Genomic DNA, 105,576 nt, shown 5'->3' with positions numbered 1-105,576 from the left:
TAAAACATAGGAAAAGCTTCACAACATTGGACTTGGCAATGATTTATTATATATGATACCAAAGCACAAGTGACAAAAGTCAAAAGAGACAACAACAAACTTTTATACTTCTGTGCATCAAGGGATACAATCAATAGAGTATAAAAGTGACCTATGGAATGGGGGATGATATATTTGAACTATGTGTCTGATTAATAAGGGTTTAGTATTCAGCATATATAAACAACTCGTACCACTCAACAACAAATAGACAAATAACCTGATTAAAATCTGGACAAAGACTTGAATAGACATTTATCCAAAAATGATACATAAATGACCAAGAAATGAAAAGATGCTCAATATAACTAGTCATTATAGAAATGCAAATCAAAACCACACTGATATATCACCTCACAACAATTAGGATGGCTGCAATAAAAAAACAAACAAAACAAATTAACCCAGCAATCCCACTTCTGAGTATATATGCAAAACAAACAAACAAACAAACAAACAAACAAAACAAACCCTGAAAACAGGATCTTGAAGAGATATTCAAACACCCATGTTTATAGCAGTTTTATTTATAAGAGCCAAGATGTGGATGCAACCCAAATATCCATCAAGAGGTGAATGGATAAACAAAATATGCTATACAAACAATGGAATATTACTCAGTTTTAAAAAGGAAGGAAATACTGTCGCATGCTATAACATAGAAGAACCTTGAGAACATCATGCTAAATAAAATTAGCCAGTCACAAAAATACAAATACTGTATGATTATATTATGTATCGAAATTAGTTAAACTTATGGAAACATAAAATAGAATGGTAGTTACCAGACACTGGGGAGAGGGGGAAATGGAGAGTTGTTGTTTCATGGGTATTGAGTTTTAGCTTTGTAAAATGAAAACCAATGTAGTGATCTGTGGAACAATAATATATATGTACTAAACGCTACTAAACTGTACACTTAAAAATAGTTAAGATGGTAAATCTTATGTAATGTGTTTTATCACAATTAAAAAAATAATATACTCTGAAAACTACAAAACAGTGTTGAAAGTAATTAATAATCTAAATAAATGGAAAAACATCCTATACTTATGGATTAGAAGACTTAATATTATTAAGATGCCAATACTCCTCAAATTGGTCTAGAGCAGCCGTTCTCAACCTGTGGGTCTCGACCCCCTTGGGGGTCGAACGACCCTTTCACAGGGGTCGCTTAAATACATCCTGCATATCAGATATTTACATTATGATTCATAACAGTAGCAAAATTGCAGTTATGAAGTAGCAACGAAAATAATTTTATGGTTGGGGGGTCACCACAACATGAGGAACTGTATTAAAGGGTCGCGGCATTAGGAAGGTTGAGAACCACTGGTCTAGAGATTCAACACATAATTACATGGAGAAATTTACAAAGCCACAATAAAAGTGAGAGATTTTTATTTTTCTCTTTCAGTAGCTGATGCATCAAATAGACCAAAAATTTAGATATAGATTTGAACAACATAGTTATCAAATGTTATTAAATAAATATATGCTATATATGATCATTAGAAAAATTACATTCTTTTCAAAAACCCATTACATTTATAAGAAATAATGACATTTTAGTACACAAATTATGTCTCAACAAATTTTAAAGTAACTTTATCAGAAGTTTTTCTCTCTGACTACAATACAAAAGTGAAGGTCAATAAAAATTAAAAATCATAAACAAATAGTATCATTTGTATCATTTGTAAGTTTAAAAATACACTTCTAAATAATTCATGTGTAAAAAAATAAAGAGTAATTAGAAAATTTGATTACGTATCAAACTGACATGCAGCTAACTCTTACACTTAAAGGAAATGTATAGCCTTTAGATGCTTATGCTAGAAAAGAAGAAAAACTAATAACTGCAACTGTGATTAACTATTAGTATTATAAGAATTTAAAAAGAAGAGCTCTGGCCAGTGGCTCAGTTGGTTGGGCATTGTCCCATGCACTGAAAGGTTGCCTGCTCGATTCCTGGTCACAACACATGACTGGGTTGCAGGCTCGATTCCAGGTGGGGGACATGCAGGAGGCAGCTAATTGATGCTGCGCTCTCATATCAATGTTTCTCTCTTTCTCTGCCTCCCCCTTTCGCTCTCTCTCTCTAAAATAAAAAAATCTTTTAAAGAGAGAGTGAGAATGTTCAGGCCATGGCAGAGTAGGTGGATCTTGCACTCACCTCCTCCCATTGGAAATACTATAAATTGGGGAACAATCACCCTGAATAACCAACTGAGGACTAGCTGAAGAGGAGTCTTACAACCAAGGATTTGCAGAAGCCAAATCAAGGCTAGTAGGAAGGGCAGAGACTTGAAAGAGGTTGACACAGGTCCCACCGGTGGTGGCTGAGCTGCCAGAGGGACACCTCAGCCATGGTAGGTTACTCTAAACCCCAGGCCAGGCTTCTCAGCCCAGAGCATCAGAGCTGGGGAGAGGCCCACATAGCTTCTGGCTGTGAAAAGCAGCAAGGTTTCCATCCACCAAGGAGAGGCAGAGTCTGATGGAGATACAGGCAATATTTTAAAGGGCCAACATGCAAAATTTCATTCATAGCCACACACCCTGGGCTCTGGCAGAGGGAGGGTGGTGTGGACTGGAGTCATCTGAACAGAATCTGGGGTTTGTGGCTTGGGGAGAAGTATGGGGGGACAGCCACCAGGATCCCTGTACTGAATTATTCTCGGATACCGCAGTGGCCATCTTTCTTGGGTGGAGCAATACCCTCTGAGTGGCATCAGCCTGGGGGAGAGCAATTACCACACCATCAGGAATGCCTCTTGCAGCACTCTGCAATGTTACGCCCTGCTGAGGAATCAAGGGCATAGGCCCAGGCAAAGAAGTCTGGGCTGACTCAGGGGGTATCAGTGACTGGCTTTGAAGCAGGGCAGCTCACACCACTTTCCCGTGAGCCTGATTGGCGCTTACCCCTCAGGAGATCTGATAGAAACATCCATCCGGCTTCCCGGCAGACCAATCTCTGGGCTCAGGAGGCCCACCCATCTGACCACTAGCTGCTCTATCCTAAAGAGGTCAGGCCAAAATCCAAGAAAGATTCAGACGTGTGGCTCTGGAATGGGGTGTTAGACCCACCACGTTTCCTTAAGTCTGAACCGCACCTCCCTCTGATGAGAGCTCCACTAGCTCCATCCTTCGGATTCTGCCAGAGGCTCTTTCAGTGACTGAGCTTAACAGGCAGCTGGCAAATGGAGGCAGGCAGAGGCAGAGGTGGGTCCTGGGGTGCCTTGGCACATTTGCTGACCCGCCCTGGGGCCTAGTTCTAATAAAAGCTGTCCTGAAAAGTAGCTTGGTTCTTCCCATGTGTAGCCACGCCCCACAGAAGCAACTAAAAGCTGTGGATCACTTGTATATTCAAACAAGCTGCCAAGGGCCAGGCCCAGACGTCTGATATTGGCCTGCACCACAGTCCCTCCCAAGAGGCCCCAAAACAACACACCAAGTGGCAAGCTTCAGACAACATCAGAGCAGGACCCCAAACTTCACAAAGAGCCTATCCAGAGGGAGATCACAACAGACACTAAACTCTGCTGAGGCGAATGCGACTTCTTTTCTTTTTTAATATTTTTCTTTTATCTTCTCTTTTTTCTTAAACATTTTTTCTTTTCTATTTATCTTTTCTTATCTTTTTCTTATCTTTTTTTCCTTTTCTTATTTTTTTCCCTTTTATCTTTTCTTATTCTCTTTTTCATTTTTTAATTAACTTTTTTAAAAATAATTTTTTGGTCAGCACTTTGCACAACAGCTTGCATGCCAAGGTCTGGGTTGAGCTTCACAGTCAGCCAGCCTGTGGGTCAATCCCATGCAATCAAGACTCAATTACAACAGGAGGGCCCACATAACCCACAAAAAGGACATTCCTAGAGAAAACAGCTCATATGATCAAGGAGATCATAACCACTGGGTCCCATAGGACATCTACTACATAAGGCCACTCCATGAAGACCAAGATCTATCTAATACATAGAAAGAAAACAAAGAGACAGACAAAATGGGGAGACCAATAAACAGGCACAAAATGAAAGAACAGGAAGAATCTCCAAAAAATGAGCTAAATAAAATGGAGGCACACAATCAGATAGAGTTCAATGTAATGTTTATAAGGATGCTCAAGGAACTCAGTGAGAACTACAACAGCATGAAAAAGGACATAGAAACCATGAAAAAGAACCAGTCAGAAGTTAAAAATATATCTGGCATTGAGAATACACTGGAAGAATTAAAAAGTAGTTTGGATGAAGCAGAGGATCGAATCAGCGATTTGGAAGACAAGTTAGGAAAAAAACGCACACACAATCAGAGCAGAAAAAAGAAAAAAAAGAATTAAAAAGCAGGAGGATAGTTTAAGGGGACTTTGGGACAACATGAAGCATAACAACATTAACATCATAAGAGTACTAGAAGGACAAGAGCGAAAACAAGGGATTGAGTCCCTTTTTGAAGAAATAATAACTAAAACTTTCTTAACCTTTTGAAGGAAAAAGACACACAAGTCCAGGAAGTACAAAAAGTCCTGAACAAGATGAACCCAAAGAGGCCCACACCAAGACACACAATAATTAAAATTCCAAAGGTTACAGACAAAGAGAGAATCATAGGGCAGCAAAAGCAAGATAGTCAGTTAGCTGCAAGGGAGCTCCCATAAGGCTATCAGCTGATTTCTCAATAGAAACATTTATGGCCTGAAGGGACTGGCAAGAAATATTCAAAGTGATGAAAAACGAGGATCGGCAACCAAGAATATTTTACCCAGCAAGGCTATCATTTGAAATTGAAGGAGAAATAAAGATCTTTCCAGACAAGAAAAGGTTGTAAGAGTTTCTTATGACCAAACCAGCATTATAAGAAATGTTAAAGGGCCTGTTAGGAGGAGGAGGAGGAGGAGGAAGAGGAGAAAGAGGAGGAGGAATAGGAGAAAGAGGAGAGGGAAAGAGTTAAAAGAATACAATGGCAGCCCTGGCCAGTGTGGTTCAGTTGGTTGAGCATCATTCCATGCACTGAGAGCTCACCAGTTCAATTCCCAGTCAGAGCACATACCCAGGTTGTGGGCTCCATCCCCAAAAGGTAGAGTGTAGGAGGCAATCAATCGATGTTACTCTCTCCCTCTCCCTTCCTCTCTCTCTCTCAAATCAATTTTTAAAACATGTTTTTAAAAGAATACAATGGTGATTAAGCAAGATGGTGGCATAGGTAATCACCTATACTTGCTGCCTCTCACAACCACACCAAAATTACAACTAAACGGCAGAACAACTACCACCCAGAACTGCAGGAGAGCTGGCTGAATGGAAATTCTACAACTAGAGAGGTGAAGAAAGCGCATTGAGACAGGTAAGAGGTGTGGAGGCGCAGAAAGTGCTGGCACCTGGATGTGCTGTTCTTTAAACCCGGAGGGAGATACAAGCTCCCACTTGCCCTGAATTACAGTGACAGGCGAGACTCTGGGGGACCCAGACACATACAGGGAGAAACTGGACTGTCTGGCATTGGGACAGGAACATGAGGGCGGCTTACTCTTAGAGGTGCTCGAAGCAATCATTGTTCCTGCATGGGTGCGCGGGCGGAGAACCAGGGACTTCTCCGGTTCAGGGAAGCCATTACTGTTTTCTCTACCCTGGTGATTCCAAGAGACCACGCCCCTCCCGATTTATAACCCCACCCAAACTGTGCGCATCAGCTTTTGCATATGATTTGCCTGTCCTTTCGCCTAAAGCAAACTGCAGCTGGATAAGGGAGCCCCAAAGATTCCAAAAGAAGACCCAATACCTGGTAGAAGCAGCGGCCTTGCGTCATAGCTGGGCCTCGCCTGGGCACTTCCAAACTCCATACAAAGAGAAGGAATCTGCAGCTCCTGTAGTCCAGGAGTCTCTGTAGCTCCTGCTGAGTGGCCCCAGAGAGTGGCTGACCCTGCACCTCCTTGGAGATGATAACGGATTACAACTCTTCACATCCATAAAAGACACACTCATGGGGCAGACTCAGTGAGCACCAAAGCCCCACTGAAGCAAGTCCTGCTCCATAGGATGTCTCCTGTGCAACAGATTTTCAAGTGTAGACACAGCTGGTCACCAAAGCCAATTGGCCTGGAGATCAATTCCTCCCAGTGATACCAATAGCAATCAAGGGTTAACTACAAACGACTGTGCAAACATCCTGCAAAGGGGTGCACTAAGAGAGTCCATCTCAGGTAACTGGGGAGGCTGAGCCACTGGGCCCTATAGGACACCAACCACACAAGGCCACTCTATCAACTCAAGGAGACTTAGCAGCTACCCAGTACATAGAAACAAACACAGGGAAGCAGCCAAAATGTGGAGACAAAGTAACAAGTTACAAATGAAAGAAATAGAGGAAAGCAAAACACTGGATATAGAGTTCAAAACCACGGTTATAAGGTTACTCAAGAATCTTCTAGAAACCTCCAAGAAATTTAGTGAGACCCTCAAGGATATGAAAAAGGACCAATCAGAAATTAAGCATACACTGACTGAAATAAAGAATAATATACAGAGATCCAACAGCAGACAAGAGGATCCCAAAAATCAAGTCAAAGATTTGAAATACGAAGAAGCAAAAAACACCCAACTGGAAAAGCAAAAAGAAAAAAGAATCCAAAAATATGAAGATAGTATAAGGAGCCTCTGGGACAACTTCAAGCGTACCAACATCAGAATTATGGGGGTGCCAGAAGAAGAGGGAGAGCAAGATATTGAAAACATATTTGAAGAAATATTGACAGAAAACTTCCCCTACCTGGTGAAAGAAATAGACTTACAAGTCCAGGAAGTGCAGAGAACCCCAAACAAGAGGAATCCAAAGAGGACCACACCAAGACACATCATAATTAAAATGTCAAGGGAAAAAGACAAAGAGAGAATCTTAAAAGCAGCAAGAGCAAAACAGATAGTTACCTATGGGGGGGTACACATACGACTCTCGGGTGATTTCTCTACAGAAACTATGCAGGTCAGAAGGGAGTGGCAAGAAATATACAAAGTGATGAATAGCAAGAACCTACAACCAAGATTACTCTACCCAGCAAAGCTATCATTCAGAATTGAGGGTCAGAAGCTTCACAGACAAGAAAAAGCTAAAGGAGTTCATCACCACCAAACCAGTATTATTTGAAATTAGGGGCCTGGTGCACAAAATTTGTGCACTGGGGGGGGGTGTCCCTCAGCCCAGCCTGCCTCCTCTCACATACTGGGAGCCCTCAGGGGATGTTCTAGTGAAGGCTAAGGCCCACTCCATGCTCCCCTTGGGGGACAAGCCTAAGCCACAGTCTGGCCTCCCTTTGTGGGAGGTGACCGGGCTGATCAGGGGAAGGCACCAGCCCCATCACCCTGCTGCTGCAGCCACTGCCAGTCACTGCAGCCACCAAGGTTTTTTCATCAACACAGACTCCAGTCCCTTCACCATTAAAAAATGACAACTTTCTTTAGGCATTTTCAAGATGTGTCTTTCATAGGATATGACATTTCTTTATGATTTTTTTTTATCCTCACCTGAGGATATATTTCCATTGATTTTTGAGAATGTGGAAGAGAAAGGGAAAGACAGAGAGAAACATCAAAGTGAGTGGAACACTTTGATTGGTTGTCACCTGCATGAGCCCTGACCTGGGCCCCGGCCAGGGAGGAGCCTACAACCTAGGTACATGCCCTTGGTCAGAACTGAACCCAGACCCTGCGGTCGGCAGACCGAGGCATTATCCACTGAGCCAAACTGGCTAGGGCAGGATATGACATTTCTTAGCCCTCCAGCAGCAGACCTTTGTTTTTCTCACCAGGAGTGTGGTGAAAAACCCTAGATCACCTTTTTGGATTCTTATTACCCAAGTTACTAAGAATATTACCAGTGGCACACAGGGAGCTTAGCCAATGAGCGGTCAGAAAAGGTGTTTCCTCTGTAGGTCAAATCAATTGCCAGCTCAGCCCCCCGCCCAGGCCTCACGCCTCAGCCAGAGGTGTCGACCCCCATCACCCTCCTATCGCCTGATCAGTCCCTTGCCCAGGGAACCCCCATCTCCCTCTGATCGCCGGCTCTTCCCCCCGCACAGGCCTGACGCCTCTGGCCCAGGCATCAAGCCTGGGCAGGGGACCCCCAGACCCCTCTGATCATCAGCTCCATCCCAGCCCAGGCCTGACGCCTCTGGCCCAGGCTTCAGGCCTGGGCAGGGGACCCCCATCTTCCCCGGATCACTGCCTCTGCCCCCGCCCAGGCCTAACGCCTCTGGCTGAGGCTTTAGGCTTGGGAAGGGGACCCCCACAGCTCCGATGGCCGGCTCCGCCCCTGCCCAGGAGCCCCCTGGCTCAGGCCCTTCCTACACTGCTCAGGGCCCACACGGAGCCTACCTTGGAGTGACCTGGGTGCTGATGATGTTCCTGGGGCCCAGGCTGCTGGTCACCTATGTATGCAAATTAATCGCCATCTTTGTTGAGTTAATTTGAATACTCCCCCGATTGGCTGGTGAGCATATCTGAGGGCCAGTCAATTTACATATTTGTCTATTATTAGGTAAGATGCTGAAGGGTATTCTCTAAGAAGAGGAAGAAAAGTTAAAGATAAAAATTATAAACAACAACGTGACAACAAATACATATCTATCAACAAGTGAATCTAAAAATCGAGTGAATAAAAAATCTGAAGAACAGAATAAACTGATGAATATAATAGAATCAGGGGCATAGAAAGGGAGTAGACTGACAATTCTTGTGGGGGAAGGGGATGTGGGGGGTACAGGAAGAGATTGGACAAAAATCTTACACCTATGGACGAGGACAATGAGGGGAGAGTAAAGGCATGGGGTGGGGGTGAGAACTGGGTGAAGGGGAGCTATGGGGGGGAAAAAGAGGAACAACTGTAATAATCTGAACAATAAAAGATTTATTAAAAAAATAAAAATAAAATAAAATATTGCATTAAAAAAGAATAAAATGGCAATAAATATGTGCCTATCAATAACTACTTTAAATGTAAATGTCTTTTTTTTAAATATATTTTATTGATTTTTTAGAGAGGAAGGGAGAGAGATAGAGAGTTAGAAAATCGATGAGAGAGAAACATCGATCAGCTGCCTCCTGCACATCTCCTACTGGGGATGTGCCTGCAACCCAGGTACATGCCCTTGACCGGAATCGAACCTGGGACCTTTCAGTCCGCAAGCCGACGCTCTATCCACTGAGTCAAACCGGCTTTGGCAACTTTAAATGTAAATGTCTTAAATGCTCCAATCAAAAGACATAGGGTAACTGATTGGATAATAAAGGAAGATTCATATATATGCTGTCTACTAGAGACTCACCTCAAAACAAAATACACACACAGACTAAAGGTAAAGGGGTGGAAAAAGATATTTCATGTGAATAGAAATGGGGAGGGGGGGGAAGCTGGAGTAACAATACTTATTTTGGACAAAATTGACTTCAAAACAAAGGCTGGAGTAAGAGACAAAGAAGTATGCTACAGCCCTAACCGGTTTGGCTCAGTGGATAGAGCGTCAGCCTGTGGACTAGGGGGTCCCAGGTTCGATTCTGGTCAAGGGCATGTACCTTGGTTGGGGGCATATCCCCAGTGGGGAGGGGGGGCGGGGTGCAGGAGGCAGCTGATTGATGATTCTCTCTCATTGATGTTTCTAACTCTCTATCCCTCTCCCTTTCTCTCTGTAAAAAAAAAATTAATAAAATACAACTTTTTAAAAAAAGAAGTATGCTACATAATGATAAAAGGGGCAAACCAGTAAGAGGATATAACTCTGCTAAACATTTATGCACCCATCATAGGAGCATCTAAATATGTAAAACACATTTTAATGCACATAAAAGGAGAGATTGACAGTAAGTTTTTTTTTTAACACCCCATTTACAGCAACAAGGATACAGTGACCTTAAATGAAATACTTGATCAGTTGGGTTTAATTAATATCTTCAGAGCACTTCATCACCAAACAGCAGAGTATATATATATACTAGAGGCCCAGTGCACAAAAATTTGTGCACTCGGTGGGGGGGCGGGGGGGGGGGTGGTTCCTGAGCCAGACCTGTGCCCTCTCGCAGTCCAGGGGATCGGGCCTAAGCTGGCAGTCAGACATCCCTCTGGCAGCCTTGGAGCCCTCAGAGGATGTCCACTTGCCAGCGGGGAGCAGGCCTAAGCTGCAGTTGGACATCCTTAGTGCTGCTGAGGAGGCAGGAGAGGCTCCCGCCACCACCACTGTGCTGGTAGCCATCAGCCTGGCTTGTGGCTGAGCAGAGTTCCCCCTGTGGGAGCGCGCTGACCACCAGGGGGCAGCTCCTGCATTGAGCGTCTACCTCCTGTTGGTCAGTGTGTGTCATAGTGACCAGTCATTCCCAGTCGTTCTGCTGTTAGGGTCAATTTACATATTACCCTTTTATTATATAGGATAGAGGCCTTGTGCAAGGGTGGGGGCCAGCTGGTTTGCCCTGACAGGTGTCCTGGACCAGGATGGGGGTCCTGCTAGGGTGCCTGGCCAGCCTGGGTGAGGGGCTGAGGGCCGTTTTTAGGCTGACTATGCCCACGGGCTGGAAGCATGTATCTGGGATTTATTTATCTTCTATAATTAAAACTTTGTAGCCTTGAGCAGAGCCCAGGGCAGGCGGGAAGCTTGGGTTCCTCCATCACTGGGGCAACCCAACCCTCCTGCTTGCTCCAGCTCCGTGGCCACCACCATCTTTGTGATGGAATGAGGGAGTGATGGTTAATTTGCATATTACTTTTATTAGATAGGATATATATATATATATCTATATCTATCTATCTATCTATCTATATATATACACATACACACACACACACTAGAGGCCCAGTGCACAAAAATTTGTGCACTAGGGGAGGGGGTCCCTCAGCCCGGCCTGTGCCCTCTCACAGTCTGAAACCCCTCGGGGGATGACCACCAGCTGGCTTAGGCCTGCTCCCTGGGGGATTGGGCCTAAGCTGGCAATCAGACATCCCTCTGGCAGCCCGGCAGCCCTCGGGGGATGTCCACTTGCCATCGGGGAACAGACCTAAGCTGCAGTCTGACATCCTTAATGCTGCTGAGGTGGCAGGAGAGGCTCCCACCACCACCACTGTACTGGCAGCCATCAGCCGGCCACCATCTTTGTTGGCAGTTAATTTGTATATCTCGCTGATTACCAATGGGAAACGTAGTGGAGGTATGGTTAATTACCCTTTTTGTCTTTTATTAGATAGGAGATATATATATATATATATATATATATATATATATATATATATATACATATACATATATATATATATATATATATATATATATATATATATATATTTTTTTTTTTTCAGGCACTCATAGAACATTTTCTAGAATAGACCAGTTAGGACACAAAAAAAGTCTCAATAAATTTAAGAAGATTGAAATCATATGGAGCATCTTCTCTGACCATAATGGCACGGACTAGAAATTAATCACAGGCAAAATGTGGAAAACACACAAATTCATGGAGGCTAAATAACATGTTACTAAACAATGAATGGGCTAACAAGGAGATCAAGAAAGAAATCAGTTATCTTGAAACAAATGAAAATAAGAACACAACAACCAAAAATCTATGAGACATAGCAAAAGCTGTTCTAAGAGAGAAATTCATAGCATTACAGGCCTACTTCAGAAAGCAATAAAAAACTCAAATAAACAATCTAACTTTATACTTAATAGAACTGAAAAAATCAACAAATAGATCCCAAAGTGAGTAAGAAGGAAGGAAATAATAAAGATCACAGCAGAAATAAACAAAATACAGTCTAAAAAAATACAAAAGATCAGTAAAACAAAGAGCTGGTTCTTTGAAAAGATAAACATGATTGACAAACTTTGAATAAGATATATCAAGAAAAAAAGAGAGGAGCCAAGTAAATAAAATCATAAATGAAAAAAAGTCAACTGACACCAAAGAAATATAGGGTGTCCCAAAATTCACGCAAGATTTGAATTTTGCGTGAGCTTTAACAACAACAACAAAAAATAAAAGCCTAATTTTACTTGGTTTATTGAATCAGATTCTAATATATGTTGCCCTTTGATTTCAATCCCTTCAATTTGATAAGCATTACCAAGTACCAATTATGGCCCAGGAGCAGGGAAAATGAAGACCAATGAAGACCACAGCTTTGCGTATGTGCCAGCAAATCCGTGGAGGCCATTTACCCGATGTGCTATTCTGTACATAATCCTATACTATATACTTTATGAATCAATAAAAAATTTACAATTTTTAATTATAAACCTGTGTTTTCTATCAAAATTACTTCTTGCGTGAATTTTGGGACACCCTATACAAAGGATGATAAGAAAGTATCATGAGCAACTATATGCCAACAAATTGGGACAATCTGGATGAAATGGATAAATTCTTACGACATACACTCTTCCAAAACTGGACCAGGAAGAATCAGAGAATCTGAATAGACAGATTACAACTAGTGAAATTAAAGCAGTAATTAAAAAAAAAAACCACTCCCAACAAATAAAAGTTTTGGACCATGTGACTTTATACACGAATGTTACCAAACATTCAAAAAAGAACTAACACCTATCCTTCTCTAACTATCCCAAGAAATTCAAGAAGAGGGATGACTTGCAAATTCATTTTATGAGTCCAGTATTATCCTAATTCCAAAACTAGATGAAGACACTACAAAAAAAAAGGAAAGTACAGGCCACTATCACTAATAAACATAAATGCTAAAATCCTTAACAAAATATTAGCAATGCAGTAAATAGATCATTCACCATGATCAAGTGGGATTTATTTCTGGGATGCAAGGTTGGTGCAATAGTCACAAACCAATAAATGTGATATACTACATAAAGAAAATGAAGGATAAACACCATACATTCATATCAATAGATGCAGAAAAGAGATTTGATAAAACTCAGCACACATTTACGATATCTCTCAGCAAAGTGGGAATAGAGGGAACCTACCTCAATGTCATAAAGATCATATATGACAAACCCACAGCCAACATCATACTCAATGGGCAAAAACTAAAAGTGTTTCCCTTAAGTCAGGGATGTCTGCTCTCGCCACTCTTATTTAACATATTACTGGAAACTCTAGCCACAGCAAAGATACAAAAAGAAATAAAAGGAATCCAAATGGGAAAGGAAAATGTAAAAACTGTCATTTGCAAATGACATGATATTGTACCGAGTAAACCCTAAAGACTCCACCAAAAAGCTACTTAGATCTAATAAATGAGTGCAGCAAAGTAGAAGGATACAAAATTAATATTCAGAAATTGGTGGCATTTCCATACATCAATAATAAACTATCAGAAAGAAAAATAAGAGAACAATCCCATTTACTATTGCAACAAAAAAATAAGGTACCCAGGAATAAATTTAAACAAGGAGGTAAAAGACGTGTACTCAGAAAACTATAGAACATTGAAGAATGCAGTTGAGGCAGTTACAAATAAATGAATTGAAATGGAAGAATTAACATCACTAAAATTCTCATACTACCAAAATCAGTCTATAGATGCAATGAATCCTTATTAAAATTCCTACAGCACATTTCACAGATTATAGAAAAACAATTCCAAAAAATTATATAGAACCAAAACTGAATAGCTTCAGCAATCTTGTGAAAAATGAACAAACTTGGAAGTATCACAATACCTGATATCAAACTATAATACAAGACCATTATAATAAAAACAGCTTGCGACTGGTGTAAGAACAAGCATATAAATCAGTGAAACAGAACAGAGAGCCCAGAAATCAACCCACACCTATATGATCAATTAATATTTGACAAAGGAGGCAAGAGCATACAATGGGGTACAGACAGTCTCTTCAATGAATGCTGTTGCTAAAATTGGACAGGTACATGTAAAAAAATGCAATTAGACCACCAATTGACACCATACACAAAGAATAAACTCCAAATGGATAAAATACTTAAATGCAAGTTGTGAACCCATAAAAATCCTAGAAGAAAGCATAGGCAGGAATATCTCAGACAACTCTCTGAGCAGTATTTTTGCCAATATGTCTCCTAGAGCAAAGGAAATAAACAAATGAGACTACATCAAACTGAAAAGCTTCTCACAGCAAAATAAACCATTAACAAAATGAAAGACAACCAACTGGATGGGAGAACATATTTGCTAACGATAATTCTGATAAGGAGTTACTCTCCAAAATATATAAAGAATTTATACAGCACTCAACACAGAAAAAAAAAATCCCAAAGAATTCAATTTTTAAAAATGGGCAAAGCACCTGAATAGACACTTCTCTAAAGAGGACATACAGATGGCCAATAGACATATAAAAAAAAATGCTCAGTTTCACTAATCACCAGAGAGATGCAAATTAAAAGCACAATGAAATATTACCTCACATCTGCCAGAATAGCTACCATCATTAAATCAATAAAACAACAAGTATTGGTGAGGATGTGGAGAAAATGGAACTATAGTGCACTGTTAGTGGGAATGCAGACTGGTACAGTCCCTGTGGAATACAGTATGGAGTTTAGTAAAAAAAAAAAAATTAAAAATAGAACTACATTTTGACCCAGCAAACCTACTTCTGCAAAATATCCTAAGAATCCCAAACACCAATTTGAAAGAATATATGCATCCCTATGTTCATTGCAGTGTTATTTACAATAGGCAAGATCTTAAAACAGCCCAAACACCCATCAGTAAATGAGTGGATAAAAAAGCTGTAGTCCATTTACAGAATGGAATACTAAGTGGCCATTAAAAAGAAGGAAATCTTGCCCTAGCTGGTTTTGCTCAGTGGATAGGGCCTTGGCTTGAGGACTGAAGGGTCCCAGGTTCAATTCCAGGCAAGGGCACATGCCTGGGTTTGGGGCTCAATCCCCAGAGGGGGGCATGCAGGAGGCAGTTGATCAACAATTCCCTCTCCCTCCCTTTCTGAAATCAATAAAAAAATATATATATTTTTAAAAAACGAAGGAAATCTTACCTGTTGTGACAGCATGGATGGACCTGGATATTATTTTGCTAAGTGAAATAAGCCAGTCAGAGAAAGACAAATACCACATGATCACACTTATATATGGAATCTAATGAACAAAATAAACTGATGAACAAAGTAGAACCAGAGGATACATGGATCAGAGTGACAGCTGTCAGAGGGGAGGGGTTGTGAATTGATGGGAGACTGTGAAGGCATTAGCTAAAGAACAGACATGCATGACCCACAGACACAGACAACAGTGTGATGATGGCCACAGGGAGGGGTTGGGGACAGTGTGAAGGTGGGCAAATGGGGGAGGGGGAGAACTGGGTATAGCTGCAATTAAAATGATAATAAAATAATCTCTCCTTTTCCAATAAAAAATTAAAAATAGAATCAAAATTATTAACAGAGGAAATGTTTAAATAGAAACTCCATATTAGGCTTGAAGAGAAGTCATTAGAACCACTATGTTAGTTCAGCAAGTGTACCAGATACATGATTAATATTTTAAAAAATCTATTATCACCCTGACTGGTTTGGCTCAGTGGATAGAGCGTCAGCCTGAGGACTGAAGGGTCCCAGGTTCGATTCCAGTCAAGGGCATGTACCTTGGTTGCAGGCACATCCCCAGTAGGGGGTGTGCAGGAGGCAGCTGATGGATGTTTCTCTCTTATCGATGTTTTTAACTCTCTATCCCTCTCCCTTTCTCTCTGTAAAAAAAATCAATAAAATATATTTTTTAAAAATCGATTATCTTCCTATATGCAATCAATAAACATTTAGATATATAGTTTTGTTTTATTTTTAACTTTATTTTTTATTGTTGACACTATTATTGATGTCCCCATTTTTAAAAGATCCTATTTATGATAGCAACAAAACAAGATCTCTAGGGAAAAAGCTTAGAAAAAAATGTACAATAGATTCATGCGGGGTGGGGGTAGATTATTGAAAGCATTAAAGAAAGCCTAAATAAATGGAGAAGTCTTCATGGAAAGAAAGACCCAATGCTATAAAATCATCAGTTTTCCTTGATGTAAACTAGCCAATTCAATTTTGATTTTTTTAAAAATTGAAAAGAGTTGAGCATTCCATTTTTTGTATTATTTCACAATATTTTAAATTTAAGTGTACTAGAGTAGGAGGAAGTTCAATGAATCTTGACAATTTAAAAGGAGACAGTCTTAACAGCACTTTGATTGACTATCTCAGAAATAATCATACATCAGGCACACAAAATTGACAGATTATAGAGACTTGGCTACTTCCATTTTGCTGCAGCCTTTCCTATCATTATTAACTGGAAAATCCTTCAATGAGCTTTTATTAGGAGTCAGAGATGAGAGTGAGGGCCTGGAGAGACTATGTCACTTCCCTTTGCCTGGTGTGTGGAGGAAAATAAAAGGGTAACCACAGCCACAAGGACAAGGGAAGAAGACTGAGACCTAGGGCCTGGCCACAAGGAAGGAATGAGAATTTGAGGAACCCATGTGGGCCCGAAAAGACCCATAGAGTTTCCTGATAGGCTGCTTAAAACCAATGGCATAACAATACAAATAAAATGAATTAAAAAAAAAAAAAAAAACAGGGGAAAAGGAACAAAGGTAAATAAGCGAATTATGCTAATTGTAAGAGCTATTCTCTGTACTATGATCCAATTCCAAACTTGATTCTGAGATTTCTATCTGTAAGTGGGGAATAAAGGAAAGTATGACAAATGTTGTAGTGCTCATTACTAGAAATTACTTAGGGATTACTATAAATCCCTAAGTAAAGTGTGCAAGAAATCGCTGTCAGTCTGGATGCTCACATGCAAGAAACAGATGCCATCTGCAGTTGAGTTAGGCAAAAATGTAATTTACTAAACAGATATTGGATAGCTCACAGGATCCGCCATGATGGATAGAGATACAGGCTCTAGGCTAAACTACTAGGAAAAATGCACTGAAGGATGCTTTAGAATTGGTCTGGAGAGAAACTGTTCCCACTGGTGCTGCAGATACTGCCACTTCCACCTGCAGAGCTAGTGTCCTGTTAAATCCTATAGGTCCGCTTCTGATTGGTAGAGCCTAGATCACATGCCTATGCCTTAGCTGCAAAAGAGGAAACTAAGTATCTGTCATTTTTAGCTTCTGTCATACAAACCAAATATTTATATTTATAAGATTAGGGATTCAGCAAACATAAAAAATGGTTCTGCTGCCGGACAGTCAAAACAGATGACAGATGTCCTGACAGTAACCATACATCATCCACTTCTAAGTGTGTGTGTGATCAGTGACATCAATCCTGGGAAGGGCTTAAAATAAGGACACAAATTGTTACTTGTCACTAGCATATGACCCAGAAATTCCACTTCTGGGTATTTGAGAAAACACAAACACTAATTAGACAAGGTATATGTACCCCTATTTCATTGCAGCATTATTTATAATAGGTAAGATATGGAAGCAATTTCGGTGTCCCATCGATAGATGAATGATAAAGATGTGATATAAAATGAAATACTATTTATTCAAAAAAAGAATGAAATATTGCCATTTGTGACATAGATGGACCTACACAGTATTATGCTAAATGAAATAAGCCAAGCAGAAAAACACAGATACCATTTCATTTATATGTGGAATCTAAAAAAAAAAAAAAGAACAGATAAAACAAAACAGACACAGAGTCATCAGAGAACAAACTGATGGTTACCAGAAGGGAGGGTGTTGGGGGAGAGGTAAGAAGGGGGAATATGAAGTACAAACCTCCAGTTATAAAAGTCATAGGATATAATGTACAGCATAAGGAAAATAGCCAATATTATAACAACTTTGTATGGATACAGATGGTTACCGACATTGTGGTGATTGCATTGTCAAAAAATATAAATGTCAAATCATTATGTACACCTGGAACTAATATATTATTGCATGCCAACTATAACTTTAATTTAAAAAAGAAATTACATTGATTTCTAAAAATAATTGTTACTTGTTCCCATATTGACTTATTGATCGAACTATTATCAATTCAATCATCTATAATAACACTGCATTCATTTCATTTACTGTTTTCAGTAGAAGCTCTTAATACATCCATATATGTAGCTTTCTTGTATTAATTTAACTTGATCAAAGGGTAGAATCCAGAATTCTACCCTTTGGAGTGGATAAAATAGCCAACCCTTTTTATTACCTCTAAGGGCTCTTAATAAAACAGAGTTTAAAAAGCAAATGATTATGCCAAGAACAGAAAGAGCAACACATAATTTCTAGTCATACACCGGTAGTGGCTACCGGTGTATGACTAGAAACTGGAAATTTCACCAAAATATAAATCTCTAAAGTGACAGGTTTCTAGGAAGAAGTGAAAATTACAATAATTATTGAAAGCTACTGGGGAGAAGATCAATTCAACTACATGCATAACCATCTCAAAATGGGCTCTGTTGTCTTCTCTCTGAGTATTCTCTAAGTGCAAATGAGGGAGAAGGATTCCATGATCGCCTGTTTCTGCTGGTGGCACTGATGGAGCCTGCTCTGTTAAGTGACTGCAATTGCAGGCTATTTCAGAAAGGGGATGCAAGGACAGTCTGATATGCACAGTATGGCTGCCGTGAGCATGCCTGGGGCACGCTTAGGCTTGCTGTGAAAAGATGATCCCTGGTTTATCTGAACAAAGTAGCTTGAAACGTATAATTTAAAACCAAAACAAATCATATCCAGAGCCAACAGTATCTAAAATGTCATCTACTGATAACATAATGTGTGGAATTAGAAAGAAATTCTTCTGGAAGGAGAAGAGATAAAAAAAAAATACAGAGCAGAGATGCTGGCAGAAGAAGAAAGCCCAGAGCAGCTTCTCACAGAGCTGCCATTTGTCCCAGGGCCATTCTGGGCTTCTCTGTTCTACTGTTTTTGCCTCATGAACCTAGGGACGTATGAGTCACTGTTGCCAGTATGCAGACAGGTCTTCATGACTGGTAAACGGCAAGAACAAACAATCCTGACTCAAAATATATATATAATATGTATATAAAACATATATAATATATATATATATTACATAATATATATATATTATATATACATTAGACATCAGAGCCAGCAGAGAAAAAAAGATTCAGGGCAGAAAGAAAGTTATCTAATAATACATGAGATTGTTTTGGTACTTGTTGCTGTTGATTAATAAGGGTTGATTTTTTATTTTTATTTTTATTTTTTTGCTCTAAAGGATCATTTTATTTGAACCTATTACTTTCTTTTCACTCAACACTGCAAAGATAAAGCAACATAAAATATGAGGCAAAGGGAGACCGGTCTTTAAGAATTTGTGTCTTCAAACTTTTACTGGTATAACAATCCTTTCAAGCCTGGAGCCACTCAAAGATGAATCATGAAAATAAGAAGAAAAACTTTCTTTCCAACAGGTTTGGCGGTATGTGTGCTACAGCAAGGCTGGTGGTAGCAAACAGTGTCATTCAAGCCTGCATTGATATCTAAATTAGACATTACTTGGAAATAATTCCTTTATGCTGAAATGTGAATTCAATCCAACATTATGCCAACTTTTGCAATTATGCTCCACCCTATTTTAGTACTAGAGATGAAATGTTCACCACCAAAAAATGAGAATAACAGCTACTGCTAAGGTAATAGCTGTGAAATTCATTCCCCGGTATTGCTTTGAAAATATATCCCTAGGTTGTTAAGAGAAAATCTGACTTTAATGAAATGTATTTTTTAACTGGAATTCTTCAGTCATCAAATTGAAATAATAAGAGGAATGACGGTTGGCCTGTCATTCTTCTTCTTATTTGACCCCCAACTAATTAAACACCAGTGTTTTCTCAACTCTTCTGCGAAGGGCAAGTTTTTCTCCTACTTCTGTGCACACAGGATTAGACAAAACGATTTTGCCCAAGTCAGCCTCGACTGCACCTAGCTCGTCTTCCTGTTGACAGGAACATTATGTTCACCATGAGCACTTCACTCTTTTTCACAACTTTTGCACCTTAGCTGCTTTCTGGTCTCCTTCAGTGCATGCACCTAGGAGCCTTCTAAGCAGGAAACAGGAGGGTTCCAATTCTGTGAAAATCTCAGGTAAAGCACCAAGTGCATCAAGTACCTGCTTCACCATTCTGTCAGCCCAGAACAAAGTGGGGCCAACTTTTAGTCCTACTTCAATAAGACTTCCTGGAGCACCATACTGAAGATCATCATGTTCCCCAATCAGTGATACAGTTTTGAAAAAGATCAAACTATACATGAATTTTCCTTCCCTATCTTTGGAAACAATACCAGGTCTGACTTCTATCTCCTGGCCCACCTTTAGCATTCCTTTTAGAATACCACCACCAGCTACACCCCCCTTAAGGTCATCGACTTCACAGCCAGGTTTGTTGATATCAAAAGACCTAATAACAATAAGTGGGGGTTCTGAAGTAAAGTCTCTTGGGGGGGCATGAGAATTTTCTGTACTATGTACTCACAGGCAACTTCAATGTTGTATTTCAGCTGAGCAGAAAATGGAATAATAGAAGGCAAAGATCTGTTCATACTGTTCTTAGCTTGGCTTTTTTTTTTTTTAACCAAAGAATTTTAATTGGTAGAATCAAAATATGCTTCAGTTTCATGATGTCTATAGCAGCCAGGTGTGCAGAAGTCTGAGGCTGAGGGCAAGACTCATCACCAACTGTCAACAGAAGAGCTGCATCCATTGCTGCTACACTGTCCAGCAGAGTAGCCATTAAAATATTGTGGCCAGTGGACATATTCCTAGAAAAATACAACCTTCCAAAACTCAATCAGGAAGAATCTAAAAATCTCAATAGACCAATAACTATGGAAGAAATTGAAGCAGTCATCAAAAAGCTGCCAGCAAACAAAAGCCCAGGGCCAGATGGCTTCACAGGGGAGTTTTACCAAACATTCGAGAAAGAACTAAAACCTATCCTCCTGACTATTCCAAAAAATTCAAGAGGGAGGAACACTTCCAAGCTCATTCTATGAAGCCAGCATCACCCTAATACTAGAACCAGATAAAGACAACACAATGTAAGAGAATTACAGGCCAGTATCCCTCATGAACATTGATGCCAAAATCCTTAACAAAATTCTAGCAAATTGGATCCAGCAGTACATCAGAAAGATCATACACCATGACCAAGTAGGATTTATCCCAGGGATGCAAGGATGGTATAATATCTGCAAATCAATAAACGTGATACTTCACATAACAAATTGAGAGAAAAAAACCACATAGTCATATCAATTGATGCAGAAAAAGCATTTTGCCGGAAGCCGGTCCATCCTTGCTGCTTGACACAGTCGCTGCAGGAAAGAAACATCTGCACAGCATATGTTTCAAGGGACCTGGCGTATATAGCATACTGTTCTTAATATGTTTGCTCCCCTTAGCGCTGTGTGTTTTAACCAAGGTCACCTCTCCGAGAAAGGTTGTTTCCCCAGGTAGGAATTTTTCCCTGAAGTCAGGGAGGGGATGCCTCTCCTAGAAAGGTTGTTTCTCCAGGTAGGAATTTTTCCCTGAAGTCAGGGAGGGGATGAAACTCCTTAACTAAGTAAGTGCCAGGTGGGTAGTTAATCACTACAAACAATCATGCTTAAGCTACATAATCTTTACTCCCTGGAATGGAGATAAGAAACGCCCTAACCTTTGTAATAGAAATTGACAGGATTAAAATCAACTGGGATAAATACGGATGTAACAAGACAATAAAAAGCAGAACCTCTCTGGAGATCGAGACCAGAACTTGGCTGGAGATCCTGGCTAGGCTGCTGATCAACTGAACGCTGTCTCCGTGTCATTCCTTCTTCGCCGACTCCGTCTATGCCTTTGGGAACCCCTGGACCTGCTGGGGTTGGACCCCGGCAGCGTTTGACAAAATCCAACACCCTTTCTTGATAAAACCTTTCAGCAAGGTGGGAATAGAAGGATCATACCTCAACATAATAAAAGCCATATATGACAAACCCACAGCCAACATCATACTCAATGGGCAAACAGTAAAACCATTTCCCCTAAGAACAGGAACAAGACCAGAACGCCCACTCTCACCATTCCTGTTCGACATAGTACTGGAAATACTAGCCATTGTGATTAGACAAGAAGAAGAATTAAAAGGCATCCAAATTGGAAAAGAAGAAGTAAAACTGTCCTTATTCACAGATGACATGATACTGAACATAGAAAATCCTAAAGACTCCATCAAAAAAATTATTAGACTTAATAAATGAATTCGGCAATTTGGCAGGATACAAAATTAACACCAAGAAATCTATGGAATTTCTATACACCAATAGTGAGCTTACAGAAAGAGAGACTAAAAAAGCAATCCCATTTACTATCACACACACACAAAAAAATAAGATACCTGGGAATAAACTTAACTAAGGAGGTAAAAGACCTATATGCAGAAAACTACAGGACACTGAAAAAAGAGATAGAGGAAGACACATACAAATGGAAGAACATACTATGTTCACGAATTGGTAGAATCAACATCATTAAAATGTCCATATTACCCAAAGCAATCTATAGATTCAATGCACTCACCATTAAAATACCAATGGGATATTCCACAGACCATGAACTTTCCAAAAATTCATCTGGAATAAAAAAAAAGACCCTGAATAGCTGCAGCAATCCTGAGAAAGAAGAACAAAGTAGGTGGGATCTCAATACCAGATATCAAACTGTATTACAAAGCCACTGTTCTCAAAACAGCCTGGTACTGGCATAAGAACAGACATATAGATTAATGGAATAGAATAGAGAACCCAGAAATCGACCCAAAGCAATATGCTCAATTAATATTTGACAAAGGAGGCATGAACATACAATGGAGTGAAGACAGTCTCTTCAATAAATGGTGTTGGGAAAATTGGACAGGTACATGCAAGAAAAATGTAACTAGACCACCAACTTACACCATACACAAAAATAAACTCAAAATGGATAAAGGACTTAAATGTAAGACGGGAAACCATAGAAATACTAGAGGAATCCAAAGGCAACAAAATCTCAGACATATGCCAGAGCAGTTTCTTCACCAATACAGCTCCTAGTACAGGGGTCCTCAAACTTTTTAAACAGGGGGCTAGTTCACTGTCCCTCAGTCCATCGGAGGGCCTGACTATAGTTTTAAAAAAACTATGAACAAATTCCTATGCACACTGCACATATCATACTTTGAAGTAAAAAAACAAAACAGAAACAAATACAATATATGTATTTGCATGTGGCCCGCGGGCCGTAGTTTGAGGACCCCTGTCCTAGGGCATTGTAAACTAAAGAGAAAATAAACAAATGGGACTACATCAAAATAAAAAGCTTCTTCACACCAAAAGAAACCATCAACAAAACAACAAGAAAGCCCACTGCATGGGAGAACATATTTTCCAATGTTATCACCGATAAGGGTTTAACCTCTAACATTTATAGGGAACTCATACAACTTAAAAGTGGAAGATAAACAATCCAATCAAAAAATGGGCAAAGAACCTAAATAGACACTTTTCAAATGAGGACATTCAGATAGCCAAGAGACATATGAAAACATGCTCAAAGTCACTAATCATCTGATAGAAACAAATCAGAACGATGAGGTACCATCTCACACCTGACAGAATGTCTATCATCATGAAATCAACAAACGACAAGTGCTGGAGAGGATGTGGAGAAAATGGAACACTCGTACACTGCTGGTGGGAACGCAGACTGATGCTGCCACTATGGAAGACAATACGGAGTTTCCTCAAAAAGTTAAAAATGGAACTCCCATTTGACCCAGTGATCCTACTTATAGGACTATATCCCAAGAAACCAGAAACAACAATCAGAAAGGATATGTGCATCCCTACGTTCATAGCTGCGCAATTTACCTTAGTGAAGATTTGGAAACAGCCTAAGTGCCCATCAGCAGATGAGTGGATTAGAAAACTGTGGTATATCTACACAATGGAATAGTATGCTGCTGTTAAAAAGAAGGAATTCTTACCATTTGCAACAGCATGGATGGAACTGGAGAGCATTTTGCTAAGTGAAATAAGCCAGTCAGAGAAAGATAAATACCACATGATCTCAGTTATTATGGATAATGAAGACCATTATAAACTGACGAACAAAAATAGATACAGAGGCAGAACAGCATCAAACAGACGGTCAAACTACAGCGGAAGGCCGGGGAGGGTTAGGGGGGTGGGGGATCAACCAAAGGATTTGTATGCATACATATAAGCATAACCAATGGACACAAGACACTTGGGGGTAGGGGAGGCTGGGGGAATATCGGGGATGGGGGAGAGGAGACATATGTAATACTCTTGAAATAAAACAAATTTTTTTTTTAAAAAAGAACTATACTTGGGAAATTATAAGAAAAACAAGAAAGAAATGGAAGAAGATACAAATATGAAATCCCCACTGATTTTTACAGGCAGTTGTTACGCCGCTTCCTCTTCCCAGGTCTGGTGCTGCGGAATGAGGAGCCCAGTGAGGGATTGAGACACCTTATTCCTCAGGGGCTACCTTTGCAACTGAAATATTCCTGAAGGTTCTCTACTGCCACACAAGGGTGTGGGGCCAGCCCTTTTCAGGTCTCTTTCCTACCACCCTGGGTTTGGCTCTGTCTCTAACCCTTGGTTATAAGGCTTATGTCCAACTAGTCTTCATGTGCTTGTTCAGGTTGCTTGTTCTATCCTTTAGCTGTCATTCACCTTTGGTCCTGGGAGGAGATGAGTGTACCTTCCACCTACTCCCAGCCATCATGCATCCCCTACCATCTGTGTATCTTCTGTGGTGAGGTGACTGTCCAGGTCTTATGCCCATTTTAATTTTTTTTTTATTTCCTAATTTTTGAGGGTTAAGAGTTGTTGTTGTTGTTGTTGTTTAATATATTTGGATACCAATTCTTTGCCATATCCTGTCTTGAGAACACTTTGCCAGAATCTGTGGCTCATGTGCAAATCGGTGAGAAGACTGATGTTCAAGGAAATGTCCAACTCTGAATTTTGTACTGCTCCCCCTATCGACAGGGACTTTAAAATTTTAAAAACTAAATAACATACTTTACTCCATAGATAAGTGATATATGGATAACATTGAACATATGATTTTAATATTATCAGAACTATCAAAGTCATACATGCATTACACAAAAAAATCAACTCAAGGAGTAGATAGATTTGCAAGTCCCAAACCAGAGATAACTTGACCATCACTTGTGGCCTAGTGTTTATATCTCACTTCTGCCTCTCTCATGACTGTCACAAGAAGACTCACATGCACATATGCATGTCTGCCTGTTGAAATCAGTTGTAAGGGGTTTAGTGGGTGGGATGCTCCATTCAGACAGTTGGTCCATGTGTCTCATGTGAGAGGACCCCTGAAGTCTTCGTCTGTTGATACGTAGAGACCCCTGCACTGAATTGAGCACCTGCTCAGCTTCCCTTGTACACGTGGAACAAGATTGGTGGTCCCATCCCCTCTCCATGGACCTCAGAGCTTTTTCAAATTTCTGCCTATTTCATCAATGCTCTGACAGGGAGTCTCAAAAATACACCTCTGAACAATTGTACAACAATTTCTGTGGGGGGACCTCCTAGGGGGAGCCCTGCCAGTGCAGCTGTGCCCCGTGGGGCTTTGGCAGGTCCTGCACACTGTTCTCCCAGAGGAGGGCCTTTCCCCTTCCTCCCCAGGGCATCTGCTGGGCTCTCTGCTGCCTCACTTTGTCCCCAGGGCTGGTCCCCACCAGCCCAGAAGCCTGATCGGGGTGGTGGGGCATCTCTGGCATGTAGAGGCCTGTGCACTGCCTCTCATGTTGGAAGTGCATGTGTTTGCCTTTGTCCCTTTAAAAAACACAAACCTTTGAGAGTTTTCTGCACCACAGGGCTGACACACCTGGGCCTAGCGCTGTGTGGAATGCTTTCCAGCTTGTGGTTTGTCTTCCCATATTTCTGCATTTTTCTAGTTGTTTTGGGCACAGGAAGAGACAGCCATTGCCTGACTGGCTTCTGGCCCTGGGGTCAAATTTAGTGCAGTGGTCTCTACCCTGGGATTATGCGCATGCTTACTGAAAGGGCTTTCTTTCCTCCATATAATCTCTAATCCATCTATGAATTCCCTTTCTAATTGCAAAAATGTTCTCTCAGATAAGAACAGACAAACATGTGAGCTGACACAAAAAGCACTTATTGTGAGATTCCATTTCTAGGGAACAGGTAAGGGGCAGAGACAGGAATCAGATCAGGGGCAGGAGGAGGGGGGAGTGAGTTCTGCTGCTGCAGGGTCTCCTTTTGGGATGATGGGACATCCTGCAACTAGGCAGTGGTGATGCTCACACAGCATCATGACTGTCCTGCATGCCCAGGAATTTAAAACTATGAACAATAACAATTAAAATATGAACAGTAGCCATTTAAAATATATTTATTTATTACTTACGATGGATTATGCAATGGGAAAATTAAGACTAAAAACATAAGAAATAAAAGAAGACCCCAAATAAAAAAAATAGAAACATAACCCAAATCACACAATGGAGAACATATAAACTAAGTAAATAAAAAATAAAAAGGAAATTATTAAGAAACCGTGAGGGTGAAACACGGTTTTCCCGTGGGACAGGGCGAACACATTTAAAAAGCGGCCCTTGACCTGGGCCTCCACGGGCAGCTGCGCCTCCGAGGCTGGAACCTCCATGGGCTCCAGGGAGGGTTCTTCATCCACTGGTGGTGGGTTCTCAGTTTCTTCTGGGGCCGGCCCTGACTTGCCTGACTGGGCCGGTGCTGGAGTGGGGAGAGGAGAGAAGATCACCCACGTGCCTGTATTTCCATCTGTCGCCCAAAGACAGACACCGGGCACATTTCAGGACCCACCACAGGATGTGCTCCCCACCCGCAGTCCAACAGACATGTGGTCTGAGGCCGGTCTTTGCTACTGGCCAGGCTCTGGGCGTGCTCTAGAAACAATCCCTCCCCAGAAACTCGCCTGCACTCCCCCCACCCATCCCTTCCCTACACCACCAACCCCCCAACCTCCTCACCCTTGGGCTCTTCCTCGATGGGCTCCAGCTCTCCCCTCCTGGTGTTGAGTATTGCCATCCTGGTTTGGAGACTGAGCGGCTTCGGTGGAGGAATCCTGCTCGATCCACCCACGGGCCCTGGGTCCCCAGGCCCCCCGGTGGCCACACTCTCTTCAGGCCTCTCCTGGCCCTCGGTGGTGTGGCCCACCGTCCAGTCAAGGGGCCAGGGGTCTTCCTCCACCACCAGATGCAGCACATCGACCTGGGTGGAGCTCTGCAATGACAGTGACCAGCAGCCGGTCAGGAGGCCTCAAGCCTGGCCCCAGTCCCTGCTGCTGCTTCTGCCCCCTGGACCTTCTGCTCCTGGATCAGGCCCAGCCCTGTGTCTGCACAGACCTCCACCCAGGGGCAATGAGAGTCACCTCCAGGGCCCAGGATAGACCTCGGGCAGAGGGCGCCATTCACACTCCACGTCCACCCAGCCAGCCTTGACCTGGGCTGCAAACATGACTGGTCCTGATCCCCCAACCCTACCTGTTACTATTCTAGGCAGGCCCTCCCCACGTGAACCCCCCTTCTGCCCCCCACTAACACAGACACACACACACACACACACACACACACACACGAGGAGGGGCAGGGCTGCTCAGGTGGGATCAGATTGGTGGCCTGGCCCGAAAAACACTGCCCTAAGCCGCCCTGTGTTACCACCGCATCCCGCCGGGTGAAGGGCCACAGGCGTCGTCTGGGCTGGTCCCGGATCCAGCGGCGGGCACGTCTAAACACACTCTCTTCGCTGCCTCCTTTGAGGCCTCGGCCTCGGCACACGGGGAGACAACAGGAAAACATGGTGTCCTCTCCCCTGTCTCTGTCCGAGTGAGACGGGAAGGGGCAGTTATAGAATGTGGTGCGTGGTTACCATTGTCCTGTTGGGCCCCATCGCCAGGAAGTGAGGTCACTGCTCATGTCTGAGGAGATGCTCGGGGTAGGGGACCCACAGGTGACCTCACTTCCTGGCGATGGGACCCAACAGGACAATGGTAACCACGCACCACATTCTATAACTGCCCCTTCCCGTCTCACTCGGACAGAGACAGGGGAGAGGACACCATGTTTTCCTGTTGTCTCCCCGTGTGCCGAGGCCGAGGCCTCAAAGGAGGCAGCGAAGAGAGTGTGTTTAGACGTGCCCGCCGCTGGATCCGGGACCAGCCCAGACGACGCCTGTGGCCCTTCACCCGGCGGGATGCGGTGGTAACACAGGGCGGCTTAGGGCAGTGTTTTTCGGGCCAGGCCACCAATCTGATCCCACCTGAGCAGCCCTGCCCCTCCTCGTGTGTGTGTGTGTGTGTGTGTGTGTGTGTGTCTGTGTTAGTGGGGGGCAGAAGGGGGGTTCACGTGGGGAGGGCCTGCCTAGAATAGTAACAGGTAGGGTTGGGGGATCAGGACCAGTCATGTTTGCAGCCCAGGTCAAGGCTGGCTGGGTGGACGTGGAGTGTGAATGGCGCCCTCTGCCCGAGGTCTATCCTGGGCCCTGGAGGTGACTCTCATTGCCCCTGGGTGGAGGTCTGAGCAGACACAGGGCTGGGCCTGATCCAGGAGCAGAAGGTCCAGGGGGCAGAAGCAGCAGCAGGGACTGGGGCCAGGCTTGAGGCCTCCTGACCGGCTGCTGGTCACTGTCATTGCAGAGCTCCACCCAGGTCGATGTGCTGCATCTGGTGGTGGAGGAAGACCCCTGGCCCCTTGACTGGACGGTGGGCCACACCACCGAGGGCCAGGAGAGGCCTGAAGAGAGAGTGGCCACCGGGGGGCCTGGGGACCCAGGGCCCGTGGGTGGATCGAGCAGGATTCCTCCACCGAAGCCGCTCAGTCTCCAAACCAGGATGGCAATACTCAACACCAGGAGGGAAGAGCTGGAGCCCATCCGGGCAGAGCGGAAGGAGGCAGAGCCTAAGGGTGAGGAGGTGGGGGGGGGGGGGAAGTGCAGGTGAGTTTCTGGGGAGGGATTGTTTCCAGAGCACCCCCAGAGCCTGGCCAGTAGCAAAGACCGGCCTCAGACCACATGTCTGTTGGACTGCGGGTGGGGAGCACATCCTGTGGTGGGTCCTGAAATGTGCCCAGTGTCTGTCTTTGGGCGACAGATGGAAATACAGGCACGTGGGTGATCTTCTCTCCTCTCCCCACTCCAGCACCGGCCCAGCAGGTGGATGTGGCTCCTCCTGAGAAACAGCATGCAGAGCTGGAGGTGTGCCCTCCTCCTGAGCTTTCACCACCTCCAGCAGCTGCTCCAGCTGCACCTGAGGAGCCAGGGCCGGCCTCAGACAAAACTGAGGCCCCACCACCTCTGGGTGGAGAACCCTCCCTGGAGCCCATGCACATTCCTGCCTTGGAGAAGGAGCTGCCTGTGGAGGGCCGAGCTCAAGGGCCGCTTTTTCAGTGTGTTCGCCCTGTTCACCATGGTGTGATTTGGGTGGTCTATTCATTTTTCGTATTTGAGGTCTTGCTTCTATTATTTTCCTATTTTTATTATTAGTTTTCATTATTCCATTATATAATACATTGTAAGTAATAAATAAATATATTTTAAATGGTAATTGTTCATATTTTAAATGTTATTGTTCATATTTTAAATTCCTGGGCATGAAGGACAGTCATGATGCTGTGTGAGCATCACCACTGCCTAGTTGCAGGATGTCCCATCATCCCAAAAGGAGACCCTGCAGCAACAGAACTCACTCCCCCCTCCTCCTGCCCCTGATCTGATTCCTGTCTCTGCCCCTTACCTGTTCCCTAGAAATGGAATCTCACAATAAGTGCTTTTTGTGTCAGCTCACATGTTTATCTGTTTTTATCTGAAATAACATTTTTGCTATTAGAAGGGGAATTCATAGATGGATTAGAGATTAGATGGAGGAAAGAAAGCCCTTTCAGTAAGCATGCGCATAATCCCAGGGTAGAGACCACTGCACTAAATTTGACCCCAGGGCCAGAAGCCAGTCAGGCAATGGCTGTCTCTTCCTGTGCCCAGAACAACTAGAAAAAATGCCGAAATATGGGAAGACAAACCACAAGCTGGAAAGCATTCCACACAACACTAGGCCCAGGTGTGTCAGCCCTGTGGTGCAGAAAACTCTCAAAGGTTTGTGTTTTTTAAAGGGACAAAGGCAAACACATGCACTTCCAACATGAGAGGCAGTGCACAGGCCTCTACATGCCAGAGATGCCCCACCACCCCGATCAGGCTTCTGGGCTGGTGGGGACCAGCCCTGGGGACAAAGTGAGGCAGCAGAGAGCCCAGCAGATGCCCTGGGGAGGAAGGGGAAAGGCCCTCCTCTGGGAGAACAGTGTGCAGGACCTGCCAAAGCCCCACAGGGCACACCTGCACTGGCAGGGCTCCCCCTAGGTGGTTCCCCACAGAAATTGTTGTACAATTGTTCAGAGATGTATTTTTGAGACTCCCCGTCAGAGCATTGATGAAATAGGCAGAAATTTGAAAAAGCTCTGATGTCCATGGAGAGGGAATGGGACCACCAATCTTGGTCCATGTGGATAAGGGAAGCTGAGCAGGTGCTCTATTCATTGCAGGGGTCTCTACGTGTCAACAGATGAAGACTTCAGGGGTCCTCTCACATGAGACACATGGACCAACCGTCTGCATTGAGGATCCCACCCATTAAAACCCTTACATCTGATTTCAACAGGCAGACATGCATATGTGCATGTGAGTCTGCCTGTGACAGACAGGAGAGAGGCAGAAGTGAGAGATACACACTAGGCCACAAGTGATGGTCAAGTCATCTCTGGTTTGGGACTTGCAAATCTATCTACTCCTTGAGTTGATTTTTTTGTGTAATGCATGTATGACTTTGATAGTTCTAATAATATTAAAGTCATATGTTCAATGTTATCCATATATCACTTATCTATGGAGTAAAGTATGTTATTTAGTTTTTAAAATTTAAAGTCCCTGACCATAGGGGGAACAGTACAAAGTTCAGAGGAGGACCTTTCCTTGAACATCAGTCTTCTCACCGATTTGCACATGAGCCACAGATTCTGGCAAAGTGTTCTCAAGACAGGATATGGCAAAGAAGTGGTATCCAAATATATTAAAAAACAACAACAACAACAACAACTCTTAACCCTCAAAAATTAGGAAATAAAAAAAAAAAATTTTTAAAATGGGCATAAGACCTGGATAGTCACCTCACCACAGAAGATACACAGATGGTAGGGGATGCATGATGGCTTGGAGTAGGTGGAAGGTACACTCATCTCCTCCCAGGACCAAAGAATGACAGCTAAAGGATAGAACAAGCAACCTGAACAAGCACATGAAGACTAGTTGGACATAAGCCTTATAACCAAGGGTTAGAGACAGAGCCAAACCCAGGGTGGTAGGAAAGAGACCTGAAAAGGGCTGGCCCCACACCCTTGTGTAGAGAACCTTCAGGAATATTTCAGCTGCAAAGGTAGCCCCTGAGGAATGAGGTGTCTCAATGCCTCACTGGGCTCCTCATTCCAGAGCACCAGACCTGGGAAGAGGCAGCGCATAACAACTGCCTGTAAAAATCAGTGGGGATTTCATCCACCAGGGAGATACTGGAGGTCTAGTGAAAAATCAGGTGTCCTCTTAAAGGGCCAGCACACAAAATGCCTTTTGCAGGCGACACTAATCTCATGATCCAGCAGAGAGATTGAGGCTGAGAGCAGACACCTGGCAGCTTCTGCTTCACCAGCAAGGTGAATTCTGCCAGGAGAGAGTCCTCCAGGTGGAAGGGTCCTTAGGAAGTGTGGGTGCCATTGGTTGACTGTGCTGCTGGGGCAGGAGACCTGGGCTTCGTGGTGGGCAAAGTGTTCTTGGGAACAGAAGGCAGCTGTTTCTTTGGAGCCGTGATTGGAGTGTTGGTCTTCCCTTCCACGGTCACTGTCATCTCTTCACCGTCAGATCGTTTGCGTCCAGAGCTTGCAAACCTGCTCCAGAAGGGGTTAATAACTTGTGCGCCACACAGAGAGGTGCAGCGGCCTGCGTCATTCAACTTCCCTCCCCAAAGTCATGTTACCTTCCTCCTGCAGCTCCCATAGTCTCCTGGCTGAGGCCTGCCTCCATGGGGGGCTGAAGAGTCGAGGAGGACAGCCACTCAGCAGCTCCCAACACCCATTTTTGATGGTGGGAATAGAAGGATCATACCTCAACATAATAAAAGCCATGTATGACAAACCCACAGCCAACATCATATTCAATGGGCAAAACTGAAACCATTTCCCCTAAGAACAGGAACAAGACAGGGATGCCCACTCTCACCACTCCTGTTCTACACAGTACTGGAAGTATTAGCCATTGTGATTAGACAAGAAGAAGAAATAAGAAAAAAAAATGCATTTCTAGGAGAACCAAGATGGCGGCATAGGTTAACGCCGGAGTTTGCTGCTTTGAACAACTACTTCAAAAGTGAAACCAAAAAACGGAAGGGACATCACCCAGAACCACAGGAACGCTGGCTGAGTGGAAGTCCTACAACTAGGAGGAAAGAGAAACGCACACGGACACTCAGAGGAGGCGCAGTGCTGAAGTCAAATTCTGAGGTGCGGAGTGCGCGGAGCGGGCTGGCGGCGGAGGGAGCGGTTGTTGTTTTCAATTGGGAGGGAGTCGCAGACTCTGAGCACCAGATACAGGCGAGTCTTTAGGGACCCAGACTCAAACGGGAGAAGCGGGACTGTCTGGCTTCGGTCAGAGCGAGTGCAGCTTTCTCTCCCAGCTTTGCAGTGGGTGCTGGGACTCAGAGAGGCAGAGCCCCTGGGGACAGGACTGAGAGCCGCCATAACTGCTCTCTCCGGCCCAGCCTGTTGATCCTGTGCGACCCGCCCCGCCCAAGCCCTGCACAGAGGCATTTGCCGGATAGCCTCAGGCAAAGGCTAGATTAGCACCTCCCTAGAGGACAGAAGTTCTCTCACTGCTGACACAGCTGCTTCTCATAGCCACTTGGCCTGGAGGTCAAACCCTCCCTGGGATTAGCTACAACAATCAAGAATTAACTATAAGACTGCGAACAAAGACCACGAGGGGGTGCACCAAGGAAGCATAACAAAATGCGGAGACAAAGAAACAGGACAAAATTGTCAAAGGAAGATATAGAGTTCAGAACCACACTTTTAAGGTCTCTCAAGAACTGTTTAGAAGCTGCCGATAAACTTAATGAGATCTACACGAAAACTAATAAGACCCTCGATCTTATATTGGGGAACCAACTAGAAATTAAGCATACACGGACTGAAATAACGAATATTATACAGACGCCCGACAGCAGACCAGAGGAGCGCAAGAATCAAGTCAATGATTTGAAATGCGAGGAAGCAAAAAACATCCAACCGGAAAAGCAAAATGAAAAAAGAATCCAAAAATGCGAGGATAGTGTAAGGAGCCTCTGGGACAGCTTCAAGCGTACCAACATCAGAATTATAGGGGTGCCAGAAGATGAGAGAGAGCAAGATATTGAAAACCTATTTGAAGAAATAATGACAGAAAACTTCCCCCACCTGGTGAAAGAAATGGACTTACAGGTCCAAGAAGCACAGAGAACCCCAAACAAAAGGAATCCAAAGAGGACCACACCAAGACACATCATAATTAAAATGCCAAGAGCAAAAGATAAAGAGAGAATCTTAAAAACAGCAAGAGAAAGAAACTCAGTTACCTACAAGGGAATACCCATACGACTGTCAGCTGATTTCTCAACAGAAACTTTGCAGGCCAGAAGGGAGTGGCAAGAAATATTCAAAGTGATGAATACCAAGAACCTACAACCAAGATTACTTTATCCAGCAAAGCTATCATTCAGAATTGAAGGTCAGATAAAGAGCTTCACAGATAAGGAAAAGCTAAAGGAGTTCATCACCACCAAACCAGGATTATATGAAATGCTGAAAGGTATCCTTTAAGAAGAGGAAGAGGAAGAAAAAGGTAAAGATACAAATTATGAACAACAAATATGCATCTATCAACAAGTGAATCTAAGAATCAAGTGAATAAATAATCTGATGAACAGAATGAACTGTTGATTATAATAGAATCAGGGACATAGAAAGGGAATGGACTGACTATTCTTGGGGGGGAAAGGGGTATGGGAGATGTGGGAAGAGACTGGACAAAAATCGTGCACCTATGGATGAGGACAGTGGGTGGGGAGTGAGGGCGGAGGGTGGGGCGGGAACTGGGAGGAGGGGAGTTATGGGGGGGGGGAAAGAGGAACAAATGTAATAATCTGAACAATAAAGATTTAATTTAAAAAAAAGGGAAAAAAAAAGAAGAAGAAATAAAAGGCATCCAAATTTGAAAAGAAGAAGTAAAACTGTCCTTATTCGCAGATGACATGGTATTGTACATAAAAAACCCTAAAGACTCCATCAAAAAACTATTAGACTTATTAAATGAATTTGGCAATGTAGCAGGATACAAAATTAACACCAAGAAATCTATGGCATTTCTATATACCAATAGAGAACTTACAGAAAGAGAGACTAAAAAAGCAATCCCATTTATCATCACACCAAAAAAATTAAGATACCTAGGAATAAACTTAACTAAGGAGGAAAAAGACTTAAATGTGGAAAACTACAGGACACTGATAAAAGAAATAAGAAGCTTCACAGACAAAAAAAGGCTAAGGGAGTTTATCACCACCAAGCCAACAATGCAAGAAATGCTAAAGAGACTGGTATAAAAAGAAGAAATAAAAAGCTCAGAAAGAAAACAGCCACACAAAAAAAGAAATGGCTACAAACAAATACCTTTCAATAATAACTTTAAACATAAATGGACTAAATGCTCCAACCAAAAGACATCGAGTGGCTGAATGGAAAAAAAAAAAAAAACATGACCCATACATTTGCTGTCTACAAGAGACCCACCTCAGAAGAAGGGACTCACACAGACTGAAAGTGAAAGGATGGAAAAATATCTTTCAGGAAAATGGAAATGAAAAGAAAGCTGGGGTAGCAATACTTATATCAGACAAAATAGACCTCAAAGTGAAGGCCCTAACAAGAGATAAGGAAGGCCACTTCATAATACTAAAGGGATCAATACAACAAGAAGATATATCCCTGATAAACATATATGCACCCAATGCAGGAGCACCCAAATACATAAAAAAAACTCCTGGAAGATATCAAATGAGAGATCGACAACAATACAATCATAGTAGGGGACTTTAATACACCACTGACATCACTGGATAGATCCTCTAGACTAGCTGTGGGCAAACTACGGCCTGCGGGCCGGATCCCACCCGTCTGAAATGAATAAAACTAAAAAAAAAAAGACCGTACCCTTTTATGTAATGATGTTTACTTTGAATTTATATTAGTTCACACAAACACTCCATCCATGCTTTTGTTCCGGCCCTCCGGTCCAGTTTAAGAACCCATTGTGGCCCTCGAGTCAAAAAGTTTGCCCACCCCTGCTAGACAAACAATCAGCAAAGAAACAGCAATCCTAAATGACTCACTAGATCAGATGGACTTAATTGACATCTTCAGAACACTTCACCCCAAAGCCACGGAATATACATTCTACTCAAGTGCTCATAAGACATATTCAAAAATAGACCACATATTGGGTCACAAACAAAGTCTCCCCAAATTCAAGAAGATTGAAATCATACCAAGAATCTTCTCAGACCACGAGGGCATAATATTAGAAATAAACTACAATGAAAACAACTCAAAATACTCAAATACTTGGAAGCTGAATAGCATGTTATTAAATATTGATTGGGTTACCAATGAGATCAAAGGAGGAATTAAAAACATCCTGGAAACTAATGACAATGAAAACACAACAATCCAAAACCTATGGGATACAATGAAAGCAGTCCTGAGAAGGAAGTTCATAGCTCTACAGGCCTATCTCAAAAAAAAGAAAAAATGGTAGTAAATCATCTAACTCTACATGTCAAAGAACTAGAAAGAGAGCAACAAGAAAACCCCAGAGTGAGCAGAAGGGAGATAATAAAGATTAGAGCAGAAATAAATGACATAGAGACCAAAAAAACAAAACAGAAAATCAATGAAACCAAGAGCTGGTTCTTTGAAAGGATAAACAAGATAGACAAAGCTCTAGCCAGGCTCACCAAGAAACAAAGAGAGAGGACCCAAATAAACAAAATCAGAAATGATAGAGGCGAAATAACAACAGACCCCACAGAAATACAAATGATTGTTAAAAAATACTATGGACAACTCTACTCCAACAAACTAGACAACCTGGAGGATATGGACAAATTCCTAGAAAAATACAACATTCCAAAACTCAATCAGGAAGAATCTAAAAATCTCAACAGGCCAATAACTATCGAAGAAATTGAAGCAGTCATCAAAAAGCTCCCAGCAAACAAAAGCCTAGGACCAGACGGCTTCACAGGGGAGTTTTACCAAACATTCAAGGAAGAACTAAAACATATGCTCCTCTGACTACTACATAAAATTCAAGAGGAAGGAACACTTCCAAGCTCATTCTATGAAGCCAGCATCACCCTAATACCAAAACCAGATAAAGACAACACAATGAAAGAGAATTATAGGCCAATATCCCTCATGAACATAGATGCCAAAATCCTCAACAAAATCTTAGCAAATCAGATCCAGCAGTACATCAGAAAGATCATACACCATGACCAAGTAGGATTTATCCCAGGGATGCAAGGATGGTACAATATCCGCAAATCAATAAACGTGATACATCACATAAACAAATTGAAAGAAAAAAAACACATAGTAATATCAATTGATGCAGAAAAAGCATTTGACAAAATCCAACACCCATTTTTGATAAAAACTCTCAGCAAAGTGGCAATAGAAGGATCATACCTCAATATAATAAAAACCATATATGACAAGCCCATAGCCAACATCATACTCAATGGACAAAAACTACCACCATTTCCCCGAAAAACAGGAACAAGACAGGGATGCCCACTCTCACCACTCCTGTTCAACATAGTCCTGGTAGTATTAGCCATTGCAATTAGACAAGAAGAAGAGATAAAAGGCATCCAAATTGGAAAAGAGGAAGTAAAACTGTCCTTATTTGCAGACGACATGATATTATACATACAAAACCCTGAAGTCTCCATCAAAAAACTATTAGACTTAATACATGAATTTGGCAATGTAGCAGGATACAAAATTAACCCCAAGAAATCTAAGGCATTTCTATAAACCAATAGTGAACTTTCAGAAAGACAGACTAAAAAAACAATCCCATTTATCATCGCACCAAAAAAGTTAAGCTACCTAGGAATAAACTTAACTAAAGAGGTAAAAGACCTCTACTCAGAAAACCACAGGACGTTGAAAAAAGAGATAGAGGAAGATATAAACAGATGGAAGAACATACCATGTTCATGGATTGGTAGAATCAACATCATTAAAATGCATCTATAAATCTATAAATTCAACGCACTTCCCATTAAATACCAATGGCATATTTCACAGATCTAGAACGAACTCTCCAAAAACTCATCTGGAATAAAAAAAGACCCCAAATAGCTGCAGCGATCCTGAGAAAGAAGAACAAAGTAGGTGGGATCTCAATACCAGATATCAAGCTGTATTACAAAGCCACTGTTCTCAAAACTGCCTGGTACTGGCACAAGAACAGACATATAGATCAATGGAATAGAATAGAGAGCCCAGAAATCGGCCTGAACCAATATGCTCAATTAATATTTGACAAAGGAGGCAAGACCATACAATGGAGCCAAGATAGTCTCTTCAATAAATGGTGTTGAGAAAATTGGATAGATATATGCACACCATACACAAAAATAAACTCAAAATGGATAAAAGACTTAAATGTACGACTGGAAACCAAAAAAATTCTAGAAGAATCCAAAGGCAACAAAATCTCAGACATATGCCGAAGCAATTTCTTCACTGATACAGCTCCTAGAGCACTTGAAACGAAAGAGAAAATGAACAAATGGGACTACATCACAATAAAAAGCTTCTGCACAGCAAAAGAAACCATCAACAAAACAACAAGAAAACCCACTGCGTGGGAAAACATATTTGCCAATGTCATATCTGATAAGGGCCTGATCTCCAAAATTTATAGGGAACTCATACAACTTAACAAAAGGAAGATAAACAATCCAAACAAAAAATGGGCAAAGGACCTAAATAGACACCTTTCAAAAGAGGACATTCAGAAAGCCAAGGGACATATGAAAACATGCTCAAAGTCACTAATCATCCGAGAGATGCAAATCAAAACAACAATGAGGTACCATCTCACACTTGTCAGACTGGCTATCATCAACAAATCAACAAACGACAAGTGCTGGAGAGGATGTGGAGAAAAAGGAACACTCGTGCACTGCTGGTGGGAATGCAGACTGGCGCAGCCACTATGGAAGACAATATGGATTTTCCTCAAAAAACTAAAAATGGAACTCCCATTTGACCCTGTGATCCCACTTCTAGGAATATATCCCAGGAAACCAGAAACACCAATCAGAAAGGATATATGCACCCATATGTTCATAGCAGCACAATTCACCATAGCTAAGATCTGGAAACAGCCTAAGTGCCCATCAGTGGATGAATGGATTAGAAAACTGTGGTACATCTACATGATGGAATACTATGCTGCTGTGAAAAAGAAGGAACTCTTACCATTTGCAATGGCATGGGTGGAACTGGAGAGCATTATGCTAAGTGAAATAAGCCAGTCAATGAAGGAAAAATACCACATGATCTCACTCATTCATGGATAATAGAGACCATTATAAACTTTTGAACAATAATAGATACAGAGGCAGAGCTGCCTCAAACAGATTGTCAAACTGCAGCAGGAAGGCCTGGGAGGGTTGGGGGGCAGGAAGGAGCGGGGTAAGAGATCAACCAAAGGACTTGTATGCATGCATATAAGCATAACCAATGGACGTAAGACACTGGTGGGTAGGGGAGGCCAGGGGATTGTCAAGGGCGGGGGGCGGGGGAAAGGACACATATGTAATACCCTTTGTAATACTTTAAGCATTAAAAAAATAAATAAATAAAAATAAAAGAATAATCACCAAAAAAAAAGAAATTTAAAAATAAATAAGTAAATATCGTGGGCAGGACAGTCAACAAAGGAGACATGTCTGACTAATTTGAAGTTCCCTTTGGTCCCTGGAATGTGTGCAGGAAACTCATCAGGAGTACTACTTCCACAGGATCTACAGCATTCTGGCCCAGGACAACTTGAGTCATCAAGTTTCTAAATCTTAGCATTAGCATATCCAAGCTTGATTGTAATATTTAGTTAGTTTTTGGACCTGACAGTGTGAACTCCAGAAATAGCTTTTACAACTGTGGATTTCCCATGAGCCAACTGACCAACTGTTCCTCTTTTAATTATGGTTTGTCTGCTGGTAACTTCATGTGAATGTGGCATCAATTTGGGAACATCCAAGGTGGCGGGATTCTGGTGAGAAAGATGCAGCTGGCTCAGAGTCACCCTACTGTCACACCCCCTGGACATCTTGCCCAGAGAGAAGAATTTTTCACACCATATTTTCAGCATACAACTGTCTCAACACATTTAGAATATCATTAGGACCAATGATGTTCAGAGATTGTCTTTTTTTTGGAGGAAAATGTTAAAATGCTTAGAGTGTATATCATGGGATTTTGATCTACTTACTATTCATTAGTGAATAGAAGATAAAAACTTAAAGCCAACATACCTTTTAAAAAAGCTATTGGTTTACTAGTGGGTTTGTTTTTTCTCCTCAAGTTTCCATTAATATGCCTAATTACAACACACACACACACACAGACACACACACACACACACACACACACACACACTGCCTTTTCCAAGAATATGGAAGACTAGAAAATGTGAAAAATATTTCACCACAGAAAGTTAGAAATGCTGGAGAAAATGTAGCAAACATTCTGTTCAGTTCAATAAAGTGAAAGAATTTCCAAGGGCTACAAAACAAAGGAACTCAAAAACAAAGCAGTAAGAGAATGGGAAGGGGAGACTTGGGTGTAAGGGATCAATATTTGGGTCATAATAGCCACTCTCTGATGGACACAAGACCTTGAGACTATGGAAGCAGTAAGTCAGAATTGAAATCCCCACATAGAATCAGATCTCTAAGAGCTATAAACTGGTCGCTAGGAGAACCCATAAAATATTGCAAAGACAGATGGCGATGCATAAGATTGTGCCACTTGTTGCCATGAGTGACTCTGAGTGGGGGAAACATCTTGTCAGAAAGTCTGCCTTCATGTTGGTTTGATGTTTATTTTAGTTACGTGATCTGAGTACCTTCAAGCCAAAAAATTGACTAATTGTAGTTTGGCCATATTCTTGTGAGGCCTAAAAGAAACAAACAGAACCAAAATGCTCTAGAGGGATTCGTCTAAAACCCAGGCTACTCAGGATCTCTATGAATAAAGCTCCACTTAATATGAACTCATTTTCCAAAATACAAAACTCAAAAGGTATAATCTTCCATGAACAGATGTCAGTAGATGAAGAAATAGCCAGATTAAATTCCTAAGAACTTGAGGTAATAGAGACATCAGCTCACATTGTCAAAAAAGATGACAAAGGAGATGAAAATATGATCAAAATAAAAAAAAGTTTTAAACTGTACTTTAGGAAACAAATTAAAGAAATGAAAAATATAATATCTCTCTCTCTCTCTCTCTCTCTCTCTCTCTCTCTCTCTCTCTCTCTCTCTCTCTCTCTCTTCTCTCAGCTCCATGCCAGTCTGCTCTGTTCTTCCCTGTGCTGCTCTGTTCTGCATATGAGGACTCCAAATCCTCACCGTTTGATTGGTCCAAAAAGCAACGTCCCGATTGGTCGGAATGAAGCCTCTCTGACTTGTTGGTGAAGATGCTGATGGGGATATAGCTGCACAACTTTGTTTGGACAGGGAAAGCCTCAGTCGTATTGGCTGAAATATAACCCCATTGGACATTTCCATTATTCCTCAACATCAGAAATATAAATAACTTTTATATTGTAAATAACTTCTTTATAAGGGCTGACTCTGATGCAGAAAAACACAGTGTAAGCAGGCAGTTCAGTGAGGGAGGGAGGCAGCTAGTGCAGGCTTCTCCCTGAAGTGCAGTTTGCGTGAGAGGCCGCTGTATAGAAATGGATGCTAGGCTCTGTGTTTGTTTGTTTATTTGTTTTTTGTTTGTTTGTGTTGAATTAAGGATCTGCCCTATGATTTTAAAAATGAATTCCTTATGAGAAGAAAAAAAGAAGTTGAGTCATCTCTTTTCCTGTCCATGAATACTTGGCAGTAATTCAGTAAACCTACAAATAGCCTGCAACTGAAGGCTGAACCCAGCAATCGAAACTAATGTTAAGTGACAGGTATTTTCCAGTAGTTAAGGCTATGTAATTCTATGAAGGAATGTGGTTGGGTTAGGGGTCAAGTGGGGAGTTGGAAATGCTTATTAAGGAAATAGCATATGATAACTAAGTACAATGCCAGATGTCAGGCTCAGCTAATCTATATTTTGGCTATTTAGACACAATGGTGGTCAGCAGTGTTTAATTTACATTAAACTCTAATGCAATGATCTCTAAAGGCTGCCACATAATATCTTAATGCTTAATAATCCTATCTAATACAGGGGAATATGCAAATTGACCATCATGCCATCACAAAGATGGTGGTGCCCATAGCCACAAGATGGCGGCGCCCAGTCCCCTCAGCCCCTCCGGAGTCCCACAGTCCTTTCAGCCCAGCCGGGGGGGTGGGGTGGCACGTGCACAGTGCGGTTGGACCTGTCCTCAGCCCCCCAGCCACCCAGGGTTGGTCTGAGGTGCAGGCAAGCTTCTAATGTAGGCTGCCCAGCCACCCAGGGCCACCCGAGGCTCAAGTAACCAGGGCTGGCCAAGGTTTGCACTGCTGGTAGTGGCAGCAGCAGAGGTGTGATGGGGGCGTCACCTTCCCCTGATGGCCGGGTTACCTCCCGCCCCTGAGGGCTCCCGGACTGTGAGAGGGGGCAGGCTGGGCTGAGGGACACCCCCTCCAGTGCATGAATTTTCATGCACTGGGCCTCTATTCTATATATATATGTAAGGGTAATATGCAAAGTGTCCCCTTGGGAATTTGACCAGGAGACCGGGAGTTTGATCACTCACTATGATATGTGCTGATCACCAGGGGGTGGCACAGAACATGGCGGGTGATCAGCGGAGACGGCAGTGGGGTTGCTGAGGGAGTGAGGAAAGGAGGAGGCAGGGAGGTGGGGAGGTAGGGAATCTGATCAGCCCTGATCACTGGTCAGGCCTAGAGACTCTGCCTGTGCACAAATTTCATACACTGGACCTCTAGTTTGTATATAATAAAACAGAGTTATCAATGTATTTCAAATGGTGTGATTGGATTTCAGGATTATTCTTTCTCATACATCATACTTTTTTTTTTTTTTTTACTACAAAAGTAATTCCTGTGTAAAAATTTAAGATATATACAAATCACAAGAAAAAAAACTTAACCATTGATAATCACCCAAAGAAAGCATTGATCAACTTTTTAGAATATTCAAAGTATATTTTGTTATATTACCTTTTCATTGAGCTTTTTATCTTGAGAGACTTAATAGATTCATATGTAATTCTAGGAAACAATACAGACAGATCCTGGGTACTCTTTATCCAATTTACTCCAATGGTAACATCTTGCAAAACTATAGAAAAATATCAGGGGCAAGATATTAACATTAATACAGTCAAAATATAAAACATGTCTTTCACTACAAGAATCCTATAGACTGCCCTTTTATGAAGATTGAATCTGAGAATTCCCAAGTTCCATATTGAATAGCAAAACTATAATAGAGTACCACTATGACATGAATTTAATTATATTGTAGATTATATTCATTCCCTTAACATTGAACATTTCCATTATTCCTCAAATTCAGCAACATAAATGACTTTTATATTATAAATAACTAATCAGTCCTACCTCCACCTTTACAAAGGAGAGAAGGATCTATGATAAGCATAAAAATACTAAGTGATAAAATATAAAAATAGCTAATATTTATTCAACACTTTCCATGTGCTAGAAGACAGTGTTATTTATTTAAAGAGCATTATATCTTTTTTTTCTCACAATCCATAATAGCTGGGGAAGAGACAATGGGAAGGATGGTAGCAAATTCACTTCTTGGTGTTACAATAGGATTGCATTTATACCAAGAAGGTATAAACTTATCTAAGAAGAAACTGAGGCTATAGGGCATTGGTTAATTATGTAGTAGAAATACCAGGGAACACAGTGGAAAGCATGGGCAGTGGGAGAGGTTTGGGTTAAGAACAAATAAGTATAAAGCATTATGGAAATAAAGGGGAGGTAGAGGGAATTGATCAGAGTACTTACTGACACTGATGAAAAAAGGCATGAGAATAGGGTGGCTTTAATTTCTGTTGCCTTTTAGAGAAAGGTCAAAGGACCTAGACTGCCCAGTCTAAAGCAAAGTCAGGTTTAATGGTCATAGTCTATGAGTTCCTGGACAGAACTAGCATCAAATACTGGCTCCACCATTCACTAGATGTGCGTGGTTGGGCTACTTACAGCACCTCCCAAAGCCTCAGCGCCCAGGTTTATAACATGAGTAGAATAATAGCAGTTATTGAGGAAACTTGTGCTGTCAATCTCTGTATCACTATTGAAGACCTGGAGGATTCTCATGCCTTCAGCAAATTGTGTGAAACCTCAGAGTCTCTATTTCTTGATTTTAAAGGTGGAATAGCAATGCCTTATGGGGGGGGGGTTGCAACAATTCATTGAGATATTGTTTATGAAGGTGATTGGAAAAATAAGAGGTAATGCTAATATTCTTTAATGACATTGAGCCATGATTGTGTTCTGTAACTGTGCCTAAATGCAGCATAAAAGGGTCTTTAAAGAAGACAGCCCCACTCTATTCTACTTTTTTCCTCTATCAGTCTGGGTTAATCTTGCATGCCAATCTAGGTCCCTTAATCTACCTGGTCCCATTAAGAGATCATTCCTGTTAGTGTCCTCACCCCAGTTTGTGGGAGAGAAATCTTGTCCAGATTTTTCCTGATGGCCACAAAAGTCAAACTCTTATTCTCTTGGGCTTGCTCTAAAAATTCATGTCCAGTCATCGCTCCAATTTTATTCACCAGGGATTCTGGATGCCATAGACTGATCTTGCAAGAGTTTTTGGCTTTGGGGCTCATCTTTGAAAAATCTATCCCTGGTGTACTTTTTTCTTCTCTGGGGTCTTGGGGGGGGGGGGAAGCAATGAACTAGGCAGTGTATTAAGTTGAATACTGCCTCCCAAAAAAGATGTGTCCAAGTCCGAACCTCCAGCACCTATGAGTGTAAACTTATTTTAAAATAGGGTCTTTGCAGATGCAATTCAATTCAGGATCTCAGCATGGGATTATTATGGATTTATAGTGGGATCTAAATCTAATAACCAATGTAGGTGCTGGAGAAAGGAGAGGGGGATTTGACCACGGAGACCCAGAGGAGAATGCCATATGAAGATGGAGTCAGAGATTGCAGTGATGCCTCTACAAGCCAAGGAATGCCAAGGATTCTCGCCATCCCTGAAAGCTAGGAGAGAGACCAAGCAACACATTCTTCCTCATGCTTATTACTTATTATTGCTTAAACCAGATTGAGACTGAGAGGAGCTGCTGCCCCCAGACCCAGGACCCTCAGCCAGTTTCCGTCCCTGCAGGTGGCAGGGCCCAGGCCTGCTCTGCTGGCCCACGGGCTCCCAGTTGACCCACTGAAGCTGATTTTTTTTTTCTTTTTCACTTCAGGCTCAGTTTCTTCTTAGATAAGTTTATACCTTCTTGGTATAAATGCAATCCTATGGTAACGCCAAGAGGTGAATTTGCTACCCTCCTTCCCATTGTCTCTTCCCCAGCTGTTATGGATTGTGAGAAACAAAAGATGTAATTAATTGTGAGAAACAAAAGATGGTCTGATATAAGCATCAGACCAGCGGAGCCTTTTATATCCTCCAGGTCTGGTTCGCCGTTAGCGTGGAAAAGCCCCGCGCCTCCCTCCCCTCCCCTTCCCCCTTATACCTTAAACTTACCGAAAACTCCTCCCTTTGTTTCCTTTCTGTTTCCCTTTTATTTTTCCCCACCTTCCGTGCGTCTTTTATTTTTAAACAGACACAGTCCGCCCAGTGCCTCAGCCAGCACTTTTGACACCCTGGCCCAGCGGCTCAGACTTCTGGGTCCCGCCCAGAAGAGGGCAGGGCGCTGCGTGCGCGCGCCTGGCGCGCTGGGCAGGCTCTGGGCGGGGCCCGCGAGCCACTCCGGGGAGGAGGGGAGGCGGGGAGGCGGGGAGGCGGGGAGGCGGGGAGGCGGGGAGGCGGGGAGGCGGGGAGGCGGGGAGGCCTGCGGACCTGGAAATCGCACTTGCCCAGGCTCTAGCTGCCGCCTTCAGCAAGGGAGCCTGCAGGCGAGGGGTAGCGGAGAGGCTGCTCCCGAGGAATCATCATCCGAAAGGGCGCGCGCGCTTGTGTGTGTGTGTGTGGGGGGGGGGGGGGGGGGTGTTGTTCTACTTAATTATGCATTCATTGGTTAATTCCTGGATGTGCCCTTTGGGTATGAGGACAACACTCTAGCTATCTGGCCAGCGCCTCAATTCAATTTTCAATAGCTTCAATAAGAATAAAATATTTAGGAATTAATTCAACCAAGTAGTTGCAATACTTATACACTGAAAACTACAAAATATTACTGGAATTAAAGTAGACCTAAATGAATGGAATGACATTCTGCCTTCATATTTTCAAGATGGCAATAGTACCCAAAGTGATCTGCATATCCAATGCAATCCCTATGGAAAGCTCAATGGCTTCTTTCTTTCTTTCTTTCTTTCTTTCTTTCTTTCTTTCTTTCTTTCTTTCTTTCTTTCTTTCTTTCTGGCAGAAATTTATATGGAATTGCAAGGGACAAATTTGAGACAGAGCAAAAGTAATTTTGAAAAAGAAAAACAAAGTTGGAATATTCACACCTCCCAATTTCAAAACATACTACAAAGCTACAGTAATCAAAACTGTGGAATTGACAGAAAGACAGACATATATTCTAAAAATGAAAAAGCTACAGCTAACATCCTATTCAATGGTGAAAGATTGAAAGACCAGGAACAAGATAGTAAGGGAAGGCCACGCGGGCTCCGAGAGCCTGGCAGTCTGAGGTCTTCCTTCACACTAAGGTTTCCACTTTTCGCCCCTTTTCATCCATCTTCAGACGTGACTTTTGACATTTTATTACCTGAGATCTGCACGTGTCTTACAATCCGCCGTGTGTACTCTTACTTTTATTTTTAAGCAATACACGAGTCTCGGAAACAACGCTGTCTTTGATTCCACGGAAGTGCGTTTACATTTCTAGTCATGTGTTTGTATCTGATATTTAATGACTGCCTTCCCCCGCGTTACCCCTCGCAGGGTGCCCCATAGGTGCTTAGTGATTGTTGACCAAATAAATGAGCGAATGGAAGAAACTACTTTTTTTTTTTTTTTTAACTGAGTCCTGGCTCTTACACTTGCTGGCAGTTTGAAACAGGAAAGGCCACGCACCTCGTTCAAGCTCCGTGTTCCCGGTTCACAAACCGGCTGGAATCACAGCGGGTGGCAGGCACCGGCTCCCCGGGGAAGCATCCGCCAAGGCCGTGCGCTCAGGGCCTGCGAACTCGCTCCTGAAAACTCCAACCCAATACAAAGGCAGGAACAGGCATTGGGTTATTAAAACCCTTTATTACCAATGTATAAATTCAGATATAAAGGGGAGTTGAGGGGAAGGGAAAGATCTGCTAGCGAAGAAGAAGCGGCTCACAATGTTAAAAAGCGCTATTTGATAAACTGCAGCTAACAAAGCGGGAAGAATTGGGGGGATGGGGGGGGTCAGTGGTCACGGCGTCCTGCTGTGCCTCTGGCTTTCAATGGTTCTTTCAGCCGCCGGTTTCTGCAGAGGGCAGAAAGAAAAAAAGACATTAGAAATCAGAAATCAAAAGTATGCGACCCATTCCTCTTTTTCTTGCAGGCCTGCACCAGGTATTCAGACACTTATGGACAAGGATAGCTTCGTCTGCATGTACACCTCCTCTCAGTATCAACCAACTCTGGGCACAGGGTCTGTCCGTGGAGTGGGGACCTTGCCAGCAGCCACCACCCCTCCCCTCCCAGCCTCCCAGATTTCGCAGCGCGTCCACCTGGCTGGCCTCTCTGGGCTCCCCTGCTCCCGCGATCCGGAGCACCGGCGGGCCCGCCGCGGGGGTTGCAAGAGGAAAGCCGGGTAAGTTACAGGCGCCCAGGGCTTGTCACACTGGACGCCAGGAGCAGAAATATCAAGACGCTGCCTCGCCCTTCGCACGTCCCCAAACATCTCTGGCGCCTGATGCTGGCGGAGAGACTCAACAAACTCACCTAGAGGACCCTGGGAGCCTTGGGTTCCAGTCCTATTGTCTTCCCCCACAGGTCCCCCTCCCAAACCACCTAATGGCTTCCTAAAGTTTCTAGAACAAAATCCTCATTCTGACCAATCCTCCTTTCTTTGACCTAGAGAGACCCTACGATTATTTGGCTCCTGCCCTCCTCTCTGATCGAGTTGTGTACACGCCCCAGGCCCTCCGCCTTTCCATCCTCTTGACCCGCCATTCATTTTGCCGCATTCTTTGCACTTGAGAGTTCCTCTGTCTCTAGCGGCTATTTTTTTCCGCATCCGTCAGGTTCCCAGAGCACTCTCCGATAGCCACCCCCTCCTAGTCACACTTCATTCTTAGCCATCACATTGGTTTTACAAACTCATTCCTAGAATACATTGTTACAGTGTTTAAAGTCTGTTTCCTAGACTGTAAGCTCTTTGAGGGCAGGGCTCCTGTTCTGTTTCCTTCAGTTCTGTGCCCTACCTAGAAGGGGTCTGATCACACAATAGGCTCTCAGTTAAAGGGGGGAAGGAAGGGAGGGAGGGAAGTGGAGGGGAGGCGAGAAGGAAGGGCGTGTGTGCTTGGCTTACAAATCTTGGCTTTGGTTATAAAGGGTCACTCAATTTTCATTTGTCTGGGGCCAAGTTAAATCATTGAATTCTCTTCCGCTGCTCCCAACTCTTGCTCCTGCGACTGGGTCCTCTGGACCTCTGCGGAGTCTGGGACTTAAACTTCAATTGGAGGAGCGAGAGGGTGGGCAGGCTAAAGGAGATCTCCCGCCCCCTGGTGCCCGAGGCGCTGCCCGAGGCGCTGCACTCAGGCTCCCCTGAGGCCCAGGGAGCCTAGTGCCCAGTTCTGAGCCCATCGGGTAGATTTCAGTATTTCCAAAGCCAATGTTTCCTTTAAATATCCGTGCTCACTTCGAATATTGCTTCATATACGTGTTTTTTAAAAATATATTTTTATTGATTTTTTTTTTTTTTTACAGAGAGGAAGGGGGAAGGATAGAGAGCTAGAAACATCGATCTGCTGCCTCCTGCACGTCCCCCACTGGGGATGTGCCTGCAACCAAGGTACATGCCCTTGACCGGAATTGAACCTGGGACCCTTGAGTCCGCAGGCCGAAGCTCTATCCACCGAGCCAAACTGGTTTTGGCCATATACGTGTTTTCATGAAATGGTTTCCCCTTCAGGAAAAAAGTTGGACCTGGCGCTTTAGGCGGGCAGGGGGGGAGGTGGGGGCTGGGGAAAGGCTTTGTGGTGGTAATGAGCGGGGAAGAACGACACATCCACCCTCCTCTCTGAGCGATCTCTCCGGTGCCAACGGAAAGCTTGAGAGAGGGAAAAGCTTCAGAAAGGGTCTCCTTCCGGGAGTGTGCGGCAAACCCCGCGGGCGGCTGCGCGAGGGTTGGAGAGGTCTCTATCCCAGATGCTTCCAGAGCCCCTGGGGGAGCTCTGAAAAGCCCCATCGCTTAGGCTTGGAGCGCAGGGGCGGATTGAGTATCATTTTGCAACCGGAGCCGGGAGCCCGGGAGCCGGGAAGGACAGATCTCTGCCAGAGGACGCGGGTCGCAACTGCAACTGGTTTTGGAAATCCCAAGGTTGGTCCCGCGACTTGGGACGGAAGGGAGGGCTTGTGAGCTTGACTTGCACACCTTAGGGTTGGCAGTTTACTCGATGTTCAAGTAAACTGGGGCCCAAGTAAATAATTTAATTCTCTTCCGAGGCTCCCAGTTCTGGCTCCTGCGATGGGCTCCGCGCCCTAAGCGGCGTTGTCTCCTCTGACGCAAGCTTCCCTGGGAGGAGCGCGAGGGTAACCTGCGGGGAGGGCCGCTCCCTGGGTGCGCCAGAGACTCCATCTCCTGGTCTCCGGGCGCTGCTCCGGGTGTCAGCCTTGAGCTGCGGGGAGGCTGAGTGTTTTGGAGAGTGGGGGGCAGGGTGTATGGAAGGGGTTTTGACCTGCGGAAGTCCATGGATCCGGATACCGAGACCCAAGGCTCCGCTCTGCTTCGGCCAACGTTCTCTGATAAAGGAGAGCGCTGGGCTGCGGACGCTCTCCCAGTTCACTTTCTTATTTTTATTTTTTTAAAAATATGTTTTATTGATTTTTTACAGATTGGAAGGGAGAGGGACAGAGAGTTAGAAACATCGACCAGTTGCCTCTTGCACACTCCCCACTGGGGATGTGCCCGCAATCAAGGTACATGCCCTTGACGGGAACCGAACCTGGTACCCTTCGGCCCGCAGGTTGATGCTCTATCCACTGAGCCAAACCGGTTAGGGCTCCTAGTTCACTTTCTTACATCGGCCATCTCACCTGCAGAACCTTCTCTGCGCAGGTACCCGACGATGTCGCGGTGGCCCCGCTCCTCAGCCAGGTCCACGGGCAGGCGGCCCCAGGCATCGCGCACATCCAGCCGCGCCCCGGCTCGGTGCAGCGCCACCAGCGTGTCCAGGAAGCCCTCCCGGGCGGCGTCGTGCACGGGCCGCGTGAGGGTGGCGGGGTCCGCGCAGTTGGGGTCCGCGCCGTGGATCAGCAGCAGCTCGGCCACGCGGGTGCTGCCCATCATCATGACCTGCGGGCGAGAGCAGAATGGTCAGGGCGAGGGCAGGCGGAGGCGGCAGACGCAGGGTTAATTAATTTAAAAGAAAGTTGTGACAGACAACACTACAAGCCACGGATGCCTACTCTTTACTTGCCTTCAGTTACCAACTCTCTTAGCCAGTTCTCCTACCTGTTCCCTTTTTCTGTACACATTGAATTCCCATTATAGTCTCCAACCTTTTGCAGAATTCCAGCCACACACGGAACACTGCTGGAGGCACAGACAACAGCAAAAGAGGGACAAACTTGCCTAATCTCCTGTAGCTCCGCCCCCCCTCCATTTTGATATAAAATTATGTAAGACCCAGAGACTTGGTATGGCTCACTGCTGTATATACAAGCCCTTGTTAAAAGGGAAAATAGCCCTAGCTCGTTTGGTTCAGTGGATAGAACCGTTGACTTGCGGACTGAAATGTCCCGGGTTCGGGTTAGATTCTGGTCAAGGGCATGTACCTTGGTTGCGGGTGCATCCCCAGTGGGAGGTGTGCAGGAGGCAGCTGATCGATGTTTCTCTCTCATCAATGTTTGAAATTCTCTATCCCTCTCCCTTCCTCTCTGTAAAAAATCAATAAAATAACCCTAACCGGCTTGGCTCAGTAGATAGAGCATCAGCCTGCGGACTCAAGGGTCCCAGGTTCAACTCAAGGGTCCCAGGTTCGATTCTGCTGATCGATCTTTCTAACTCTCTATCCCTCTCCCTTCCTCTATGTAAAAAATCAATTAAATATATTTTTAAAATCAATAAAATATATTTTAAAAATCAATAAAATATATTTTTAAAAAAGATGTCCACTTTCTATCATTCTAAAGCTGTGAATATATTACCTCCCATGGCAAAAGGAACTTTGCGGGTGTGATAAAGATTTGGGGGGAGATGAACCTGAATTGCCAGGATGGGCCAACTGTACACACATTTCCTGATAAGGGAATCACAGCTGAGAAAGAGTGTATAACAATGAAAGCAGAGAGAAGAGGCAGGGCTCATCCCAGAACACTGATGGTCACTGGAAGTTGGAAAAAGCAAGGAAATGGATTCTCCCTTAGAGCTTTCAAACGGAATTACTTATTTTAGTTACATTCTGTATTTAACACAAATTACTTGTCCAAACCAAGATGCCATAAGTTACACTATGGTTTGTTTTTTTGTCCTGGAAAAAGTGAAACTGATTTAATTCTCAAAAAGAGAGAAAATGTAAGTGAATCAAATTACAGCTCAAAAAAAAAAAAAAGAAGAAAAACTATTGCAGTGCAATAGAACAATGCACTTTTATAAAATAAAAACTGGGAAAGCTTTCACACTATTACTATATTTACCCAATGAAGTCCTTCATCAGTTAACTGGTTTTAAATGTTTTTATTATATTAGCATTAAAGGCTGAACAGTAGCCTAACATTTAAATCATAATAGCAATCCCATGGGGGGGGGGCCGGGAGAGAAAGAAATCCATTACAGAAACATTTCTAGGGTGCTTAAATACATTTGTAAAAACATTAAATTTAATTTAGTAGTTAAAATGTTTTTCTATCAACTAAGTATTTCTATATTATACACACATTTGATTAGGGTCCTAAACCAAAATCCTATTCCCTTTTCTCTATGTTCTCATCCTCCCCATTAAAAAAGTTAAAACTAATTATCCAATTTTCTTCTTTTTATATAATAGGTCTCTAAAATATTCCAGATCTCCAAGGCTAAACTCCAAGTTTCCAAGCTGCTGGTGATATTTTAGAGATATTAAATTATGAATCAGGCAAGCATTATTTTGAAAGGACACATGCTTCTACAATTCTCAACCTCTTTCAATTAAAATTCTCTCCACGTGTCAAGTCCCAGATAACCCCAGGTTTCAGGCACTTTCATTTTATTTTTATATATGAATTTTAAGTATAAAATCTATCCTATTAGCAGTTTCAGCAAAGGAAGATTTACTTGTGATGTTCCAAGTAAAGTTACTTTCCTTTGTCTTGTTATGCTGGAGTTTTTGCAGTATGTATTTGTTTCATATACATTTTATTTTCAGCATCAGAAATCATTGTCAACACTGGAAATTAAAACCACGATGGTGACTGTCAGGAAGAATTCGTTTTGTTTTTTTGGTTTTTTGTTTTTTTAGCCTGAGATTTAGAAAGTTAATGAAGGCCAACAACAAGAACCTGACCCTCCCCACCCCCACACAAACCAACAACAAGAGACTGGAGTAGGGAGAGGAGAAATGACCCTTCTCAGCATTGAGGAATTGAAAACTCTACTTCCAATATTTTCATCTGAAGCAAGCAAGTTAACAATAGCAACAATAACAGGAGATACCACTAACATGATGACTAAATTGGTATTTCAGGGGCGGTTTCACTAATGTTCTTCATATATGTCTGCATTTTCTAAATTCTTATAATCATCTATGGTAAAGCAAGCCTATCCTTGTACATTAAGTCCTTGTACCTTAAGTGGTTACATCTGAGAATCTCAATTTGATATTTATTGCAACATACACAGCAGCTTTCCACTGAAATCCCTGCGAGGGAGGAAAATGACCACCCGTCAGTTCCTTTCGGAGGCCTGTGAGTTCAGGGCTAAGCGATCCCAGCTAATCTTACATTTCTCTAAAACTGGACGTTTTACACACCAAACGTTTGAAAGTTTTGTACTTGATAAAGAATATATTTTTTTTAAGAATGTAGCTTGGTCTATATTAACATACACCGTTTCTCCCTCCGGATTCTGCACCCCTTCTGCTTCCTCATTCCTCCCTCGGCTCCCTGAGCGCCCGGGCACCGGGCATCGCCCCGGGGAGACGCCGCACTCCAGCCGGAACGCGGCGATGTCGCCCCTTTACCGGGATCTGTCGCCCCTTTACCGGGAACGAAAGGCTCTACCTGGTTCCGACCCCCTTGCGAACCTAGTCCCCCGAAGTCGTTCACCACCCCTCTGCCCGCGGCAGACGCGACCACCCACCTGAATGGGGGTCCGGCCGTGACTGTTGGGGGCGTTGGGCGATGCCCCCGCTTGGAGCAGCGCCTGCACCTCCTCGGCGCGACCCCCGGCCGCCGCCGCGGCCAACCGGTCGGCCGAGCGCTCCATGCGGCTCCCCGGCGCCCGCCCCTCGCTCTCCTCCTCCCCGGTGCCCGCCCAGCCTCGCGGAAGCCGCCCTCCTCCCTCTCCTCCTGCGGTGGCGGAAGCGGCTTCTCCTCTCCTCTCCTCCCCTCTCCGCTCCAAAACGTGTAGTCACTCCCACTCCCTGCAAACGTGCCACCCCCGACGGCACCCACGCGGGCAGCGCCGGAGCCCCAGCCCTAGGCAGTCCGCACCCAGCGCCCCACGAAGCCTGCGGGGAGGGAGCCCGGACTGCTGCCACCTGCCCCACCCGGAGCCCCCACTCCCCTCGCCCTCCTACTCCCCACCCCCCGCCCCCGCTCCGGAAACCTCAAGGGCGCAAAACGTTGGAGCCAGTTCACTCTATTCAAGCGAAATGGCGAAATGTCCTTCTTCTGAGGGACAACCTCGCTTGTACAAAGTCATCAGGATTCCCACTGCCCGATGCGGGTGTTCAGTGTTATGGGCAAAGTACTGCCATCTCTTCTAATGAGAGGAAAAGGCTCCTTCCTCTTTGCTGGAGCCGGAGGATCTGCACCCCCCCCCCCCCCAGCACAACACGAGGCGACCCTCTTAGGGCACACTCTCCCTCCTCCCCTCCACCTGTGGGCTTCTCGAGATCAAACGCTCATTTTGGAGTCCGCCTGCCCGCATGCCAGCCTGTCCCCCTTCCCCCAGCACACACGTGTAAAACAGGTGTGTGTGTGTGTGTGTGTGTGTGTGTGTGTGCGCGCGCGCGCGCGCGGACGGGAGGTGGGGGCGGGGGTCCCCGCATTGGTGCTTGCCCCAATGAGGTCTATTTAACAAGAATGCTGGAGATTTCTGTCTAGCAGGCAGATGGGAAAGTGATCGACTCCATTTTAAATAAATTCCTCCTAGACAAGAAAATGTCCTCAGGCCTCTATGGGAAGAGCTGCACAGTGATTCAGAGAGCAAGTCCACACGTTGTGCTTATCCGGCTCCTCTCTGTCCCCCTACACCTCTCCTTCCGAATTGGAAAAACCTTATGGTTTTCTTAGCCATAAGATGGAGGGCAAAGAGTGGTCCCTGCTTCATAGGGCTGTGTTTTAAATGAATTAATGTACATATAAGCACTTAGAACAACACCACACATTCTAAGCTAATACCTCTTAGCCTCCTCCCCCTCCTCCTCCTCCCCCTCCTCCTTCTTCCTGTCTCTCTCTTTATCTCACTCTCTCCACATCAGCAATGGGGCAGACTTTTATTTAAAAGGCTAGTGTTCAAATACTATTGCTCAAATAGCTCCGTAGATAGAAATGTAGTAATATCTCAGGGTTGTATACATAAGCACAGGAGCTGAAGGCCAGCTCACACAGGGATATTTAATCCTCTGCTGCTGGAGTAACCTCATGGGCGTGTCTGGACCATACTCCCAACACACACACACACACACACACACACACACACACACACACACACACACCTGCTCTTTGCCTGGCAACAGAACATGAAACATTCGCTTAAGTTACTGAACTTGAGCAAAATCGCTGCAGAGCACAACTGGAAGGGCTTCTTCACTATCTACCTGGCCCAGTTTAAAAGATGTTTGTAGCTCTAGTTTGTACACATTTCATAGGTATTTTGAACAATAAACCATCTATTGTCCCATTATTTTTAAAATGGCAGTTCTTGGAGTGCAAACAAGGCATTAAGATATTCTCAGATGAAGATACATTAAGGAGTACTCCTGAAAGTTAAGCAAACCTAGTTCTTTTTTACTGAAACAGTAGCATCAAGTAGAATGTCTATTGTGAAGAACAGTTTCATTTGCTTTCCCATGAGGCCAACTTTTTCTGAATTGATATAATTTTAAAACTAAGATGATAAAAAATAAAACATACACCTTAAGATACTATAAAACTTGAAATAATGTCAAGTTAAACTCCCCCCCCACACACACACACATAATTATGGAATGGAATAGTTCTGATCCGCCCCCCAAAAAAGGACACTGTAACAGGGTCTAAGGGAAAAATAAACCAGAATTCTGAATATTCATAGCACTACACAGACTTGTTAGCACAGAATACCACACAAGAATGTGTCACACAGAAATATCATGAGAGTAACTAGCTGGGGACTTACACTTTCAGCAACTGAGCTCCTAGGTAAAAATATGTTCAAAGCTTGTAATATCAACAAGGCCCCCTTACCTCAAAAATGAGTAAAGACTGCATGCATGGATCTATTACAGACACGGTATTGACTGCATGCATGGGTCTATTACAGACACGACATTCAGCAGATAAAAATAATACCCTCCACAGTCCCTCAATTGGGGCAAAACCCATTTTTCACTGCTAAACCTGTGAAAGATTAAGAGCGTGAAACAAACTCACCTGTAACTATGGCATCTCCTACATTTGAATGACAAGTATGTCCAACCTGATGCTATATGTTTAAACATTGAGAATGGAAACAAAAGGCAAAATTATGATCCTTAAAACGTGAAGACAAAACCCCAACACATGATTTAAAGGCAAGTAGGTGTGATTCTGATTATTATTATTATATACGACATAATCCACAGAAAGAAAGGCCAAGAAAGTCATCTTCATTTTGTTCGGTACTAAGGCTTGATGTTGTTCTAGGTAAAAGTGATCATTCAATGAAGGTGCCACACATGCAACTGAAAGAGCTGGGTTGTCTAGGCCCTTCTGGTTTCAAATGAATTTATTTAACAACCATCGTCCTTGACTAGCTTTTCTCCTGTGTCAAACAAACCTATGTACAGGACCAGTTTAAATCCCTTCTCCCTTTCAAACACTGGATATAGCATCCAGGGACTTCGACTACAGTGCAAAGTGCCTTAAGAAAGAGAAGGGTTCTGTAGTGTCACTGACATAACTAATCTGAGGAGGCTGAGATGCAGTTAACGCTGATGGGAGCCAGGCAGTGGTAGTTTGTTTCTCCTCCAGTTTCTCCGACAACTGCATGGTCAGTTCATGGAGGGGTTTGCAGAAAATCAAACACGTGGTGGCAGGAGATGGCACCATCAGAGTGCACAAAGCCTCCATCTGTATCCAGGAGTGAACATTGCCCAACTTTGGCAGGGAAACCTTGAGGAGTTGGTTAACCTTGGCATTTTTTATTATTTTTATATTTTGCCTCAAAGAGTTGGGCTTCTCGCCTGTAAGTAACAACCCCAATATAATGATTTTGGCCTGTGGCTGCCTTGTGTTGATAAGTTGTAGGATTCCACCTGCTACTTCTGCTATATTTTCATGGTTCCTACCCAGACAACAAAGACCAGGTTTAATATTCTCCAGTTCTCCATTCTTTAGCTCCCACAAAACATGTATCTCCTCCAATTCCAAAATTCAGTGCCTGGAGTGGGGGGGTGGGGGAAGCTCTCGCCCTGTGTCATATCGCTGCATTAACTGCAGCATGGAGTCCCCCACAAACAGCACATCAGGCTCTTTGTCTTCACAGTCCAGGACAAATCCGTTGTGCTGAGTCATCCACCTGTCATCTCCTGCCTGTGGAATGGCTGCTGGGTTTGAGTCTCCTTGACTCATCCCACACTCAGGCAGAGGGTCCGTGCAGGCACAGTCTGGGGATGGCGCATGGGTCAAGCTCCCCCAATGCAGGGATCCCCACTCCGGGGCTGGGTGCCATACCTTTTAACTCTTAACATCCATTTTGAGGATTCTCTTGCAATCTCGTGAAGCACAGAGAAGAAAGTGCTTTGAATAGAATTATCAATATTATATGAAAGGGAAGGTCAAGAAGACCTTAATCACTGAAAAGATGGTGGACACCTTCCACCTCCACCCTCATGTTTAATGAAAAATTAAACAGAAGTAAGAGTATCACATGCAAAAGAAAATACAACAAAGTCTAATTTTTCCTGTGGTTATAACTTTTACGCTTTAAAAATATGTATTTTTTAAAAAATGGATTGCTCAGGCTTTGCTGATGCCTGAAGCAATGCTTAATCTGCCTCCTAGATAACCCAGCTTTCAATCTCCTGTTGACTTCCCTTGAAGACCCAGGATATCTGACTATACTTTTCAATCAACTGCTGTTAGCTTAGGCAAATCATAAAGTGTTAAAATTATGCCAACTGACGGTGGTGGCTTGGGGGAGAGTTTATGATGACGAACGATGTCTTGGATAATTTCTTTACAAGTGCAGGCAGCCTTTGAAAGGTGAAGATGTGACACAAACTATGGGTCAGAGAAGGCAGTTCTACAGATGGTTTACACAGAAATGACTGAAGTAAGCAGCTTTCTGAAGATGGATTGTGATTTGAAAAGAACACTTATTAGTGGTAGTTCCCCAAGCTCAGATCGCAGAGCGTGCAGAATCACCAGGGAGTGCTTGTTAAACCCACACGTTCTCCAAGTCTACAGAGAAAGGCTCTCTGGGGGGTGCACCTGGACACTGCAGCTTTTACAAGTTTCCCGGGAAAATTTTAAACACATTGGAGCCCTAGAGCAGTGGTTTTTAGACCATTTTTTTTAAGGTCACAGGCTCTTAATCTTGGGCAGGGGCACATTGTCTTTAAGAAACTGTTGAAAGTTGTAGACCCTCTCCTCAAAAAATAAACATGCAATAAGTTAAAAAAATTTAATTGAATTTATTGGGGGTGACAGTGGTTAATAAAACTATATAGGTTTCAGGGGTACAAGTCTATAAAACATCATCAAGTATGCAATCATTTTTTAAGGTGTGTCTTTGTGCACATGTATTTCTAAACGTAATTTTCAGGGAATTCAGAAACTCCTCTAACATTCAAGTATGGATTCCTAAATCAAGAACTCTTTAAGCTGTTGTGCAATATATTGGACTGTATGTAGCTCAATGAAATGTGATGCAACCATGTAAAAACATCTCTTAGCTGCAGTATATACAGACATGGAGGATCCCACTGCTGGTTATGCCAGCCTCAGACTCCTCATGTGTGAAATGGAATCATAATCTATGTCATGGATTGATAAAATAAGATTATGTATGTCAAAGAGCTTTTTAAATTCCAAAAGTGTGTTGGTTATTTACTATCCCTGTGCTTTTCTTCGTCCCATGACTGAAGAAGGTCACGGCCTTATTTAAGTTTGCATTGCCTTGGCAGTTTTGAAAATGTATACTATGAAATTTCAACCTATCTCTGTTCTGATCAGTCTTTTAAGGAAAAAAGACTAACACTTGTTCATTCATTCAAAAAGCTCGAAGGCTAAGTGTAGAGCATGGGGGGGAGGGATCGTTTGGGGGAAGTGTTAAATGTATGGGCTATGGAGTTGGACTACCTAGGTTCAAAACAGGACTTTCTAAAAAAGTAAGTATAGTGGGGTGACCTTGGTTAATGAAATTATATAGGTTTCAAGTGTACAATTCTATGGTACATTATCTGTATATTGCATTGTGTGTTTAGCAACCAAAGTCAAATCTTCCATCACCATATATTTGACCCACTTTACCCTTAACTACCTCCTACCCCCTTTGCCCTGTGATAACCACAATACTGTTGTCTGTGTCTATGAATTTTTCAAACCTAAACTCTTTACTTAGTCGCTTTATAACTTTGAACAAAGTTACTTAATGTATCTGGGCTTCAGTTTTCTCATCTGTATTTCAATATTATTGGGATACTAACAGTACTTGCCTCAAATGTCAAGGTAGGAATTACATGAAGCATTACCTGCATAGAAGAGCGGAGGGAAACAGAGATTGATACAAGAAAATGAAAACTCATTCTGGTGGCTTAAGTAAAGGCTATGTGGATGCTGAAAGCTGGCCCCACTCTTGAAGAAAGGTGTAGGAGTATAAAGATGTAAGAGAAGATGATGTTCCAGGCAGAGGTGAGAGCATGAGCAAAGGTATGGAAGTCTGGGAATGCTGAAAGGAATCCAGTAGGATGGATGCATGGTGAGAAGCTGGAAAAATAAACTTCAGGAAGGAGCCTGCAAAGGAGCCTCAAAGGACTGCTCAGATTGTCAGAAGGAAAACCAAGAGTGAGTTAGATGGCAAGGACACTGTGCAGACAACTCTTTCAGAGCTTAACTCTGATAGTTCAAGGTGATGTATAGTGAAGGGGAGCATAGACCTGAACACACACAATACCCTGCAGGGAAAATGCCAGGTGAAGAGAACAGCTAGAAGAGAAAAAAAGAAATTCAGGTCACAAGCAAGATAGGGTATTTCCGAGGACCTGAGGTCCCTACAATTTCAGGAAGAAATGTATTACAAGGCACAGGGAATGGTCATAAACTTGGATTGAGGAAGTTGAAGCACTTCCTTCCATGAACGGAAGAGGCTGGTTTGCTTGAAGTGAGGACAAGATGGTAGGTTAGGAAGTGAGAGTGAGTGGTGACGGCCAGAGCGGTTCTCAACTTGAAAATACATCCTGCACATCAGATATTTATATGACAATTCATAACAGTAGCAAAATTACAGTTATGAAGTAGCAAAGAAAATAATTTTATGGTTGGGGGGTCACCACAACATGAGGAACTGTATTAAAGGGTCGTGGCATTAGGAAGGTTGAGAACCACTGCTAGAACATCTGTTTTAATGAAAGAGGGACTGGTAAGAGGGACTTAGGGTAGCTTTTCCATCAGCCTGCAGAACCCAGCTGAGTGTGGAGATCATGATGCTACTGGAGCACCTGAACATTTTATTTAAATGAAAGGAAACCTTGCAATGGCGCTACTCCAGAAAGCCTACAAATCAAAGAAGAGAAATTCTAGATGTGACTATCAATTCAAAACATCACCAGAAAGATACTTGAGAAGGCAGTATTCTGGAATTACAATCTGGTTCTGACAAAGCATGGCAAAATTGGCAAGGAATGATATGCAGGGTATGCAAACATATTATATGATAAGCAACATTTTATTGAGGAAATAAAAGGTGTTGGGGAAATAGCTCTGTACTGGGACCAAATGACAGTCCTGCGGTACCTAATTAACTGCTTTTAGACTTTTGAGACTATTTTAAGCTTCTCTTTAAAATGAGATCTCTGCCTTGCTCTATCCTTTATACCTCAAGAAGTTAGTATAAGTGAGACACACACAAAAACTATTTTAAAAGCAGACATCTTTTTACCCTATTCAATATTAGTATTGTTATTAAACAATATATAGTTAAACAAAATAAAGTTGAAATAAAATATAAATAGAACATCTCTGGAAAGATACAAAAAAGTCTATAAATGTGGGGGAGGAAATGAGGAACTGGGATGGGCCTGAAACTGTCTTTGCATTTCGGCTACTAGTATTGTTTAAATTTTTGTATTATGTACATTTATTAGCTAGTCTAATTAATTAAACATAATAAATGTGTTAGACAAGTCAGAGTTGCTTTTCTGAAAACCATCCTTCATAACTTTATTTGACAAAGAGTAACTGAACACATACTCTATGTCAGGCACTTGGCTTTAAGTTGTGTATTAAAAAAAAAAAAAAGAATGGTCCTTAGTCAAGAGGATGCATTGCTAACAACTATCAACATATTTGCTTCTCAGGAGGAGGGTGGCCTTGAATTGGGAAGAGCTCTTGAGGGGAGTCTGCATTCATAGTCTAGGACGAAGGAAGATGCATTCTGACACTGCAGAACTGTGTTACCAGAAAAAAAAATGTTGTATTTCAGGGTTTGGAGAGGAACATATAATTAAGGAAAGCTCCTTAGGAAATAGCTTATCAGAGCCCTGTAATGGATTTTCTAGATGTAGCAGGGCTAAGCCTGAATAGGTGGACTCTGGGATGGAATGCTGGGTGCAGGAGAGGATTATTTGAAGACTAAGGCAAAGGAGACTGTTCTAATGACAAATGAATTTGAAGACTAATTTCATGCTCCCTTTTAATTTAGAAAGAGGTAATAAAGGAAAAGAGGACCCCAAGCCAAGCTCCGCCACCTACTTTAGCTCCTTGAGCAACAGATACTTTATTCTGGCTTCAATATCCCCATCTACAAAGTGGGCATAATAATAATTATGCCTCAGAGATTGCTGTTCAGCCAAGAGAAGTACACCTTGAAGTGTTCTGGGTAAGAATTCTAAGGGTCCTCAGGGTCCAATCTGAGTATTTTTAAAGAGAAAGAATGCCAGGTATCCCTTTAATTATTTTTCCACCAGGAGAAAGGTAGCTTTAGCATGAAAGGGAGACCTCTGAGAAAACAGAACAGACCTCCCCACAGGTTTTTGAGAAAAGGGAGTGTGTCCCTAGGGTGAGATCTACGAACAATTCAAGGTGGGGATGCTTCTTCTCCCCTTTACTAGTCTCTAGTTAAATTCAATATCGCACAATTATTGAGGGTCTGCTATGAATAAGGCACTCTTGTGGGGGCTCTGACATCTCTGTTCACTCAGAATTATCGCAAATTTCTCTTCCTGCTCAAATAGGACTTTGGCAAGGAGCAAAAAACTCAAAATGTCTTCACTCGCTTATAAACCTGAATCATAATTATAGGTAAGTCCAACTTTTCCATTTTAGTCTCCAAAGTCTTAACTGGGTATAGACTCTGCAGTACCTATCATCATCTTCCAAGATCAATTTAAGGATGACAGAAGTCATTTCTAAATTGTGTGCAAAGCATGCATAATTTTAAATCTATGTAAGGCGTTTACTATTAAAAGCAAATCTTGGGTAGACTCTTGTGAAATGAGTAATCTGTGCAGCTCACAAAAACAATCACTTCCTGACTATTTTTGTAGCTATCTGCTTTTGTAATTGAGAAATTTCTTATGGTGAATTACTTACATCTAGTTGTAGCTATTTGGCCAGTATGTGTGCATGTATAGATATAACTCTATATACATCTATGTCTATAGTATGCATTTGTATATATAATTTGTTTACATGCACAAATGTTGAGAATCAGCCTCATCTTGAGGAACAAAATAAGCAATCGGGTATATAATTAGAAGAGAGACAGACAAACAGAAATAGAGACCATGGGAAATTTATTCTAAGTTGCCAAGAAAATTGTAATGGCTACCATCTACTGAAACCCAACTTTGTGAGAAGCATGAAGCAGTTTTATAAATCATTTCTCACCCCACAACTGTCCTGTGGGATAGAGATATCGTCCTTCCTTCATAGATCAGAAAAAAGAAGCCCAGAGTACTTAAGTGACAATGCACAAGGAGGCGGAATTTAACCTCAGCGTTCCCAGCTCTTCCCACTGTTTTCCTGTGGATTGATTTGTACAGTACACGATGGCAACTCAGCAATCCTTACCTTTCTTTCAACATTGTGCCTTCAAGCAGGTTGCAAATCCTAGACCAAGGCGAAAATTCTTCACTTTTGGGAATGTGATAGAAAGTTGGATCTTGAAGGCTCCTCTAAGTCACTTAACCCAGTCCCATAATTTTAAAATGTTTTTTTCCTGATTATAGTTTACATACGTAAAAAGTTTAAGAAGTTATCTGCAGCCCTAACTGGTTTGGTCAGGTTCAATTCCGGTCAAGAGAATGTACCTTGGTTGTGGGCACATCCTCAGTAGGGAGTGTGCAGGAGGCAGCTGATTGATGTTTCTCTCTCATCAATGTTTCTAACTCTCTATTCTTCTCCCTTCCTCTCTGTAAAAAAAATCAATAAAATATATTTTTTAAAAAAGAAAGAAATTATCTACATAGGAAAATAAAAACTGCACTACACAGAAGCAATAACGGTTAAGACTTTGAAGTACTTCCTGTTTTATTTCTTGCTCAGTTCTTGTGGAAATAATACAATTTCGAAAGCTTTTCCTTTCGGTTATCATTAAAACATTTCCCCAACTTCTCCATACACTACTTTTAACAGCTACAACACATTCCGCTAAAAATATGTTATGGTTTACTTAAAGATGTCCTTGTTGTCAGATATTTAAGTTGTTTCTAATTGCTACAATAAACAGTATTGCAATTTTTCAAAGAGTCTAAGGCTCTTGACATATATTGCAAAATTGCTTTTCAAAAACCTCCCCCCTTGATTTACAGATAAGAACATGAAGGGTGGTACACTGCCACAGTTACACTGCCATAGTTACCCAGTAAATACATAGCTACCTGCCATAGTTACCCAGTAAATACATGTTTGCTGCAGATCTTGAACTCAGCCCTTTCTCCATATTTTTCCTATGGTCACAGCTGCTTACTCTAGCTGGCACAGATGTGGCTGGTGAGAGGTGTTACCTATCCTTAATAATAATCTTGGAGGAGACACCATGCAGCATGGGCAATGGGACAATCCCAGGCTTTATACTCAGATAGACCTGATCCCCATTTACCATCTCTGCAGCCTTGAATAAGTAATGAAAACTTTCTGAGCCTCCATTTCCTCACCTCTCAAAGTAGAGAAAATAAAACTTACCTCGTTAGGGTTCTTATAAGGAACAAATAATGCCAGATATATTAAAAAATCCAGGCATTTAGGCACACAGTAGGCTCTCAATAAATAGAACTTACTTTTTGAGAATAGATAGTATGTTTACATCATGTTATTCAATTAGGCCATCAAAGTCAATTTCCTCTTGGATATTTTTTTGTTCAGTACTGTACATTCTGGCAGGTATCTGTGGTTTGAACAAGCAAACTCCCTTCGAAAAGATGTGATTAGTTCTGTCTTCTTTGAATTCTAACCCCCTGAAAACAGAGCTTCTTTGTAATAAAATTGGCTGTTATAATGAAAGAACCAAAACCTTCATTAAATCATGGTTCGTGACAATGGAGCGGTTCAGTGTTTCCCCTGCATTTCCTGCCACCCACTACCACTCCTTGGTGTGCAGTTCCAGTAGGAGGTACAATAGGGGAAACCATAGCCAAACTGAGGAATTGTAAAGTTTCCCTTCCCTAAACCCCTATTCCCATATTCCTCTTTTCCTCCCTAATGGGGTTGATTTTCTCCTTTCAAGCACGTGTTGCCCTCTTAACTGCCAAGCATGAGCACATGTAGTATTCCATTTTGCTTATGCTGCTGATATGTGTGTGCTATTAGAATGCAAACATACTGTCGGAACATACAAATAACATTGTACTCACTTTTCACTCTTGGTGGTAGGAGTTCAGTGTTCATGGTTGACTGGGTTTAATAGTGGCTTAGGGCACTCTAATTCAGCAAAATCTATATTGAAGTTTGCTCTTCAAATGGAGACCTTTCAGCTCCTCCCCGCAACTACCCTTTAAAGTAGCCTGCCTTCTTGGGCTTCCATAGTCTTACTGTTATGTTCCTTTTCCCTTTCTATCTTTTTGCCTTTCCTGGACTTCTGAGAGTTCTAAAGTCCAACTCTCCTCTGGTATTGGAAAAGATCATACAAAATTTCCTTGTGTTGGAACACTCTCCTTCAAGTCTAATTCTTCACCTAATATGGGATTAAACTCCTCTGGAAGAAATCAACTTCTTGATGATATATATCAACCCTGAATGAATTTTAAAAATGCTTCCTATTCATGTTTTAGCATCTCCCATTTACAGATTTAACATTTCCACTCATGCTTTCCTTTGAGTCTCTGGGTTGAGGGTATAGTTTTATATTGTTCCTTCTTATAGTTAAGATATAAATTACAGCCTTCATTTTTTAAAAGGCAATATTAACAGAATATACTTTGTATTTGCTCTCTAAGTCAATTTTGCCTTAAGGATGCATATTTAATGTATGTTGCCTCCTTGATATCCCACTAAATGTGAATATTAATAGCTGAAGGTCATCTTAAATTTTTTTTATTTCATATCCCTTTTTTGTAAAAGTGCTTAAAACAAATGTATCATGAATTATTGTAAGATGTAACCACTCCCCAGTTAAAGAAAATGCCACTTTGTCAATCAATCCAGAAGCTATCATTCCAATGAAAACTCCATTTTCTCCCCAAATGTAATCACTATACTAACATTTATGGAAATGGTGTTTTTGCTTTTCTTATAGTTTTATCACCTCTGTCCAATTCTACACATTACTTTTAAAATTTTCCTTTTTCTCTTTTGTCTTTTCATTCTATTAATCTACAGATTCTTCCTCAATCTCCCTTTTTCCTTGCCACTAATTTGTTGAAGAAACCAGCTTTTGACCTTTTGAATTCCCAAGTCTGGATTTTTCTGATTGAATCCTTATGGTGAGGCTCACATGCTCATTTGTCCCCTCTATTTCTTTTCTTTTTTTAAAAAAATATATTTTATTGCTATCCTACAGAGAGGAAGGGGGAGGGATAGAGAGTTAGAAACATCGATGAGAGAGAAACATCGATCAGCTGCCTCTTGCACACTCCCTACTGGGGATGTGCCCGCAACCAAGGTACATGCCCCTGATGGAATCGGACCTGGGACTCTCTATCCACTGAGCCAAACCGGTTAGGGCCCCTCTATTTCTTTTCAATTGGTACTTGGCTCCGTGCAGTCCACTATGGCACCTGCTGGCCACATGTATCTATTGAGCACTGTAATATGCCTCGTCCAAATTGAGTTTTGCTGTAAGTGTGAAATGCCCACTTATTTTAAAGACTTATTGCAGAGAATAATATGAAATATTTCATTAATGGTTTTTATATGATTGTGTATTGCAATGATAATATCTTTGATATATTGGGTTAAATTAAATCTATTTTAAAATAATTTCCACCTACTTCTTTTTAGTTTTTGTAATGTAGTTACTAGAAAACTTAAATACATCTGTGGCTTGCATTTGAAGGTCACCTTGTAGGACAGACTTTTTTATTAAAAAAATATTTAATCAAAACAGGTTTACATGTTGACACTTATGGCTTAATTAGGATAATCTGTCAAAATTTTAATTGTGCTAAGGATCACGCAGATATAATAGCAAAAGTTCCCTCAAGACACTGGGTCCTAGGTTCCATGGTGAGACTTCTCAAAATTAAAATTCCATGAAGACAGACATTTTGAAGGTTTTGAGGATCACCTTAATGTTTCTTCCCCTCTTTCCTTCAAACACACCCCCCCACACACACACACTTTTTATACTAAATTCTTTTTAGAAAATTCTACACTAAAAGTATTGATGCAGATACTCAGCCTGCAGCAGCCATTACAAAGGAATGAAGAGTCTATTGCTTCAGTGTTCCCTCCAGAAATTATTATTAACAGTATGAATACTAGAAGCGTTTAGAGTCACACTGTAAAGGCCATCCTTTAAAGAGTAAGCAAATTTACTGACACCTTAGAATGTGCCAGAGATGGAATAAATAAATAAATATATTTTTATTATGATATGTATATTCTTTAAAATGGAATTCAGGATTTCTAGCTACTCTAGATAATTAAATCCACTGAAGTAGGCATTTACTGTAAAAGTGAACTAATGTTCTTTTAATGGCATAGTTTATTTAGGTACTTTGATAATAACTGGCAAATGTATGCCAACTGAACATTTAAAATGTATTTTTATATGTAGTATTTGACCTAGTTCTTCTTAGGTGAGTACTATAGAGCACATCTCAGGCTTATGGATGAGAAAATGAAAGCACTAAGAGTTTGAAGTACTTAGTCCAAAGACCACACAGCTAGTAAGTAAAGGAAATGGACTCTAATCATACGTCATATATTCTAAGAAAGTAACTTTCTACTTCATCCTTTGAGTGATTCCTGTGCTGGTACATAGGTTTCCCATTAATTGCTCTTAAATCAAAGTGATTTATATTGTAAGTATTTTATATTAAATTTACAAGAAAGTTTTGAATTAGTTTCATACTGGGCAAGAAATAAATTTCTGAAAAAATCAATCCCCTTGTTTTATTATGAGTTTCAGTGACTTTTAGAATTCACAGGGGTTTCAGTTATTATTTATTATATTGCCTTATTTTTCAGAGCTTTTTCATTTCACTCAATCAATATATGTTTACTGGGACATACGTGGCTAATGCTGAGAAAAACAGAAATCCCAAAGAGTTCAGCAACCTACAAAGAAATGTAGTCACTTGGAGAGGTAGTTGAGAGGTAGGTACTTTCCTTATAAAGTAGGAAGTGGAGGCATTTGGGGTAAGAAGCACAAAGACGGTGCAACAAGTTATTGGAGCCTCAGTCTCCAGTCTATGACGTGATGAACAAAATCCCTAAAACATAATAAGAATGTGACCATTAAATGAGATAATGTAAGTTGATGTGCTCTATTACTGTTAAGCTCCTTGTAATAATCATTTTGAAGGGTAAAGATAAAGGAATCTTGACCATATGCTTTTGAAAGTTTTAATAAGCTTCTTTTAAAAATCATATACTACATAAAATATATTAAACTTCAACTATTCAGCATGTAAATTGACTGGAGTAAAATTCAAAGTGTTCCATGGTGTATACACATTTAACAATTATTTTATAATTTAAAATATACTACTTTTTCTATGGGGTGGGAAAGGTTTGCAATCGGGGGAGTCATTGTTCTTTCGGTAGCTACTGTTTCTTTAAATTGGGTGAAAGAATTGTACAGTTGCTGAGTCAGATGCTCTGGCAGCCTGAGCCAAGTAGAGCGAAAAAATGGCACTCAAAAAAAGAAACCAAAACATAGGCCTTTAACCTCAGTACATCAGCAAAGTAATTGATGCAACGTTAAACAAATTGTATTTAAAAGCAAAGTAACTATGATTATAATTTTAAAGGCATACTATTTTAGTTTTTGCAAATTACTTTTTAGCTTACATTAGTCATATATATATATTTCCCCTCTTGTCATACTATTTTAGTTTTTGCAAATTACTTTTTAGCTTACGTTAGTCATATATATATTTCCCCTCTCGTCAATGTGTTTTTACAGAGACACAAGGACCCATCATTTTGTCCATAAATGCTTTATTCTGTTATGGCTATACTGTACTGCAATTTTGCCATGATCTTAAGTATAATTTAAACCTGTGAAATACTTCTATGTTTTGTTTTTCCTCACTTACATAATTTTGGGTTGCCGTGTTTAACCAGCATGATTTCAGGTTTGGATAATAAAATGAAATGAAGGAAACCACTATTATTCTACCTTTCTACCTAGAAAGCACCATTCATTCTCTGTAAACAGGGGTAAATGTATATATATATAGTGTTTCAAAAAGATTAGATACGCCCTAACCGGTTTGGCTCAGTGGATAGAGCATCAGCCTGCGGACTCAAGGGTCCTGGGTCTGATTCTGGTGTGTGGGGGGGGCATGTACCTTGGTTGCGGGCACATCCCCAGTGGGGAGTGTGCAGGAGGCAGCTGATCGATGTTTCTCTCTCATTGATGTTTCTAACTCTCTATCCCTCTCCCTTCCTCTCTGTAAAAAAAATCAATAAAATATATTTTTTAAAAAAGATTAGATACCATGAATGTCTTATGTGGAAATTTTCTGTCTGATGCTACAAACTTTACCACACAAGTATATCCTGCTATACCCTTCCCCAAAATATGTTCTGATTGTAAAAACCTGTGCCCTTCCACCCCAGGTGGCAACTGGAGTGTTGAAAGGCCTTTTTGTTTCTCTGTCAGGGTTGCAAGATGGTATAGAGAATGGTCCTTATTATTAAAAGAGATAGTCTTCCAATTCAGATGAAAGATCCCATAATAATAAAGGCTCTCCTTCATCTGATAAAATAGCTCCTCCTTATGACTCAGATTCAGTGTCCTGGGATTCCAAGTGTGATCAACTGCCCTAACCGGTTTGGCTCACTGAAGGGTCCCAGGTTCAATTCGATTCCCGTCAAGGGCATGTACCTTGGTTGTGGGCACATCCCCAGTAAGGGGTGTGCAGGAGGGAGCTGATTGATGTTTCTCTCTCATCGATGTTTCTAACTCTCTATCCTTCTCCCTTCCTCTCTGTAAAAAATCAATAAAATATATTTAAAAACACACACACACAAAAACACCAAAGTGTGATCGACTGATTCTGAAATTTTAAATCTTATTTAAAAGCCTGGACCTTGATTAAAACACACATAAGCAAAAATAAAGTTATTTATTTGTCAATGGTGTACCAGTAAGCCACCTGTAACAGAATCTCCTTCAAGTGCACCAAAAGCAAATATGCTGAATCCAATTTCCTGGGAGCAAACCCAGAAATACGGATCTTAAACAGCAGCCCAGGTAATGCTGCTGCTGATACTCTTTGCTACCTTTGATGTCTCACTCCTTTTCTGCTTAAATTAACAAAGTAAAGTCGTATTTATTCACACCACTCTACACGATTTTATTAGCTTCAGTTTGCTTAAGAGGTTATATATCTTTGCTCACATAGTCTGAACCTCTACAAAACTTTTCTTCTCTTAAAAAATTCCTATTGGCTTTCCATCCATTTAAATTAATTCTGAGATTTTTTTTAAGGTAAAGGGGAAAACTGAAAGCTAGTATCGAAGGATTAAAAGGTCATTTGTGATAAAATGTTTATATTTTTATGAACAAAGCCATTATGTTATTTGTAATATAAAAAATAAAGATCAACTTACTCTTTTTCAAAGGACATCTAAGGTACTGGAATTTTAAATTTTGTAGCTGATGGTTTTAATTTTCTTTCCCTTTTACTACTTCTTCCTGATTATGTAGTTTCACCCAAACGCAACAATCATTCTAGGGCTCATGAAACAAACAACTTTAACACTCCCTTCTTTAAAAAAAAAAATGCTATTAACAGCAAATTCAACAATTTGCAATACATGTCGGATTGGTGAATAATGATAATAATAATAATAACAACAACAACAACAACAACAACAACAACAACACAGAAATGCCATGAATTAGGATATGGGGAATCAGTGGGGTTCCCAAATTGGTAGGCATTTTCTAAAATGGAACGGAGCCTTTAAAGGACCTCCATTTCCCTACTGAACAGTCTTTACTCCCAAGATTTTCTTATAGAAGTTGATCTTGTTATTAGACTTAGACTTTTTAAAATTCTAATAAATGATCTAATTTAAATGATTAAACTGAGGGAGGGGGAATTTCTAACACAAGAAGAAAACAGTTGAGAGACATCTCTGGAAAAGTACTAGGGGCCACACTCCGAAGACCATCTTGCAACCCTGACAAAGCAACAGAGGGTGTGGCCATCCAACCCTCCAGTGGCCACCGCAGTGTAAGGGCCCGAAATGGCCCTAAGTCTTGGAACTGCACTTCCCCGGGGATTTCTGGGTCTCTAGAATGTACCTACCTCTACTTCAACCCCTCCCTTCCAGAAAGAAAATAAAGCTCCGCCAGTTTCAAGCTCGGGAAGTGACCTAAAGGCGTGTCTCTGGTCATACCTGGCACTTCTGTGTCCACAAGGCCCACTCAGACTCTGCCTGCCCCCACACCCTTCTCCACCCAGGGAGCCCGCCCCCCCCCCGCCCCCCCAGTCTGGCTCTACATATAACCCCTGCTCTGCGGTTAGTTATTCTGATCAAATTTTATCTGTGGAAATAGTTGGGGTGAGGGGCGAGGCCCAGGGGAGACTAAAAGTAGAAGCAATGCATTTGTGGAGTGGGGTCATAATTATGCCAGCGTCTGAACTGCTGTAGGGCCTTACCCCAGCTGCCAATTAAAACATTGAGGACTCGGGCCTTCTCTAGGAATTGAGTCCAGGAAGTGCCTTGAGGTGTGGGAGATGGGGAGAGGAGGGGGAGAGACGAAGTCCCCGGGAGCAGCTCGAATCTCACTTCCTAGTGTGTGTTCTCTTTGGGGTCCAGGGATCCCACGTTTGGACCCTGATCCAGTTCTGAGAAGCGGGGAGCCCCAATCTGAAGTCAATGGAGAAGCGGGCAAATGTGGAGACCAGAGGCCTAACCCCAGGCCCCTTGGAAATAGGTATAGCAACACATTTGTCCTATATTTACCGACGTAGTGAATAGGCGCAGCCAGCGCTGGAGGGGCTGAGATTGTTATGCTTCTCAAAAAGGACTAAGGGTTTTAAAAGAGTAAAATCACTGGGCCAGATGTTCAGCCTTCTGTTAGGGGGGGGGGGGGGAAATGAAGTATTTTTGAGAAGATGTGGATCAATTTACTAACAGAAGTTGTTCACATGTTGGGAAAATGGTTTAGCTTAATTTTACCATGATAGTAGTGATGAACTAATATGTAATTAACAGACGTGTAAAATATTGTGGACATAGACAGTAATAGGCTACATCATTGTTATCTTAGAGATAATGGAATTTTTAAAATTCCATTTAAAATGCCTCAAAGAAGTAAATTAATATTAAGTCTTGATTCCTGAAAGGGTTATTGTTCTTAGAACTAATGCGGGGGGGGGGGGGGTATCACGTACACATTGGAAATGATGGATTATGCTAACTATATAGTGATTACCTTGAGAAAACACTAACACTCTTGTCAACAAATAGATATTTAGTCTCATAAAAATATTATTTTGTAAACACACCAAGCAGAAGTAACAAATCAATTAATGTAATTCACCACACATGTGTGATAACAAACTAGTAATGTGGGATTTTATTTTATACATTTCCAATCATAAAAATAAAAAGTCATAGTAAACAGATTTGCAGAAACTAAAGATATGTTAAAATAACACCTTACATATTTGCATTAATATTAAATAATTCATACAAGTTATTTTTTGGCAATGTGGCTCTCAAAGATTGCATAAATTTCAACATAATTATCCAATATATAATTACTTATCATTTATAATTAATAATTCCAGATGTTTATTTGTGTATAATTTCACATATGAAGTTGGAGAATTGCACATATTTTCAAGACATTCTATTCTACCAAAGTCATGTGCTCTGTTTTTATATATTTGCTGAAAATTGGGCTTTTCATATGGTCAATGCATTTTAAAATAACTTTGCACATTATTCCTGAAAATTGATTTATACCTAAATAAAAAGAAATACACTGCTTCTTTGAATGAATGTGTCATTTGTACGTTTTTAACATTTTATACAACATACTATAAAATATTTTCTATAACTTAAAGTCATCACAATATTATATTGTGTATTCCTGAACTAGAAAACACATAATTACAGTATTTACATAGATTAAAATTTTTTGTTACTATATATTTCTAGTACAAAGTAATTTAAATAAAATAGCTTTATATAGAGAGTAATATTAACAACTCTGATATTAAAAAACATATAGTGGCTAAACGTTTGCTGCTAAGAATAAAGCACCATTAAAAAAACCAACAGGATCGCCCTAAGAAATTCTTTATAAGCTCCTGCTACGATTCTTTAAAAATTGAACTTTCATAATAATGTGAAAAAGAAAATGCGATTTCCCTTATAAATTGTTTGTAAACTTTTGCCAATAGAAATGGAAACATCTAATTAAACATTGATAGTTTTAACAATTTATATTTGCATGTCAAAAAGCCAATTAACATTACAATAAAAACTAATTACCCCTCTGCTGGCCTTTGCATTTTTCAAAAACAGATATTCCAGAGGAAATGATGCAACAAAGATGGTCACAAAAATGAAACCTCATTAAATTGTTCGTTGATTTATTACCCAAGTATTATTAGGTTTCTGCATATTGTAACTAGATATATATTTTCCATTATTCTGGCCATAGGAGATTACACCGACTGTATCACGATTTATCTGATATGAAGATACACTACCTAGGAGTGAGTCTGTTTTTCAAGAAGTAGGCCTCACTTTTTTAAAAAGTGCTCATTGTGGCTTGAGATGGTTAAAGTAAGATTGGTTGTGACTCCCTGGATTTACCACCGTCTTCTAAACATACGGCCATGGTCCCGAGACATTTGAATAAATCTGCCACTCACTCGAAAGCCCATCTCGGCTGCAAAATCTCCACTTAGTAGTGACTGATCCATCAACCACTGTTACTGCTCCGGGAAGTCAGACTACCGGCGATTACTGCCAGGAGGAAAGGTTGACCCAGCAGGAAGGCTGGGGAGAAAAAGGCGGCCTCCAGAAAACTGAGCCCCTTAGTAATACTTCCCTCCAGGACCCCATAAAGTCACCAAGTGCCCTGGAAATACACCTGGTGCCATTCCCGGTGGCGTGTGTGTGTGTGTGTGTGTGTGTGTGTGTGTGTGTGTGTGTGTGTGTGTTTGCACTGACGGTCCCACCCAGGGAACCCAGGGCTACTTCTGAGATGGGTGTAGGAACCCCCCACCACCTCCACCCCCCACCCCCAGAGTTTCACGGGACTCAGGAGGCCGAAAGGGTTCCGGGCTCAATAGGTCAAAATATTGAAAGAAGCTCACCTCTAAGTGCGTGTAACCCGCGTGGAGAGCGAGCTCGCACTGAGCCTCCACCCCCGGGAGGGGACTGCTCCGCGCGTGCAATCACACCCGGCGGGGTCACCCACCGGCCGGTTTTGCGGGGACCGAGAGGCCTTTCCTACCTGGTCTTCCAGGATGCGGCTGCCGGGCTCGGCGCTGGTTCCTCACCAGCGTCAGCACGAGGGCCACGGCGGCCCGCCAGCCCGGCGCTGCCCACTCGCCCGCGGGCCGCAGGAATTCGATCACGAACGCTCTCTCCCGCGGGGGGCCGCACGCGCGCCGAAACCGCACGGTGACCAGATAGGTGCGCACCATCTTCTGGTCGCTGCCGAGCTGCGCCGGCGCTGCGCCGCGCCGCCTTTTGGGATCGGAGCGAAGTCGCGCTGCGCCCGTCCCCCTGGGTTAAAACAGAGACCCACGCGCCGCCGAGGGGCCCATCACCGCCCCTAAGGCGCGCGCCCGCGTCCCCGGCGCGCTTCGGCTCGGCCCCGACCTTCCCACGAGCCTGGGGCCGCTCGCACCCAGCGGGCGCGTGGAAGGCAGGCCGAGGGCGGCGCGCGCCCACGACAAGAGCCCGACGTCCCTCTCCCTCCCCCCACCGCCTCTTTCCCGCCCATCGGCGCCCCCTGCCACTCCCCCCCCCCCCCGAACCCCCCCTAACCCCGGCCTCGGCGCCCCACGCGGTGACAGCTCCAGGTCCTGAAGACTGACGCTCCTCCGGGCAGCCCCCCCGCCCTCTACGTCCGTCACCTGACAGCGACCAGGAACGGGCTGGGCGCGTCCGCGGCGCTCGTGCCGGCTCCCGGTTTCTCTTGCTGTGCTCCTGGCGCCCCTCGCCGAGGGTCTTCCACGCCTCCAAACCGGATGATTTAACAAGAGAAAAAGAAAGAAGGAAAAACAAAGCCAGATCACGTCATTGCGCTCCCCGCCATTCAGGAGGCCAGATGTCAGTTTTGAAAGAAATGGCGCTAGAATCTGAGATGCGGGGAAAGGAAACCGCTGCTTGCAGCCAACGCGACACCGCCACCCTGCGTGGTGCTGGCGGTGCCAGAGGACAGGCCGGCCGCCGGGTCAGGTAGGCAGAGCGGGGTCCCTGCTGGGGGGGGGGGCTAGGGGGGGCGCCCTTTCCCTCCGCTCCCCGCTTTGGCGGTCATTTCAACCCGGCAGTTTTTTTTTATTTTCGGTTTTAACCTTTAAGCATCTTCCTCTTTCCGCGGCCTCGGCGCTCCCCTCCCCCGCCAGCTGCTCCCGCGCCTCTCCCGCGGCCCCCACTCTCTACCCGGTTCCGTGTCTCGGGCCCCCGGCCCCGCGCAGCCTCCTCCGGCCCGCGCTCTGCACCTCCCGCCGCCAGACGCCGCCGCACGCTCCCGCCGCCCGGCTCCGCCGCTCGCTCCCGCCGCCTCTGCTCCCCTCCCGCGTCTTTCTTCTCTGCAACTCCAACGCAAGGGTCCTGCGGACACCGGCTCCCCCGGCCCCGCCCGGGTCCCACCGCTCCGGGCAGGGAAAGCGGGGGAAGGAAGGGAAGAAGCAGCGTAGAGGAGGGTGAATGCAGGACCCGGAGGAGGCCCGAGGACTCGAATGAGCCCGGCTCCAGAGCGCCCATCCGGGCTCTCGGGGTGAATGCAGCTCGATTGCGAGCTCGCCGGCTCCGGGGGATGCGAGGTCCAGCCCGGGACTCGCTTTCAGGGTGGCGATGCTGACCTGTGTCCCCACCTCCGGGCCTAAAGTTGGTCTTCACCCGCCCGGAACCTCGCGGGCCGGAGCTAGGCCTGGTCGGTCACCCGCGAGAGTCTAGAGAAGATGTGGGACTCGCCCCGCGCCTCGCAGTGGCTGCTTCTTCTTGTGCTGGAGGTGGCCAACCTGTAGGAGCGGATCCAGGGCTTCCGAGCTGAGCTGACAGATCCAGCAGCTGGCTTCCTCCACTCTATCCCTCACCTCATCGCAAGACCGAGTCGCCTAACCCCTGCTTGCATGAAGCTAGTTAGGGACCAGTTTTAAATAGCCACTCTAAACCACTTTCTAGACCAGTGGTTCTCAGCCTTCCTAATGCCGCGACCCTTTAATACAGTTCTTCGTGTTGTGGTAACCCCCAACCATAAAATTATTTTCGTTGCTACTTCATAACTGTAATTTTGCTACTGTTATGAATCATAACGTAAATATCTGATATGCAGGATGTATTTTCATTGTTACAAATTGAACATAATTAAAGCATAGTGATTAATCACAAAAACAATATGTAGGGGGGTGGGGGGAGGGGAGAAAAAAAAACCAATATGTAATTACATATGTGTTTTCCGATGGTCTTAGGCGACCCCTGTGAAAGGGTGGTTCCACCCCCAAAGGGGTCGCGACCTACAGATTGAGAACCGCTATTCTAGACTTTGACTAAGGCACGGCTCTGCTCCGCTCCCCCATAGGATTCAACTTAGCGTCCCAGAACACCGTGCGTGGTGCTGAGGCTACTTGCCGCTCCCACCCTTTCAGTCACTTTTCCTCTTCCAGGTGCCATCCCATCACCCTGTTTTGTTTGTTTTTTGTATTGTACTTAGCACACAGAAATTACCTTATGTATTATCTTAATTGTTTATCTCGAACCGTAGTATGCAAACTCCATGGGAGCCAGAACCTGTTTTGTCTTGCACCGCATCGTTGCGCCCACCCCCCACCAGAGAAAACCTCGTACAAGAGATGGACTATGAAAGACAGTTATAAGGAGGGTATTTCGTTTTTGTGGCCAACAGATGAGGGGCAATCTAGGGAGTGCGTAGTTCAGAAAAAAGCGGCCAGCTGCAGTTTTGAATCAGCCTGGTGACCGACTTCCTTCTTCCTTGAAGAACCTCAGTCTTTTCATTTAAGGCCTTCACCTGATTAGATGAGGCCCATGCACATTATGGAGGATAATTTGCTTTATTCAGAGCCTATGGGTTTAAATGTTAACTATATCTAAAAAAACAAAACAAAAACCAAACAACCCATAAAACAACTTCACAGCGACATCTAGAATGATCGTGTTTAACCAAACAATTGGATACCATAGCCCACCCAAGTTGACAGATAAAATTAGAACATCACATTACCCAATTATGCCTGAAAGGTCTGTTGAGCCTCAGTTTCCCAGTTAAGTTTAAATTCAGGGATGTCTCTATTGATTGGGCTTTATAGCTTTATCTATAGCCATTTCCTCTTTACCTGAATTTGCTCTGGGGAAAAGGTGACTTGCCCACTTGAGAGGAATGCCATTTGAGTGAGAGGGTTGAGTGAGATTGTTATACAGGAAGCTCTGTGTTCAATGAATATAAATTTTAAAATTTAAACTTAAATTCCATCTTGGTTTTCCCTGCTGCTGCCCAACACCTGTGTTTTGTTAGTTGTGGTATGCAGGGGAATTGTATCTAATTTTAATATTAGACTCAGCAAAATGCAATTATGAAGATGAATCTTAGCAAAACAATGAATTTGTGGCATTCCAAAGATTTTTGGCTATGTGCTATGCAAAGATTGTATGATCAAGGACTGAGCAGTATTATGCATATGCACGTTCACATGTATTTTATCCTCACAGTGGTCTTTTGGACTTAGGAGTACTACCCCTCTTTTACAGGTGAGAACACTGAAGCCCAGAGGGGGCTCAAATCTTGAACACTTTACGGCCAGCAGGTGCCAGGACTGGAATCATCAGTCTTTAACTATAAAAGACTTGCGGTCTTTCTGTTGTACTGAAGGCCAGAGGGAGTGAGCTATCCGTGGGTCATTTTTCCAGACAGAGAATCACTGATGTTGGGGCTTTTCTTTGCTCTCTTCCTTTGGCCCAAAATAAACCTGACTAGATTTCTCTGAGTTTTTGAGTTGAGAAAAATGATTATTTATTTTGGATCAGCAAATGCATATCTCATAGACAAAGACAGGCGGGCATTTTACTTAACTTACTTTGCCTTTTTTCCTCACCTACCCCTGAACAAGAGTGTTCTCTTAGGTATCTCTCTCTTTTTCCGTTTTTTTTTTGGTTTTACATATATTATTCTTTCCTTTGTGTGCTTTTTTTTCTTTCTTAAATTTTAATTTATTATTACTTTTTAATTTAAAAACATTTTAAACTTTATTGTTGAAAGTATATATATCCCCCCTTTTCCCCCATTAACCCCTTCTAGCCCACCCCACCTTCCATCCTAGGTCTTCACCATCCTATTTTTTGTGTCCATGGGTTATGCTTATATGCACACAAGTTCTTTGGTTGATCACTTCTTTCCCTCCCCTACCCCCAACCTCCCCTCCCCTTTGCCCTCTTCTACACATCCTGGCCTCCCCCTCTTTTGACCTTCATCAAACTATTATTCGTGCCTATAGGTTATGCATATGTTCTGTAGCTAATCCCTTCACATTCTTTATTCAGTCACCCTCCCACCCCCGCCCCTTGGGCACCAGCCAGTCAGTTCCATGTATCAGTGTTTCTGGTTCCACTGTTCGTCAGTTTATTTTGTCCATTAGAATCCACATATTACTGAGATCACATGGTATTTTCCTTTCTCTGACTGGCTTATTTGGCTTAGCATAATACTCTCCAGGTCCATCCATGCTGTTGAAAAGTGTAAACGTTTCTTCTTTTATACAGCCTAGCAATATTCCATTGTACCATAGCTTTTTTATCTACTCATCTGCAGATGGGCACTTGGGCTATTTACAGATTATATATATATAAGCCTAAGTGACCAATATGATCAAACGACCGGAAAGACCAGTTGACCAGTTGCTATGACACCACTGACCACCAGGGGGCAGATGCTCAACCCAGGAGCTGCCCGCTGGTGGTAAGTGCACTCCCACAGCCAACCACCCTCAGCCAGCCAACCTCCCACGGTTCCTCCCCGCCCCCCACGCCCCCCCTCCCTGCCAGCCTGCCAATCTCCCAACCTCCCGCAGTCCCTCCCTCTGTTCCTTCCCTCCTGGCCGGCAGGTCCCAATGGGCCTAGCCCCAATCAGGACTGGGCGAGATGGCCCTGATGGCCCTGATCACCAGCCAGGCCTAGGGACCCCACCCGTCCCATGCATGAATTTTGTGCACCAGACCTCTAGTTTATTATAAATAAGTAGAGGCCCGGTTCACAAAAATTTGTGCACTCGGAGGGGTCCCTCAGCCCCGGCCTGTTCCCTCTCTCAGTCTGGGACCCCTCGGGGGATGACCACCTGCTGGCTTAGGCTGCTCCCTGGGGGATTGGGCCTAAGCTAAGAAGACATCCCTCTGGCAGCCCAGGAGCCCTCGGGGGATGTCCATTTGCCAGTGGGGAGCAGGCCTAAGCTGCAGTCAGACATCCTTAGCACTGCTGAGGAGGCGGGAGAGGCTCCCACCACCACTGCTGTACTGGCAGCCATCAACCTGGCTTGTGGCTGAGCAGAGCTCCCCCTGTGGGAGCACACTGACCACCAGGGGGGAGCTCCTGCATTGAGCATCTGCCCCTGGTGGTCAGTGTGTGTCATAGGGACCAGTCATTCCCAGTCATTCTGCTGTTAGGGTCAATTTGCATATTACCCTTTCATTATATAGGATAGAGGCCTGGTGCATGGGTGGGGGCCAGCTGGTTTGCCCTAAAGGGTGTCCTGGATCAGGGTGGGGGTCCCGCTGGGGTGCCTGGCCAGCCTGGGGTGAGGGGCTGATGGCTGTTTGCAGGCTGGCCCCTTCCTCTCTCTAAAATCAATTTATAATTTTTTTTAAATGAAGTATATTTATATGTCCTAATAATGGAAGTTGTCAAACATATATTACCAATCAAAAAAGCAAGTTGCAGAATAGTATGATCCTACTTACATTTTCTAAGTGTTGGGGAGATGAGTGTTTACAATTATATGTACCTATATTTCTGGAAGGTTAGTTAAAACTTGAAAATTGTGGTTACCCCTGGAAGTGAGACTGGGAGTAGAGAGGTTTCAGGAGATTGATTTTTACCTATTTCTGTTTATTTTCTCTACTACTTGAAAGTTTTCCATGAACAAGAATGTTAAAGTAACAATCACAGAAATTTGGGGTCCCAAACATAGGTATTCTAATTCTTAAGGCCTGAAGTTGGTCGCAAATAGGTATTTAGAATACCTCCAGGGGTGATTCTGATATGGAGTCAGGGTTAATAACCATTCCCTTGTATATTGCCTGAAATGACTGGTGGGGATAGCACCATCATTGCACAAATATACATACCTGGGGATGAATGTACGATTAAATGTTATTTAATTTTTTCCTAGAAAGGGGATACCATTAAATTATTTTGTTCATGGTAGTATTTAAAAGCTCCTGAAATCCTGGAATAGATCCATCTACACTAATAAAAGACAAACATGCAAATTGACCATACCTTTGCTACACCTTAAGCCATGCCCACCAGCCAATCGGAGCAACTGTATGCAAATTAACACAACCAAGATGGCGGCCGGCAGCCACAGAGCTGGAGCAAGCAGGAAGCTGGTTGCCCCAATGATGGAGGAAGCCAAGCTTCCCGCCTGCCGCGCCAGCTCTGAGCTCCACTCAAAGCAACAAAGTTTCAATTATAGAAGGTAAATAAATCCCAGAATAAAAAGAAAAAAGGAAAAAAGGAGAGGTTGGGAGCTTCATCACCGGGGGCTTGGCCAGCCTGAAAATGGCCCTCAGCTCCTCACCCAGATTGGCCAAGCACCCCAGTGGGAGACCCCCACCCTGAAGGGGGTGTGACCAGCCTGCAAACAGCCATCAGCCCCTCACCCAGGCTGGCCAGGCAGCCCAGTGGGGACCCTGCCCTGAAGGGGGTGTGACCAGCTGCAAAGAGCCATCAGCCCCTCACCCAGGCTGGCCAGGCACCCCAGTGGGGACCCCCACCCTGAAGGGGTTGTGACCAGCCTGCAAACACCCATCAACCCCTCACCCAGGCTGGCCAGGCACCCCAGAAGGACCCCACCCTGATCCAGGACACCCTTTAGGGCAAACCAGCTGGCCCCCACCCATGCACCAGGCCTCTATTCTATATAATGAAAGGGTAATATGCAAACTGACCCTAACAGCAGAATGACTGGGTATGACTGGTCCCTATGACACACACTGACCACCAGGGGGCAGATGCTCAATGCAGGAGCTCCCCCCTGGTGGTCAGTGTGCTCCCACAGGGGGGAGCTCTGCTCAGCCACAAGCCAGGCTGATGGCTGCCAGTACAGCAGTGGTGGTGGGAGCCTCTCCCGCCTCCTCAGCAGCGTTAAGGATGTCTGATTGCAGCTTAGGCCTGCTCCCTGCTGGCAAGTGGACATCCCCTGAGGGTTCTGGGCTGCAGAGGGATGTCTGACTGCCAGCTTTGGCCCAATCCCCCAGGGAGCAGGCCTAAGCCAGCAGGTGGTCATCCCCCGAGGGGTTTCAGACTGCGAGAGGGCACAGGCCGGGCTGAGGGATCCCCCCGAGTGCACAAATTTTTGTGCACCGGGCCTCTAGTCCTATCTAATAAAGAGAAAAATGGTAATTGGCGTACGACAATACCCTTTTCATTGGCTAATCAGGGCTATATGCAAATTAACTGCCAACTATGATTGGCAGTAACTGCCAACAAGATGGCGGTTAATTTGCATATGTAGGCAAATGCAGGGAGGCGAAAGGGAAAGCAGGAAGAAGCCCCCTGCCACTGACAGTGATCGGAACCCAGGGGGGAGCTGAGAGCTGTGGGGCAGGGCAAAGGCGGCCCTTGGGCCGCCTTTGCCCTGCCCCCCAGCCATGATCGGAGAATCAGGCGCCTTTTCCACCCTGGCCAGTGATACCAGGAAGTAGGGGTGGAGCCAGTGATGGGAGCTGGGCACGGTCGAAGCTGGCAGTCCCGGAGCTAGGGGTCCCTTGCCTGGGCCTAAAGCGGAGCCCACGATCGCGGGGGCCGCTGCTGCTGCGGGTCCCCGCTGCCCAAGCCGGACACCTAGGCCAGAGGCGTTAGGCCTGGGCAGGGCGGAGCCTGCAACGCGGGGAGCTGGGGGTCCCCTGCCCAGGCCTGACACCTCTGCCGGAGGCCTCAGGCCTGGTCAAGGGGCCGATCCGGTGATTGGTGATCGGAGGGTGATGAGGGTCAACTCCTCTGGCCGAGGCATCAGGCCTGGGCGGGGGGCGGAGCTGGGATTGGGGGGATATGATGGTCCCCTTGCCCAGGCCTGAAGCCTGGGTTAGAGGCGTCAGGCTTGGCGGGGGTGGAGCAAGCGATCAGAGGGAGATGCGGTCCCCTGCCCAGGCATGATTCCTGGGCCAGAGGCCTCAGGCTGGGCGGGGCCAGAGCCAGTGATCAGGGGGAGATGGGGGTCCCCTGTTCAAGCCTGACACCTCTGGCGGAGGCGTCAGGCCTGGGCAAGGGGCCGATCCTGCGATTGGAGGGTTATGGGGGTCAATGCCTGAGGGCTCCCAGTATGTGAGAGGGGCAGGCTGGGCTGAGGGACACTCCCCTCCCCACACACACCCAGTGCACGAATTTCGTGCACCGGGCCCCTAGTATGTAATAATTCTAAATATTAAAGGCAGTTTAGAGATTAGAGAGTAGTAGAGGATTGAAAAATATTTTAGGCAAGGTTATAGTTATAACTCTAGGTGGCATGTTGGGAGGAGATACAGGATACTCTAAAGGGTCCTGCTGTGCCCTTGGAAAGGTGGTAGAGCTCAGCACTGCATAATTCCACAGGTGGAATGAGGAGCCATTAGGTATTTCCAACACTTAGCCTTCAGAAGACAACTCCAAGTGTCAGTATCTGTTGAGCTATCTGTGGTTTGTCAACAGAATACTGTACCGTATTTTCTGGGTATAAGATGCTCCATGTATAAGACCCCCCCCCCCCCCCACTTTTCCAACCCGAAATTAAGAAATCAATATTTTAAACATTTTTCTGGTTTTCCTCTTAAGGCCTTCTTTTTTGGCATCTTAAGGAGTTGGTCTTCCTGTTTTCCTCCACTGTCTGATCATACACTCAGTGGGAGGAGGTCCAAATTCTCTCTCTGCAGCTCTATTTCCATGCTCTTTTGCATAGCTGATTACATTCAGTTTGAATTTTTCAGAGTAAGACAATCACTTACCAGTAACTATCCTTTTATTATTTATTTATTTATTTTTTAAAATGTATTTTATTGATTTTTTTACAGAGAGGAAAGGAGAGGGATAGAGAGTCAGAAACATCGATGAGAGAGAAACATCGATCAGCCGCCTCCTGCACACCCCCCACTGGGGATGTGCCCGCAACCAATGTACATTCCCTTGGCTGGAATTGAACCCGGGACCCCCGAGCCCGCAGGCCAACACTCTATCCACTGAGCCAAACCGGTCAGGGCTATCCTTTTATTTTTTGACCTCTTTATGGGCTCAGAACACTGGTCTCTGTTGCATCTAAGCACTCTCTACCTCAGGGGTCCTCAGACTTTTTAAACAGGGGGCCAGTTCACTGTCCTTCATACCGTTGGAGGGCCGGACTATAGTTTTAAAAAAAACTATGCACAAATTCCTATGCACACTGCACATATCTTATTTTGAAGTAAAAAACCAAAACGGGAACAAATACAATATTTGTATTTGCATGTGGCTTGTGGGCTTTATTTTGAGGACCCCTGCTCTACCTCTACCTCCAATTACAGCATCAGCTGATGTCAGAAACAATAAGGTTCATGATTAGGGGAAGCCTGTTCAACAAGGTATAGGCAGCTATGCACCCACACCCACCTGGCTCCATCTTCGGCGGACTTCTGTGTATAAGACACCCCATGATTTTCAATCTAACGATTTTAGAAAAAATTATTGTCTTATACATGGAAAAATACAGTACATTGCTTACTGTTTTATGTTTAAACTAGAGGCCCAGTGCATGAATTTGTGCACGAGTGGGGTCCCTCGGCCTGGCCTGCAGGATTGGGCCAAAACCAGCTCTCTGACATCCTGTGAGGGGTCCTGGATTGCAAGAGGGCATAGGCCAGGCCAAGGGACCTCACCAGTGCACGATCGATCGGGGCCAGGGAGAGATGCGGGAGGTTGGCCAGCTGGGGAGGAACTGCGGAGGGCTCCAGGGCATGTCCAGCCCATCTCACTCAGTCCCAATCAGCCAGACCCCAGCAGCAAGCTCATCTACTGGTCAGAGTGTTTGCCCCCTGGTGATCTGTGTACATCATAGCGACTGGTCAACCAGTCAACTGTCTGCCCCCTGGTGGTCATTGCACGTCATAGCGAGCGGTTGAGGAGCCTTAGCATATCATTAGCATATTATGCTTTGATTGGTTGAACAGCAGATTGGTCGACTGGACACTCAGCATATTAGGCTTTTATTATATAGGATGTTATGTCTTATAGACTGCCGGGGTCCAAACCCAGCAGGTCCAGGGGTTCCCAAAGGTGTGGACAGAGTCGGCGAAGAGGGAAAGACTCAGAGACAGTGTTCAGTTCATCAGCAGCCTAGCCAGGATCTCCAGCCAAGTTCTGGTCTCGATCTCCAGAGAGGTTCTGCTTAGGATCTCCAGCCAGGTTCTGTCCAGGTACTCCAGTCAGGTTCAGTCACCATGTTCTAGTCAGGCTCTCCTGCCAATCTCCGCAGTCAGGTTCAGTCCAGGATCCCCTGCCATGCTCTCTCGCCAGGCTCTGCCTCCAGGCTCCGAGGCCAGTCCCTGTCCAGGATCCCCTGCCATGCTCTCTCGCCAGGCTCTGCCTCCAGGCTCCGAGGCCAGTCCCTGTCCAGGATCCTCTGGCATGCTCTCTCCAGCGAAGTTCTTCTGTCTCTAGAGAACGTTCTGTGTAGGTTCTGTGCCTAGGCTCTGTCTCTCTTGGTCCTGTCTTCCAAGCCCTGTGTCCTTAGTTCTGTGTTCTGAGTTCTGTGTTCTGTGTGTTTCTGTCTTGTTACAACTGTATTTATACCAGTTGATTCAACCCTATCAATCTCTATTACAAAGGTTAGGGCGTTTCTTATCTCCATTCCAGGGAGTAAAGATTATGTAGCTTAAGCATGATTGTTTGTAGTTAAATTGATTAACTACCCGCCTGGCACTTAGTTAAGGAGTTTCATCCCCTCCCTAACTTCAGGGGAAAATCCCTACCTGGCGATTCAACCTTTCTCAGAGGTGACCTTGGTTAAAACACATAGTGCCAAGAAGGTGAGCAAACATATTAAGAAAAGTATGCCATATATGCCAGGTCCCTTGAAACAGCAAGCATGGACCGGCTCCCGGCAATAGACATTATAAAATATGTAATAACATACTGAAATTATAGCTTCATTTGATAAACAAAATGCAAATATTTCACTAAGAGATTAATGAAACCTGAAGCATAATGGCTAACCCTTACATATTTGGTTTGGGACTATTGGAAACCATCCAAACAGGCTACACTCATTACTAGTCCCGAGTCCCACTCTGTTGCTCACAGTCTAGCACTAGTATCTGGTGCAGAAGAAAGTGGAATTCTCAGGAAGACCCATTTTTAGCTAAGGCAAGGAGATGGAGGAATTTGTGAAGGATAAGAATGTAGAGGGAAGTTTGTTTAAAATTAAAAGGAAATCCAGAGGTCAAATATGAAAGGGTTCAAAGGAAGTAGCACCAACCCTATCATAATGTAGAGTATTCAAATAAGAGGACAGTGAAACAAAACATTATGCATTTTGGGAGGAGGCCAAATATGAAAGGGAAATGAAGCGTAGTTTCGTTACTGTAGTTGGTCTTAAAGTTTTGTTTAAGTCTGATGTAAAATATTTTCTGTGCCACCACTGACTATATCTATGGGGGGTGGAGGGGAGAGGGAGGTGTCTAAACTAGGGGAATGGGATTAGTAAGTGTTTGAGGTTTCTTTGTAAACTTTCAGCTTAATATAGATGGCTGTGAGATAGCATATCATCTTCGTACATCTCTCATAGTTATTTTTTTGTACCAGCAAAATCTTTGGTTTATATTTATTTCAAACTTCAAATTACTAAATCAGAGTTGGGTGCTCAGTTTTGATGTATATGTTGATTTATATCCCTGTGCTTAATATGTAATCCATGCCAATGATAATTAGCACTGGCTTCAAAGCAAATTTTCCTTAGTACATAATTAATAAAGGGATGATGTATAAAAAGTACCATTTCTATAAAGTATTTTTTCCTTATGCAAGGAATAATATTAAAGTCTTCTGAATGGAGGATTCAAGAGGCAAGAAAGGAGTCACCCCATTTCTAATAGCTGAATTTGAGAAAAGTTTTATAGACAATCAAGAGAGTAGGGAATGAGATTTCCATTATTTTAGGACTGGAAGTATTTCACAAATTTCATCAGTATGTGGACCATATATAGTTTGTTTGGTTTGGTTTGATTCATTCTGTTGAACTATTGACCCATCTTTCATAAAATACTACCATGCTCTTCTTCCTTCTATTCCTTTTGTTGCTGTCTTTTCACCTCATTTTCTCCCTCCTGAAATGGCTGATGTGTACAAATTAGGTGATACAGAGCTCTTCCCCAATCAGCTCTTCCTACTATCACCCAGGCAAAATTTAAGGACCTAAAGTTTCAAGGAACCCAATGGAAACAAACCAGAAACTACATACATTTTTAAATAGGTAACAAGAGAGTTACTCATCTTCTGCAGTGGTTCTCAACCTGTGGGTCGCCACCCCTTTGGGGGTCAAATGACCCTTTAACAGGGGTTGCCTAAATACATCCTGCATATCAGATATTTACTTTATGATTCATAACAGTAGCAACATTACAGTTATGAAGTAGCAATGAAAATAATTTTATGGTTGGGGGTCACCACAACATGAGGAACTGTATTAAAGGGTCGTGGCATTAGGAAGGTTGAGAACCACTGTTTAATGACTTCATCTAATATTTTAGCATTTTCTTGTCTTTGTACTCTCTGTTCTTTCTAATATCCCAACTTTTTCTTCTGGTTCTCACTCCCACACCAACCCAACTTAGATCAGAATCCCTTGTTATAATACACTCACTTAAAGACCCCCTTTTTTAGAGCATTTATATTAGCTTGGAAATACCTACCTCAGCTTTATTTTACAAGTCTATTTGGTCTACTTGCTTATCTCACTTTAAGAAACGAATTCTTCCCTGGCCAGTGTGACTCAGTGGTTGAGCATCAACCCATGAACCAGGAGGTCATGGTTTGATTCCCAGTCAGGGCATATGCCCAGGTTGTATGCTGGATCCCTGGTGGGGGTTCAGAGGGGTACTGGAGGCAGCTAATCTAGGATTCTCTCTCATCATCGATGTTTCTATCTCTCCCCCTCTCCCTCTTTTAAATAAAAAACATATTTTAAAAAAGAAACTAATTCTTTTAGTGGCTGTGAGTGGCATGAGAGAAATGTAAAAGGCATCAAGAAAAATCAGAGGTAAGAGAAGAGAAAGACCTTAAAATTAAACTAAGTACTTACTTTGCAAAGTATCTTTTCTGTCTCACTTTATATAAACGTGTCTGTTATTTTCCAACTAACTGGTGGAGGTGGTGCTTATAAAGATTTTTCCCTCCTGGAACTCCAGAATTTTAAAATATGCCTTTCTTTTCCATTCTTCTATATATTTTTCCTTGCTTCTCATACCATGGCAAAATTATTACTAATAAATATCAACCCTCACAGTCACATGTGCAACAAACTCATAAGTGATAAAACTTTAGTGATGGTAGGGAACTTAGAAGTAATATAGTCCAACTCCCACCTTTTATAGATGAAAAAATTGAGGTTAATCCAAGTTACATTGTTTAGTAAGTCATGTGTTTAATTAAAGAACCAGTAATGGAACCCAAGTCTTCCATCTTCCAATCAAGTCTTAATTTCTCTTTCCTCGATCTGCTCTTTCTTGCCGGGGGTTTATATATATTCATAAAACAAAAAACAATAGAATATGTTACTGTGATCCACAACCACATTTTCTTATTTTAGTTTCCCTTAATATCATGTTATCTTCAGATCCCACAGTTTCTTTACGTTAGGAGTAAAATCACATTTCACATTAATTTCAAGGGATTACTTTTCATTCCTCAGCATCATGCAACTAGCCAATTTGAATGTCTTGGAACTTAAGAAATAGAGGACAAAATAAGGATTTCATAAATCAAATGGATAGTTTTTAAATTATCAATTGACCTCTTTCATAAAGAATGCTTCTTAGTAGTTGTAAAACAATAAAAACTTTAAAAATACCATTCTGGTAGTCAGTTATGACTGGGTGCTTATGTGATAACTACAGTTGTATTTTCTGTCCTGTGGCTTAACTTGAAAATGGGGGATTTCATTATTTTTGTTCCCAAAGTGATTTTTAAGTCACTCTTTTGGGGGCTATTCATGCTGTAGACATTTTCAGATAGATTTAAAAACAATATGTTCAGATTTATTAGAAACTATAGAAAGAAAAAGTATCCTAGGGACTATCAGGGAGATCCCATACAAGGCAGAAAAAGTGTTTCTGTTTCAAAAAATATTTAGTTGACTTTATATTTATCATTAATCATTTTGGAGAACAGGATGGTTCAGTGGGAAAACCCCACAAATCAAACCATAGCTTTGGAGCTAGACAGACTTACTTTGCACAACCGTGGAGTGAATATATTGGGATCCTTGAAAAACTACTTGATAATCTCTCACTTCCCTCATATGGGAAATAATACCTATCTCCCAAGTTTATTTTAAGTGTCAAATGAACAAATGTATGTTAGAGCATGCCTGGCACAAGTTATATGTCAATAAATGTTTATATATTTTTTCCCCCTAAAGATATACTCTGATTCTCAATCAAGCTTCCCCAGTAATATATTTGGGGAAATAAAGAATTGATGGAGAGGTAAAATTTTTAAAATTTAGCTCAAAAGCCCCTCTTCTTATAAACCTGAAATTAATTTTTCTGTTCCCTCTTCTCTTATACAACACACACACTCTACATGTATAAATCTTTCAATGTATGTGGAACGAGTTTATATAAATTTTTGTTGGTATCACTTAACAATTATTACAAACAGTGAGAGATATGAACCCTTTTGAGTCTTTAACATTTCTCAGCAGTTAGTGATAGGTAAATCCATGAACATACATTTTAAAGACAATTTACCCACATCTTGGAGTCCAATCTCTGTTGTTTTTCCTTTATTAAAGCAGTGAAGTATCAGTTGTTTCAATACTGCAATGAATCAAGCAACACTGGAAATTAAGTCCCAAAGCAGTGCACCTTTAGCAGGTATTAAGACATTCCCCGAGTCATAATTGTATATTTTCAACAATTTTATATTCAGTCTACTTCTTCAGCAACCACTTGGGAAGTATCTGGAGATAATTTACTGGCTAAGTGCATCGATCTTGTAAAAGACATTTGGAGCATTTCACAGTTTGACCCCCTGAGACGGTCTAGTAAAGTCAGAGAAAATGTAACAAATAAATAGGTTAAGCTCGAAAGTGATCTAGGGGTGGTGCTGCGCTAGCCTCACCAGAGCTGCAGTCCTTCCTATCTCTTTACGAGCGCCCTTGCCGAGTTACTTTGTTTTTTTTTTTTTTTTTTTTTTTTTTTAAGTTTTTTTCTTTTATTGCTTAAAGTATTACAAAGGGTATTACATATGTATCCATTTTATCCCCCCGCCCTAGACAGTCCCCTAGCCTCCCCTATCACCCAGTGTCTTATGTCCATTGGTTATGCTTATATGCATGCATACAAGTCCTTTAGTTGATCTCTTACCCCACTACCTCCTGCCGAGTTACTTTGTTGTTTAAAGTCTCCTCATTAAGATTTTTAAAAAAATATATTTTATTGATTTTTTACAGAGAGGAAGGGAGAGGGATAGAGCGTTAGAAACATCGACCAGCTGCCTCCTGCACACCTCCCACTGGGGATGTGCCCGCAACCAAGGTACATGCCCTTGACCGGAATCGAACCCCGGACCCTTCAGTCCGCAGGCTGACGCTCTAGCCACTGAGCCAAACCGGTTTGGCCTCCTTAAGATTTTTACGGAAGAACAACTCAGAAGTACAAACTATCACGAGATCTTTCCAAGTGGCGCGTGTCTGTATCCTATCCCTATTGTATATAGATGAAGCAAACCATTAGTTCAAAGTTTTGTCTCCTGCTTCTACCCCACTAACCCCCCTCCCTCCTGCAGCATTTTGCTCGCTGATGGTCGATGTCTGGAACGCGCAGGAAGCTCTCCTGGACTGAATAACAAACAGCAAGTGCCGGCACCGTCCTGGGAGCGGTCTTGCGCCAACTTGACCCACGGATTTTAGGATATAAAGGCGAATTCCAGGTGGTTCCCATTTTCTCCTCCAGTCGCTATCCGGTGGCGCTGTCTCCAGGACTTGCAATGAATATGGTTTTGCAGGTGACTTGCTGTGTCTCGCAGGATAAGTAAAGCTCTACACCTCCTGACACCCACAGCAGCCCTCACCGTCCTCCTCTGGTCCTCGGTCTTCGGGTTTGCCCCGTGAGCCCCAAGTGAGGACTTACGAGGGGCTCCATCAAGGTCAGTGCGGTGACCATCTCTCCGACCTCCCATCAGAGGCCAATCCCGCTGCTCCGACCCCCCATCTCCAGGGCCCTTCATGGCCTTCATCGCACACCACTTTTCCGCCAGAAAACGGCAGCGGGGAACGAAACATTCCGCCCCCAAATCTCGCTGAACACCTCTGGCCCCACCTCTCTGCCTTTGGCTACAGGTGAGGGTCCAGGGTGGGATCCAGAAAAGAAAAAAGAAAAAGGATTTATTTCTGGCCTGCCCCTCCTTCCCTTGAGGAATCCAGTCGCCCAGGAAGGCGTTCCGAAAGCCGCTCTGCGTTGCAGCCTTGGTTGAACTAAGTTGGGGATGGGGAGCTGGGGAGAAAAGAAAAGTCGTTGTGGGCAGCTGGGTGCGCCCGCCGTCAGTCTCCCGCGGTGGCGCACAGGTACCGGACGATGTCGCGGTGGCTCCGCTCCTCAGCCAGGTCCACGGGCAGGCGGCCCCAGGCATCGCGCACATCCAGCCGCGCCCCGGCTCGGTGCAGCGCCACCAGCGTGTCCAGGAAGCCCTCCCGGGCGGCGTCGTGCACGGGCCGCGTGAGGGTGGCGGGGTCCGCGCAGTTGGGGTCCGCGCCGTGGATCAGCAGCAGCTCGGCCACGCGGGTGCTGCCCATCATCATGACCTGCGGGCGAGAGCAGAATGGTCAGGGCGAGGGGGAAGCGAGATGCAGGCCTGGGCAGGGACAGGTAGAACCATTTCAAACACATGAAGTATCACAAGCCCCAGGAATCTGGTTAAGCTCATTTGCTGACGCAGTATTTCCCTCCTCCCAGTCCCCGCACCTGCTCCAGGTATACTCTTTACTGAGGTTCAGTTATATTTTCCAAATATGCAAGAAAGAGCTGATGATAATGTGCTTGTCTTCATTGTGAGAAAAAAAGAAAAAGCTGACTTCCATTTGAACATGGGAATCCATTTTGTTAAATGACTAATAGGTGGACTTAAGTTTAAAGGCTTTTAAAATCTGAAATTATTTCTCTTGCTCTGCCCTCTCTCCCCAGACATAATCCGTGTCTAAAAATCTTTATTAGGCAGTCAGCTGATGCTATATCTTGGAAGTTAGAGTAATGCTTTAGGGGAGAAAATGAGAAACAACTAAATTTAAAATAAGGCTTACTTTGTTTAGTTCTCACAGTAAATCCCCTGTGGAAGGCCTTTGCTTTTCAGTCACGTATGTCTGTGCTTATAAATGTAATATAGTCCTACAATTTGAACCAAATTGGAGCTGTAGGGGAAAATGTAAAGAGACACACACATTGTTTTAGAAACTAATGAAAACCAATTATTTGTTGTTAATAAATGGTTCACCATTTTAAATATTTAACTTAATGTTATAGAGAAGGCCCAAAGTTTAGAGGGTGGTAGACTTGATGTAACATGTAATATTAATACTATATTTACATTGTACAGGATTTTAAATATTAAATAGTAAATGTTTTCCTATATGAAAAGAACTTGGATGCCAGTAGTTGAATCAGAACAATGCATAACTTAGAAAAAGGATGTTTGGAGCAGTAATCCTATAGCACCCATTTGTATAAATACACATTATGCAAACATTTACTTTTTTATTTTAACAATAAAACAACTTTTGACAACTAAATATCCAAAACGGAATTATTTGTTCTTGTGACTTTGTGTTTTAAAATGTACTATGTAACTGAAAGGTCGTATACTAATTTTTTTGTTCTGTTTCATGAATATTAGAAGCATCCAATTCCTTGCTTAAAAACCAAGATAGGTTATCATTCTTACTAGTGATATAAAGGCTGTTTCACATATAGAGAGGGGGGAGGAAAAGTGGTTCTTAATATCCCAGAAAATGGTGAATTAAAACTATAAAACCTATTTATACAATTATTAGTATAATTTGAAGTCTTTAACAACTACTGTACCATATTTTTGCTGCTTTGAACCATCCCTCATTTCTTCTAACACTTTTCTATGAATTCTAAAGGAATGAACATATATCTTCTTTAAAATCTAAGACTCTTTTCTATTTAAAAACTACCTAACAGTTGCTGCAGGGAATGCTTTTGTAATCCATGCATTCAGTATGGTAATTAAGCAGTAAAAATCCATAGAATCATTTTTTTCTTACGTAATGCTCAAGAGATAATGCTAACATAAAATAAGAGGAGTAAGTATTGTGGTTTAGGAACCCTGTCTTGTTCCTTTGTTTAGAACAAACTGCAAGGAATTTCATATTGCAGCTTGAAACTTAACAGTGAGTTTTTTTCCTCCATGTACTATGATTTTGTGTGATTCTTTAAATCCAATACAGAATGTGTAAGTTGTAATTTATCTCTGATCCCGAGACGGGAGAGGATATACTGATATTTTTTCCATCATTAAAAAGAACAAACTGATGCAGTGGGTTTTTCATTCTTTTTTTTTAAGGATTTTTGGTGGGTGAACACCTGCTTTACCCCTGGGCTCCACACCCCTAGCCAGAGAGAAACAGTGGAGACCCAGGTCCCAGAGGCGCCCCAGGGAGGCCGCGCCCCCCCGCGTTCGCGCGCCCCCTGCCGACGAGGCCCCTGGGCCCCGGGTACCTGGATCGGGCGCCTCCCGAAGCCGTTGACTCCGTTGGGATCCGCGCCCGCCTGCAGGAGCTGCCGCACGGTCTCCACTTGCCCCCGCGCCGCGGCGCTGGCCAGACCGGCATCGCTGCCGCTGCCTCCGAGCTTGACCTTTTCTTCTTCCCACATTTCGCAGACGCCAGACAAAATCGGGATGATCCGCCGCTAGCCCCGAGCTTCACGACACTCCTCGCTCCGGCCCCGCGTCGCCCCGGAGCGCTCTCTGCTCCTCGGGAGAGCCCCGCTGGCTCCAGTCCCCTGTCGCCGCCCTGTGGTGACTTGGTGGCTCGTGCAAAGGCCAAACGGCCCGTCGTTAAGTCGGCCTTTTCCGGGCGATCGCGAATGAGCGTCGCGCCCAGCTCGCTCCCAGGAAAGGCGCCTGGTGCGAGGGCTCCGGCTGGAAGGGCAGGAGCGAGCGTCCTGATCCCAGGCGCACTGCAGTTTCTCGCTGGGAGTGGAGGGGTTTGGTCCAGCTGGGCGGCGCGTCGTCTCTCCCCACCCCCTTCGGCTCCGCCCGCAGCCCGCAGCCAGCTCGGCTATGCAGCTCGCCGGCCGCGAGGCGGGGCCAGCGGAGCTGCCGGGGACGAGGTAGGGGCGGGGATGGGAGAGTTGACGAGGTAGGGGCGGGGATAGGGGAGTGGAGCGAGCCCAGAGGGTGCTAGGACGCATGCGCCAGACGCCAGGCGCTCGGAGGCCCAGGCCTTGCTCGCCCAGAGTCCGGGAGTGTTGGTCAAGGTTTTGGAAACGTCTAATTAATGTACTCAGCCCCTCCCTCCAGCAGGCGGAGCAGCGTCTTTCTATTTCTTCAGCTGGCTTCACGCTGGAGACGTTAGTCGCTCCCCGTAGAATCAATGACAGAAAGAACTGGAGAGCATTATGCTAAGTGAAATAAGCCAGTCAGAGAAAGATAAATACCACATGATCTCACTCATTTGTGGATTATAGAGAACAACATAAACTGATGAAAAGGGACAGACCCAAAGACTGAGAAACAGCGATCAGGCTATCAATCCCCAGAAGGAAAGTAGGGGAGGGAGGGGGTAAGGGGAAGAGATCAACAGAAGGACTTGTATACATGTATATAAGCCAAACCAATGGACATGGACAACAGGGGGATGGGAGCATGAGTGTGTGTGTGGGGGGGAGGTTGGGGGTTAATGGGGGGGATGAGGACACACTTGTAATACCTTAACTAATAATAAAAATAAAATAAAATAAAATAAAATAACTCTGCCTTAAGATGTCTGAAAGTGACAGCTCTGCACCGGTCATGCAGGTTATATTCATCCCCAGGCAGTACTTGAACTTCACTAGCTTCACATCTTGCACCAACCTTAGCAATTTTCTTTTGGGTGTGTCTTCCTATTTGAATGAGTCAAAAAAAAAAAAAATCAGTATACCTGGTAAGAGAAAAATCCCGAGAATCCTGTTTTGAATGTGCTACTTATTTTCATCTTTGAGTTATGGTTACACTCCTTGTAAAAAATGACCTTTAGATTGAGAGTGACAACATGTCAGGCACCTAAAAATATCAATATATATATATTTTAAGAATCTGAGATCACACTTTCATGATATTTGAACAGTTTATTTTTGATTTTACTCTTACTTATTAAAACCCACCTCAGCAAGTATTTCATTTTTATTTGTCGTGAGTTATAAAGGGAATTTATGCAATGATAATGAAACACAATAAAACAGGGGTGTGGTGCTGGCTCTGCCATTAAACAGGTTGAACCTGTCATTAAACCCTCTTCTGAAGATTTAAAGGCCAAGTGCTTTTCTTCTTAATCTTCCTAGGTGAGTTGGCATTAATGCAGCGGTTCTCAACCTGTGGGTCGCGACCCCTTTGGCAGTCGAACGATCCTTTCACAGGGGTCGCCTAAGACCATCCTGCATATCAGATATTTACATTACAATTCATAACAGTAGCAACATTACAGTTATGAAGTAGCAACGAAAATAATTTTATGGTTGTGTCACAACATGAGGAACTGTATTTAAGGGGCCAGAAGGTTGAGAACCACTGCATTAATGCATTGCTTTAAAGATTTAAAAAATTATAGCTGATGCTTGATTGAAATAGGAAGAGAACCACAAGTTGTGTGTTTGTTGCCTAAAAACTTTGGTGAAAAACTACATCAAAGTAGGTCTCTCCTAACACTGAATTGTTTTTATTTACTACATCATTTTTGGTTCAGAGTGCCAAGGAGGAAGACTCTTAAAGGGAGGGCAATTGTTTGCTTGTTTACAAATGAGACTCTGTATGTTTCTTCTGGCATGCCTTAGCTTGGACTCCCCTCCCCTCAAACCACTGTAGAATGAGGAAGAGCTCTTTAAAGAAAGGAAGGCCTATGGAAGTGGTAGTGAGGGCTGAAGAGATACTGACTGATTTTCAAGAGTGGAAGTTCACCCGGATGGGGAAGAGAAAGAGGCAGTATTAATAACAATTATTTCTCTCTCACCCTACCCACATTTTTTAGGTTTCATTTTTTTTAGTGTTTCTGCCTTTTAATCTTATTTGAGCCTCTACTCTTATCTGGAAAAAGAAATTGTCCTTGTGTTTGTTGATGATGGCTCTGTTCCTTCATCTGGCCAGAGCAATAGAAGTCTACCTTTGGGTGAAACAACCCAGTGAGTTGTTTTTGTTTAGACTTTGGGGCCAGTATCTATGCAGTGTATTGGGAATTACAGGTATGTTGGTAGAACTGGAGGAAAAGGAGGAAAAATGGACAGTAGGAAGCCAGAATCTTTGAAAGGAATGACATTAGTTCTTTGCTAGTCACTATCAGGGGCTGAGTCATAGGTGGATGTGGTGGCAAATGAATTCAGTCCAGAATATTTTTATCAGAACGGCCTGGTTACTCTAAAATTTAGTGCACAGCCAAATGTTGCAAGGCAGGTTTTTTATTTATTTATTTATTTTATTTTTAAAATACATTTTTTTTTTTTATTGATTTCAGGGAGGAAGGGAGATAGAAACATCAATGATGAGAATCATTGATTGGCTGTCTCCTGCACACCCCCTTACTGGAAATTGAGCCTGCAACCCCAGCATTTGCCCTGCCTGGGAATCAAACCTGTGATCTCCTGGTTCATAGGTCAATGCTCAATCACTGAACCACACTGGCCAGGTGGCAGGTTGCCTTTTAAAGGCATGTTGTTAGGGGAGGCAGAGGAGGGTGGAAGTGGGCAAAGCAGTGGCGGGGGCAATGGGGACTCCTGCAATAATGTCAACATTAAGACCTCTTAAATGAAATAAAAATAAAGATGTGTTGTTGGGACCTTCCCTCTAATGGACCCAGTGATTAAATTTAGTTCAACAAAACTTAGTTCAGCATGTCCAGGAATTCACAGTTGAATAAGATCTAGGTCCTAGCTTTTAATTAATGTCCCCAATGGCACTCAGAACTAATAAATAGAGAGTTTCAATTTAATATGATGACTTTACTGAGACTTGTGTTTACAGGGAATTTGGGGAATAAGGAAGAAGGGAACTTAACTCAAGGTCGAGGTGCAGCTGAAGAGTCTTTTTAAAGAATGCATTGGAAATTAACTGTTTCCTGTCTTCTCATCTTGGATTTCTTTGAAACTTAACAAAAAGGTTAGGAAAAGATAGCTTGAGCCAATTTTTTCTTGTTTTTTAATCCTCATCCGATGATATTTTTTCCATTGTTTTTCCCCTCATCATTTTTTAATACAAATTTTTATTGTTGATAGTATTACAGGTATCTTCCATCTCCTCTCCTTCCCCCCGCCCCAACTCCTCCTATCACCTCCTTCTTCCACCCTATTGCCTGTATCCATGGACTATGCATATAAATATATAAGTTCTTTGGTTTATCTCTTCTTGTCCCCCCAACCCCACATTGAGATATGGAACCAGCTGGCATACCTCAATTGATTTTTAGAGAGAGTGGAAGGTAGGGAGGAAGGTGGGGGGGGGGGGAGAGAAACATTGATGTGAGGGACACACCCATTGGTTGCCTCCTGCATGGGTCCTGACCAGAGCTGGGGATTGAACCTACAACCCAGGTACATGCCCTTGACCAGGAATGGAGTCTGTGACCCTTCAGTGCATGGGCCGACACTCTAACCACTGAAAAACACCAGCCAATTTTTAAAATATATTTTGTTGTTTGTTGTTTTACAGAGAGGAAGGGACAGGGATAGAGAGCTAGAAACATCGATGAGAGAGAAACATCGATCAGCTGCCTCCTGCACACCCCCCACTGGAGACGTGCCTGCAACCAAGGAACATGCCCTTGACTGGAATCAAAGCTGGGACCCTTGAGTCCACAGGCCGACACTCTATCCACTGAGCCAAACCTGTTAGGGCACTTGAGCCAATTTTTTTTTTTTTTTGTACTAAACAAGTGTATTTTACTTCATTCAACATGAGGAATATTTTCAAACTTGGAAAAGAACTTTATTATGTATTACAAAGTTTTCAAGGTCTCACATTTTGCTTTTAATCAAATAGTGGGGAAATGTATTTACTCTTTTTCATGCAAATTTAAATGCTGTTGGTGGTAATTCAACAATTTGATAAGAATTTGAAATGAAGGCAATATTAAAAGTACAGCGTGCACCATGATAAAAGTGCAGTGGTGATTTTGACATTATCATTTCTGGCTGATGTTAGAAATGGTGCCAAAGAGATTATTTTTAACACTTCAAATGTTGCAAGAATGATGCATTACATCTACTTGACATTATCATTTTTTTTATTTTTTATTTTTTTTATTGCTGTTTTACAGAGAGGAAAGGAGAGAGATAGAGAGTTAGAAACATCGATCAGCTGCCTCCTGCACATCTCCTACTGGGGATATGCCCGCAACCCTGGTACATGCCCTTGGCCGGAATCGAACCTGGGACCTTTCAGTCCGCAGGCCGAGGCTCTATCCACTGAGCCAAACCGGTTTCGGCGACATTATCATTTTTGATGAGGCTGGTCTTCCTTAATTTTAACTCTGGAGGGTAAGATAAAAGGTTAGTCTTTTTCAGAAGATTAATTTTTCTTAATTTTTATTTTTATTTTATTTATTTTTATTTTATTTTATTTTTATTTTATTTTATTTTTTTATTGCTTAAAGTATTACAAAGGGTATTACATATGTGTCCTTCCCCCCCCCCCCCCCGCCCTTGACAGTCCCCTAGCCTCCCCTACCCCCCAGTGTCTTATGTCCATTGGTTATGCTTATATGCATGCATACAAGTCCTTTGGTTGATCTCTTACCCCCCTCCCTCCTGCCCCCCAACCCTCCCTGGCCTTCCCGCTGCAGTTTGACAATCTGTTTGAGGCAGCTCTGCCTCTGTATCTATTACTGTTCAGAAGTTTATAATGGTATCTATTATCCATGAATGAGTAAGATCATGTGGTATTTTTCCTTCATTGACTGGCTTATTTCACTTAGCATTATGCTCTCCAGTTCCATCCATGCCATTGCAAATGGTAAGAGTTCCTTCCTTTTTACAGCAGCATAGTATTACATCGTGTAGATGTACCACAGTTTTCTAATCCATTCATCTACTGATGGGCACTTAGGCTGTTCCCAGATCTTAGCTATGGTGAATTGTGCTGCTATGAACATAGGGGTACATATATCCTTTCTGATTGGTGTTTCTGGTTTCTTGGGATATATTCCTAGAAGTGGGATCACAGGGTCAAATGGGAGTTCCATTTTCAGTTTTTTAAGGAAACTCCATACTGCCTTCCATAGTGGCTGCACCAGTCTGCATTCCCACCAGCAGTGCACAAGTGTTCCTTTTTCTCCACATCCTCTCCAGCACTTGTCGTTTGTTGATTTGTTGATGATAGCCAGTCTGACAGGTGTGAGATGGTACCTCATTGTTGTTTTGATTTGCATCTCTCGGATGATTAGTGACTTTGAGCATGTTTTCATATGTCTCTTGGCTTTCTGAATGTCCTCTTTTGAAAGGTGTCTATTTAGGTCCTTTGCCCATTTTTTGATTGGAATGTTTAACTTCCTTTTGTTAAGTTGTATGAGTTCCCTATAAATTTTGGAGATTAGGCCCTTATCAGATATGACATTGGCAAATATGTTTTCCCACACAGTGGGTTTTCTTGTTGTTTTGTTGATGGTTTCTTTTGCTGTGCAGAAGCTTTTTATTTTGATGTAGTCCCATTTGTTCATTTTCTCTTTAGTTTCAAGTGCCCTAGGAGCTGTATCAGTGAAGAAATTGCTTCGGCATATGTCTGAGATTTTGGTGCTTTTGGATTCTTCTAGAATTTTTATGGTTTCCTGTCGTACATTTAAGTCCTTTATCCATTTTGAGTTTATTTTTGTGTATGGTGTAAGTTGGTGGTCTAGTTTCATTTTCTTGCATATATCTGTCCAATTTTCCCAACACCATTTATTGAAGAGACTATCTGGGCTCCATTGTATGTTCTTGCCTCCTTTGTCAAATATTAATTGAGCATATTGGTTCAGGCCGATTTCTGGGCTCTCTATTTTATTCCATTGATCTATATGCCTGTTCTTGTGCCAGTACCAGGCAGTTTTGAGAACAGTGGCTTTGTAATACATCTTGATATCTGGTATTGAGATCCCACCTACTTTGTTCTTTTTCAGGTTTGCTGCAGCTATTCGGGGTCTTTTTTTATTCCAGATGAATTTTTGGAGAGTTCGTTCTAGATCTGTGAAGTATGCCGTTGGTATTTTAATGGGAAGTGCGTTGAATTTATAGATTGCTTTGGGTCGTATGGACATTTTAATGATGTTGATTCTACCAATCCATGAACACGGTATGTTCTTCCATCTGTTTATGTCTTCCTCTATGTCTTTTTTCAACGTCCTGTAGTTTTCTGAGTAGAGGTCTTTTACCTCTTTAGTTAAGTTTATTCCTAGGTAGCTTAATTTTTTTGGTGCGATGGTAAATGGGATTGTTTTTATAATCTCTCTTTCTGAAAGTTCACTATTGATGTATAGAAATGCCTCAGATTTTTTGGGGTTAATTTTGTATCCTGCTACATTGCCAAATTCATGTATTAAGTCTAGTAGCTTTTTGATGGAGTCTCTAGGGTTTTGTATGTATAATATCATGTTGTCTGCAAATAAGGACAGTTTTACTTCCTCTTTTCCAATTTGGATGCCTTTTATTTCTTCTTCTTGCCGAATTGCAATGGCTAACACTTCCAGGACTATGTTGAACAGGAGTGGTGAGATGGGAAATCCCTGTCTTGTTCCTGTTCTTAGGGGAAATGGTGTTAGTTTTTGTCCATTGAGTATGATGCTGGCTGTGGGCCTGTCATATAAGGCTTTCATTATGTTGAGGTATGATCCTTCTACTCCCGCCTTACTGAGAGTTTTTATCAAAAATGGTGTTGAATTTTGTCAAATGCTTTTTCTGCATCAATTGATATGACCATGTGGTTTTTTTTCTTTCAATTTGTTTATGTGATGTATCACATTTATTGATTTTCAGATATTGTACCATCCTTGCATCCCTGGGATAAATCCTACTTGGTCATGGTGTATGATCTTTCTGATGTACTGCTGGATCCGATTTGCTAAGGTTTTGTTGAAGATTTTGGCATCTATGTTCATGAGGGATATTGGCCTGTAATTCTCTTTCATTGTGTTGTCTTTACCTGGTTTTGGTATTAGGGTGATGCTGGCTTCATAGAATGAGCTTGGAAGTGTTCCTTCCTCTTGAATTTTTTGTAGTAGTCTGAGGAGGATAGGTTTTAGTTCTTCCTTGAATGTTTGGTAAAACTCCCCTGTGAAGCCGTCTGGTCCTGGGCTTTTGTTTGCTGGAAGCTTTTTGATGACTGCTTCAATTTCTTTCATAGTTATTGGCCTGTTGAGATTTTTAGATTCTTCCTGATTGAGTTTTGGAATGTTGTATTTTTCTAGGAATTTGTCCATTTCCTCCAGGTTGTCTAGTTTGTTGGAGTAGAGTTGTCCATAGTATTTTTTAACAATCATTTGTATTTCTGTGGGGTCTGTTGTTATTTCGCCTCGATCGTTTCTGATTTTATTTATTTGGGTCCTCTCTCTCTGCTTCTTGGTGAGTCTGGCTAGAGGTTTGTCAATCTTGTTTATCCTTTCGAAGAACCAGCTCTTGGTTTCATTGATTTTCTGTTTTGTTTTTTTGGTCTCTATGTCATTTATTTCTGCTCTAATCTTTATTATCTCCTTCCTTCTGCTCACTCTGGGGTTTTCTTGTTGCTCTCTTTCCAATTCTTTGAGTTGTAGAGTTAGATGATTTACTACCATTTTTTCTTGTTTTTTTGAGATAGGCCTGTAGAGCTATAAACTTCCCATTCAGGACTGCTTTCATTGTGTCCCATAGGTTTTGGATTGTTGTGTTTTCATTGTCATTAGTTTCCAGGATGTTTTTAATTTCTTCTTTGATCTCATTGGTAACCCAATCAATATTTAATAACATGCTATTCAGCTTCCAGGTGGTTGAGTATTTTGGGTTGTTTTTATTGTAGTTTATTTCTAATATTATGCCATCGTGGTCTGAGAAGATGCTTTTTATGATTCCAATCTTCTTGAATTTGGGGAGACTTTGCTCGTGACCCAATATGTGGTCTATTTTTGAATATGTCTTATGAGCACTTGAGTAGAATGTATATTCCGTTGCTTTGGGGTGAAGTGTTCTGAAGATGTCTATTAAGTCCATCTGATCTAGTGAGTCATTTAGGATTGCTGTTTCTTTGCTGATTGTTTGTCTAGAGGACTTATCCAGTGCTGTCAGTGGTATATTAAAGTCCCCTACTATGATTGTATTGTTGTCGATCTCTCCTTGGATATCTTCCAGGAGTTTTTTTATGACTTTGGGTGTCCCTGCATTGGGTGAATATATGTTTACCAGAGTTAGAGCTTCTTGTAGTATTGATCCCTTTAGTATTATGAAGTGGCCTTCCTTATCTCTTGTTATGGACTTCACTTTGAGGTCTATTTTGTCCGATATAAGTATTGCTACCCCAGCTTTCTTTTCCTTTCCATTTGCCTGAAAGATATTTTTCCATCCTTTCACTTTCAGTCTGTGTGAGTCCCTTCTAATGAGGTGGGTCTCTTGTAGACAGCAGATGTATGGGTCATGTTTTTTTATCCATTCAGCCACTCGATGTCTTTTGGTTGGAGCATTTAGTCCATTCACGTTTAAAGTTATTATTGAAAGGTACTTGTTTGTAGCCATTTCTTTTTTTGTGTGGCTGTTTTCTTTCTGAGTTTTTTATTTCTTCTTTTTACACCAGTCCCTTTAGCATTCCTTGCATTGCTGGCTTGGTGGTGATAAACTCCCTTAGCCTTTTTTTGTCTGGGAAGCTTCTTATTTCCCCTTCAAGTTTGAATAATAGCCTTGCTGGATAGAGTATTCTTGGATTCAGTCCTTTGCTTTGCATCACTTTGTAAATTTCCGTCCATTCTTTTCTGGCCTGATGTGTTTCTGTTGAGAAATCATTTGACAATCTAATGGGAGATCCCTTGTATGTAACTTTCCGTCTCTCTCTTGCAGCCTGTAAGATTCTCTCTTTGTCCTGAACATTTGCCATGGCAATTATGATGTGTCTTGGTTTGGGTCTTTTCGGGTTCACTTTGTTTGGGACTCTCTGTGCTTGTGTGACTTTTCTCTTCCCCACCTCAGGGAAGTTTTCTGATATTATTTCTTCGAATAGGTTTTCTAATCCTTGTTCCTCTTTCTGTTGTTCTGGCACCCCTATTATTTGTTTGTTGTTTCGTTTCATGTTGTCCCAAAGCTCCCTTAGGCTCTCCTCCTGTCTTTTAATTTTTTTCTCCAATTGAAGTACATTTTGGGTGTGTTTTGCTTCCTTTTCTTCTAATTCACTAATTCGGTCCTCCACTTCTCCTAGTCTACTGTTGATACTTTCAATGGTGTTTTTTATTGCAGCTACATCACTCTTCATCTCTTCTTGGGTCTTACTTAAGTTGTTGATTTTTTCATCTGTTTCTTCTAGCTTCTTCCATATGTTGTTGATTTTTTCATCTGTTTCTTCTTGCTTCTTGCATAGGTAGTTGACTTTTTCATCTGTTTCTTCTAGCTTCTTGCAGAAGTTGTTGATTTTTTCCTCCATCTGGTTTATGCCCTCTAGGACCCTTATTCTGAATTCTTTTTCTATCATGTTGCATGCCTCTGTATTACTTAGCTGCTTTTCTGGAGAGTCCTCCTTCTATTTCCTTTGGGGGTTTCTTTGTCTACCCATGTTTGATCTCACTGACATATCTAGACATTGAGTCCTTCAGTGGCTGCTCCCTGGGTGGCAGTGGCTCCTTGGGATGTGGTTGCTCCTCGGGCGGTTGTGGTAGCAGCTGCTCCTCAGTTGGCAGCAGCTCCTCTGGTGGGAGCTGTTCACAGCTGTGGTGGCTCTTCTGGCTGGTGGGGGGAGGCTTCACGTACAGCTGCTGTTCCTCAGACAGAGGGTGTGGTGCTCAGGAGGCTGCTGTTGCTTGGATCTGCTGCATTGATTTAAAGGCACATAATACAACACAACAAGGCACCACGTAGCAGGCACTAAACACAAATATATTCACAATATTAATAACCCCTAATAAAGGTGACCACCCGAATTAAGAGAATTAGGGGATAAGGAAGAAAGAAGAGAAAAAGATAAAAGAGAATAAAGAAAAGAAAAGAAAAGTAGGGAAGAAAAAAAAGGAGTGCAAAAATGTAATTGGGAAAAAGGAGGGGGAAAGAAAAGAGAAAAAACAAGAGAAAAAAAAAGAGCGAAAAGAGAGAATGAAGTAGAAGAGGGGAAGAGACTATGTATATGAGGAGAAAACTCCTATAGAACCGCCACTAATCCCAACAAATTCCAGCAACAGCTCGCTGGAGATGAATGCAAACTAGAAACAGCCAATAATATCAAGAGAGGCAAGGGTAAACAGAAGCACAAATAACCGGGGGGGGGGGGGGCGGAGGGAGGGGGAAAAATAGCAGAAAAAAAGAAAAAGAAAAACAGCCTCACAACCAGTCCTAAAACACACACACACACACACACACACACACACACACACACAAAAAAAACCAAACAAACAACAACAACAACAAAAAAACAATATATTCAACAATCAAGCAAACAGCAACAAAACAATAGAAAGATAAAAGAAGAAAAAAAATTTGGATAGTGAAGAAAGAGATAAGGGATATGTGTATAAGGATTTAGAGCAGTGGATTAGAAATAAGATATATAAGTAGGGTGAAATTTTGACAGGAGGTAAACAGAAGGAATAGGGAAAATCTAAAGCAGGAATAGGGTAAGAGAAACAGGACAACAAAAGGGGAAAAGTGAGGGAGAGGGTTTTAGCATATAGGTAAAATTGAGGTAGGGAAAATTGATGCTAAAGGAATGATGAAAATAGAATGGAGAACACTAATCCCAAAATAAGATAAAGAGAAAATAAAATGGCACTTTAAAAAATGGTAAAATGGTAGCAGTAATAATACTGGTTAAAAATAAAAATGTAGTAATTAAAAGGGTAAAATCAGGTGATGGAAAAAGAAGAAAAAAAAATTGGTTTCTTAGTTAAAAGGTGAAAAAAGAAAAAAGAAAAAAAAATTTGCAGTAGTGAAGGTCCTTCGGTTCTTCTACTCGTCAGTCTGGCTCGCCTTAGTCCTGTCAGGTATTCAGGAGAGTGTTGAATTTCCCTGCGATACACTGTTCCTCCGTGTTGTAAACCACAGTCCTGATTTTAAAGCAGGCCGTATTTGTTTCCCAGACTGCCTTAATTTGTATTTAGCTAAGAGTCAGTTTGTGTCTCAGTCTCTGGGTGGCAGTGTTTTTGGGTTGGCCTCTGAGGCTTTAGAGCCTCTATGTCCAGTAGCTTGGGTTTATCGTCTCTATTGCACTTAAAACTGGTGTGGGGAAGTCCATTGCCCAGAGCTGGTTCCTTAATAGTTACCCGCTCTGTGTTGTTGCTGGGATTGAAAATCCCTCTGTAGACCAGACCCTGTTAACTCCCAGGGACTGATCAGATTATTTTAATCCTTGATCTCCTTCAGGGTGGAATCTGGGTGTGGCTGTGCTCCTTGCCTGGGGGCTAGGTGGAGGAGACCCACCCTCAGGAGAGAATGGCTGCCGGGATCCTGGGCCCAGGGGTGTCTCAGCACTCAATTCACTGCCACCTCTCCCGACTCCCTTCTCTCCCCATCCTCTCCCCAGATTCCACTCGTCCGCACCTTCTCCCTCTCTTCAGCACAGGTGAGTGTCTGTATCCAAAATGTCTTATGAACAGGATTCAGTGAAAACAAACAAACGCTGGCCGAGGAAACGGGGAAGGCTTGGTTTCTGTAAGCTCTTCTCTTACTGGCACTGCATGGTCTGGTCAGCTCTTCAGGCTGCCCCCTTTAGGCTCAGTCCTCCGTGATCACAGAACCCAGCTCTCAAATCCCCCGGCTGTGCCAGGAATCCCGCAGATCTCCTTTCCCCAGTCAGGGGCTGTGCCTGTCCCAAGGGATGCGGCTGTCTGCCACGCGGTCTCCCTCCGACCCTCTGGGCTCAGAGGTCTGGCAAACTTTCCTGCCCAAATCCCTGTTTGTTTGTGTTTTTTTTTACCTTTCCAGGGGAGTTCTGCCTCTCCCGGCTGCAAACCGTCTCACCAGCTGAGTAATTTCGCCAATTCGGGGTGGATGTTGTTAGTTTCAGCTGCTCACTCCATTTGCTCCAGGACACGACCTGGAACGCGTCTCTTGAGCCAATTTTTGATCCACTTTCTTAAGTGGTAGGCATTGTCAGTGTCTGAAAAATAAAAACTATTTTGGGGTGATAAGGGGATGGAAGATACTTTTTGTTGTTGTTGTTGTTTGGTTGAAGGGGACATAGATAAAGATTGGCAAGACAGGTGAAAAGCCAGTGGGTAGAATGACTGAGACTCTACCATGAGACAGATATGTGAGCTTTGCTAAGCAAGTTCACTGGCAAAGAATTCTGGGCAGGCGAAGTTTTGCCAGGGGTATGCGCAATTACTAGCACCACGGACAGCGCTTTCCTACTAAGATTGTCTGGGTGGTCCTAATACACTCCAGCCTGAGGATTCCTGAGGAAACTTAAAACTTGATTTTCCAAAGCCCTTTCTCCCCTGAAATTAAAAGAAAATCACATGGAAGCTCAACCAACGTGCTCACTCAACATGGTGTCCAAATATTATTGGATTACCTAATATTCTACATGTAAAGAATATTAAATATCCTCTATATTTAAAAGAAGAGAGGAGAC

General features: G+C 42.9%; 2 protein-coding genes and 2 pseudogenes across 4 annotated transcripts; all 4 read right to left on the bottom strand.

The window, feature by feature from the left end:
- Window positions 1-19,779: 19,779 nt before the first annotated feature.
- On the bottom strand, window positions 19,780-39,585 carry LOC132212693 (eukaryotic translation initiation factor 2 subunit 3-like; annotated as a pseudogene).
- Window positions 39,586-46,827: 7,242 nt separating this feature from the next.
- Window positions 46,828-75,042, bottom strand: LOC132211858 (cyclin-dependent kinase 4 inhibitor B-like). Of its 3 annotated transcripts, none has more exons than XM_059656532.1 (3): window positions 75,020-75,042; window positions 49,833-50,091; window positions 46,828-47,055 (listed from the first exon to the last, which is right to left on the bottom strand). In XM_059656532.1, the coding sequence occupies exons 2-3, from the start codon at window positions 50,086-50,088 to the stop codon at window positions 47,042-47,044; spliced, it is 270 nt and encodes an 89-aa protein (XP_059512515.1). In that variant the 5' UTR covers window positions 50,089-50,091; window positions 75,020-75,042; the 3' UTR covers window positions 46,828-47,041. The 3 variants fall into 3 exon arrangements, with proteins under 3 accessions (XP_059512515.1, XP_059512516.1, XP_059512514.1); XM_059656533.1 differs by lacking the exon at window positions 75,020-75,042 and adding an exon at window positions 74,069-74,363; XM_059656531.1 differs by lacking the exon at window positions 75,020-75,042 and adding an exon at window positions 73,441-73,577.
- On the bottom strand, window positions 54,398-59,562 carry LOC132211856 (platelet-activating factor acetylhydrolase IB subunit alpha2-like; annotated as a pseudogene).
- Window positions 75,043-89,966: 14,924 nt separating the features above from the next.
- CDKN2B (cyclin dependent kinase inhibitor 2B) lies at window positions 89,967-92,844 on the bottom strand. The gene is made up of 2 exons (XM_059656530.1): window positions 92,343-92,844; window positions 89,967-90,409 (listed from the first exon to the last, which is right to left on the bottom strand). Exons 1-2 carry the CDS (start codon window positions 92,496-92,498, stop codon window positions 90,149-90,151), a joined length of 417 nt encoding a protein of 138 aa, XP_059512513.1. The 5' UTR covers window positions 92,499-92,844; the 3' UTR covers window positions 89,967-90,148.
- Between the last annotated feature and the right edge of the window lie 12,732 nt (window positions 92,845-105,576).

Source organism: Myotis daubentonii, chromosome 11, assembly GCF_963259705.1.
Source record: "Myotis daubentonii chromosome 11, mMyoDau2.1, whole genome shotgun sequence".
Classification (NCBI taxonomy): Eukaryota; Metazoa; Chordata; class Mammalia; order Chiroptera; family Vespertilionidae; genus Myotis; species Myotis daubentonii.
The sequence above is the reverse complement of the archived record's forward strand: the minus strand, read 5'-3'. Positions and strand labels throughout refer to the sequence as shown.

Coding starts and splice junctions, on each gene's coding strand:
- CDKN2B (XM_059656530.1), bottom strand. CDS start 92,498: ATGTGGGAAGAAGAAAAGGTCAAGCTCGGAGGCAGCGGCAGCGATGCC. Junction 90,410..92,342: donor TCGGGAGGCGCCCGATCCAG/GTACCCGGGGCC, acceptor TCTCGCCCGCAG/GTCATGATGATGGGCAGCAC.
- LOC132211858 (XM_059656532.1), bottom strand. CDS start 50,088: ATGATGATGGGCAGCACCCGCGTGGCCGAGCTGCTGCTGATCCACGGC.